General features: G+C 40.7%; 1 protein-coding gene across 4 annotated transcripts; it reads right to left on the minus strand.

The window, feature by feature from the left end:
* Nucleotides 1–21,443: 21,443 nt before the first annotated feature.
* Nucleotides 21,444–72,909, minus strand: ANKRD50 (ankyrin repeat domain 50). Of its 4 annotated transcripts, none has more exons than XM_039541128.1 (5): nucleotides 72,779–72,909; nucleotides 70,417–71,635; nucleotides 47,672–47,901; nucleotides 28,035–31,585; nucleotides 21,444–24,196 (listed from the first exon to the last, which is right to left on the minus strand). In XM_039541128.1, exons 2-4 carry the CDS (start codon nucleotides 70,893–70,895, stop codon nucleotides 28,038–28,040), a joined length of 4,257 nt encoding a protein of 1,418 aa, XP_039397062.1. In that variant the 5' UTR covers nucleotides 70,896–71,635; nucleotides 72,779–72,909; the 3' UTR covers nucleotides 21,444–24,196; nucleotides 28,035–28,037. The 4 variants fall into 4 exon arrangements, with proteins under 4 accessions (XP_039397062.1, XP_039397064.1, XP_039397063.1 ...); XM_039541130.1 differs by lacking the exon at nucleotides 72,779–72,909 and adding an exon at nucleotides 72,600–72,620; XM_039541129.1 differs by lacking the exon at nucleotides 72,779–72,909 and adding an exon at nucleotides 71,962–71,982.
* Between the last annotated feature and the right edge of the window lie 71,270 nt (nucleotides 72,910–144,179).

Below are 144,179 nucleotides of genomic sequence, written 5' to 3' on the forward strand. Positions count from 1 at the left end.
ATCAATGTTCCTCCTGGCTGGTAAATGATAATTATAGATCTAGATGCCCTTCACTAAGATATTATCCACACAGGGGCGGCTCTAGAAATCCGGCTGCCCCAAGCAGCGCGGAGCGCTGCGCCGCCCTTCCCCTGTCCCACGGCGGGTCCCGTCTTCCCGCGGCTCCGGTTGAGCTCCCGCCCGCATGCCTGCGGCAGGTCCACCGGAGCCCGGGACGAGCGGACCTGCCGCAGTCATGCCTGCGGGAGCTCAACCGGAGCCGCGGGAAGACGGGACCCGCCGCAGCCATGCCTGCGGCAGGTCCGCTCGTCCCGGGCTCCGGTGGACCTGCCGCAGGCATGCCGGCGGGAGCTCCACCGGAGCCAAATGCCGCCCCCCCGGGAAACGGCCACCCCAAGCGCCTGCTTGGCGCGCTGGTGTCTAGAGCCGCCCCTGTATCCACACTTTCTTTGTGGATTAAATTTACCCTCTACCACAAAGAACACAATAGCTGAGCTGGTCCTTGATTAAACCAACCTCGCAAACCAGTACCAAATCTAATGTCCCATTTCTGAGCAAGCTAGTGACATATTAGCCATCTAACTGAGTAAACAGCCAGCTCCAGCTTCACCTGGTCACTGCCAATACCTTAGATTCATCCCAGCCAGGTCTGAGGCAAAGCAGAGATCAAAGACTGTGCTAGTATTTCCACTTCCTGCCCTAGACTAAATGAAGTAGAGCTAAGGTATATGAAAATAAATCAACAAATAAAATTACATGAACCTCACACATGATTGTTTTGAGGCCAAGGTCTAAGGTAATTCTTATTTAAACTGAAGTGGTTCTTTCTACCCTAATAATCATAGATTACTTAGACATAGTGAGGACACTGATCTGTCCATATCGTGAAACCGCTTCATCAGTTGTGTCAATCAACTTTTATGGCACAAGAGGAGAGTAACAGGGTTTGCTAATCACCTCTGAGGAACCTCATGGTGGCTTGTCTAAGGATTAGCTCTTGACTAGTTTGATATCCCCTCCTTATTGCTCTCTCTCTCTCTCTCTCTCTCTCTCTCTCTCTCTCTGGACTCAGCCCTCTGGCCAGGTTACAACAGTTCTCCCCTTCCAGGGTAACAAAATGTCACAGGACTAACTGTTTCAGGCAGTCTTCCGATTCACTACACACTACCCACTTCTGATTCACTACCCACTGTGCCACATTCCCAGTAGCAGGTAGGGGAATCCAGGTCCACCCACTACTCTGGGTTCTAGCCCAGAGACCCTATGTTCTGCAGCCACAGTCTGCTCAAGCTCCAATCTTGTTACTGGTTCCCTGGGCTCTTTCTTATTTTTCTTCCCTATTGTCTAGCCCACCTCTAAGCTACCATTCAAGCTTCCTCTGTTCTCTGAAGCTACTTCACCTCCCTTTTCAGTTCTTGCCAGCAGCCATAGTCAAAAGCAAGATACCATGGCTTACTCCCCACCTAAACATCCTCCTTATTTTTAACCAACACTCCTTCCTAGGGCCATCTCTTACTACCAACTTTCTCTATATATAAGCCTACCCATTCTCCCCCCCCCCACACTCCCCCAGCTGCACTTCATCAGCCATTAGGCTTTATCAGTCTCTGGCTCTTCCAGGTGTAGCCTTTCAGGTTAATTGACCCTTTTTAACCTGCTCAGTCTTTATGTGGGCTGGATACCCCATCACTGAGAGCCTTCATTATGCTCTAGACTACAAGGAAAACTATCTAAGAATAACCACTAAGCAATTCAGCTTCTAAGATCTACTATCCTGGCTATTAGCATCAAGAAAGCCAAATTTCCTGGGCATCAGTAATGACTTCTTTCATTTTTTCCCTTATTATTATGGTAGAAAACTCTGCAAGAAAACCCCAAACTATAGTTTGGTAAATGGCAAATATATTTGGGTAGCATAGATTCACTTAATTCTATTTTTGATACTCTAATTAGAAGATTGGGCAATAGCAAGAAGCAGACAATTTTTATAATCAAATGACTTTACAGATTGCTATGTTTCTCATTTCAGAAACCACACAGCTCTATTTTAAAATCTTTCTTCTACAATATTCTCCCCTTGAATCCAGCCAACATTTTTCCTGAAGATTTATAATACAGTGACAACATGTGAGTTCCGCTAACTTATAATCAACTATTCAAATAAAGAAATTAGATGTGGTGGAGACAATGGGGGTTAGAGTGTTCGAAGAGATGGAGAGGAATACAGACACCCACATGGCAGGGGAATAGCAAAGGGATATTGTCTTGACATCAGAGAATGTTGTCTCCAGTGGTCCCCCATAAAATGCTTTGCCTGCAGGACAGCTGCCCCCAAAAGAAAAATTGCTTATCTGCCAATAGCAACAAAAAAGGCAAATTTTTCAACTAATCTGCCCCAAATGAGGATAACATCAAACAATTATTTCTCTGATTTCCTTTCTTGATCAGAGGGTAGAATTGAGTGCACAGACCTCATTTTCATATGACATTGAATATGTAATCATGTTTTATATATTCAAACTTACTTTAGACAACAAATAGAGGTTTTTCTTTACTGTTGTTTATGTTGCTAAACCTCTACCTCGATATAACGCAGTCCTCGGGAGCCAAAAATCCCTTCCGCATTATAGGTGAACCCCCTTATATCGGGGTAGGGCTCCAGCGGTGATTTAAAGAGCCCAGGGCTCCAGCTGTGGGGAGCCCCGGGCCCTTTAAATCGCCACCCGAGCCCCGCTGCCAGAGCCCCGGGGTAGCAATGGCAGGGGTCCGATGGTGATTTAAAGGGCCCAGGGCTTCCCACAGCGGCCAGAGCTCCGCGCCTGTTAAAGCGCTGGCCGAGCCCCGCTCCTGCAGCTCCAGGGTAGCGACAGCAGGGCTCCAGCAGTGATTTAAAGAGACCGGGCTCTGGCCACTGCGGGGAGCCCAGGCCCTTTAAAGCGCCGCCTGAGCCCCGCTGCCGGAGCCCCGGGGTTACCGCGCTATATGCAAATCCGTGTTATATAGGGTAACATTATATCGGGGTAGAGGTGTATTTGCCAGCCTCCTGCAATACAAGAATTTGACATGTCATTCCCAGCATCCAGTCCCAGTTGCTGCTATCAGAGTACAGGTCACAGTCTTTACTGCATTCTGGGACCTTTGCAGCAGTCTGAAAACTTACAGGAAATGGAAAGAAGCTGGACCTGGCCAGATAAGAATTCTGTTAGCCTGGGTGAGTTCTCAGCTGGCACAGCATTGACATACCCAACTCCTGTGCCATCATCCCCACCTGGGTCTCATATGGACTCTAGAACATATGCTGGGTATTGTGGCAAGAGCACATTGTACTCTGGCCCTCCTCAGCTGGAACAATGCCAAGAGAAAGGGTCTAGGGCCAGCTCAGGTCTGTCCTCAGAATCAAGAAGCCATAACAGTTTCACTGAAAGACCCCTATCCTTTTGCTGTGCCAAGAGAAAACTTACCAGAGCTGAGACTCTCTACACCCAAGTTTTACTCTGAGCCAGCAGAGGTACACAGTAAGCCTGATTATCAGTCTTTATCATATATACTTATCAGTATACAATTGTAGTTATGACAGTGTGCATACACAAATGACCAGTTATGGATCTATGTAGCCATTTATCCAGGCAGATACCTGATTTGTATATGTAATCACTGTAAATATGCACACAAGTTAGACGTTCTCGTGCTAGTTCTCATCAAGTTAGTACACTCAAAATAGTAATGTAGCTGTGGGCATGGGCAGCAGTGAGTGGCAGCACGTGCTAGCTGCCTGAGTATCTGCCTATGGGGTTCAGGCAGGTTCTATTTGAGGAAGATAGCCCATGCTATCATAGATAGACTACTCTTTTTAGTGTGCTAACTCAGTAACAGCTAGCACAAGTATATCTACTCAAGCTAGGAATCACTTCCCCACCCAAATCCAAGCATAGACAAAGCCTATAAGTCTTCCTGAGTTTCACCCAAACTACATCTCTAATATCTCTCAGTTGCTGCCAAAACCTGAGTGTAGAGTTCTGTACTTCTCCTACAAAGAACAATGGCATCGCTACCACTTAGGCTTTGTCTACACTGGCAAGTGAAAGACAAAATGTTTGTCCTTCAGAGGTGTTTAAAAAAAAACCCTCCCCCGAAAGACAAAAGTTTTGTGGACGACAAGTGCTGATGTGAACAGCGCTTTGTTAGCAGGAGCGCTCTCCGGCCGACAAACAGCGGCTACACTGTGCACCTTTTAATGACACAGCCATGTCACTAAAAGCTGTCTGGTGTAGACATAGCCTGAGAGCACTTAGAGAATGTAGCTTCCTTCTTTGTTTAGGTGTGAGTTATGCCTCCAGCCACTGCAGCAGAAATTAGGATACAAGGAAAGCAGGACTATTCCTCTCATATGCCTTGTCCTTCCTCATATTAAACTGACATTCATGGAATTGGTAATTGACAGTTTGCTCAGATTTGATATTTCTGTATTTAGAGAGCTATTTAAATGGATTCAAAAGGTATTAATAGACTAATTCAAATTTCATTTCATTCAGTTCCCGGACTTTGAAAGACCATTGAGTTTGCAAACCAGTCATAAGTTGTTGCTTGATAGCAAAAGAATTAACCCAAAAGAATGGAAAGAATTTTATTTTTCTCACACTACTTTTTTTTACTTAGGTAAAATTGTATGTTATCATACCAGAATGAGCCTGGGAAGGAACCATGAGTTTTTAAACAGCTGTAATAAAATATGTCTGTATTCTTGAATAGAAAATATTAGACAGATGGAAGGAACCCTATTAATGGTCAACAATGCAATTATACACCATGCTGCGTTACTCATGCTCTGTTAGGTGTAATGTTATACAGGATACAATTTTTCTAAGGCTGTCATAGAAATATTTTCTGTTTAATATTATAGTATATGCAAGAGTACCTTGTGATATATACATTAATTATTCTATTCTATGTAAGTTCTTATACTGTGCTCATCATTGCAGTATCTGAGCTAGTTCATGGTAAAATCTAACAAAGGATAATAGGAAGCTATGTCTATTTCACCTGCTGTTGTCACTACTAAAACATCAGGACAGGATGAGACCACCATTTGAAATCAGTTACACAATGAATAACAATGTATTAATCTCCAACTACTGAAGTCCTATAGCTAATTTTAATAACCTCTCTTTACCCAATTGAGATGTAAGTGCTTAGACACGCAATGCTGATGCTGAACGATCTTAAAAGTCAACTATTGCCATTTATCAAGAAAATGATAAATGTGAAAGCCAAGCAGAATCTGTAATATTACCATTATATACAGATACAGCTTAAAAACTATGTGATAATTCTAAATGGAGTGAAATGTTCAGAGAAGATTATTTGTTGGGAGCAATGTCTGATCCATACATCAAAGGAATAAAATTAGTCTTGGAAACTAACCAAGAAATCTGTTATCTACAGCCAGCCACTCAGATACCACAGAATATGCTCCAAGGAGAAAGTGCAGTATATACACCTTAACACACTTAAAACCACCTTCACCAAACAAGAACACTCCACCAGAGAAGTAGATTGCATCATGGAATTGGCTACCCGAATACCCCAAGAGAAACTGCTTCAATACAAAAATAAAATCCCCTCCAATCGCATATCTCTAGTTACTACCTACCACCCCACCCTGGAACCCATACAGAGTATCATCAAACAATTACAACCCATATTTGATGGGGACCCCATCCTGAAAGAAATCTTTCCTGGACCCCCTCTTCTGTCCTTCAAACAATGCCTCAACCTCTCCAAGCTCGTCATCAGAAGCAAGCTCTCCACAAATAAACAGTCTGTGAAACCAGACAATCATTACACTCTCAAATGAACTCACACTGAAAAATTATAAAAGAAAAGAACACCGTAATACCTCTGCCTGAACACTTTTCATAAAGCAATCACTCAATAGTTGATCTCTCAGTCCTCATCCTCAAAGGAAACTTGCACAACACCTTCAAAAGATGAGCCTAGGAGCTTAAATTCATAACTTTGCTAGATACTAAAAATCATGGATTGAATAGAGACACTAGATTTATGGTTTATTACAACAAATTATAACCCACTTAACTCTCATCCCCATCTTTTTTTTTCCTTTCCCTCCTAAGACTGGAAAGATGTTAACAAGCCACTTCACCTTGAATGGTCCCTTGAAATATGTAAAAACAACAAGGAATCCTTGTGGCACCTTAGAGACTAACAAATTTATTTGGGCATTTGTCTCTAAGGTGCCACAAGGATTCCTCTTGTTTTTGCTGATACAGACTAACACAGCTACCCCTGTGACACTTGAAATATGTGCTAACTACTTATGCTAAACAATCTGTATGTACTTGTGACTCTTTGAGTACCTTTCCCACACTTGAAGAAGAGCTCTGTGTAAGCTCAAAAGCTTGTCTTTCTCACCAGCAGAACCAGGTCCAATATCCTGGGACCAACATGGCTACAACAATATTTAAAATACATGACATTTGAGAACACTAAAGAATTAAATGTCTTCATTTTTTCTGCATTTTTCTTCCACATATTCACCATACCCGTTTTTGTTTTCATTAAGGGACTCTAGGATGAATTGTGTGAACTAGTATGAGACTTAATTAAAGGCAGTAGGATAAAGTGGACCAAGCTACTCAAAACCCTATTTTTTCCAGCTAAAGTATGTCACAAGCAATTTAGCACAGGAAGCCAGTCAGTACAATTGGGAATTCTTAATGATTAACACAGCATGTTGTAAAAGCAAGTGGGTAACTAGGGGTCTCTTCAGAGATTTGCAGCTTTCATTGCTGTGTAATCCTGTGGATAGCTACAGGCCAGAAGCTGTAAATCTGCCAAAATGATACACAAATATTTTAGAGGAATTTCTAGTGTATGTTCTATTCCTCCATTTTTACATATACACGCAGATGTGGATGATACTTTTTAGATGCATCTAAATAAATAAATAAATGTCCCAAAAATGAGGATCCATGTTTTCTGAAGAAAGCTTGTGGTATGAGCTCTTTTCTTTGCTTCTAGAAATATTGTCTTCCAAATAGCAACAAGAAGAAAGTCAGGGAAAGTGTGGGACCCTTACTGAATGGAGGAGGTAACATAGTGGCAGATGATGTGGAAAAAGCTGAAGTACTCAATGCTTTTTTTGCCTCCGTCTTCACTATCTTTAGCAGAGATAAATAAAAATAAATAAAATCTGCTTACTTTCTCTAACAGACACACTCTGTGTTACTGCCATTATCTACTCTATTTTAGTCAATTGTTTTTCACTAAAAACATAATTTTAACATATCTGATTAAGGTTTTTTCTCTTTTACTAAGAAAGGGAATTTATTTTTCTAATTATTTTGGCATTTATGTTTACCAACCACAATCATGTATGTGACTCACTAATATTTGACTCCATCATTGCTATTGGTATGATAGTTGGAAATGCATTTATTTTCATGCAAATTTTAAGTTATTTTACAGATATAACTAAAAATACAATTTGAAAATAGGCAACCTTCACCTGCCCAGTGTCTAAAGCAGGGATAGGCAACCTATGTCACGTGTGCCGAAGGTGGCACGTGAGCTGATTTTCAGTGGCACTCACACTGCCCGGGTCCTGGCCACTGGTCTGGGGGGCTCTGAATTTTAATTTAATGTTAAATGAAGCTTCCTAAACATTTTAAAAACCTTATTTACTTTACATACAACAATAGTTTAGTTATATATTATAGACTTATAGAAAGAGACATTCTAAAAATGTTAAAATGTATTACTGGCACGCGAAACCTTAAATTAGAGTGAATAAATGAAGACTCGGCACACCGCTTCTGAAAGGTTGCCGACCCGTGGTCTAAAGTTATGCATTTAGCTGATGGTTGTTTTTTTTAAACTGGCACTGCTAAGGTTATTACAAGTTAAAGTTACACTCTAGGAGGATACTATTATTTGATTGTTTCACTTTAAATAATGAATGACAAAGCACAATGTGGTAATAAAAGTAACAATGATAATTACTCCAGCCAGGTTAGGCATTTTAGAACTCACCACTCAAAGAATTAAATTTAAGCATAAGCGAGAAATAAAATTATGAAATGCACAGACCAGTCAAAAAACAAAAATAACAGCACTTTGAAAGAATAAAATTACAGGGAATATATGTGCATTGCAGGAAGTACCAACAAGTAACAATAACAACAACATAAGTATGTGTTGGGCGGTGAGTGTGAAAGAGACAGAGTGTGAGAGCTGGGGGAGTGTGTGAGAGACCATGCACTGCTCCTTTAAGAGAGCCGCACTCACCAGTTTGAAGAAAAGCTCATTCAGACGCAGCAGAAGCCACCAGCAGTTCCATCGCACTCTTGAGCCCTGTACACCCAACCCACCAGGCGGAGATGAGGTATATGGGCGGGGAGGCAGGGGACACCCTGACAACAACATCCATCCTCCCCACACCCTTCCCTGCTCTGTATAGCGGACAGGAAGCTCCCGGGAGCAGCCAGGGCAGCTCCAAGGCAGAGGGCAGGAGCCGTGGGGCTGCGGATGCCAGCAGAGCAGCAGGGGAAGAGGCACCCCTGCTCCAGAGGCGCAACATTTATAACAGAGCCCTGGCCTTTCACCCAGTTTGCCCTTACCTAAGGCCGGCCCTGGCTGGTGGTTATCACACCACTGGAAGGCATCATACCCTTCTATCAAGGAGCAGAGTTGTGTATTTATTTCCAGACAGGAAACACATGCTCAAGCCTGTCCAATAGCTGCCAATGCCCAGGTGTGAGGCATTTTCTTTTCCATGACATCCTTACATAATGAAGTGGGAACAACAGCTCTGTGTTGTTGAAATATGATTCCATCCTCCACATTCAGCTCATCTTTAATTTGAAAATATATTTCTGCTCCTACCAGTACTTGGCTTGTCTTCTGGACATCCTGCTTAGTATTGCTTTCTTGACTGCCTATTGCTGGATGTCCTTTTCTGTAGTCTCTTTGATTGCCATCAGTTTCACTGTGGAAACAGGGAGACGGTGAAGCTAATAGTTAAAAGTTAATTGATTTGGTGTCCTGAGCCCCTTCCCACAACTCGCTAATACAGGTATATATGACTTGCTTAGGGTGTCAGCTAAGACTGGTAAATGGCTGAGAAAACATTGATCTCTATCTGGTAAAGCTGGAGGCACATCGACATGTGCTGCAGTCTCTTTGGAGCACTAATAAAGGGCTATCCCATTTGATAGTCTTTAGGGGGTTGTGGTCTGATTATATCATTGATGGTGGAATTTGCTACACTCCAAATACCACAGCCAGAAGCTTTTTTCTATTTGTCCATACCCCTATTCACCTTCTGATAAGGCTCAGCTGGCATAAGCAATTGGCTGGTTTTGCAAAAGAGCTATACCCAATTCTTTCTCTGAGGCATCACACTGAGTGTCAGGGGCTTTCCTGACTGGTAGCACTTTCCTGACACAAAAACTAACCATAACTTTTTTTTAAAGTACATCAGAAGCAGGAAACCTGACAAACAATCACTGGGATCACTGGACAATCATGGGACTAAAAAGTACTCAAAGAAATTAAGACCACTATGGACAAGCTAAATTAATTCTTTGCATCGGTCTTCACTGAAGAGAATATGAGAGAGATTCACACATCTGAGCCATTCTTTTGAGGTGATAAATCTGAGGAACTTCTCCAGACTGAGGTGTCAATAGAAGAAGTTTTGGAACAAACTGATAAATTAAAAAGTAATGTCATGAGGACCAGACAGTATTCACCCAAGAGTTCTGAAGGAACGCTAATATGAAATTGCAGAACTACAAACTGTGTCAACCTGTGGAACTCATTTCCAGGGGATGTTGTGAAGGCCAAAAGTATAACTGGGTTAAAAAATAGAATTAGATAAATTCATGGAGGATAGGTCCATCAATGGCTGTTAGCCAAGATGGTCAGGGACACAATCCCATGCTCTGGGTGTCCTAAGCCATACACCCTGGCATGAAGTGGTTTCCATTATATACAGGGTTTACAGTTTGGTTCAGTGGCTCTCAGCACTCCCACTATACAAATTGTTCCAGCAGCTCTATCTCGGACTGGATGACAGGGGGTGGATCACTTGATAATTGCCCTGTTCTGTACATTCCCTCTGATGCATCTGGCACCTGCCAATGTTGGCAGACAGGATATTGGGCTAGATGGATCATTGGTCTGTCCCAGTATGGCCATTCTTATGTCCTGGTTTTCACCAACTGCAAAGCCACATTCAGCATTGCATCAGTTAACCTGAATATTCACAACAGCTTCCAGCTATGGCAAACTACTGCAGTGTAGACCAAGCCTAATAGGGCCGAATCACCAAATGAAAACAGAACTTATTCATTCAGCTTTGACCTGGAGTCTAGGTCATAGTGGTAGCAATCTGCCAGAGCAAGCTCTTATTTCATGTGGTTAAGAAAGCCTACAAGGAGGGTGGAACCAGTGGGGAACATCACTGTGAATACTGACTGAGCGAGAACTGCAGGGTTTTACCCTATAATTATGTTGCAAGATCGAAATACAACACAAATTTAGTGCAGTGCCACAGCGGGGACTAACTAATGATTACAGCCTGAGCATATTTCTTCTTTTATGAACAATAATCTTTTGTTCTCTTTAAACCTGGTTAGAGTATATGTTGGTCAGCATAAAATCGAAGGATAAAATTTAAGGAGATTGAAGTCAGCTTCTCATCTTTCACTGAATATGTGAGTCATTGACTTTCATGATAGAGAAGCGTGAATGCTAAAGCAGTGTGTACAGTGTCAAGTAGAATGATTATCCAAACACGGAAAGCATTCCAACATTATCTGTCACATAGCTAACAGTTATTATAATTGTTTCTGGACTGGAGAGTAAAATATTACAATTATAGTGGAGTACCAGTTTTGTAACTTGTAAAAATATACCATGAATAACAACCAGTAATAAAACAATTTGATCAGTAAACTGCTGATAAATAACTGTGTCAATCAATTAATATGGATGCACTGTTACAAAACAGTAAGCAGAAAATGGAATATGTAATGGAGGTGATTTGTACTACTTTCTGTGTCCCTTTTTGGACAAATACTTTGAACATCATGTTACTACAACACAAATTAAGATAAATCAATGGTCAAGTGTTGAGCTTGGATGCTTAAAAAGCCCAGTTTGCATTGATATGGATATTTTTGCTCTGTAGAATAGTCAGCCTATTCTACATTTTCAAGATTTTTCATCTTTCGCCAATCACTGATGGGGTTATTTAGCAACAGTTAGCTAAGAGTATTCAGTCATTCTACATTTGGATTGTCTTAAAGTAAACTAATCTATGACTTCACAGTAAACATGACTTTGAACAGATATTTCAGGATTAAATGGCATAGAAAATGAGTAGATGTATTGTTAGCTTTCTCCTAAACAACGTAATTACAGAGGGAGAATTCTGCCAAAAAGTTGATAACTAGGTACCTCAAAAAGAAGGCAGAGACAGGCACCATACTAATCACAGTACACACCTCTTGCTGGAACTAACCTTTCTTGTGAGCCACAGATACATGGATCAGATCTAGACAAACTAAAAAGTTGGCTCAAAGTCTATATAGAATATATTCAGTGTTTCTTTGTAAGTAACTTTAGACTGCTGCTTTTCACATCAACTGTAGCAATGCCACAAAACAGCATAATTTAGCGGTCCTGATTCATTGCCCAGCTCCAGGCCCTTTACACCTCTGATGGCGTTCATGGGTTGTAAACTGGCTGCATGCATCTCATACTTCAGGAATGCTTTCAATTTACAGGGCTTCCTTAGGAAGCACAGGGCTGCTGGAATAACTCTCAGCTGCACCCCCTCCTCGCTGCAGTCCTGAGTATAGGTGGTATACTGGGAGCATAACCAGGGAAGATGTGTGGGGCTGGAGTGCTAATGCACTGCAGCTATTTTTAGCTACAGAGTTACTTTAGTGTTGCTGCAGCTGAATGTGGCTTAGAGCAAGCAAGATGCTGCTCTAAACTGTACTGAGAGTCTAGCCAGTCTGCCCAAGGAAGCACAATGTATAATCTTAAACTAACAAAAGCATGGATGACAGTCCACATTACAGAGGAATAGTTGCAACCATCTGGCCATTGCTGCTACCTGATCTTACAGTAGTAGCTGGGAATCCTACCAGATTGCTTATATTACAACTCTGAACAACAAATAGTGCAGATCTACCCTGAATTGAAGAGACAATATCCATTACCCTGAAACTAAGCCAGCTAGCTCTTATCCATGCCTCAGTCTCACACTGACACTGACTGAAGTAATTGACCCCTCTGGGTGGGTCAGCCAAGATGGAGGCATAAACCTGTGTGTCATCAACATATTAAGGCACCTCAGCATTCCAAATAGCACCATATACACATTGAACTAGAGGGGGCAAGATGGAAGAGCACTCACACATTAAGCAACTACTTTGAAAATCTGGCCTTCAATATTTATTTTACTGGATGCCACATAGTATAAATAATTTAAAATATCAAATCCACATGCTAATCATTTACCAATATATATTCAATATGATGTGCAGAATTTTAGTTACATGACTTTCATTATAAATAACGAGAGCTTCACATGTGAAATTACATGCAGTCCTTTGAAACTGGATTAATAATTTGTGTGTGTTTTAAGTATCCTCTGTTTTGGGTTAGGCACTGAGTTCTCCCAGTGTCAATTGTTGAGTAAAAGACAAAAGCATTGGGCATGATTGAAACTTTGACAGGAAAAAAAATCTGGGACAAAGTTTGCTCCCAATTACAGTGGTTCCTCTCTATTGAAGTCAATGGATAGAACTGGAATAATTTGGTCAGACAAAATGATTCTTCTTGAATTGGAAGGCTGGAAGAGTGAGGAATGATTTGAATTTGGCAATATTTCAGCCCTGAGGGAGTCTTATTTTTAAAGGAATAAACAGACTGCTGGGAACATCAAGCTTAAAACATTTTGACACTAGCTGGCAACTGCCAATCATCATTTAAGTCACTTACAAAAAAATTAAACAGCTTAGAGTAAAATGGAAACATACTGAAAAAACCAATGACATTGTTTACATAGAGCAGATATTTGCTTTAAAAAATCTGGCTTGGCGAATCTAAGACACAGGAAATGAAGAACAGCATGAATCTGTCAGACTCATTTTCCTCTTAATCCAGCTGCTAATATATATATGCATCTATGAACCACTTTTCATTTAGGATTGTTACTGCATAGCAGTTGCATATGCTGTAGAGGTTTTAATATTTCACATTGTTCCTTATTTTCTGTTTACTGGTGAATAAAAAGTGAATCGAGCAGAACTGGCAACTGTGTCTGTTCCTTCATAGCATTGCTATGTTTTTCATGTAAATACTGTGACACTGTGAATAAGCTCAACCCCCATGCACAAACTCTTATTCTGTGTAAGAGCAGGGCAGCCACAAGCTCCAAATGATCTCATGATCTGTGCTTTTGAAGTACATTTGATATCTCCCCCAGAGAATGGGTTGTGGCTAGGCTTTAAATTGGATCATACTGGTCAAACCAGTCTTCTATAAAAGATAGTGAAACCTGTTTTAAGTGACCGCCCAAGGAACTAATAAAACCTTAACAGATCTGTTGTTCTAATAAAACTAGAGGAGACAAATTGTCATATATATAATAAGAATATTTTACATAAACTCAGGAACTGTACAATAGATTATTTCAATATGGCAAACTTTAGAAATGTTAGAGGGACATCTTTAGCTTTTCTTAATCATTGCTTGAGATCAGATGCATTCCTTTCACATTGGCCTGGCTGAAGTTTGGCAATCTTCTTCCTTCTGCCAACCCTGCTAATGGTTTGGCGGATTTGAAAGTGTATCTGAATACTGAACTACAGACAATTTTCTAACATAGGTTTTTTGTGCCTGACTAGGTTGGATAGAGAGCCATCTGCATTTTTGCTACCAGGCACAATTTTAAATAAGTCTCCAGTTTCTTAACCTCTTTTATTTTGCAATATTTGCACTCACATTTTTCCCTTTGGAAACATCTAGGTTTGGCAGAGTGTGCACTTGTATGACCTCTCTTCTGTGTTTGTGCTGACCAGCATTTGAAAATTTAGTGGCTCATATACAAATCAGGTTTTGATGTCTAAATTGCCCTCCTCTGGTTCGGTTTGTTGGGTTGTCTGGCTCTGATGTGAAGTCATTGTCCCCTGATGTCTGGCAAGCAAGGATACATTAATTATGCATTTCTTTCTCTTGGGAGTGTCTTTTGTCTCTTTGCTAAAAGGACTCAGTTGTTCCTAACTTTCTGGGTACAATAAGACTCTCTAGTACTCATGCGTTTTTTCTTGCTTGCTGTAAAACAAGTTTTCACTGAATATGTTTGGAAGTTCTTTTGTTTCAAGGAGCATTTCCCCCATTCTATACTGTATAATATTAATATAAATTACCTTAAATGCATGCCATGGCAAACATGATTGCTTAAACACATGCAGTTGGGACTTAATTGCCACAGGATCTTGATATCAAAACACCTGTTAATAATGTCGGAGAAAAACTTAGTACATGTAATATGCTGGGGTACCCTTAGGGGGTAAGGTGGAATGTTTAGACTGTCCCTTACCCATTTTCCACTTACACACACAGAGAGGGTGCCCTGTCCATGCTAGCGGCTCAAAAACTAAGGAGATGATCAGACTGTCAGTAGCCCACACGGAAGGGAAAGGAGAGGGAAGATGGGTTCACACACTCCTAGACCCAGGCAGCTTCCTCGCCGGACTATGCCAGGCTGAGTCAGCCCACCGTGGGTCGGATCTCCTAAAGATCCACTAGTTACCGGGCTTGCGTTAGAGCAGTCCTGATCATTAGCTTCCGCTTCACAGGGTACTCTGGGCGTCTTCCGATAACGATCACTCACACTGGTGTACACACACACACACCAAGGCCTCTTTTCTTCCTTTTTGTTAACCCTTTTTTAACCTTTTTATCTCTTTTTAATTTTTTTTTTTTTTTAACCACGATGCATCTTTACCTGGTCCGGACCAATACCATGAGGCGGTATGACAACCACTCTTGAGGCGGTAAAAACCCCTCAGCACCGGTGCATTCTAATGCATTTACCTATGCATTACCTTATGCATTTACCTATGCATTTACCTTGGCCAACTCAGCAGTTCCCAGTACTGCTATAAACTAACCTTATTGGGGCCTCTCCCCAATACCACTTTGCATCTGATCCTGCTGCACAGTCAATAAGTTCAGATGGCGTGAGCCCAACAGACACAGACGTCCTCACGGAAAGTCCTCCTCCGATACCCCAATAGAGATTTCAAAAGGTCTCATACCTCTCATGTGGCGCCATGGGGTTCGAAGGGGAATGATCCGTAGTAGCCGTCTGTGGGTCCGTGGGCGTTGCCATCCCGGACGAGCCCCCAAATTGTCGGAGAAAAACTCAGTTCTCACTTTTTGTTTGGGTGCAGCAAAATCAAACACTTTATTATTTCTCCAGTAATTACAATGGAGGGAGAGAGTGCCATAGGACACAGGGTCGCCCCAGTCCTGGACAGGTCTCTCAACTGGTAAACAATTACATTAAGCCTTTATACCTTTGTTACAGACAATTTCTAGCAATCATGGAGACAGTAAAAAGCAACAAATACATTTTGTTTATACATAGCAGAAAGGCTTATCTTATTTGTCTCACTCCTAAGAAAAGCAAGCCTGCATTTTGGTTAGTGATTGCAAGGTCGTAATAACTTTGTACACAGTTCTTGTTCTGTCGCCTCGCACTATCTTTGCTCCTACAAGTCTCACGTCATTAGGGTTACAGTATGGCCTGACTCTTGCTAACTGACTGACACGCATTAAAATCCGCTTCAAATCCTTATTGAAGCTTTCCCTGCTTCCACACTAATAATAAAAAGCCTTTTATGGCTAAGTCACTTCTCTGATCTGATGCAGGTCAGTGGTGACCAAAAGTAGTAGTCATCATCATTATCATCTGATAGCTGTTTAGCAGCCTTTATATAATGAGCTGGCAGTTTCAAGCCAGTTCCTAGTGAACAGACAAAATAAAAACCACCACCATAATTATCATAAGACCTAGTTCAACAATATTCATTGAGACAGGTTTCAGAGGGGTAGCCATATTAGTCTGTATCAGTAGAAACGAGGAGTCCTTGTGGCTACAACCCATTTCATCCATGCATCTGATGAAGTGGGTTATAGCCCACGAAAGCTTATGCTCAGATAAATTTGTTAGTCTCTAAGGTGCCACAAGGACTCCTCATTGTTTTTAATATTTATTGAGGGTCAGATGCTGCCACACTTACTGCAAATAGAACCTTACCGTTAGTAGCCCTATTGAAATCCATGTGACCATTTGAGAAGCAAGATACTACTTAATATAAATAAGAATAGCCCTGAGTAATTTAATTTCACATCTTAAAAAATTATTAGATGAATCATTTTAAAAACAATTTCAAACAGGTCTGAATCTCCAGAGGCCACAGGGAATGAACTACATCTCTTCCATCCAGAAAAGAGTAACAAGACAGAGTGGGAGGTTTGCACTCTTATCTTCACTGAATATATTCTGTGGACAAAATGACGACTTAATTTACGTTTGCTATCAATTATGTATCTATCACTGGCATTAACATTCATTTTTATGATAATCACTTCTGGAAAGGGCAGATAGTGAATTGAACAAAAATAAAATAAAATAAATAACTACTTCTTCCCTTTAATCATGCCTGTTCTTTAACGGTTCATCACACTCTTTCTCTACTGTTTACAGATAAGAATAAGTGGAAGGACATACAAATCTCCCTGCAGAGACTCTTGCCCTGTCCTATGCCTGAAAAACTTCAGATCTCAAGATTCATTATCCTATATAAAATCTTGTCTCTCATATTGTAAATCTCTCTTAACTGACAGTATCAAACATTAAATACAGATAATTAAGTCTACACAAAGTTAGACATCTAATCAAGATGAGGGAACCATTAAAAATCCCCAGGACAGGAAACTCCATATATTATTTTGATTTCTATTACATTAATAACAGAATATAAGAAAGAAATGGCACAAAAATGAAGGTTGAGATGCACAGTTCATATCATTTGCCATATAGCTTTGAAAAACCCAAACACTGGGGCGGGGGGGCAATTCTGTTACAGTATAAAACTACATTAAAATGGATGTAAAGAGGTCTTTGTGTAACTGAGAATCAGGCCCTATTATGTATAAATGAAGGTTACTTACTTGTAAACAAGATTCTTCACATTGGACTGTGCACATTCAGCATATGTGGCAACAGGTGCCGTTGAACAGCACAGCCTTCTACTAGCAGTGCCTGATTAATCACTCAAGCACCCCTCTCTGCCCTTGCCCTCCATGTCCAAACACATTCTGAGGGTATGGCTATAAAAGGGAGTGCAGCCCCTTCCAGCGCTAATGCTGAACCATGAGTAGGTGAGACTCTGCAGAAGAGGGGAAGGAGGGCAGGACATATGAATATGCTGAGTCCATCTGAAAAAAAACCTTGGTTAGAGGTAAGTAACTATTTCTTCCAGTGTCCTCAGCATATTCCCAGTCTTGGGGTAGTTTAGTCAGTAATATATAAAGAGATTGGATGGAGGGTAAGGAGTCCTAACTGAACAAAGACTGAAGAGACGATATGCCAAATGTAGCATCAGACTTAGCTGTAGTATTTAACACATAATGTTTAGTAAAACATGAATTCCATGTGGCCACTTTGCAAATCTCACTGAATGGAACCTGTTTTAGACATACTTGTGGCCACTACTCTAGTGGAGTATGCTGTCAACATAACAGGGGGTGATTGTGAGGGATAATAAGCTTCTATTGCACCTAGTTTGATTCACCTAAATAACTTTTGTGCTGAAATGGGATTCCCTTTACAGTTATCCACACGAGACAAATCTAAAATCCTTAGTCCTAACTAAATTGATAACACTCTTTTGAAGTCCAAACAATGTAGTTTTGCTTCATACTTATCTGAATGCCATTTGGGAAAAAAACACTGGTAGAGTAATGGATTGGTTAACATAAAAGTCCAAAATTACTTTTAATATAAACTTTGGGTGAGGATGAAGAACTACCAGTACTTTGTCTTTACGAAGAACTGTAAATTGGGGGGAATCAACCATCCAGGCATGAAGTTCACTAGCCTTCCTCGCTTATGTTTTTGCTATGATAAAAGCCGTCTTAATTGAAAGGTGAAACAGAACCAGATAATGGCTCAAATGGAGGCGATATAATTTATGAATGCGCAACGTTTAACTTCCAGGCTGGAACAGGCTTTGCTTTCGGGGGATACAGATTTAGCAAACCTTTCATAAATCTCTTAACAATCTGATGAGAGAATACTAATTTACCGTCTACAGAATTTACCTCTAGGGTTTAAAGTAAGCACAAACTATTGACTGAAGTCCTTTGACCTGTGTTATGTGAGAAGTCAGACTTCTTGCCTTAATAACAATAATAAAAAACAACTATGAATTGATACCATTTGCCAATAGAGGAGGTAGTATCTCAGATCTAACCAATGGTCCATCTAGACTAGTTTCCTGTCTACAGGGGCAAGGTGTAGCTGCAGAGGAACCTCCACAAGGGACAATCATGCAATAACATATCTTTGCCAGTAGTTTCCACAGACATAGCATAGCACTTCTTCATAAGTGTGCTGCTTTGAGGGATAGTCTCTAGTTTGTGATAATAGATGAGACTCTGATGAACTATGAGACTCTAATGTACTAGATACTCTTGACACAAAAAGTAGTTACAGTACTTTCTGAAGGTGAGTTTAATGAGGTATTTCTTTCCCCCTCCTCCCCCCACAGTGATGTAGTCGAAAGGAGGTCAGCATTTCCCACTTCTAACCAGCATCACTTTAGGTTATGTCTAAAGGTAGCTGCAGCTCTTGTAGACATACCAGAGCTAGCTTTGATCTGGCGAGATCAAGGCTAGCTAACAAAAGGAGCAGAAAATAGGCTCATCTACCCAGCTGGGGAGACCCATTCAGGCATAGAGTTGGCATAGCCAGCTCCTACACCAGGCTAGGAGGCATTGCAGGTGGAAAGGAGGAATCTAGCATAACTGGAGCACATTGTGAAGGCACATTATAGTGGCACGGTTGGAGCAACTGGAGAAGTTTAGAGCAGCCCCCAGGAGAGTGCAGACACAGAACATACAGAAAATCAGCAAAATGGTTGCACCCACATCTCTAGTAGAGAAGGGAGGGAAGGAACAACCATTAGCACAGACAGGAAGTAACTTCAGAAGCACTCTGCACCCTTTTAACTTGCAAAGCTCCATTTGCAGGACACAAAGCTTAACTGAGTACAGAAGACAAAAAAGGTATAGTGCAAGAATTTTTTAAAGTTTAATTTCTGTAGCATAAAATGTACCTCAGTTTCAAGATTCAGCTTGTCTATTGTAAACTTACAATAATAAAAGTGAAAGGTCTTTCTGGGACATAAATAAATTAAACCTTCATGATAAAGGTCAATTGGTTGATATGATTTACACAGAATTTCTGAGAATCTTTTAATAAAACTATTGGCACACTAGTAGGATTTTTTCAGTCTACCTTATTTCTGACACTGGAACTGTCTCCACTGTAGAAAATTTACAATCTAGATCAATGCCAACTTCTTACTACTATTTGGCACTGGTGAGGCCACATCTGGAGTATTACATCCAGTTTTGGGGCCCCCACTACAGAAAGGATGTGGACAAATTGGAGAAAGTCCAGTGGAGGGCAACAAAAATGATTAGGGGGCTGAGGCACATGATTTATGAGGAGAGGCTGAGGGAACTGGACTTATTTAGTCTGCAGAACAGGTCAGGGGGGATTTGATTGCAGCCTTCAACTACCTGAAGGGGGTGGAGGGGTTCCAAAGAGGATGGAGTTAGGCTGTTCTCAGTGGTGGCAGATGACAGATCAAGCAACAATGGTTTCAAGTTGCAGGGGGGGATGTCTAGGTTGGGTATTAGGAAACACTATTTTACTAGGATGGTGGTGAAGCACTGGAATGGGTTACCTAGGGAGGTGGTGGAATCTCTTTTCTTAGTGGTTTTTAAGGCCCAGCTTGACAAAGCCCTGGCTGGGATGATTTAGTTGGGGTTGGTCCTGCTTTGATCAGGGAGTTAGACTAGATGACCTCCTGAAGTCTCTTCCAACCTTAATCTTCTATGATTCTATTATTCTCAGAGGGCCTTCAGTTGAAAAGCTTTGCATTAGTTTACTCTGCCAACTAGTCCCAACTGCCTTTTGGAAAAATGCATGCAACTCACAAGCGAAATTGTCCTAAAGAGTGTATAGAAGATTTGAAGCATTAGTTTAATCTGACTTTACATATTCCTCAAGATCAGAGATTAAAAACAGGTGTTCAATAATTTTGTTTAAATATTATGATTATCGGAAGAAAATGTGTGACTCTGGAACATCATAGTCTTTAGAGATTAATTCACAGGAAATACTTTGCTGTCTTTGTGAAAAATAGCCAGTGAACTAATCCAAAGCATATGCTGTTATTCCTTGGCATAAAGAGCATACCAAAAGTGGGTCAATGGTTAGAGGAAATCCACAGAAATAGTATACAAAAGGTAAATGAAGAACTTCTTACAGTAATTATGTTTGCCCTTCCACCCCCAAATCCTACAAAGGACTTTGCCAAGTTTGGATCTATAGTCATTGTTCAGATAGATCCTAAAACACATCTCCAGACTTAACTGCTTGTGGGTGACTTGAAATGAAATAGATGTACAATCACTTGAAGAAAAAAATGGTTAGTAACCTGTTCTGTAACTGTTATTTGAGATGTGTTGCACATATTCATTCCATCCTTCTTCCCCTTTATGTTGGCATCTGTCCGGTAAGAAGGAACTGAAGGTGATCCAAGGTGGCTCCACCCTTTATAACATTGTGTAGCAGCATGAAACTGCTGAGGATGCACGTATACCTAATGGGCACCACTTAGGAAAAAAAATCTCTGACTCTAGTGTGCTGGGCATGCACATGCCTGAACAAAAATGAACATGGACAATATGTCTCGAAGGACAAGTTACAGAACAGACTAATAACTTTTATTCCTGCTGGTTTCAAGGCCTCGTAAGAATGTGAAATATTAAATCTGAAGTCAGTGGAAGCTGCTGAGAACTCAGCACTTTTGAAATATCAGGACACAAACAGGGTCTAAATATGAACTTAGGAGCTAACTTCAGGCATCCAGTTTTGAAAATGTTGGCCTAAAATGCTTATGACCTTTTAAAATCATATTCTAATTTCCATTAGGTTTTATTAGACGCTTAACAAATGCTAATCAAGTTTTCCTAATTTTTAAGAACCTTTTCCTGAAATGTCCCAAGAAAGGAGGTTGTAAAATAAAACAGATAGCTGCTGAAAAGCAAATATATTTATTATGCACTTTCATATACATAGGGTTTTTCGCTTAATATAATACAAGGAATAAAATAATTTTACAATGTGAAATTCATTCAATGTACATTATAGGCTATATACAACCCAATCCAGGGGGAAAAAAAACAAAACAAAACAGTTTATCTGCAAACCAAGTTAACTGAACAGATCAGATGGAGGATATTAAGCATAACATACATTTGCATAGCAGAGTAATGAGGGAAACAGACATTTTTAAATCAATGGTAATACTTTCAATACTGATCACAAGGAGGACAAAAGGGCATCACTGTACCTCAATACCTTTTTAAGTCTGACAAATTTCAATACTTTTCTCTTTTGAAGACTTTCTCCACAAGTATATGGTACTGTTAATGTTCACAAGACAGTCCTTTCTCTAGCTTTCCCATCATGAATTTGTGATCACTTCTGGAGATGGTTGTTGGAGAGACTACGTGAAATGTGAGGAGGAGGAGATAGCACTAGTCGCATAGTGGCTTATGAATAACAAAATCTGGAACTGAGAAAGATTTGACAGGCTAAATTCTGGTCTGAGTTACAAGTGTGCAACCCCACTGACTTCTGTGTGATTGTAGAGACAGCAGGACATCACCCAACATTTTAAAAGTCCAAATTGAATTGCTTATATTTGGGGGATATTAGTTTTACTTTCTTAGCATGGTTCAGACCACATAAGGTGTAATATTAAAATCACACACAAAACCAAAGCGGAATGTCTCACACACCCTCATCAAAGTGGATATTTTAACAGAGTGGTTCATGCTCTATTCCAAAGCAATACTGAAAAGCTGCAGGAACTGTTATTTTGATTCAGAAAGTAACCTTTCAACAGGTCGTCTTTCAGTTGATTTATATGTGGGGTTTACCCACCAACTGTTTCACATGTAAATATTATTTATACAAAAACTTGAAGCTGTCTGGAAACTGTAGCCCGTTGTGAAATGGGCCCTCTGACCCAATGCGCACTTTGTAACAAAACAAAACAATAAAATTAAATAAATATAATCCCAACGACAATCAAGTAGTAGAAAATGTAAGCCTTCAGGGATATCTTTCTACAGAACAAAACATACACCCAATAAAAAAGAGAAAGTTGTGTTCTTGCACAGTATTGCAAATGCACTATACTTAAGGTTCATAACAAGTTTGCTGAAACTTTCTGGTACTCTCTTCTTACTGAACCATTAACATTCTTAAGGCTATTCTGCAAGAGTTTCATTATGTTTATTTGATAAATATCCCACAGGGACAAGAAATTAAATACTCGAAACATTCACTTCAGAATTATCAATATTGCTATGGTGTAAATGTCTAACATTACATTTTACTACAGATCATATGCCTATGAAAGATTTTCTTTTTACATTTGATAATATGAGTGAATAAGGAGGTGCTTTAATTAAAAAAATCAAATTTAATTATGTTCTGATGACTATTCACCATAATAGTAAGCTATCAAGATCTTCAGTGTCCCGGAATATACAATGTATATGCATCCAAGGGCCATTTATCTAAATTTATAAATACATTATCAACATAACTTTGGATCACACTATTCAGGGAATGCACAGAATCGCAATATGAGAAAAGTTGAATTCAAGTCTTTAGAGGAAATACTTTAGATAATAAAAGTTAACGTTTTGTACATGAGTCAGACTATGTAATAGTGAATGGTGCAATATACTTTGTAGTTTCAGGTGTTAATCAGTTTTATGACTCATGAGTGACAGAGTTAGAGTTGTGCATGTTCATCCCTTGTAAAATGGAGAAAATTTCATAGTGGACACTGTTACAAACAGTAGACCTGTTTTTGCTTGCTTGCACAAATATTACACAGGTGTAAATTCACTTACTTTAATGGAGTTATTCCTGAGTTCTTATGGAGGCATAATTGAAAGCAGAATCAGGCCTTACATTTTAGCACATTGTATTTAAGCACCTAATATTGATTTTTTTTTATCATACTAGACTATTTAGTATGGGCTAAGTTTTGCCCGTGGATGCACATGCATAGCTCCTATCGTTTTCAGTGGTAGCCAGTCTGTACATCCAGATATCAAGCTGTAATTGTAGAAATTAGATTTTATTACAAAAAAATCCCAGAGGTGTGGTGTATGGTTATAATCTTGCATCTCTACCATTGAACAGAGTAGCTTTACAGACAGAACATACAAGTACTGTAAGTTCATCAAATACTATTACCAGATTTGTTTTTCTTGAGAGAACGTTTGAAATACACAGGAAAATGACCATACATTACAGCAATGCAAATAGGGTATAAACTGAATGTTTAGTTTCTTTTGCCACAGGAAAATAAAATAAATACAAAAAGCACTGTCCTCCCATACATAGTTCATTGTGGCACATGCACATTTATCAAGCCTTTTGGAATAGGATATCAAAAATCCTTGCTCTTACAATTTTTCAGGTGTTGTCAGGGAAACACAGCATATATTCTGCAATTAAGAAAGAAGTGCTTATTCTGTGTATTATGTACAAAGTACACAAAATAAACTTCTGAAGCGCAGAGTGTTACACTGAGAAGGCAGCCTTAAAATTTAGGCACATTACAGTAATTAAGGTAATTGTACTGCAGTAATCACATTCTTAGTTTTCTAGATGGACTACCAAGCATTATATGCTTTCATCCCTGGCAGCTGATTAAACCATTCCAGGCAGAAACTCTTCTGTTCATAGCATCATGGAATTGGCCTAAAAGTGCAAAATTAAAAAGTTAAATTTGGGAATATTCCATATACATACAGTATATACAGAAAGACAACTATACACAGTTTCTAACTAAAGATATTTAGAAATATGAGTCCTGAAATAAAGATTTTCTTTAAAAACAAAAATACACAATTGCATTCACTATCCATCCTGGCTCCAATACCTATGGAAACTTTTGAAAATATTGCCCAAAAAAGGCAACAAGTGGTGAGAGCTGGATTTCCATTCCTGGAAATCCTTGGAGATTAGAGATTGGCAATGAGTTTCTCCATGATGAAGCAATATTTTCTAACATGATGTTCCATAGGTAATTCACTCAAAATAAGATTAATCTGTGAAATATTTTTCTGGGTAGGCACTGAGATGAACTTCAAGAATTATTTGATCTCTGTTTTGTTGGTTAGTGGAATTTTTTTTTTTAATTGGGATGTGGCAAAGATATAGAGAAGACATCAAAGTAAAAGATACTTTTGAGGCTGCACCATGTAGCTAACTGTCACCACAACAAATGATATGCAAGTTTACATTTAAAACATAGTTGTAAAAAAGGATTAAAAAGAATGCAACAACTATTCTTTGGTCATATTTCACTTTAACACTATGCAGGTGGGAAGGTGTTAAATTGGAAAAGAGCTAATGAATAGAGTCAACATGTAGTTATAAAATTATACATGGGGTTATTTCCACAAACTTTTCGTATATTTTAAATGCATTTAAGTCAGATAATTCTAAAGAGTTAGCAAATTGAATGATTGTCTCTATGCTCCTGCACAGTTTTGTTCTGGTGGACTCCTTGACACAGCTTCCACAGTTCCATCATGTTATTTGAATTTCATTTCACTTAATTATTGTTTAAAGACAGTGTTTGGGGTGCTCACATTATAGAAGAGTTATGAAACGAAGAGACTGATTATGCAGCATGTTAACCTTATAAAATATTATATGGAGCAGGGGTAAAATTTTCAAAAACACAGAATTGCCTTATGAACCTAAGTCCCATTTTCAAAAAGGACTAGCACACTTTGGCGTCTAAGTCCTGTTGACTACTAATAAGATTTAGGATCCTAAGTGACGTAGGAAAATTTTACCCCAAGACATCTACTAGAAACAAGGTGGCAGCTATAGTTGCTATATACTTGAAGATAGTTTACTAAAGATAGTAATACTAAAGTTTTATATAGAGGCAAGCTCTGAATGGCCCTTGTCTGAGCCATCACGTTGTATTAACTGGTTAGCATTAGAGTTGCATCAAACATTTGGGGAAGCAGCTTAGGGTTTTGTATAATACTCTGGGTTTCTTCCCTTTACAATAAACCTCAGGAACTAAACTTGTAGCCTAGGAATGGTAGGAAGGGACACACGTCAGTGAAAATGACTTCTACATTCCAAGGCAGCCTGGGATAAAAACCCTCTTCTTTCTTTTGCTAGAGCAAGATGTATGAATGTCTAACTATCAGGTGACTGACACAAAACTAATAAGCAACTGTTCACAAAAAAAATCCTTGTTGACTTGCTGCAAGACTAAGCCAGCTAACAAGAACATTTTTGTTCTAAGAAGGAACAATCTGGTCTGTCAGCATTCTAATATTAATGTAAACAAAGAAAAGAAATATTATGGGAAATAAGCAGTGTATACGAAGCTTTTGCATTTCAGGAAGATGCTGCTCCTCTGAAACTCAAATGTTTGGGATCATTATTAGTAAAGTCACAATACCTTAACAAAAACTCAAACTTCATTAGAATGTTGCGGGTATAAGGGTTGGAGGAGAGTGAATTAACTATTTAACTAACTCCTGGATAATTTCTGTAAAAAAAACTATTGAAAGCTGCAGAATTTCTGGTTGAGAATGTATTATGTAGAAAGTGAGAAACCAAAATTAATTTCATTTGGAGTCTTAAATTATACTTAAGAACTTTTGTATGAATACACAATTCCCTCACTCAGAAAACTGGTCCCATAAGCCAATCCTACAATGAGATGCATGAAGGCCATTTAGAATCCCATCTCCTTTAAAAGGGCATTGTTCTATACTTCTCTCACTGCAGGATATAGGCCACATTAAATATTTCAATTTAAAATTGTAGAGAACTTATTCTTGTAACTTGAAAGAATATTTTACAGTTTCTTGAAGAGTGTATATTGTGACAGATCCAGACCAGTGGGGTACAGGAGTCTGGTAGAAGGCAAATATACTGGCCAATGGATGAACAATTTTCTGTTCCCTGAGTGACCAGAGCAGGGGCTGCCCTAGAGCAATCAGGAACCTGCTAGAACCAATTAAAACAGGCGAGCTAATGAAGACACCTTGTTTAAAAAAGGACCTCCCATCAGCAGGAGCGGCGCCAGGGTTTTTGGTGCCCTAGGCGCAAGGCCGGCTCTACCCATTTCGCCGCCAGTGCCGTGGCTCTGGTGGATCTCCTGCAGGCGTCCCTGCGGAGGGTCCGCTGGTCCCGCGGCTCTGGTGGACCTGCCGCAGGCATGCCTGCGGATGCTCCACCGGAGCCGCGGGACCAGCGGACCCTCCGCAGGCACGCCTGTGGGAGGTCCACCGGAGCCGCCTGCCGCCCTCCCGGCAAAAGGCCGCCCCCTCCCAAATCCTGGTGCCCTAGGTGACTGCCTAGGCCGCGTAAATGGAAGCGCCGGCCTTGCCCATCAGTTAGTAGGTGGGTGTGTAAGGAGCAGGGAGTGAGGCGTGTGCTGCTGGCGGAGTGAAGAGTTCAAGCGTGATCAGGCTTCAGGAGGAAGATCCTGCAGTGAGGATAAAGAAGGTGCTGGGGAAGGCCATGGGGAAGTAATCCAGGGAGTTGTTGCTGTCATGCAGCTGACACAGGGAACATTATAGACAGCTGCTATCCACACGTCCCTGGGCTGGAACTCTGTGTAGAGGGTGGGCCCAGGTTCCCCCCAACTCCTGATTGGACACAGGAGGAGTTGACCTGGTCTGAGAGAAACACCAGAAGGGAAGGTCTAAATCGGAAAGGGATCTGCCCTTTCCCCGACCCACTAGGTGGGATACAGACTGTGTTCTCCATTTCCCCCATGCTGGCCAGTGACGAGGTTAGCTGAGTGGGCGGCAGGTTTGAGCCACTAGCAAAAGTGGCCAACCTAAGGGCTGCCGTGAATTTCTGAGGCAAGCAAATCCACCTATAAGCGCAGGACCCACCAAGGCAGAGGAGGAACTTTGTCACAGTATGTAAACAAATGAATTTCAGCGTAGCACTGAAAATATAGCAAGGTATTTTAATGTTAGCCTTTCAGCTGAAAATAATGCTGTGAATTATGTATGTATGAAACATGATACATATTCAGCTACTTATCAAAAGTACTGGAGCAACACCTTGTCTTTAGCTTTATATCAGTGTCTAAGAAAGTATACTGATCATCCAATTGTTTTACGTTGATGTTTTGAAAAACATTTTATAATGTAGAAATGCAATTTGACACTTCACAATTTTGATTAAAAATTCATGATTATTTAAAAAATATTACACTAGTTATATTTTATTTATTTAAAATGCACATATTTTGTCTATGGGTTGTCTACGTGGTGCATTACTGTGTAGCAGTTAAGATGCAAGTTCTAGTGAATACCAGTGTGTTATACGCTGTCCATGTGGACCCTGCTGGCGTGCACTAAAAGCTCCCCAGTGTGCAGTGACATAATACTATTTGGGACTATGTCAACATGCACTAAGGAATTTTTAGTGTGCGCCAGCGGGGTCTACATGGCCCGTTCAATATAATGGTGTGCACTAGAACTTACACCCCAGCTGATGCACACTAATGCAGAAAAGCCCTATGTGATGAAAAGTGGTTTACCTATTACAGTGGTGTCTCCTTCTTGTAGTTGAAGCTTGGGTCAGTTCCCTCAAGCTGAAGTTTTAAGGCTTGCTTAAGGCTTAGTTCTGTCTCTGCAGGAGGATAGCCTTCCAAAACTTCCTGAAGTCCTCTCTCCTGTCCTGTTCGTGGGACGGAAACCCTACCAAGAAAAACCTGATTGCTTTGAAGATGATAATTTGGGTTTGTCATTATTCCATTTCGCTTCTTCTGTTCCCCACTCTGTTGGTGAATTAGGAACTGTTGCTGAGGTCGACAAACTTCTTGCTGAGATGGAGGGACCAAAATTTTGCACTGTGGCTCTGCTGGCATTGATTTAAGTGGCACACTGGTTCCAGATTTGGCAACAGGTATTCGTTTATCAAACTGAGTCATTTCATATTCTAAAACTTGTGGTTGAGAGGAGCTGCTCTGCTTGATTTTTTTCCCAGCAGATCCAGATTTGCTGGAGTTTTCTGTTTTCCCCCCTTTGTTTGCTTTAGTTGATTTCAAACTAGGTTTTACTTGGCTCCATTCAAATTCACTACTTGGTGAATTATGATTCTGACTTAAGGAATGAGTTGTGGAAGAAGGAGAAACAATGGACTGCCTGCTTCTACTACGAGGCAGTGAATGCTGCTGTATTTGTTCGGTAAATGACATACTATGGAAACTATCAATAGGCACTGTCTGGGCAGTTGCTGTAGATGACGTAGTACGCAGAGAAGAGTTTTTGGAACTTTTCAGAGAGTTGTTTGATAAAGATGACTTCTGGCGGTCCACTGTAGAATCTGGAGATTCTGAGGGAGAACTAAAAGCATGAGCAGGCCCATTAGACAAACCACGCATAGTAGGCTGCATATCTCCTCCACCAGTGCTCCCTGAACTATTTGATTTTATTGTTAATGACTGCAGTTTTGAAGAGACTGACTGCAAGGGTTTTTGCTCCATTGTGTGCACTGGTGATGGAGTGCAGCCATTTAGACTAGATGCACCATATTTTTCCAGTAATTTAATAATCTGAGAATGTCCATTTTTTGCTGCAACACGCATAGCAGTACGTCCAAATTGATCTGCATGATTCGGATCAGCACCATGCTCCAATAATATCTGCACAACATCAATGTGTCCTTCTTGTGCTGCAATGCAGAGTGCAGTAGCACCTTGATTACAGGTGTGGTCAACTAAGGCTCCATGCTCAATCAAAAGCCGAACTACTTTCACATGGCCTTGCCAAGCAGCAGACTGCAAAGCGGATCGCTTCTCATTATCTGCAGCATTCACATCAGCATGGTATGTTATCAGTATCTGCACCATCTCCAAATGGCCCTGCCAGCAGGAAACATGGAGTGCTGTCCTTCCTTCTGCATCGCTTGCTTCTACGTTTGCACCATTTTCTAAAAAATACTCGGCCATTGTAAGCTGGTTTTCTAATGCCAAGATGTAAAGTGTTGGCCGGCCATCAGCATCTTTGTAGTTTACATCTGCTCCATGGCTGAAAAGTAGTTCAACTATATCTCTATGACCTTCTAAAGCAGCAACTCGGAGAGAATTTCTCCCATCATAGCCTCTCTGATCAATGTTAGATTTATTTTCCAGTAATATCTGTACACAATCATAGTGACCTTCTTGTGCAGCCAGTATGAAAGGTATACGTCCATCATTATCAATTTCATTTGTTCTGGCACCTTGTTCTATAAGTGCTTCACATATCAACCTGTGACCTTCAAAAGCTGCCATGTGCAAAGGTGTCCATCCTGCATCATCTCTATGATTTTCATCTAGACCTCTGTCCAGCAGAGTCCGTACTACTTCAACATTACCTTGGGCAGAGGCTATACTAAGAACTGTTCGCCCTTCACTATCAATGCTGTCCACAGCAGCACCCCAAAATAAAAGAGTATTTACAACTGAAGCATGGCCCATGGAGGCTGCTGCCAGAAGGGGTGTACGACCATTATTGTCAGTGTGATCCACATCAGCTCCTCCTTCTAGAAGTAAGTCAACTACATCTACATGCCCTTCGTAGGCAGCTACCAGTAGTGGAGTCATACCATCTTTGTCACAATGATCTACTTCAGCACCACGGTCAATTAAAAGGCTAACCACTGAAGCATGTCCCTTACTAGCAGGTACACAAAGTGCAGCAACAGACAGAGCAGTCCTTCCATCCACATCCTCATGATTTACCTCTGCACCATGGTCAAGGAGGTGCTCCACAATCTCTTTATGTCCCATGTATGCTGCTGCAATCAAAGCCGTTCTACCTTCATTATCAGCTTTGTTGACTTCAGCTCCATGTTGTAGCAGATTCAGCACTATATCTTCATGTCCTCCCCATGCCGCTGCTCTCAAGGCTGTTCGACTGTCAGCATCTGCACAATCCACTTTGACTCCAGCATAAAGGAGTGCAGAAACCACCTCTGTGTGTCCACCCCAAGCTGCAGATCGTAGTGCTGTCCAACCATCATGATCAGTGTGATTTACATTAGCCCCACATCCAATCAAACAATTGACAACCTTGGTATGTCCTTGTCGAGCAGCTAAAGTAAGTGCTGTCTGCCCATGAGTATCTTCTATTTCTAAATCTGCTCCTCTAGAAACAAGTAAGTTAACAACATCAAGATTGCCACTATATGCAGCATTAGCTAACAATGTTCTCCCATTTGAATCACACTGATTTACTGATGCTCCATTATCTAACAGGGTCCGAATGGAATCTTCTCTTTCCAGAGCTTGTCGTACAATGCAAGATGTACGGTCATCTTCACTGTTGACATGAGCACCAGCTTTTACTAGCAGCTGTAGTACTTCCTGCTCTTTTGGGATTAAAGTGGACAAAGAGTCTTTGACTGGTGTGCCATTCCATATCATCCACAAAGCCAACTCAGAAGTCTCTAACTGCAAATTTGAATTAATTAGATGCAATGCAAATTCTTGGGCCTCTAATGGGGTCAAATCCTTTGCTCGACAAGTGTAACTCATTGCTAACATTCTGTGTCCCTCTGCTGCATTACATAAATATTTCTGTGTACAGTGCTTTACATCCAGCAACCATTCTGCAAAACTGTAATGAAACAAAATTTTAGTATTTCCTAGACCATCAACAAGAACTTTTGACAGAACATCTAGTTTGCGTTGAAAGTCTTCCATAGTCAATGTCATGTTTTTGGTCCACACTGCATGATACAATTCTGTTGTAGTCAATGGCCTACAAGCTGCAAGAATTACATTCAGAATGGGCTGGACCTTTGCGAACTGTTTTCTTACAAAAAGCCTCTGACAAAGCCAGAGATATAGGCCATTTAGTGTTCCAGGAATGTCACGGATCTCTCTTAGCATGATAAAATTTTCCACAACTCCATCTAGGACACGTTCTAGATATAAAAAGCAACCACTGCTTTTGATGTGAAGCTGGTTTAGCATTTCTGCAGTTTCTTTTGTGAGATGTTGTCTCAGTGCTTCTTCTTGATCTAAACGATGGAGAATATACTGCTGCACATCTTTCACGATATATGCCTTTCGGAGATCATCTAGGCTTATTTTTCGAAAACCTATTTAAAAAGAGAAAAGATAAAGGTCAACAAACAATTCTGCAGTTTAGTTTTCTACTAGTTTTGGTTGTTCAATATTACAAAAGAAAAAGAAGGCTTTTGGAGAGGAAGTTTGGGAAACAGGAGAAATGATGTATGTATCAACACAGCATATCTGAAATTCAGTGACAAATATCTAATAGTAGCTGAGAACTGTGCTATAATATATAAAGCAGCATAATTTTTCATATTCCACAAAAAAAGAGAAATGTACATTAGTGAACAAAACTGAACTGGACCATGGTACAGGGATTGTGACACTGTCAGACAATGCCAAGCACACTGACAGCACATAAATAAATAATTAGAAATAGTAAAAAACCTGATCTGCACCCTTAACATATCCCATTCTATATTAGGAATATGTGAAATTTAGAAACAGTTGTTTATGTTTGTTTGTTTGTTTGATGGACTATCTAGCCCAACAGCTCAGCCTTTTTATTTTGGTTCTTCTTAACTCCACTCTGTGCTTTTTAAGAACTCTCTTTAATTCATTTGAGAGTTGAACTTTAATCTTGGCTTCACAATCATCTACACAATACTTTTAATATATTTATTATCCTTTGTGTGAAAGAGTTCTGCCCAAATTTCCATTTACTCAAACTTTCTTAACTTTCAGATTATGACACTTAATTTTCAACCTCTTCGAAGTCTATAATTAATAGTGATGAATCTCTTTCATAATTTGGGGACTTTCTAATAGGTTGGCTTGAGGCCGCTTGTTGAACAAGAAAGACTTTGTTTAGTTTAGATTCTTTAGACCGGTTCCCTTCCCCTTCTCTCCCCCAACCTACACTGAAAGCAAAAAACTGTGATACCACAATGACTAAAGCAAATGAGTAACCCTACTAAAGTCAAGGGGTACTCAGAGTATATAAAAGTCAACAGATGCAATGATGAATTCACATTATATGAGGATGATGAAGTAGTTTCCAGTTCACTAACTGAGGAGGATGTTACACCTCATTTACTAAGGACAATCATTTAAAAATCAGTAGGACTGGATAACTTGCACCCAAGAGTCCTAAAAAGAGTTGGCCGAGGAAATTTCTGGCCCACTGATATTTTTAATAAATCTTGGTGTAATAGGGAAATCTTGGTGTAACATGCCAATATTAAAAAAGGTAAGCATGATGACCCAGATTATAATAAACCTGATTTCATTCTTTGATGAAATTACAAATGTAGCTGATAAAGGTAACTGTGTAGATATAATATGCATACATTTTTGATTTAGCACCACACAAAACATTATGATTAAAATAAAATAAGTACTCTGGAGTACTGACAGAGCACATGTGAAATAGATTAAAAACTAGCCATTTGACAGATATCAAAAAATTGTTGTCAATGGGGAATCATCATCAAATGAAGTGTTTCTAGTGGGGTTCTACAGGGATCAATACTAAGCCCAATCCTATTCAACATTTTCATCAATGATCTGAACATAAATCTAACATCAGTGTTGATAAAATCTGCAGATGACAAAGACTGGTGGATTGTTAAATAATGATGTCAGTCATACAGAGTGATTGAATCACTTGGTAACTTGGGCCCATTCAAAGAAAATACATGTGAAAAGGATACCCCTCGAGCAACACAAGTTACACTGTCCTAAGCACTGTTCACACCACTGCTATGTTGGCAGGAGAGCATCTCCCACCAACATAGCTTCCGCCTCTCGCAGAGGTGGAGTAATTATGCATCTTCACCACATGAACTACAGCTTTGCCAATATAGCGCTGTAATATAGACTTTCCCTGAGAAACTTAAATCTGTTTAATTAATCAAAAGAAGAATGAGAGGTGACTCAATTACAGTCCGAAAGTACCAAGTTCTAAAGGGCTCTTTAATCTAGTGGATGAAGGCATGACAAGAATCAATGGCAGTAAACTGAAGCCAAACAAATTTCAATTAGAAAAAAGGCCTTTTTATTTATTTATTTATTTTTAAACAGTGATAGCGATAACCATTGAAACAAACTACTATGGGATTCCCATCTTTTGATATCTTCAGATCAAGATGATGTCTTTTTGGAAGATATGGTTTAGTCAAAAACAAATTATGGAGCTCATACTGGGTGAAATTTAATGGTCTATGATATACAGCAGGTCAGACTAGATGAGGCCTTAAAAACTCTATGAATCTATGACTATTCCTGTGTTTAAATCTTTGCAGGCCCAGGGAATCTGACATGATGACCTGTGTGTAAGTGTAAAAGTACAAGTAGGATCTAAAAAAGTACCTAACACAATAACAATATTATTACTTATTTATCTTCCTCATTTAAAACATAGTAAGCTGTTTGCCTTTTTAAAAGTTGCTAAAAACTGGGGTGAGGAGTTCAGTACTTCCCCACTATTCTGTATTACCTAAATAACCTTGTTCTTTAAAGTGTTGACTGATTTCTGTAACTAGCAAAAATAAAATTTCAACACAAGTACTAAAAACCTCTATAAAAAGGATGACTAATCTGAATCTTAAATTATCCAGGCAGGTAAGAACAATTATAATTACTAGTATTGCCCTCTGAAAATTAAAATTTTAATATACTCTAACGCTGAGAGTTGAATACACTGTACATTTCAGAAAGAATTAAGCATACAATTTTAATATTTACTCAATTCTTGTTTGAAATTAATGCAGCTATTTCAATTTGGAACAACATTACAGTTATATACTGTAAAAAAAGATAATTCACCACATTAGAGGAAATTATGGTTAACAACAAATGCATAATGATGGAGAATTTCCAAGTTAAAAATAAATACAATTTACTGCTGGTAGTGTGATCACCTTAATCTCCTTTAACAGCCTTCAAAATATTGAAAGTGAACACTGCCAGAGATATATTTAACTATCTTTTTAATCCTGTAAATTGTACAGTATATGATTCTGCAAATGAAGGTTGTAACGTAGATCAATTTCCAACTTCTTCGGTAGTACAACAAACCAGGTTTCCTCAATGTCACGTCGTCCCTTTGTTTTCTTCTCTGTTCTTAAGAGGAAGAAGGGAAATCATTATACATACAAGAATGCTATACTTGGAAATGTGTTAAAACTGGACTCTTGGAAGTTTTAGTAGGCTGCCGATTCCCAGAACATAGCAGATGCATAGAATGTAGTGTATAAAAAAAGTTCAGTTACATGTAGCACTCAACTGGTCTCTGTCATTTGAAACATCAGTCTTGACAGTGCCAAGTTTTGTATTTGCCACAGATCGTTCTTTTCTAACAATAAAACATAACAATAAACATAACAATGCTTGCATACATGACTTTTCTGGAAGCTACAGAACTCTAAGAAACTCTAGAAGTCACAGAAACAGCAATTTAAGTTGCTGAGTAAAAAATAAAAAATAGTTTAGGCCACAATTGTACCTCACCATTCCAGTGACAGACAGTAACCTCATCCATCCACAGTAACAATATGCACACATTTTTATAGAGTCAGCTAATCTGCCTTAAAAACTTTTTTTTTTGGAAACCAAAAGTGGTCATCAAACCGCAAATTGTCTTGGGGGAGAAGCAATCCTGTGGTAACCAGTTCAATCCAGTTTTGACCATTATTCCACGAGCTAATAGTTTGAAGTAATACAATTAAAAATGGCATTGTTTGGATCTATGTTTGTGTTTAACATGACTTCCAGATCTAAATACTCAGTTGATAAATTTTGTTCTAGCTGCAAATTCAACCTGGATTCTAAGACTTAAGATGAATTCTCCCCTTTTCAAGCACCCTCACTAAAGTTTCTGCATCCCATATTAGGCCCTCTGTGGTACCTATGCAACCCCAATTACCTTCATTGGGGCTGCATAAATAATACTGACTAGAGTTTAGTGAACAAGTCTGTTAACATTGCTGAAGAAAGAATGTAGTCTAGCTTAGGGATCCAGTTTCATTCCTTTTGGAGTTTAGGACTGGACCTAATTACACATACTGACATGAGATGCAGCTATTTCTAGAGTGGAGGGTGGCAGAAAGCCAGCACACAGCATGCATCTTCACAGTGCTATAGTGAGGGACGGATATTCTGGCCCAAGTAATCAGACTAAAACCTTGATAAAGGAACCACAATATCTTTCACCTCCAAAAAAACCAGCAGAAAGGATCCTCCCACTTCCACCCCATTTTTTTTTTAAAGTGTCATATGAAAGCAGACAGCAGAATACTTAAATTAATGGCCTTGAAAGAATGATGGACTGAGCTGTCTCTGTCAGGATCTTAACCCCATACTTCCATAGACATATAGGTATTTTAAATTGAAACTCAGACTATGTCATCCTCTTTATCATGTATAAATGCCATTCTGAAAAATAACTGAAAAAAGTTAGAGTTCAAAGCCAGGAGAAACCACCAGATCATCTAGTCTGACCTCCTAACATCACAGGACACCACCACCACCCAGCACCCACACACTAAAACTAACAACCAAAATTAGGCCAAAGTATTACAGACAACAGGAAACTAGACTATTATATGTCACAGGCAGAGAACAGGAAGGACAGGGGTGCAACCAGTGCCAGAGTTTCCTGCAATGGCAGCAAAATGATTAAATTAAATATGCCCAGATAATCCCAGCAAGTGATTAGCACTCCATGATGCAGAGAAAGGTGAAAAAACCTTATAGTCACAGCCAATTTGACTTGTGGGAGAATTCCTTCCCAACCCTACATATGGAAATCAGTTAGACCTCAGCATGTAAGCAAGAACCATCCAACTGAGAGAACACACTTGGAGCCACCTCAGAGCACTGACCCACCCCATCCAGTGTCCTATCTCCAGTCATGGGCATCTCTGATGCTTCAGAGGAAAAAGAAAAAAAACCCTACCAGAATACATGCGAGGGTGAGGGGGAAGAAGAGGAAATCCCTTCTTGATCCCTACAGGCGACCAGCTGAAGCTTTGAAGTATGAGCTTTTTGTAACACAAGACATAAAGCAGAAGGGACCACCATCATCATGAGCCACTCCATCATATAATCCCATTCATAATTTGTTCAGTTCTCTCAAAACTAATTATGTTGCTTGCCCCACAACTTCTACTGGGAGGCTGTTTCAGAACCTGACTCCTCTGATCGTCAGACAATTTCTCGTCATTTCCATCATGAATTTGCTCACAGCCAATTTATATCCATTTGTTTCCTGTGCCAACAGTAAGCTTTAATTTAAGTAGCTCTTCCCCCCTCCCTGCCCTGGTGTTTACCTCCCTCAAATGTCTTTATAAAGCACAATCATATCCACTCTCAGCATTCTTTTTGCTGAGCTCTTCTCGTCTTGTCTCAAACTACATGCTCTCCATTTCCCTTTGTAATAAGCTTTATACACAAAAAATTAGAATTACAAGAATTGAGGTTCTAAAATTTCCATTGCTAGCTCAGACTGAAGGACTAAATTAAACAAAGTTGTGATATTTTCTAAACATTTATCTAACAGGAAGGCATTTTACGTGTCTAAACAAAAATCCTACAAACTTGCTTTCCAACCACATCAGACACAATAAGCCACTTTCATTAGGCTGTCATGGATAAAACATTATGAAAAAGCTCATTTTGTTTCAGATACACTCCCATTACCTTCTTGAGCTCAGCAAAACAGGAGAGCAGCAGACACAACTTACGGTCCCACGACCCTGCTTTTGCATTGTTCAGATTTTTCTTACAACTCATAATTTTCTGTCCAATATGGATTTCCCTGATTTAGTAAGTTCCCTGGCAGCTCTGTAAACAGTTCAGTTACAAATGTAATTCTTGGCATCCAACTGAGGTCTGGGGTCATTCAAAAAAAAAAAAAAAAAAAAAAAGATCTTTGCTATAGAGATACTTTAAGAGTGAAAGGACCCCTTTTGAACCTTAGTACAACAAATATATGTTCTGAACAAATTGTGTTAAATACCCTATTTTTTCCTCTCAAACATTTATCTTAATCATTTTATTAAATACAAATTTAAACCAAACATATATGTGTGTATGTATCTCTCTCTCTATATATATATACACACACACACATATACACACACACACACACACACACATATATCTTTCTTTCTTTCACTTAACTGAAAGCATTTAAAATATTTATGATGAAAGAGAAATACAATATTTTAGCTATGAATAATTTACACTGCTGATCTAAAAAGGATTTCAATTAGGTATTTATATGAACTTTTACACATAACCTCCTCATAAGGAGCTGTGTGATTCATAGAATATCATCCACCTGAAAACTGAAAAAACGCATTTCACTTTTTTTCCTAACCATGTGCAGCACACTGTACATTCCATCACACTCTCACCAGACACACCTGCAATATCAAAATATGACAATGAGTTACAGCAGCCTCAACTTTGAATGTTGTTGCTTTCATAACCCTGCGTCACTGCATAAATATTTATTTATTCCTTAAAACTTCATAAGGAGAACACAGGCTCTTTAGAACATCTTACCTCCCCTAACCTATAAGAACTATTAATTGCTTGCATAAAATAATATTAGGGAGTTTTTACAAATGCATGCAGAACTTCATGTTAGTTAATATATTATATTCCATGATATCAACCTGTGCAATGTTAATCAGAGAAGCGCAAGAAGAGGAGGGGAACATCAAATAGCTAATTAAAAATCTACCCACTGGCAGGCACTGTCCCCAGTTTTAGCCTCCAAGCCTTTGAGTAAAAGTTTAAAAATTTTAGTATAAGAGTATGAAAACTTCACAATTATATAGATATGAGACAAAAGATGTCTTCTAATCAAACCGTATAATTTCACACAGTGAAATCCACTACTTGTGAAGCCTTTTCTATAACATGAAAACTATTTAAAAAGTACTTCTTTAACCTCTAACACAAACTGTAGGATAACACTGATTTCCTTCTCATTAAGGAATTTCTCTTGACATCTACATAATAAGATGGTAATATTGGGTGTCACTCTAAAATACTGTCTGCAGAGTCAATATCAAGCGATGGAAGCATAGATGAGGGCTCTTTTTATTCATAATATCACCATCTTCAGTCATTAGTGGGATTAGTGGTCTATTACCATCCAACTTTTATGTTTACACCCATTTTGACTTTATAAATTACACCAGTGAGACAGCAAGGAGACAGCAAGCATCTATGCCCATGACGAGTCCTAGACCATCATGATAGCAGAGCAATTGCCACACTTATTCTATAGCTAATTTTGCATGCAACAGTTTTATTGGTTGTATGAGGAAGTCTGCACAGATGGAGAATTACTTGGCTCAACTGCCACAGTTCTTCAAAATAATGCACACAACACAACAACTCAAACACATAGAGCACCTCACTGCAGCACCTACCCATCATTTGCTCACCTGTACAAATCCACACAACTCTCCCACTACAACACAACCCAGGCACCAGTCAACACAACCACCCACACAACACAATCAGCAAACATAACCCCAAACATCACTCAGAAGCCTAGAACGGCTGTTGAGTAAGTGTGAAGCAATGAAAACAGCTACAAGCATGGCTGAGAGCTCTTTTTGTTTAGAGCAGCACCAGGTTCAACCACCATTGAGATTCATGGCCTGTTACCATCTAATTTTTTTACTTCTCAGCCTTTTTTAAAAAAAAACAAAAACCAAAAAACAGGAATTTAGGAGTTACATCCGTGCAATAGCATGGGCTTTCAGTTGCTTTTATCAATTTTCTTTTTGATGTGGATGACTGAAAGAGGAAATCTCAGCTCCCCAAGGGACAATCGATTTTATTAGTAGATTTTAGGAGTAGGATAGACAAAGTAGTTAAGAGTCAGACAAAAAAGTTGAAATTTTGAACTTCAGTAAAACCTGATTATAATTTTTACCATAATTCTCCTTAATTGCTAAGCACCTTTTCATTTCCTAATTTTAGCCAGGATCACAACTGGAAAGACTAAAATACTGGAAGACAGGCTATTCTCAACATCCTACCCAACCAGAACCAGGAAGTAGCAGAAAATGTATTAGAAAGACTGTGCTCCCTAGATTTCTAGCCCAGAAGATGTTCAGATAAACTTCAGAATTTTTTAATGATGACCCAAACATCTGAACCAAATGCTGGATAAACTGAAGAGCACACAATCTTGCAGTATTCCAGGGGAGGCAGAAACTTTGCATGAACCACAGCGGTGGAGAGGAAGGGGTGGATTCAGATGTGTTTTAGAAAGAGAAGCCTGCAGAGATGTTTGGGCCACTAACTGCGCCTTAGATACCAAGGATCTTAGCTCCTCCCTCTGATCTTATGGAAGCTTCTCAATGCATGGCAACATCTTGCCCAGTTCAAATCTCTGTCATTTAAGAATATTGCCCGGTAATTGTAAATACGCATCTGGAGACCAGCTGAGGAACAGATCTTCCTGCCAAATAAATCAAGCTTTTTAGGTTTCTTTTTTCCCTAGGAGTCATCTTGGGAAGCCTCTGTTGCTTGGCTCTTTCATGTTAGTAGCATTACTTGTAAAATTAATTCCATTCAAATTCCATGAAATTTAATACTTTGCCATTTACACTGTTGTAAATTTTCTAAAAAATAAAAATTATTCTTCCCAGGGCCCTAGCTATAAAACATGCTTTCCAATCTTCTGCTCTTTCTTGCATCTCTTCTCTGAAACCTCTCCAATGTATCACCAATCTTCTTGAATTGTGGACACCAGAACTAGACACAGTATTCCAGAAGCAGTTATACCAGCGCCACATACAGATGTTAAAAACCCTCTCTACACCTACTTGAGATTCCCCTGCTTATGCATCCAAGAATTGCATTGGCCTTTTTGGCCACAGTGTTGCACTAAGAGCTCATGGTCAGCTAATTAACCACAATGACCCTCAAATCTTTTTCAGTATCACTGCTTCCCAAGTGAGTCTCCCTATTCTGTAAATTGGCTTACATTATTTTTTTTTCTAGATGTAAAACTTTATACTTGGCTGAATTAAAACATATTATTGATTGCTTGTGCTCAGCTTACCAAGTGATCCAGATCACTATGTATCAGTGAGCTGTCCTCATTATTATTTACCATTCCCCCAATTTTTGTCTCATTTGCAAACTTTATCAGTAATGATTTTATGTTCTCTTTTAGGTCATTAATAAAAATATTAAAAACAGTATAGGGCCAAGAACCAATCCATGCAAGACCCAACTAGAAACACATGCTCAGTGATGATTCCCCAATTATATTCAGAATTATCTGCCAATGTTTAATTAATTAACTGTGTGGCATGCCAATTTTGTATCATTTTCATTCTTTAAGCAAACTATTAAGTGGTACCGAGTCAAATGCCATACAGAAGTCTATTACATCAAAAGCATTACCATTATCAACCAAACTTATCTCAAAGAAATAAAGTTAGACAATCTATTTTCCATAAACCCATGTTAATAGGCAATAACAATTATATTATACTCCTTTAATTCTTTATTGAGTCTTGTATCAGCCATTCCATTATCTCACCCTGGATTGATGTCAGACTAACAGGCCTATCACTACCTGGGTCATCCCATTTACCTTTTAAAATATTAGTACAACACTAGCTGTGGAAACTCCCCAGTGTTCCATAAGTTACTGAAAATCAAAATCAAAGCTCTAGAGAGCTTCTTGGCTAACTCCTTTGACACTTCTGAATTCAAGTTATTTGAAGCAGCTGATTTTAAAATGTCTAACTTTAGTAGCTGCTGTTTAACATCCTGGGATGGAAAAAAGTGTTTCATTATCATCAGATCATATGAATACATCATCTGTTCCTTCACCCTCAAATACAGAACAGACATATTTATTAAACACTTCTGCCTCTTATGCTTTATTATTGATAATTCTACCATTTCTATCTAGTTATGGGCCAATACCATGGTTAGGATTCTTTTTGGTCCTACTGTATTTAAAAAACTTGTTCTTATTGTTCTTAACTCTAGCCATAGATTTCTCCTTGAGTCAGTTTTCTAAAATGCCAAGCTTTCTAATAATTTCTAAATGATTTTATGTATTCTAATTTATAAAACCCAGAACCTCAATGGTACTGGAGTTTGGGAGAGATGGAGGAGAGGGACTGTCATTATTTGAGCCATTTCAACAATATACATATAGAAACAGGATCCACATTTCTTTGAATTCATATAATTGCTCTCCATGACAATAAGTTATTCTTTCTTTGTCTGCTACCTCAGAAAGGTCTGAAAACCATTACACTATTCTGAATATAATATGTGTTTGTTATCTAACAAATAATGTTCACAAAAAGCCAATTTGTATTTTAAAAAAGTGTTGATCTCAATACTGGAAACAAATATGTTTAATCTAGTAAAACATGAATAATTACGCTATAGTTATCTTCCAACTGTCACAACTGTGATCTAAATGTAGGGATAGTTGTTTTCTACCTGTAGTCTAAAAACAAAAATTGAGTAAATATATACCTAAAAAGCTGGCCCTTTGAAACAACAGTTAGCAACTTATTTGTAAGCAGAAATATTAAAAAATTAAATGGCAAAGTAAAAGGTTATGAAAAGTAAATTTTAAATATGGGTAAGTATCGGCTTCTCAATGCCAAGTATCTTTAAATAAAACTGCTTTGTTTTAAAGTACCTAAAGCTATTAAGTCTATTAAGTAGCTGAAAACGTATGCTATTGCATAGGTGTGGTTCATAAAGTCACACATAAAAAAAGGCCAAACGTGGCTAAAACTTTAAAATTGGATGGTAACGGACCGCAAATCCAAGTGATGATTGAAGCTGGTGATATTCTCAACAAAAAAAAAAAGCTGTTCATTGCTTCTCACTGACTCAGACATTTTAGACTTCAGAGTGACACACAGTTACAGTCCTGGAATCTTGTATAGATATCATGGATTAATTACTTGCCAAATGCCACGTTTAAAACAGCAGTTTATTCTTAGAAGGCCAACCACCATATTTTTACCAGTTAGAGGATATTTTCCTTTAAAATGACGTTAGCACTTATCAGATGAAATGCTTTTTTTGCTTTGGAAAGTAAACAAAAAAATATGTTCAGCCTTTCATGGTCTATGCAAATTCCAGCACCAAGCACATTAGAAATACCTAAAAACATTCTACAGAATCTGTAAAGGAATGCTAAAAATTCCTAACAACCCCTAGCAAGTATAGGGAAAAGACTTCTGCCATTCACTTGCCCAGTATTTAGATATTCATAATTAGACTATAGGGGAGGTGCACATGAGAGGTGATGAGCATTATGGGAGTGGGGAGAATGAATGGGAAAAAGCAGAATGTTGAGTATATGAGAAAGGTGCGCAGCCATGTGAGGAAAGCTACTGGTGGCATGCACAAGAGAAGGAGGCAGGGGAACATTGCCTCTTCCCTGACTTTTCCACTCAGTGAACTGACATTGGCTCCCCATGGAAGGGAGTCACTGCTCCAAGTGACGGCAGGTCAGTTATGTGGATCTGCTAAGTGTTCCCTCTCTTCCAAGGACCCATATTCTTTTTCACTTCTCAAACCTCTACTTCAGTCCATTTTCCCTCAATTTCCCTTGCCCCGTATGACTCAGCATAGCTACTGCCACACCTTTATGTCCCTCAAAGTTCCACTCATGTCCAACATCTGCATCCTTATGGCCCCCTTGCCCACACACCTGCTCACTCCTCACTTCCCCAGGCCCACGATCACTTCCTATGTCCCCAACCCAAATGCATCTTCTCCAGAAATTTTTTTAACCAGAACACCCATATACCAATCTACTACCTCTCCTTTACTCACTAGTCTTTGGTGTCCCCAACTCCCCTGGATTCACCATGTCCACTTATTGATGATATCCCCACCCACAACCTCCCCAGTCCATTGCCAATACCACTTAATCATCTATCACTACTGTGAGGTTGAAGATAGATAGAACCCTTTGTTCAAATTTCTAAATTCCATCAATTCTCATTGGTGTTGCTTCCTATTACTCAAGAGGGAACTGAAACCCACCACTCTAGCTTGGTAGATCTGAAGGTAGATAAAATAGCCTAAGGCCTAATTCTCCCTCACTTGGGGCTACCTCTGAGGTAGAGTAGAGCAGAACATGTACATGGGTGGGAGAATTGTGAAACAAAATAAGAACAGAAATACTAGTAGTTGGAGACTAAGGTCAAAAACTTCAAATGTGCTTGCTCAAGAAACTATATTTCCAATTTAAACATGTAAATACTACTATGACCATGCACAAGTTGGGGTTTAAGCACACAATCTGGACATATATTCAGCACAAGAGTGTTTGAATGCACACTTTGTGGATAGCCAACTGGGTAAAATTTTTAGTGAAGTGATGTAGGGATAAGTCTAATGTACAAAATGTTGCAAAATTAAAAATGGGTTGGTTCCATTGTTTTTTGTTTCACCTTTGTCTGTCCCTATATGCACAAACACACATTCACAATACACAGACCAGGTGAAAGAAAAATGTCCAAGGGAATACTCAACTTCAAAACTGTTTTTTTAATTATCTGAGTGACCTACAGGTTAACAACTTCCCCTGAATGTTGAGAAGGCTGCAAGAGACTAAAGCACACTAAGTAAGACTAAGAAAGATAAACAATATCTTCTGCAAAGTTCTAAAACATCATACCATTGGGGAAGAATTAGCATTAGGTAATTGTTTATTTCAAACAACATACTAAGCTGAGCACTGAACAAATTAGCAAACAAAATGTAACAGACAAAAGACAGATAGAAGCAGGTATGGCAACCTGGTTAGGTTATTTCTTTGAGACAAAAGATAAATTCAGGCTACAAAGGTAGGCAGGGAGTTTGATCTGTGCTACAATTAGAAAAAACATCTCAGAAAGTGAACAGGAGTACTTGTGGCACCTTAGAGACTAACAAATTTATTTCAGCATGAGCTTTCGTGAGCTACAGCTCACTTCTTCGGATGCATAGAATGGAACACACAGACAGGGGATATTTATACATACAGAGAACATGAAAAGGTGGAAGTATGACCCAACCATTCCCAGTCTAATAAAGGGAAGCACCAAGACTGCGTTGATGTGATTCAAAAGAATGGAAATAAAATTGCTCCCAGTTAATAGACACAATTAACTCAGGCCTAAACAGAGACTGGGAATGGTTGGGTCATTACACTAATTGAATCTATTTCCCTATGTTAAGTTCTCCTCACACCTTCTATGGGTCATCTTAATTATCACTTCAAAAGTTTTTTTTTCTCCTGCTGATGATAGCTCATCTCAATTGATTAGACTCTTCCTGTTGGTATGCATACTTCCACCTTTTCATGTTCTCTGTATGTATAAATATCTCCTGTCTGTGTGTTCCATTCTATGCATCCGAAAAAGTGAGCTGTAGCTCACGAAAGCTCATGCTGAAATAAATTTGTTAGTCTCTACGGTGCCACAAGTACTCCTGTTCTTTTTGCGGATACAGACTAACACGGCTGCTACTCTGAAACATCTCAGAAAATGTTTTCCAAGACAGAAAGCCTGTAAGAAAGTGAAAACATATCATGTGACATTTCAGTTTCCTAGATACTCAGTTAAAATATTACACGAAGTCAGAAGAATTGATTGAAATTCTGAAGAAAAGGTGAGTGAGAGTGTTTAAATAACCTATGGAGCCAGAGAGACAAGATGGGCGAGGTAATATCTTTTATTGGACCAACTTCAGTTAGTGAGTGAGACAAGCTTTTGAGCCACACAGAGATCTTTTTCAGACCTGGGAACAAGGTACTCCCAGCTAAACAATCTGTTCCAGCTGGCATTTTGTTGTGATGCTCAGAGTACCCTTCTCAACACCTGAAGAAGAGCCTACTATTAAAATATTTGTTCCCCATGTAGGTTTTTGGACTTCCTGTTCATGAAGTACAAGCTGGTGGTTGTGCTGGAGAAAAAGTTTCTTGGATTGGAGAGGCAAGTAAAGATGCTACTGAGAATCAGAGAAGCTGAGGACTTCCTAAACAGCCAGGTTTGGGAAATATCAGTATACCAGGTTCAAGGGAAAAAGGAATAGGTGAGACAGAGAGGAGTCCTGGTAGTTTGTAACCATCAGAGGCAAAAGGTCATGGCAGCATTCTACGTGGATGGAGATGGACAAAAAAGAGCAGGCAATGGCCACCAGAGAAAGAAGAACCAGGAGGAATGCCACACAGCTAGAAGTTTCCAATCAATAGCATGTCCTCAACATGACAACTGTGGAAGATACCTCTCAAGAGCCAGCTGGTCCAAGGGAATGGAGAGATGCACAGGACACAACTATAAATGGCAGCTTGGCTATACCTGTATGAAAATCAAGCTTGCACACAGATCTCCAACATCCACTGGTTTTGTGAAACATTGGTCCACCTTCTATGGGAAGAGGGAACTGTATAATTTAGATGGCTTCCACCTCATTAGTAGGGGAAACATTTTCCTTGGGACCAGACTGACTAGAATAGTTAGGAAGGCATTACATTAATAACAAAAGAGGAGGGTAAAAAGATGGAAGATATAAGCATTCATTTAGCACTAAATCGAGATCCTGAAAACAAAATTAATCAAGGAACGAAATTCTTTAACTGCCTATAATCCAACGCTAGAGTAACAAACAAGAGGAACTGGATTAGTTCATTATGACCATAAATTCAATCTAGTTGGTACTACCATACCCCTCCTGCCCACACCAGTCTCTATATGAACATTGAGTGCTGCAGTGAGTATAACAACTCCTCTAACTACTGACAAACTGGACAATTTACCAAGAGTTATAATATTCTACTCTGGTGGAGATACAACCTTCTCCAAATATACTCAAATTCATTTCAAGTGTTCAGTTATGTTGGGTTTCCCTCTCTCTGGCTATATGCAATAGCCAGAGATGCCAGAGAAGAAAAGATTTTAATGGTTCACACAGAGTTGCAACATTTCAAGCTAACTTCCTTATTATGTTATTCATCAAATCACCCTCTGAGGAAATGAGAAGCTAATTCATTCAAATGAAATTTATTTCAAAGCTTATACGTTAGTTCTGCTGATTTTTCTTGTCAGGAACTCCATCTGGAAATATACTCTGAAGACAACAGAACAGCAATTTTTCAGGACTAATCTGCAACATGATGTGATTCAAAAGAATGGAAATAAAATTGCTCTGAAGGTAGTTTTTCTCTGCTTTTTTGACAATGGCTAAATATCTAAGCAGCCATGGTTTGAAAAACTATTCCCATGCACACACCCAAAGAAACTCTAAGAAGACACCCAAAGTTTCTCTTAATTTTAGTTCTCATATTCTCCCAAATACCATTTTCATGACAGCCACTGATTAATACAATACTTGATTTCAAAATGCAGTTACCACATTGTCCCTTGGCGACTGTGAAAACTAGTAAGCCTATCAGAGATTTGGGGCTATATTCCATAATCACATTTTCATTCCAATTGTTGCCTTAAACACACACGGGCTTTACACGCAGGCCTGGAACGCAGTCTTGGTGCTTCCCTTTATTAAACTTCAAGAAACTCCCAGTAACAATAGCATCACACTGATGAAAGGGTCTTATGACACAGCAAGGACTGGATGAACAAGTTGTAGGAGATTCTTTACTGGATAACCTTTGCCAAGAAATACACTCCCAAGGCCTAATTCTGCATTCAGTTAAACCCATGCACTTAGATTGCACAGTTTAGTTCCTGCTTTCTCAAATAAGATGACATCTTGATGTTAGATGAAAAAAATCTCTGAGACTCTTGAAGTCTGTGTGTGTAGGGGAAGGTATATGGGGGGGCATATACTATACATGTCACACTTGCAAAATCATGCCATAGCTTTTTAAGACCAGAAAAGAAGAAAGAAAGCTCTGTGCCAACCTTACCTGGCAGATCTAATTTACCATTTACTATATATTAACTAGTGATCAGCACTATAGAAAACCCCAAAATAGAAATATATGTTTAGGATTGTCAAGGTTTTTAACTCTTTGGCAACAAATTTAGAGCAATTAAAATGTATACTTTGCACTTTCAACCATCAGTAAGATTCCTGTAAAATTATGTTTGTTACAGCGCATAGGTAGCTAATAATTCACAATTGCTTGTACTCACCTGTAAACATTTTTGTAACAGTTTTACTCTGCTTGCGAGCAGAGCAGAGGAGGAGTAACCATGGAGGGAAGAACTCGTAGTGATCAGCTAAAAGCTCTGCAATAGTTCCAGATATGCCTGTAGAAGTCTGTTCACCTTCTGCAACATTACAACCCTCATCAATCGAATCTACAAGCAGAAAGAGGCTCTGCTGGGGGGGCTTCATCCCCAAAAGAGGAAGCAGAATGCACCTGTAAGAATTATTAAACAAAAAAAATCAATATTCTAAATATATTGGGCAACACACCAGTTACTGTAATAGTCATTCATGTCAAAGTGACAACCTTTTAAAAGTACACTACCATTTTTAAAACTATCTGAGGAAAGCATTTTAGATGGTTACTTTTAATAGAGAATATACTGAGGTAGACTAAGGTTTTTATTAAATAAAAGCAATCTGATCAATTAGTGATGTTCATCTTGATTAAGCCGTCCTAGTTTTCTGGCAACATCAGTACATTACAATTTTATGAAAAGCATATACATTCTCCAAGAACCCTTAGAAGAATTTTAGCTTACAAACTAGAAGATTTTTTCTGTTCAAAGTTTATAAAGTTCACTAACATTGTGTATCAACTAACATTAAGTACTATTTATCACAAACTACTAGTTAGTGATGATGGTGAAAAGTCTCAAATAAGAAAAAAAAGCATACCTGAGCCTTCAAAGTTGTCAGTGTTATATACTTTACAAAAAGTTTAGTTTTATAGAGAACCCTGATTCTATATTTGTATTTCATGCTGTCAAGACTGAAAATAATTTAATGCAGGTGTGCTATAGTCATTTTGGTGGTGCAAATCCTTGGGATAATGAAACTGTAGTTTTTTCATTCCTACTCAAGTGGCAAAGATCCCAAGGTTGTGCAACTGAATTCACAACAATGATTCCTGAGTGTGCAAGGGTCCACATTAGTGGGTCCAACTGTAGCATTCAAGCCTAAACATACTGTAAATAATAAATACTCTAAAAACATCTATGACAACCTGATTTAAATGTATTTAACATTGTTCTCATACTGAGTAGCATTATTAAAAAAAAGTATACTCTGCTTTAAAATACAGTCTAACTTTGCATTTATGTGTATTTGTTTATAGTCAATAGTACACAAACTATGCTTCATATTTGCTAGAATGTAACTATTTATTCAGCACTTCCATTCTACATCAGAAAAACATAGTGTAAAAATTTCCATAGCACCTGAATGATGTAGGAGCTTCAGATCCATTGATTATCAACAGAACTTAAGCACTGAAGTGCCTAAACTGCTTTTGAAAATTTTACCCAGAGGTCTTTTGACAATTCAGTTTTACAGTAAAAAAAATCTGAATAGGATGCTGAGATATCACTGTGATGGGATAGGATCATGCAAGTACCGAGATCAATTAGATGTTTACATATTTTTGTAGGTTAGCTCTTTTGGTACATCCCCAAGGTAAATAAGTCATTACTATTACAAGTCCAGTTTTAAAAAGGTAGATCTTTTAATTTGTTTTACTAAATTAATTTAACTTTTAAACATTTTAACTAAAATTTTATGATTAGTTGCCATGTGGTCAAATTAAAGTATAGCAAACTCCTGCCTACTAATGGGGAAATACTGCCCTCTTTTCAGATGTGAAGGTTCTCCCTTGGTAGTACTGAAGTGGTTTTCCTCTTGGGAAGGTATGGCTGGGGGAAGAGAGGGATGAGAAAAAGAGTAAAAAGAGAGGCTGTGAAAGAAGCATCAGTTCCTGCACAGTGTGGTAGCATGTTCCACCAGATTTCAATGTGTGATAGTGCACTGCACTACCAAAAATACTCCTAAGGAAAAGCAAGAAGTACAAGATTATACAGTACACACCTTTTTCTCTCATACTTTCAGTGTATTTAACATTAAATTAACTTTTAATTCTCCCCTACCTTTTTTTAGATTCCCAGCAACTATGTGGAACAACTTATTTAACCCTTCCTATCCTCCAAAAACTCAGCTGCCCTTTCAGAAGCATTTAGTTGCCCAAATGTTACTTCCAAATAAATAACTTTTGAATATGTTGGAAGCATTAAACAGCTACCAATTTACAGAAAAGAAAATGAAAGTAGCCAGAAGATGAAAATTATTGCTTTAAGGGATGCCAAGCCCCCGGAGAAAGAAGACAGCTACACATATTCTACTGCCTCTGTCCCAGAATACTGCCTCTCCCCTGTCAGTTATTTATGTATGTTTCATTGGTGGATGAATTTTTTTCCACTGGATCTTTTTCTATCAAAACAAATTTTCTTTTCATGTAGTTCTCTGTGTGAAGTTAGTTTTACACTTCAAAGTAATGTGCCATATTTGAAATTAATTGATAGTGATAGCTCCAATTTTTAAGTGATAAAAAACCTCATTCTAATGCCAAGCTACATTAAAAAAAAATGCAAGTGATCTTTTCAAGACACAGTATGAAGTGTATCTGGGTTTATTATGGTTTCCATTTTAATATTCATTTATTGTGAACACAACTAAATAGAATGATCAAGTTTCATGTTTGGAGGGAAGTCTTCACTTATTTTGTTTGATAAACATTATTTTATTTCTGAATCTTAACCTAATTTAAATTTCACCAGAAAAAAAGTGATGAATTACAGTATGAGATGCAACCAGTCCTCCAAGGTCAAAGGAGCACAGCAGGAGAAGAGTAAGTAGTAAAGGAACCATTTATTACCCTCTCTTTTCAAATGAGTTTACAAACCACTTGCTAACCTCCTGTTCTATCAGTGTGATGACCTCAGACTCTATGCAACAGATTCTTCAATCAGACAGCTATTCACAGTGAAAAAATGCCTGAAAAACAGGCTTTAACAATTTATTCTGTTTTTCAAGAGGAATGAATTGTGATTCTTCATCCCTTCTTGTTTCAGGTCAATGCGGACACAGTAATATGTCTGGAAGAAAGAAAATGTATAATTGTACAAAAGCAACCTAAGAAGAGTTTTGGCAGTGGAAAAATATGATCCCTAGACATTTCACTCATACACACACACACTTTCAACACAGAGGTGCTGTAAGATGGTGGCTGAACTTTCAGAGAACATTAATGAATGCAATACTCAGATTTCAGAAACTATTCATTTTCACTTCTATATAACTTATGCGTTTGAAAAAAATTAAGTGCATATTGAAAATTCATTAATTCAATGCAGAATTAATACAACTTCTCAAAATCTAGTGTGCAAATATATATAATTATTAGGGCTGTTGATTAATTGCAGTTAAAGTATGTGATTAACTCAAAAAAATCAATCACTATTAATCAGTTTTAATTGCACTGTTAAACAATAGAATACAATTGAAATTTATTACATATTTTGGATGTTTTTCTACATTTTAATATAGATTGTATTCTGTGTTGTAATTGAAATCCAAGTGTATATTATTTTTATTACAAATATTTTCATTTTAAAAAATAGTATTTTTCAATTCACCTCATACAAGTACTGTAATGTAATCTCTATCATGAAAGTGCAACTTACAAATGTAGATTTTTTTGTTTTTATATAATTGGAGATATACCAATCTCCTAGAACTGGAAGGAACCTTGAAAGGTCATCAAGTCCAGCCCCCTACCTTCACTAGCAGGACCAATTTTTGCCCCAGATCCCTGAGTAGCCCCCTCAAGGATTGAACTCACAACCCTGGGTTTAGCAGGCCAATGCTCAAACCACTGAGCTATCCCTCCCCCCCTGCTTTTGAGTTACATAACTGCACTCAAAACCAAAACAATGTAAAACTTCAAAGCCTACAAGTCCACTCAGTCCTACTTCTTGTTCAGACAATTGCTAAGACAAACAAGTTTGCTTACATTTACAGGAGATAATGCTGCCTTTTTCTTATTTACAATGTCACCTGAAAGTGAGAACAGGCATTTGCATGGCACTTTTGTAGCTGGCATTGCAAGCTATTTACGTGCCAAATATGCTAAACACTGATATGCCCCTTCATGCTTTGGCCACCATTCCAGAGGGCATGCTTCCATGATGACAACGCTCATTAAAAAAAAATTGTTAATTAAATTAGTGACTGAACTCCTTGGGGGAGAATTGTATGTCCCCTGCTCTGTTTTACCCACATTCTGCCATATATTTCATGTTATAGTGATCTTGGATGATAACCCAGCACGTGTTGTTTATTTTAAGAACATTTCACTGCAGATTTGACAATACGCAAAGAAGGTACCAATGTGAGATTTCTAAAGATAGCTATAGAACGCAACCCAAGGTTTAAGAATCTGAAGTGCCTTCCAAAATCTGAGAGGGACGAGGTGTGGAGCATGCTTTCAGAATTCTTAAAAAAGCAACACTCTGATGGGGAAACTACAGAACCCGAACCACCAAAAAACTTTAATCCCAGTGGTTAGAGACCTCACTGAGGACGTAGGGTTCAAATCCATTCGTGTCTGCCTTCTACCTCTCAAGAAAGTCTCTAAACAACTGGGTTATAGGTAAGCCTGGTGTTGTCAGTAGCTACTGGTGTGGTGCTCTGCTCTTGTTCTATGATGATAGCAGTCGGCTGTGTGCGTGTTCCCTCTGTGTGCTGCTCCGGCTCTGCGCAGGTTGCTGACACAGCAAACCCCGAGAGAACCCCCAAAGACCACTGACTCTAATAAGGTATGAAGGAACCCAAGCCAGGTTTATTGTCAAACGAAGCACAGTAATAGTTTCCTATAGACTCTACAGGATATGCTACGAATATGTGCCCCCGGCAATGGACACAGCTCAGTCAGTGGCAGGACACTCCACTGCCCCCTAGGCTGGACAAACATGTGCACTCCGGGACCTACTTTTATAGTTAGAGGACAGATTACCCATCCCTACTGAGGTACAGCCCCTTGGCTCATTAGGGTGCTGTCTCCCCTCTGATCATGTTGTTCCAGACAAACATGCTGTCCTGTCTTTAAGATGCACTTGCCTGTTCCTTGTTATGTCTATTGAGTGTCCTTGTATCGGGCTGTCCAGGTGCCATCTTGGCACAAGTTCCTCTTGTTAGCACTTATATGTATGAATGCACCTTCTTCTAACAACCCTCTTCTCGCCAACTTCTGTGAGTGAGGCCTGCCTCCGGCTTGCAGCCCAGCTTTTGCTTAACAATGCCTGGAAGTACTTTGGTTCAGGCTTCAGGCCTCAGGGTAGGCCTCTGACACAAGAGTTTATATTTCAGGGCCTCATCTTACTACACCTGGCAGAGTTTCATTTTTTAATTTTTAAAATAATGTCAGATATCTGCTTTTAAGTCCCCTCGGCCCCCTCTGCAATTAGTTGCACAGAATTATGGAGGATCAGACACTATTATTTAATGACAGCAGATGTTGAGATTCAATGATTATAAAATTTTTAACTTTTTGAAACACATTTTCAACATCACAGGTCAAAATATACAAAATAAGTATCCTTAATTCAAACTTTAAATTCTCAAGTAGCATTTTTCTTTCTTTGCTATTTGTAAATTTTGATCATCTATGGAAATATTTTTCCATCAGTTTGTATGTGTGCAATGATATCAACATTTAGATAAAAATCTAATCCCACCAAACCTAGTTATAGGGTATTCTGTGGTGGGTCTCTCACAATCTGTCCTGTTGAACTTATTGTACTTTGTACAAATAATTAATATTCATCGGAACAGGGACTTGAATTTGGGTCTCCCACATTCTAAGTGAATGACTCTATAGCCAGTAGTTAGGGTAGTCTCACTTTTCCTAGCCCAATGAGTATTTAATTATTTATACAACATGGAACAGTGGATTTGGGTTAGGTGTCTAAACACAGGGGAGGGTTCACAGCTGGGAATCTTGTGCAGAGTTAGGCACTCAGCAACTTTTGACTCTCCTCATCATTTCCTACTGGCTCACTTAGATTCTCCTCTGCTCAGCTTGCTGGCTTTTGTGAATCCCACTCTTAGGCTTTGGCTACACTTGCACTTCAAAGCGCTGCCGCGGCAGCGCTTTGAAGCGCTAAATGTAGTCAAAGCCCCAGCGCTGGGAGAGAGCTCTCCCAGCGCTGTCCGTACTCCACCTCCCTGTGGGGAATAACGTACAGCGCTGGGAGCCGCACTCCCAGCGCTGGGGCTTTGACCACACTGGTGCTTTGCAGCGCCGCAATTTGCAGCGCTGGAGAGGGTGTGTTTTCACACCCTGCTGCAACGCTGCAAATTTGCAAGTGTAGCCAAGGCCTTAGGTGTCGAACACTTTCCATATCTGAGGAAGCTAATTTAGGACTAAGGATTCCACTAGGCAGTAAGGTGCCTAAACTTGGCTATTGAAATGCTAAGCTTAAATTCCCTTAGTGGAGCTAGCCCCGAAAATCACTAAGCACATACCAGCTAAAGTTACAAAGCAAAACTTTGTGTTTGGCTGCTGGTATACAACTCCCTCAACATACATGCAATATAGCTATAAAACAAAGCAAGGTTTGTAATTTCTTGTGGACTGTAGGCCATTGGGGGGAAATCTCTCCGTATGCATTTATTTTAGCTATGGGTATAATTGTGGCTTTGAGGTTTCTCTCAGCAATTATTTTGTTTTTGCACTGGTAAAATCCCACTGCTACATCTGTTGTAGGCAAAAACTACAAATAAGTTAAATGACAATATTTAACTTATTCAGAGATATGCCAAATTTCCAGTTAGCCTGAAGGAAAGCACAATACATAAGAACACAGGAATGGTCATACTGGGTCAAATCAATGGGTCACCTAGTCAAGTATCCTGTCTTTCAACAGTGGCCAGTGGCATATGCTTCAGAGGGAATGAACAGAACAGGGCAATTATTAAGAGATCCATCCCCTGTCATCCAATCTCAGCTTCTGGCAGTCAGAGGTTTAGGGACACTCAAAGCATGAGGTTGCATCCCTGACCATAATAGCCTAATAGCCCCTGATGGACCTGGACTCCAGGAATTTATCTAATTCTTTTTTGAACCCAGTTATACTTTTGGACTTCACAATATCCCCTGGAAACAAGGTCCACAGTTTCACTGTGTGTTTGAAGAAGTAATTCCTCATGTTTGTTTTAAACTGCTGCCTATTGCACTGGGTGACCCCTTCCTTGTTCCTGAGTTATGTGAAGGGATAAATAACACTTCCTAGTTCACTTTCTCCACACCCTTCATGATTTTATAGACCTCAGTTTTATCTCCCCATTACTCATCTCTTTTTTTCCTAAGATGAAGTGGCCCAGTCCTTTTAATCTCTCTTCATAGGGAAGCTATTCCATACCCCTAATCAATTTTGTTATCCTTTTCTGTACTTTTTCCCCAGATATTACTTTTTCCCATATATCCTTTTTGAGATTGGGCAACCAGTACTGCACAGTCTTCAAGGTATGGGCATGCCATGGATTCATATAGCAGCATTATGATATTTTTGGTCTTATTATCTATCCCTTTCCTAATGGTTCATAACATTTTATTAGCTTTTTTGACTGATGCACATTGAACAGATGTTTTCAGAAAACTATCCATGATGACTCCAAGATCTCTTTCTTGAGAGGTAACAGCTAATCTAGAATCCATCATTTTGTATATAGAGTTGGCATGTTTTGCAATATGCATTACTTCGCACTTAACACTGAATTTCATCTGCCATTTTCCTGCCCAGACACCCAGTTTTGTGAGATCCCCCTCTAGCTTTTCCCAGTCATCTTTGGACTTATCTTGAGTAATTTTGTATCTGCCAATTTTGCCACCTCACTGTTTACCCACTTTTCCAGATCATTTATGAATATGTTGAAGAGCACTGGTCCCAGTACAGATCCTTGTGAAACCCCTCTGTTTACCTCGCTCCACTGACCACTTATTCCTACTATCTTTTAACTAGTTACTGATCCATGAGAGGTCCTTCCCTCTTAGCTTCTGACTGCTTACTTTGCTTTCAAGCCTTTGGAGTCAGACACTCTGAAAGGTTTTCTGAAAATCCAGGTACACTATTTCCATTGGATTACCTTTCCCATGTACTTTTTTGACCCTCTCAAATAATTCTAATAGATTGGTGAAGCATGATTTCCTTTTTTAAAAGCTGTGTTGACTCTTCCCCAACACGTTGTGTTCATCTATGTGTCTGATCATTCTCTTCTTCACTATGGTTTCACCTAATTTGCCTGATGAGGAAGTTAGATTTACTGAGCCTTTAAAAAAAATTGGCATTAAATTAGTATGCTCCACTCATCTAGTTCAGAGGCTGATTCACAAATCAGAGTTTGTAGTTCTGCAACATCATATCGGAGTTCCTTCAGAACACTTGGTTGAATACCATTTTGTCCTGGTGACTTATTACTGTTTGATTTATCAATTTGTTTCAAATCCTCCTCTATTGACACCTCAATCTGGGACAGTTCCTCAGATCTACCACTTAAAAGGATGGCTCAGGTGTGGGTATCTCCCCCACGTCCTCTGCAGTGAAGACTGATGCAAAGAATTCATTTAGCTTCTTTGCAAAGGCCTTGCCTGCCTGGAGTGCTCTTCTATACTGTTCCTCACAAAATGAGGCCCCATTCTCACTTGTCCTGTAGACCATAACAAAAACACCATTAATGATTGAGATAACTTCAAGTGATGATTTCTAGAAGCACAGCATAAAATTTAGGGGAGCTCACAGGAAGCAGAATTAGGGGAATATATGCTTTCTTGTAGTGGTAAGGCCATAGGGAGTATTTTGCAAGTGACCAGATTACATTTACAAAAGTAGGAAAAGACGACAACTGAAACATGACTATAGTAACCAAACTGTAGTTGAAAATTCTTTCCTCATGCCCATTAGCGGACTGGAGTAGGTTGCTTATTTCTTATATTTACAAGCAGGATATGTTTCCTTTATGTTGGAGGTGTAATATGATCACTTTATGTAACTTGCCACTTTGATTTCCAACCCCTCCTCTTTCCTAAATATTCCAGAGACACTGATTTTGTGGCACAAATTAAGATCTATACATCAGATGACTAAAACAATTTACACTAAATGATCATTACCTTCTCTTTCCTGGTTGTTTTCAACCAGCTTCTAAATATCCCCTTGAATCTCTCATGCTGGCTCAGGGTAATTAGGATTAACTAGATTTTTGAAAAACCTCACAGTTAAAAAATATTTTAATGTTTATTAGAAAGCAATGAAGTAAACATGAATAATAGCGCATTTTTGATCCATGGACTTAATCAGTTATTTTTTAAAAGATCATATGATTGGCAACCAACCCATAAACTAGTTACAGTCACTGTGCTCTGTGTTCCCCCCAGTTTCCTAATCTGGGAAACGGGAACAATAATAACCTCCTTTGGAAAACACTTTGAAATTATTGATAAAAGGCAGATGTATTCTGAGTTTACATTCTAGGTAATTACACTTCTGATTGTTCTGCAATCATGTACTAAAAGGCACTACACCTCTACCTCAATACAACGCTACCCGATATAACACGAATTTGGATATAACGCAGTAAAGCAGCATTCCGGGGGCGGGGGCAGGTGCACGGCTGCGTACTCTGGTGGATTAAAGCAAGTTTGATATAACGCAGTTTCACCTATAATGCAGTAAGATTTGTTGGCTCCCGAGGACAGCATTATATCGAGGTAGAGATGTATATCACACTGCACATGCGCAAAGTGACTCAGTAATGGTACAGCAGGTTAACAATCTTGGTTTAATGTTAGATTAGTCTCTTCAATATATTTGATCTCAGGAGAAAAAATACAATAGGGAGCTATGGAGACTATTTCTATGTGACATGAGATTCTTGAACCATCTTGGTACAGCAGCCACCATATGTCTAATTACACATCTTCCAGAATTTTCAGTGTACATGCTGGACAATAAAATGAAGCTTTTGAGAAGTCCAGTTCCACAAATACTAGGTTAACATGAAAGAGTTCTGCTGGAATTGATCTTGTAACTGGCTGTATACTTGGGGTAGGATATTCCATCTTTTGTTGCGTTACCATGTGTCTTTTCCCTCATTTACTGAGTCAAAATGATAGCTTTAAATCAGGGGTCAGTAACCTCTGGCACACGGCTTGCCAGGATAAGCACCCTGGCAGGCCGGACCAGTTTGTTTACCTACCGCATCACCAGGTTCGGCCAATTGCAGCTCCCACTGGCCAATGGGGGCAGTGGGAAGTGACCCAAGCGAGGGATGTGCTGGCCGCACCTTCCCGCCGCCCCCATTGGCCTGGGCCGACAAAACGCCGCCAATGGGAGCCGCGATCGGCCGAACCTGTCAACACGGCAGGCAAACAAAACTGTCCTGGCCCGCCAGGGTGCTTACCCTGGCGAGCCATGTGCCAGAGGTTGCCGACCCCTGCTTTAAATCTTTAATTTCAGTAGCCCATAGCTGCTGGGAAGTATATTCCATTCTTTCTTTGCTCTAATACAGTCTATGTGGTTATTTTGTTTCTCTTTCTCTCCCTTCTATTTCTAGGGGATACAGTTCCTCATATGAAGGTTTTATTAATTTCCCATATATCCTTGTATAGTATCTCTATAGTCCACTCATTTATTTTAAAAACATTTTGTAAGACCATCACCATATATGTCTGATACTATCTCACTGCACACTTAACTTTGGTATTTATTCTATAATTTATTTACTAAGATCCATTTTTAGCATTATCTATAATAGAATAGGGCAACTGATAGCTGTTATATTGTACTACCACTTTATTTTTTTAACCTGGTATCATATAAAGGAACGAATGAGTTATAAATAGGGTGTCTTCTGGCACCAAAGACATGGATGGTTTTTTTGAAGAAAAAAAAGTAAATAAATCAGGAAAAGTGTCAGCATAAAATATATTTGGGATTAGTGAATCAAATTAATGCAGACGTTACAGAATTTTCTGTAGTTCATGATTTCTGGAAAATCACAGTTCCATTTTTGTGGGGTGAGGGGTGGAAGAGAAGGCTCAAACAGGAAGTAGCAGCATAGTACGATACTGTTACTAATGAAGTTGATTTTAAAATTGCTGCATACTGCTAGATATGCAATAGGTTAATGAAATGGTTTAAATAGTTTATCTGATACTGACTAGCCCAAGGACAAAGCTAGTATGAAATATACCTGTACCACCATTGCCACTCCTCATGCCCAAGATAACGTCCCCTGCAATTTTAAGGCAATTCACTGGGGGAAAAAAAAAAGTTTCTTGCTTCCCCAGGGTTTAAAATGCCACTCATTTTAAGTTTCTTATGATTAAAAATTATATAGCAGTGGAGATGAAAGCTAGTATCTTCTTGAGTTTGGTGAGAATACAAACTTTCACCAGCTGCACACAACATCTGATTTATCCATGAGTAGACCCTCTCCTGCTGTCTCCTGGGACACTTTGTGAAGCTACACAGGAGAAGGATGTGGTTTCTAAGTATTTATATCATGCTCATCACCAATTATAAAAATATCAAAAATATAAAACGAGGAAGGGATGTACAAGGAACATATCAATAGAACAATCTTTAGACTGCAACTCTTCTTGTGTGGCCCCACTATTTCCTATCTTGCTCTCCCTCTAGTACATCCACAATGCAACTGCCAAAATCATCTTGCTTGACCCATACATAGAACACAGTTAACCTCCCCCTTTCTGACAATACTTAGTGGCCCCATCAAATCACGTATTAAAGCAAACAGATTCCTGTCCTTGCTTTCAAGGTGTGGCACATCTACATGCCAGCAGCTCTCTCTGATCATTTGATCACATCCTGCCTGCCCCACCTCGAAAGCAAAAGATAGCATCCTAAGGCCTTCTTCCATTCCACCCATACCATGAATTATCTTAGTGTAGTGTGACAGGATCCCACCCTCTTTAAAACCCACTTTTTAATACCACCTTCAAAGGCCACCTCCCATGCAAACATCCCCATCACCACCCCAACGTTTTATTTAAAAAGATATGTAAGTTATCACCATCCTCTAGGCCTCTTAATCTAAAAGAGGAATGGAAAAGAGAATAAATTCTTCAAACAGGAAATATATCTTTGTGGATGTTACATAGCATCATTAATTTAAAGTGAATTAATAGCTACTACTACCTCACAGGACATGGCAGATTTACCAGTCTTCCTGATACATGGCCATTCCACGGATTAACATCTATTCCAGGATAAGACCTAGGTCCTCTTCAGAGTATTGCTCCACTTCTGCTTTCCACAATAAATCAGTGGTTCTCAAACTTTTGTACTGGTGACCCCTTTTACGCAGCAAGTCTCCGAGTGTGATCCCTCCTTATAAATTAAACTTATTTATATTTAACACTAATATAAATGCTGGAGGTGAAGTGGGGCTGGAGGGTGGGGGAAGAGGCTGACAGCTTGTGACCCCTCACATAACCTCAAGACCCCCTGAGGGATCACAACCCCCAGTTTGAGAACCCCTGTTCTAAATGCTAGTTTCTCTCAGAGTTCTAGGAGCTTGGGTTGACATACTCAATTTCTGCTAGTTCACAGAGGCTTGTTCCAAATCTTTTGCGTGGTTTAAAAAAAAAAAAAAAGAATTTGAACACTGAGTCACCTATCAGACAACTAATTAAAAAAGTAATTCAAACACTGCCACAAATCCTGTGGGGATTGGGGGAAAAAAATAAACCCGGACAACTAGTTAAGTAGGGCCATCTTAAAGCAAGTAGACAGAAATTCATTATAAGAATACTAGGCTTGTTTTTTATGTTTCCAGTTAAGTGTGAAAAAATTGATTACATGAAAGAGGTTTCAAAACACTAAAATATATACTAGTCTGTTCAAGTCTAGTCTGCAGGAGCTGTTAGGCTTGTGAAATACTTCACAGGAAAAGCTGGAAGAATTAAGATTGCACTAGGTGGATGAAAGACGAAACATTAGTGTCTATTAAAATACAAGATGAGAAAGGTCCATAATTTGTCATAATTAAAATTCCCTAAGGGAAACTATCTTAGAGCAATTCAAACTGAATAGGTTAAAATCTTAAATGGTATTATGCTCCATGTGTTCACAATGATTCCATACATATTAAAGAGACAAATCTAACTTACCCTTATAACACTATTATTACATGACCCACCTATTACAGAGGTTCCATAACAGAAAAGCTTCTAGAGAAATGTCACCAAGTATTTAAACTTAATACTTAACTTTCTAATATTCTAGAGCATCAAGCTGGAGAGGGAGAACATGGAAGTATAGTATTTTTTACACAAGACACTGTTTTATTAATTGTGATAAGTAAAAACTTAATAGGCAGCCCAGAATGGTCATATTTTGGTTTATACCGTTTCAAAATGGAGTATGATACCTATCACAAAGTAGCCAGAGGTTTCATTACAGTTAAATGGGAAAATGATGCATGGTAAAAAAAAAATAATAAGAATTTTCCCTATGAAATGTGCAATTTTACAACAGAAAGTTAAAAAAGGTTCAGTCAGAACTACCATTTGAGTAGTCAATTTCCCTTTAATCTTATGTGCTGGTTCCTTGCAGTGAAAGAATTTTCTTCACCTCTGTGTTGGAGTTATCTTCAGTCTGTGTCGTGACCGTTGCATTATTTTGGGCTTTCAATAAACATCTACTTTAGAATAATGTTACTGCATAATTAAAGCTAGGGGTCAAATGCTACATTCTTTAGTACAAAACCCAGGAAGTGAGTTACTAAATCATGTAACTACATATTAATTTCTAATTTAGTCCAGTTAGGTAAGCACAGAGAAGAATGGTATTCATGATATTACTATCTGCAACAGTTGAAGTAGACTAAGTTAACAAAAATTTAAGACAGCTAGTGATTTATAACAATGTTTAGCATTTATATACTGTAGCCTTCAAATATAAAATATATGTATATTATATACAGTATAACAGCCCACAGAGGATACAGTTACAGTTTAGTTTTATGGGCTTATTTTATTTTGCTTTGTTCCTTACTTCTCTCACTGAGGCTCTTGGTCAGTTTTGGGGTTTTAGCTAGATCTCAAAAGATCTTTTGATCTTGTAGGTAACAGCACAGTCTACTGTAAACAGAGAAGAAGGTCCTATGTTTTAACAGTATACAGAGCCTTCAAAAACTATTTAATGCATAGGAAGAGATTAAATATTTGCTACGTTTAAGCTTCTTCAGTCAAAAAAAAAATCTGCACTGTTTCCAAAGTCTTGTTGTAGATAGTTTATTTTAAAAGTTCCAGTTTATCATATCCACTTGATGCTGAAGGTGGATGTTCTTGGCATAGCATTTCATAGCCAGCAATCAAGAGTTCAAAGCAATATATATATGGCTGACTCTTTGGTACTGGAGTTATAGAGAAGAGAATATCAGTTTTAAGTATTGTTACATGAAAATTAGGCAGACAGATTAAAGGACTTGAATGTTTACATACAAAACATGTATGCACATGTGGATTTTTATAACTTCTTTTTAAAAAGTGGCCTTTTATATTTGCCTATTATGTGTTTAGGAAAGCTCTGAACAGCAGCAGAATGAAATCAGTCAGGTCAGTTTCATTGCTGCTCTTTAGAACCCAAAGGACTCAGCAAGGCTGACAAGAACCATGACCATTTCACTCTGCTGCTGCTTGGGAAGCTATGATCACAGCAGACACTGCCTAGAGCTATTCACAGGGAAAGAGTATCCAAAACAGAAGCCAAGGGATGATTGTGGTAGTGTCTTCCAGCAGCCAGGAGCTGGGAGGAGGGGGAAGGATGTAGTGGACTCACTGCAACAGCCAGGAGACTCAAGTAAGAGAAGATAGGGTATGACGAGTCAGGTTATCTGACTTTTCCAGAGGAAAATACAAAAGATGACAGAGCAAACTACAGACAGCACACTGATAGAAAAATCAACACCCTCCTACTTCACAGCAGCCTAGCTTTAGGCTACTGCAGGGGTTCTTAAACTGGGCGTCACGAGCTGTCACCCTCCAACCCAAACCCACTTTGCCTCCAGCATTTCTAATGGTGTTAAATATATGAAGTGTTTTTAATTCATAAGAGGGGTCACACTCAGAGGCTCACTATGTGAAAGGGGTCACCAGTACAAAAGTTTGAGACCCACTGGGCTACTGCAACTGTCCAGAGACTAGATCTAGCTTGTTACCACAGTCAGTCTCTCTTATCAGCCTCTAGCTAATACACATCTGGTAATTTTTTCCAGCCTTGATGGTTGTATGGTCTTTCACTAAACTTAGCTCTATGAAAAAGGAAAAGCTTGAACACCCATGTGCCATGCCCTCACCTTTTATTCTCAAAGTTAAGACCTTTCTCACGGGTATCATTTTGAATTTATGGGCATCAGTGAAACTGTCAAAGATAGTGTCCACTTCATACTGCTGCCAGCTGCAAATAGCAGAGCAGGTAAACAGCATGAAGTGGACAGCACTGTAGTTATGCATTAGGGAGGTGGGGATGGGTAAAATAGCAAAGGCCCATTCTACTCCCCTTTAAAGCAGCCAGGATCATCTGTAGACAAAACTCTTGCCTCAGCAGCTAGTGATGTAGAGCTTCATAGTTTCAGACACCCACTGGTCAGAGTTCAAGCAGCAAGAACCACATATGGCAGCAATCATTCAAAAGGGAACTGACTGTTGCCACAATGGTGAAGATCTACCACATTCAATATTTTAAAAATTGAACAGTAAGCACCATCAATCTAAAGCACAATCTAGTTCATATATTTCCAGCAAGGTGCCTCAAATAAATAAAATAAGAAAATACAGTCCAAACAATGAAACATACTAATTAACTACTCGATAAAGTCTGTGTAACACCTGAACATTCAAATTACTATTATAAAAAGAGCAGCTTCTTCATAGTTCTCATTTGACTAGTCATATTAAAATATTAACACACTTAAGCCAAAAAAAACCCCCAAAAAATAAAAGCAAAGCCTTTTCCTCTTAAATGTGACTATGCTCAGACAAGCAACGGTAAAAAAAATAGGATTATGGTGGTGGTGTATATTTATGGTCTCTCAGAGGACTTCCACACCACTTTTGCTCACTAAATAAGTAGATTTTTTTTTCCTAACTGCAAGACCTGTAAAACTCAATGTGAAAGCAAAGCGTGTTCTCAACACTTAAAGGGAGTAAAGGCCATCCTGAAATTGGAACTTTTTTGACAATACAGCAGCCAGAAAAAAAATCCAGTTCATTCCCTGATAGCACTGCAGAGTCAATATTGCTGGAGGTGGGGTGGGGGAGATAGTAAACTTTTGTCTGCAAAGAAGCTGACAGAATACACAGATTGAGTAAAAAGAACAGGAGTACTTGTGGCACCTTAGCGACTAACAAATTTCTTTCAGCCCCAGTCCTTTACACATCGTTTTTCAAACACACACAAAAGTCATTCAAGTGAACAACACTGCTACTAATGTAGGTAAAGTTACTTAGCCATCCTGTAAATTTACATGCACATAAGTTTTTATATGGCAACTTCTGAATGTATGATTTACTGCTGCCCAAAACCATGTACTCCAGTACTACATAAACTTTCACTTCCAACTCTGACACCCAAAAGCAATATATACCCCAACTTCAGCTAATGAAAAATTTTCAGTAACCTCCTCCTATGCTTTTGTATAAAGCAGATCAGCATATGTGATTGCGCATTCCATGCACTTTAAGTTCTAGTGCTTTAACACCGCTGACACTATTAAAGTTTTGCATTAGAATGCAAGTTTGACAAAACAGGAATATATACACCTCTACCGCAATATAACACTCTCCTCGGGAGCCAATAAATCTTACCACATTATAGGTGAAACTGCGTTATATCGAACTTGCTTTGATGCACTGGAGTGCACAGCCCCGCCCCCCGGGAGCACTGCTTTACCGCATTATATCCAAATTCGTGTTATATCAGGTCGCATTATATCGAGGTAGAGGTGTATATATAGCCTTTAAATACCTGTTGGAAATGGAAGTGAAAGCCTTATGGAACTCTAGAATATGGGAAGATGACGAGGAATGTAGACGTCTCTCCCTTTAACGTTATTTTCATGCCTATGAATGTTTTGGGTGGATGGGGTATATCCTGCTGCAACCTTAACTGTCACTAAATGTAGTTCTGTTTATTAATTTCCTTGTTTTGCCTTTTTTAAAAAATAAAATAAATAAATAAATACAACTTTGCTATATCTCATTGGATAACACCTCAGAATCAAGAAGAGCTGCACCTCCATGGGAATTAGTTGGAGAATCTGTGATGCTGAAATTGCTCCTGTGAAAACCCTCCTGAAGAGAAAGAGCTGTGGCATGCCACACATAGGTCATGCTTCCATAACATTTTATCTCTATTTAAAAGCAAGTGTACAAAGAAAAGCCCTCTATGTTTAGCACAGATGACAACCTATCAGCTACAGGGACTTCCATGAAGAATTCCATGTAACATCAGACTCGGAGAAGCTCTTCCTTTACGTTCTCATATTCTGGGGTTCATGGCCTTAGTCAATAACAAGGGTAGTTAACTGCCTGGGAATTTAAAAAGTTAAAAGATTTGAATTCCTGTTGTCCTCTTTCCCAGCTAAGGGAAATGTCTCCTGAGCTATAAGGGTAGTGGATGAGTTTCTCTCCCCCTGCTCACCTTCAATTCCACCCTAAATGACAATTCAGCAGGCTTGCTTTAATGCAGTTATTTTCCATCATGGTAAAAATGTTACAGAATATACTATAGGCAAACACTACTTCCATATAATGGATATTCTAGAAATCAGCATATGAGGAGCAAATAATATGGCCAAAGGACAGATTCCCAAAGTATTTGAAATTTCTTTAAAAAGGGGTGCAAAGGAAAGTAAGGGACCAGGAGAATTGCCAGAGGAGGAGATATATGAACCACCACACACAATTCAAATAGCACTCCAAGTTTATATTTTGTTTTGATTTTTGCCATTCAATGTTTTGGTTTTTTTAAAAGAGATAAGGGCTCCCATTAAACAAAACTTTAATCTGTGTTGCAGCTAAGTACTGCACTATAATGTCCAATAAATAACTACTCAATTTAGGGAAATTAGAAGTGAAAATATTGTTTACTATCCACATAGCATGGTGATAGGTGCATTTTAAATACCTGCACCTTAGTGCTCAGGGAAAGTATCATTAACAGCAGTGGAGTCTAGTCCTATACTCGTAATGCAGGCACAGCGGTCACCAGAAGTGCAGGCTTGCCCACTACCCTACCTTGCCAATATACCTCATTGCCTGACCTAGAATGACAACATTGAATGGTTAGGGAAACAACTATTCTTCCAACACTGGCTGAGATGGTCAAGTAAATAAGCTAATTTATGCCAGTTAAGGTAGAAGGCTGCATAGTGTGGACATATGAGCACTGAGACTACTGAATCTTGCCCTGTCACAGCCACCATATAGTAAGTAGTAAAAGTCTTCTAAACTTATTTGAATTTTAAAATGACCTAGAGGGGAAATATTTCATTAAGATAGACTAGAAGATTCAAGTTCCCACTGACTTCAATTTTTACCCCTCAGGCCTTTTTATATTCCCTATAATATTAAGCCCTCTTATTTTTTAGTGTCCCTCCTCCCTTTCATTTTATTAGTTTCTGGTCCCTTTTACTTCAAGCTTTACTCTATTTTCTTTTCATTTAAACTGTGCGCTGCACCTTTAAATCCACAAAGAATAAGGGTTTTACCTTGTTTCAGGAGCAAGGGAATCCCACAGAAGATTACATCTGTACCTGAGTTGCTCCTTTGTATAAAACACTTAGTGGTATCAGCAGAGCAGAATCTTGTCACTGTCATAATGCTCCTGCTGGCACCAGTGGAAAAGATGTGTGTGCAGAAAGAGCATAGGCATGTTACTCTGCTGAGATTGGAGGTGTTCTGTGAGGGATAAGGAAATAGGATAAAAAGGAGAGGCAGACTCTTGCTTCTTCTTTCCTGCTTTCTTCCCTCCATTAGTGGGTCTATACTCTGAGCCCTCAGCAGCAGAAAGGGGCAATTGCATTTGCTTCACTGTTAGTGTTGCAGCAAGCTCACTAGTGAAGCACCATGTACAGAAGTGTGATCTGAGAGGACAGGGAGGCAAAAAGCACAGACCGGGGAGGGAGACAGTAAAAAGACAAAAGAAAAAAAGAGGACTGGGAGAATCCAATACAAGTAGGAAGGATTGAAAGTCTAACAGCAGAGAATACTGATTTAGGACCATGTTCAGTCTTCACTCCCTTGGCCAACTGGGACTATTTTCAATCATTTCACATTTAAACTTTGATGACACAAATAAACAGTCTATATAGTTTTGAAAGTTTATATAGTTTCAAAGTTTAAAAATTCAGGATCAACCTAATATGAAAAACCCCTATACCAAATTAGGACTTGACAAGTAACTTAAATAACCAATATAATTTTCAAGAAAATGAATACTGTACCAGTAACGTACCCTTGAAGCCTAAGGGTAATTTTTTATTAATACTGCCCATGTTTTTCAACACTGGATGCTTAAAGTTATGCTCAAATCCATACTGAGGCCAGGTCTACAATATAAGTTTCTGCTGGCATACTTAGGTCAGTCAGGGATGTGAAGAGGTGTCATCCCTGACTGACAGGGCTGTGCCGGCACGTTTCTCCCCTGGGAGTAGTTTTATTATACCAGTACAAAGTGCAGGTCTGCCAGTATAGCTGCATCAATATTAGAAGCACTTTATAAGTACAGTATAACACACTAACTAAACCAGCAGAGTGTTCCAAGGTAGACATGAACTAAGTTATATAAAGTGGTCCAATTTTCAAGCTTCTATGATTTAGTCATAATGGTGTGTCTAAAAATAACATATGAACCTAACTTCAGGTACTCATTCCAAAAAAAAAAACTCTTGGCCATTGTTAAAGCAGCAAAGAGTCCTGTGGCACCTTATAGACTAACAGACGTATTGGAGCATGAGCTTTCGTGGGTGAATACCCACTTCGTCGGCTGCGTGTATTCACCCACGAAAGCTCATGCTCCAGTACGTCTGTTAGTCTATAAGGTGCCACAGGACTCTTTGCTGCTTTTACAGATCCAGACTAACACGGCTACCCCTCTGATACTTGGCCATTGTTATATTCTCTTATTTTAACTTTAGACTTCTAACAAGTACAGATTTGGTTTAAGTAAAAGCATAGCTCCATCTGACATTTTCTGCAATTAAATTAAATCTAAAGCTTTCATCCTTGCAGAGTCTTTTGAATCTAGATCATCTAAAGGAAACAGCAATGAGTGAAGGTAAGACAGACAAGAATCTAAAGCAAGAACTTCAGCTGCAACTGTGTTCATTCACAAACTATTCTGTGACAGAAAGTGTGCTTATCAAGAGGAGTTCCCAAAAGCAGTACTACTAGCAGCAATTCCTTCTTTTAGTTTTACATCCAGTGACTGTCATTTATCAGGAGGTCTGCTCAAGTTTTCCACACTCTTGATCTCATTTCTCTTTGAATTTGTTCCTAAAACAGGATGCACAATTCAAAGATTATAAACGGGTGGCAGAAAGAAGGTAAATATATTAAACAATGAATTAGTTTACTTGATTTTACCTTCTATGAAGAAAAGGCATTTTAAAATATGAATAAGTTTTAAAAGCCTCATTTTTTTGGGTTGCAATTAATTTTTATTCATAGTGAACAGTATAAAGTATATCCCAAGACTGCTGAAACCATGCATGCTTAGCACATAAACATTTCACATTGTCATGTGCTATTAAACAGTATTCACTATGAAGTTTTATTTGTCAATTGTGTCAAACTAAGTTGTTTCTAAATTAATCTTCACAGGGAACCTAAAATATCAGAGAAGAAAAATTTTCTAGGTCAATAGGCAAGTAGAGTTAACAATATAAGTTTGTCTAGATTTATAAAACAAAATATTTTCCATTTCTAGGCTATGAACTTGCAACAGGTTCTGCATGGAACTCACTGATTCCGCCCATCAGGGGCTAGTGCTGGTGCCTGATTTAAAGATAGGTATTGGTCACTTTCACTTCTGGTGACTGCAAACAGAGAAATGGAATTATACTACTAGCACTGGGAGTACTAAGCTGAAGCGTGGATGTGAGAATTTAAGATTGTAAAGGTACTGAAAAACAAGGTTAAAAAGACAAGAGAGATTAGGAGCTGCATATGCTTAGAACTTTGCAAATTAAGTAATTAAACTGGCCTGAATATTTTCATGGTCTATTTTAAACTTTAGCAGGAGATAGGGGGGAGGGTGTGTGGGTGTGGGTGTGTGTAAGTAACAAGGCATGATCAACAACTTAATGCTTCTGAAAAATGTTGGTTTGAAAGCACTGCAGACCTAAAATCTTATGTATCCACAGGGCAAAAACAGAACAGGTATGCTTCCCTCATTCCACTTTGCCAATGTGATCAGGTACTGTTCTTCAGTCTCAGTGGCTGTTTAGCTAACCCGTCTGGTGAGACTGAAAGGAAAAACTCTTATGGTGATATTCATAATGTGGACATTAATCAACTTAGACTTCAAAGACCACTACAAAGTTCACAGAAGCTACCTGAGAGCCATGACTTAGCTACTATTGACTTGGGAAAGTTTCATACCAATGACCTAGCGGTAAAAATGCCAGTATTCCACTACAAATACTGTATTGAGTCACTGTCTTTACCATTTTTTCCTTCATTTTAATTGTTTAGATGAAATTAACCTCTTTTGCAGTCAGACCTCCCCTCCAAGAATATACACTCCTAAAGATCTTTGTGTAAGTTGCTTTACAAACACTGATTATCAATGTTCCTGCTGTGGATAAAAAGCTTTCAACAGCATCAAAAAGTCCTGTGGCACCTTACAGACTAACAGACATCTTGGAGCATGAGCTTTCGTGGGTGAATACCCACTTCATCGGATGCATCCGACAAAGTGGGTATTCACCCACGAAAGCTCATGCTCCAAGATGTCTGTTAGTCTGTAAGGTGCCACAGGACTCTTTGATGCTTTTACAGATCCAGACTAACACGGCTACCCCTCTGATACTTTCAACAGCATGTTGAACACATTTTTGTATTGCAAGGGGCACCGATGGTAGAAATGAATACTGCACTGCTGAGCTAGTGATTTCCCTCAGTTATTCAATTTCTATGATTTTGCTAAAAAAAATTAAAGCCTCACATCTTAAAAAGTTACTTCTACACAGAGTATGGATTCCCTAGTTTTTTTAAATACCTACTGAATAGTTATGATTCCGTACCCCCTTATACTGTGAAAGAGTGATAATTCCGTAAGTAGTTATGTGAATTTAGTGCAATCCATGCATATGTAAGTGGGATAGATTCATTTTGACTTAACATTTTCCTACCTGATCTTGTGAGACACTGGCCAGGGTCTGATGCAGGATGGCAATTCTTAAAGTCTACCTAGTCCACTATCCTGTCTGACAGTGGCGAGTATCAGATACTGCAGAGTTCTTGCAATTCCTCTGAAGTATGGAGATGTGGGATAATCTACCGCCCACCCCCCCTTCCCTCATGGACTTTAGTATTTATTATCTGAGGCCCTATCCCTTCAAAAATATTAATTATAGCTCTGGATATTTTTATATCCATAACTATATTTTGAAATGAAGATTTATGTGAGCTATGGGAACAGGAAGTTAGATTTTTTCCCCCCCCATGACAATTTTGGAAGCTATGGGAGCAAACCATGGGATCAACAATCCATGATGCGACAAGAAAAAGCATATTTTTCCTGTCTGTAAGTGCTTTAGGCTCTTTGGATGAAAGGCACTATAAAAACACAACATTTTTTTTTTTTACCTTTTAAATGCTTCAGCAGGATTCCTCTCACATTCCCCAGGTTGAAAGAGACTTTGAACTGCAGGATCTCTTAGTTTGTCTTCATATCCCTGGATGAGTCCACTGCGGCAGATCTGGGTAACTAAACCTCTAATAAACCCTCCCACACACAGTGTGTCAGAGTCTTGAGCCCTGCAGAAGTGGAAAGCTAGAGCTTGGCGATGCAAACCTCTTTGTAGGCTTGCAGGTGAGCTTGGCCACAATAATTCAGTACTGAGGGCTGTCTTCCCACTACCAGGCCCTCCTACCAACAACACACCCCAGGCAGTTCCTTTCCCCGAGACAACACCAGCATTATTCCCAGAATTTGCTACAAGAGATGGTTTGTTGGCAGCAGTGTTGCTGCAGTTAGCTTTTTCCTGAAGGCAGTGCTGAAGCTTGTGGAAAACCCACTCCCTACAGTAAAACTGCTTCCCTTGCAGCAAACTCGTTTGAGCCATTTTGTAGACCTTTGTCCTTGGGATTGGTCATAAGCATCAATACACCTTCAACATCTTAAAGTCTGGATATAAGGATCCATCTGCCACAGGGTGACAAAATGAGTTAACCCTTCTTGTAAAAGAATAGCCTCTTTATAAGACAATCAGACTCATTCCATTCAGATGCTTTATCATGATTAGAGTGTAGCGTGTTCAACTGCTTACGTGATGAAGCGATGCTTGGTACCAAAGGCTCAATAATATTTCTCATATGGCTCAAAAGGTAATAATTCCATGACTACAGCTGTAGTTTAAACAGCTGTGCATGCTCCCAGAGGAGACAATGCATCTAGAGAAATAAAGTTTTTTTTTCAGTATGTACTAGATGCCTCTCAATTCAAAACATTAATCTCTCTGGATTCACATCGAGAAAAAACTGTCCACAGTAAAATATAGCTTCCGAGGGGTGTACAAAGAAGATTTTTTCTTCAAAAAGTAAAATTTATATTGCAAACACGTAGCTCTGTACCACTTGTTGTGAAGTGGTCTGTATAAATACTAAACACTGCAGGCTTCACACATCTGGGCAAGCACCAGAGGAAGTGCTTCAAATTATGATCTCTTATGTAGCAGAGCTGATGGGAAAATGTTAACACCTCCTTAATGTAGGACAAGTGCTTTCTTCCAGATTCTGAATTCTTCCTCAACTCATTTTCAGAGATCTCAATTGCAAGATGTCAAAACAAAGTTCTTCTCTAGACCTATGAAATAAAGAACAAGACAATTATTTTAACTCCAGATGCAAGATATCACATCACGATTTTACTATACATCTGCTAAAACCAAGAATTCATATTCCTCATTTGTACCAATTTCTGAAAGTCTTAAAGTTAGTCTCAAACTTACTGAGAAATAATTTTAGTCAAGATTCTTGTATTTCTGCTATGGGTGTGAGCTTCAGTCAGTCACATTCACATCCTTTGATTGGTTTTAAATTTACCTCAAAACCACATGGAGGAAAGTAAGCTTCCCACTGATCCTAAGAAGGAGACACATGCACCCTATTATCCTGAACGTCCTTCCTTACCAACATTTGTGCATTTGATTTTCCTTTTACTTGCTTTTTCTACTGCCAGGTGCATTTTTACACACTAGTGCTGTCCACAGCTCTCTTTACACACTTCTTTGTTCATGATTTGTATGCATTAGGGCACACAGCAGCCTATTGGAGTCCCATTTTAATACATCCACTACTAACACCCTATGGTTTATTCTTATGGAGCACATTTCTGTTATCTGTACTATCCCCCCGGATGGGTTCAGTCTTTTTTTTTTTTTTTTTTGGTTCTTCGCTTTAGGTCCCCAGTGCCGGGCTTTACATTTCAGCTGATACGGAGTCACTTCACCCAGGTCCTGCTGGTCGAGCTACATTTTTACACCAGGACTGTCGAAACGAGCAGCTGTGAGCGCTTCCCCATCTGCTTCTCATACACTCCACACTGGAGACACACGCCCTGTCCCTCCCCTCGGCCCCGCGCAGCAGAGCCCACAGCGCCCGGCACAAAGATCCCAGCCAGCAGCAGCCCCGCGCCCCTCCTCCTTCCCGGGTGCGTGCAGCTTTTCCAAGCCCCTGGGCCCTCTGAACCTCCCCGGCCGGCCCCTATCCCGGGCTCGCACCGCTCAACGCCTCCCCCCCCCAGTCCCCGTCCCTGTCCCCCTGCCTACCCCGGCGGGCGGGGGGCAGCCGCCCGGCTCGAGCCGCAGACACAGGCTCAGCCCCCGCTTGCTCTGCCGCAGGCTCGGACGGAAGCAGCGGCGCCGACTGCAGCAGCAGCAGCAGCAGCCGCCGCCCGGCTCCCCCCGCCCGGCTACTGGGGAAGGGGCCCCCGCAGCTGCTCGGTTACCTTCCCGGGCCACCTCCGCTCCCCGCCGGCCGCTGCTCCCGCACGGCGCGGCTCTGCCCCGTCGCCTGCCTTGTTCTCGCTGCCGAGCCCCGAGGTCCGTGACTGTCTCAGCCCGTCTGGTCTGGTCCGCTCGGCTCCTCCCCGCCCCGCCCCAGCCCCTGCGCTCGGGCCACGCCCCTTCCCCTCTCGGCCCCGCCTCTTCCCCCTCCTCTCGTCGGCACCGGCCCCGCCCCTCGCGCGTGCGGCGGCCGTTGGGGAGGGGGCGTGGTGGGACGGATGCTGCATGACATCTGGGAAAAGAAATAGTTCGCGGCGGAGGGAGATGAGTTGCGTGACCCGTCTCCTTCCACCACCTCATCACCTCCCCCCCGCGCCTGGGGCTTTGTCCTGCAGCGTTCGTGCCCCCCCACAACTATCGGCAACAGCCAGGGAACTCAGCCCCGCCCCCTAGCGCGTGATCGCAGCGGTAGCAGCAACTCCCCGCGCACCCCAGTGGCGGGTGGGGCTGGCTCGCCCCGTGCACGCAGCGGCGGTTCACAGGCGGCAGCCCCTTCGCCTCAGCAGTACTTGCCACCCCATGGCTCTTGCATGGCCGGCACCTGCCGCTGGGGGAGGGGGAATTACAGGAACCGCCCCCCTCGCACCGGCCCGTTATTTGTGGGGAGGGTCACATCGTCATTTTACAGAGTTAGTAAATACCCAAATGTGGCTCCCCTGCACTGCTGTTGCTGAAATTTTGCAAGAGAAATACTCATGCACCTGAGCATGAGGAAAGCCCGCACCCGCAGCACTTTAATGGGTCCTGCATTGTTAAGTCACAAGGAGCACCCCACAATCGGGCCTGCTGACCCTGCCAGCACCACTGCCAGGATTTTGTGTAGTGGCACAGGTTTAATAAAGGCTCCAGCAGCTACCCCCCCCCCCCCAGCTCACCTACTCTCCTGCACTGCCTTCCACAGGTATATGTGCTGGAGGTGTTGCTGCACCCCCTGCCTTGAAGTGGTTTCCATTACATACAGGGTTTACAGTTTGGTTCAATGGCTCAGCACCCCCGCTATACAAATTCTTCCAGCATCCCTACCCATGGGAGGTGTGGCAGGCTAGAAAGCCTCCTAAAGCTAGCTTTGCTTAGAGCTGCTTCTCTTGTCCAGCTGGAGAAGCCCTGCAGGTGGCAGCCGCTCAGGGTTGGAGGCTCTGCTCCACGTGCCTGTTCTCAGTCTGTTTACATGGATCTACAAACCACCACCCAAAACTGTTAGTTGCCAAAAACACACAGTTCACAGCTAAATACAAAAAATTAAGATTAAACAGCTCACAAAACAGATGCAGAAATAATGCATTTAGATTTGCTATATCTCTTGAATTCTTTTTTTGTTTAATTAAACCCATACCTGATAAGCTCACTCTGTCCTGCCACTCCACTGCCTTTTCTCATTTTACACTGAGTTGTCCCATTTCAGACACCAAATTTCATTTTGCTGACAGAAAGCGCAGCCTTGCCAAGCCAACTCTCACAAATTACTTGCAGTAATGTGATTTTGGACAGTTTTCCCTTGCTGCTCATGATTCATTTAAGCCAAAATCATAGCTTTTCCAAGTCTGCTGCTGCTAGGAGGGATGATATACTGTCGTTCAGCAGAACCAAAGAGCTCACACTTTATGGGGATCGGAAGATTACCACCTGCTCACTACAGTCTCTGTCCCATTCACGAGGCACAGAAAGGGGAGTCAGAGCAAGGGAAAAGCACTACTGCCAGCCTCCTATATAGGGGCAGAAGATGACTTGCCATCTGGAGTCGCTCTGAGGAGTGAGGATAAGGCAGTGCGACACACTTCCAAGGACATTTCTTCCCTGCTTCAGGCTGAAGATGCCACAAAGCAGGACAGTGGCAAAAAAGAGGAGTAATGAGGGAATAGGGTGACAAGGAGTAAATCAACCATGGAGAGATCAGGAGATAGTGATTACAGGGGACAGAGATACTACAGAAGAAGGTGGTAGAGTGACAAAAGGGAGGAGAAAAAGAGCTCTTTCCTCCCCATTGAGGACAGGTGGGGTTCAGGAAAGAAAGGAAGTGCCTCTCACAGCAGAAAGGAAGGGAGTGTGGAACTCAGTCCCCCATTTTTGTGTATGATTTCAGATTGAATTTTCGACATGATGCACACACAATTTGGAAAGAGAAAAGGGGGCTGCATTTCACCACCAAGTTCAAAAATAGACAAGCATGTTATGTTTGCTCCATCATGATTTTCTGACATCTTGCTGTTGGTTGCATTGTTTACGGGAGTTTTTCCATTGATTTCAGTGGATTGTGGATCAAATCCACCTTTTCTGGGTGGTGGGCACCGGACGACGAGCCACCGAGGACCGTGGCTGGTGGACAAGCATCCACCAAGAAATGGCAACGTCAAGAGGCGTCGCCGCCGAAAAGCCGCCGAAAATCAGCGGCATTTCGGTGGTGACACCTCTTGATGACGCCACTTTTCGGCGGTATTTCGGCGGTGACGCCTCTGGATGATGCCGCTTTTCAGTGGCATTTCGGCAGATGCATGTCCGACGGTCAGTATGCAGGCGCACATAGATGGCCAGGCGGGTGCCATGACGCCTGCGGGCACCACGTTGGGGACCCCGTCCTATACAATCACCACATAGTACTAGTATGCACCTGTGACTTTTCACATGTCAGGATAGGGAGGTATATGCAGACATCCAAATCCACTTAGGCATTGCAATGGTCAGCACCTCACCATCTAACCTGTAGGCACCTAGAAAATCATTGGAATAACATTGGTATCCACAAAGCCTGAGTTAGACAGATAGGATCCCTATTCAATGCATGGGGAGAGGCACCTAAGAATGGGATTCACAAAAGGCAGCACAGCAACTGAGGAGCTGCCTAAACTAGCCACTGAGAGATACTGATAAGAAGCATTGTAAGTCCCACCCCATTAGGGAATTTGGTGCCTAAGTCTAGGCTACAAGGAGGCTCCTATCTCTGCTTGTGATCCACACTTTGGAAGCTTTCTCCTAAGCTGTTTCTTGAAAGAATGAGTTAGGCACCTGTTTAACACCACACAAAATGGCCATGAGGAGGAAGAGGACCTCCCTTCTAAACTTTAGCCCAGTGGTTTGGATACTCACCCAGGATGGGAGACCCTAGTTCAATATCCGCTTTTCCTAATATGGAGAAGGGATTTGAACAGGGGTTTGTTTCCCACCTATCAGGTGAATACCCTAACCACTGGACTGTATAGTGATTTTTACTCATTCTGGCCCAATTAATATTAAATTAAATTAAAATCAAATGGCTTCAACGAGAGAGAGACCAACATTAGAATATCCTGTAGTCCAGTGGTTAGAGCATTCACCTGAGACATGGGCCACACCCACTCAAATCCTTTATTTACATCAAGCAGAGAAAGGAATTGAACTGGGGTCTCTGTGGGTGAGTACCCTAACCATTGGGCTAAAGGTTATAAGGGAGGCCTTCCAGCCCACCACTGGCCATTTTGTATGGAGATAGATATGCATGGAGCACAGCAAGTGGCTTAGGCCCCATGGGGAAAGACAGGTGTTGCAATGCCTATCTACCCCCCAACTTTGTGGATTGCGCTGGGACTTAGGTATGAGATAGACCTCTGGAGAGAGCAGTGTCTCGTTCAGAGGCAGACATTTAAGCACCCAGGGAACTTTTACAGCAGAAATTTAGGTGCTGAGTGAATTTAGGATTCAGCTGCAGCTGAGCAGGATATTTTGTAGGTGGTGCCCAAATCTGGGACTTAGGTGCCTAGCATTGGGGTTTAGGTACAGAAGTCCCTTGGTGTATCTGGTCCAAAAAGATGTTTTGGCTTTCCATAACTGAGGAGCTTAGAATAAACAAATAACTATTTGTCAATAACAGTTGAGAATTCTCAATTATGAGTAAGTGATACTTGTACAAATGACAGCTGCAGTTAAGAGAAGTAGGTAGAGTGTGCTGGACAAAAGAATGTTATTGATTGCTATAATGACAGTAAGTACAACACATTACCAAAGATGCCATGGGATCAATATCACAAGTTGTCAAATGCAGTCTATGCATTCCTGTTGTAGCTATGTTGGTCCTACTAGAAAGACAAGGTAGTTGAGGTAATATTTTTTATTGGACTAACTTCTGTTGGTGAGAGAGACAAGCTTTTGAGCTGCACAGCTCTTCTTCAGGTCTGGGAAAGGTGCTAAGGGCTTGTCTACACTGGCACTTTACAGTGCTGCAACTTTCTCGCTCAGGGGTGTGAAAAAACACTCCCATGAGAGCAGCAAGTTTCAGTACTGTAAATCATTCATTCATGCCCGTCACCCCAACCGGGGTATGGGCCGCCAACCACAGATCTCCATAGTCTTCTATCCTGGGCCATTCGCTCTAGCTGGTTCCAGGTATAGCCCATTTTTTTGCTATCAACCTGAAGGTCGCGTCGCCAGGTATTTCTTGGGCGGCCTCTTTTCCGCTTGCCTTGGGGGTTCCACTGCAGTGCCTGTCTGGTGATGTTGGTTGGTTGCTTGTGTAGTGTATGTCCTATCCAGCCCCACCTTCTCCTTCTAATTTCTTCCTCTGCTGGGAGTTGATGGGTCCTCTCCAAGAGGTGGATGTTACTGATGGTGTCTGGCCAGCGGATCTGGAGAATCCTTCTGAGGCAGCTATTAATGAAGGTCTGGATCTTCCTGGTGGTTGTTTTGGTTGTCCTCCAGGTTTCAGCTCCATACAGTAAGATTGATTTCACGTTGGAGTTGAACAGTCGAATCTTTATTGCCAAAGACAGCTCTCTGGAGCTCCAGATGTTCTTGAGCTGTAAGAAGGCTGCTCTTGCCTTACCAATCCTTACTTTGATGTCTGCGTCTGTGCCACCCTGCTGGTCGATGATGCTACCTAGGTAGGCGAAGCTCTGCACTTCTTCCAGGGGGCTTCCATTCAGTGTGACTGGGTCGTTGCTGATGGAATTGATCCTGAGGATCTTGGTCTTATCCTTGTGGATGTTGAGGCCAACCTGTGATGACGTGGCTGCCACTACGTTGGTCTTCTCTTGCATCTGCTGTTTACTGTGCGAAAGGAGTGCAAGGTCGTCGGCAAAGTCCAGGTCATCAAGCTGGGTCCACAATGACCATTGGATTCCATTCCTACGCTTGTAAGTGGATGTCTTCATAATCCAATTGATGACGAGAAGAAAGAGAAGTGGTGACAACAAGCATCCTTGTCTGACTCCGGTTCGCACCTGGAAGCTGTTTGTGAGCTGCCCTCCGTGGATCACTCTACAGTGTATGCCGTCGTATGAATTCTTGATCAGGTTGACCACCTTTGCTGGGATGCCATAGTGCCGAAGGAGCTTCCAGAGGGTCTCTCGATCCACGCTATCGAACGCTTTCTCATAGTCAACAAAGTTGATGTACAATGAGGAGTTCCACTCCATAGACTGCTCGACTATGATGCGGAGCGTTGCTATCTGGTCCGTGCATGATCTGTTCTGCCGGAAACCTGCCTGTTCATCTCGTAGCTGTGGATCGACAGCATCCTTCATTCTCTCTAAGAGGACTCGGTTGAAGACCTTCCCTGGCACCGACAGGAGTGTGATTCCTCTATAGTTGGCACAGTTGCTGAGGTCTCCTTTCTTGGGGATTTTGATGAGATATCCCTCTTTCCAGTCAGCCGGAATCACTTCTTCTTCCCATATCTTCTCAAAGAGGGGGTACAGCATTTCCACTGAAGCATCCAGGTCTGCTTTCAGGGCCTCTGCTGGAATATCGTCAGGTCCAGCCGCCTTCCTGTTCTTCATCATGGTGATGGCTTTTCTGATCTCGTCTCTGGTTGGTTTATCGCAATTGATTGGGAGGTCCTCATTGGCTGGGTCGATGTCTGGTGGATTTGGTGGTGCTGGTCTGTTCAGGAGTTCCTCAAAGTGCTCCGCCCATCTGTTCATCTGTAGTTCTATTCCTGTTATAGACTTTCCCTGCTTGTCTTTAACAGGACGTTCTGGCTTGCTGAACTTTCCAGACAGTCGCTTGGTAGTATCGTACAGCTGTTTCATGTTACCGCTGTATGCTGCCTGCTCTGCTTCTGCTGCCAGTCCATCCACATAATCTCTCTTGTCCTTCCTAATATTCCTCTTCACTGCTCTGTGGGCTTCAGCATACTCTTTTTGAGCTTTGGCCTTTGCTGCTCTAGTCCTGCTGTTGTTGACTGCTGCCTTCTTCTTCTTTCTGTCTTCTATCTTTGTCAAGGACTCTGCTGTGATCCACTCTTTCTGCTGGTGTTTCTTAATTCCAAGCACTTCCTGGCATGCTGACCTAAGTGTGTCTCTCACTTTCTGCCATCTGTTGAGTACACTGTCTTCCTCTTCCTCAGACCGATCCTGTAGTACTGAAAACTTATTCTTCAGCGTCAATCCAAAATCTTCCTTGGTCTTATGGTCCTTCAGAAGGTTGACGTTGTACTTCGCTCTTCTGTCTGACGCGTCTATCCAGTTCTTCTTCAGCTTCAGCTTCAATCTGGACACCACTAAGTGATGGTTGGACGCCATGTCTGCTCCTCTTCTAACTCTAACGTCCTGCAAGGATCTTCTGAACTTCTTGCTAATGCAGACATGGTTGATCTGGTTTTCTGTCATGCCTGCTGGCGATACCCAGGTACTCTTGTGGATCCGCTTGTGAGGAAAGATGCTGCCTCCTATGACCAGGTTGTTAAGTGCACACAGATCCACAAATCTCTCTCCATTCTCACTCATCTCTCCCAGAGCGTGGGTCCCCATGACTTGTTCGTATCCTGTGTTATCAGGTCCAATTTTGGCATTAAAGTCTCCCATAAGGATGGTAATGTCTTTGTCTGGGAGAGTCTCTAATATTTTCTGGAGTCTGTTGTAAAAGTAGTCTTTGTCCTCCTCTTCACTGTCATTGGTTGGAGCGTAGCACTGAACAACATTCATCTTAATCCTCTTCATTTTAGTTCTGAAGGATGCTGTGATGATCCTGGGACCATGTGCCTCCCAACCAATCAGTGCTCTCTGTGCCTGTTTGGACATCATGAAGCCTACTCCCTGTGTGTGGGGTGCGTCGCTCTCTTCATGTCCTGAATACAGCAACAGCTCTCCTGTCAACAGTCGTCTCTGTCCAGCTTGCGTCCATCTTGTCTCGCTAATGCCTAGTAGGGTCAGGTTGTTGCTCCTCATCTCTGCTGCAACCTGCACCGTCTTTCCTGACTCGTACATGGTCCTCACATTCCATGTGCCGATGGTAATCCTCCTGGTTGTAAGAAGGGTGATCGGCTTAGTGGCTTCCTCGCGGCTTTCACCACCCAGCGTCATGCATCTTCGAGTTGAAGACCCTTCTTTTTCCAGGCTAAAAGTCTCTGTTAACTCTATTGTTGGCGTTTCTGTAGCAAGCTGATTTTTACAGGGTGGAGTTGCTAGCCCCACGCCCAACTCTCCTCCTTTACCCTGACTTGGGACAGGCAGATGGCCCCAAAGGACCTCTCTGGTGGAGTTAGTACTGTAAAGCACCTGTGTAAGCAGTGCATCAGCGCTGGGAGCCATGCCCCTTGTAGAGGTGGTTTTTTAGAGCTCTGGGAGTGCTCTTTCCCAGCGCTCTGCTGCGACTACACAAGCCACATGTAGACTAGCCCTAAGAGTATCACAGCTAAATACAAGATAGAACAGACAGTTTAGCATAAGTTGTTAGTGCATATGCTAAGGGATCATTCAACATGAGGTGGCTAATTAACACGCCTATAGTCATAGGACAAAAAGGGAGGGGAATTAGTGGGTTACAAATTGTTGTAATAAGCCATTAATCCAGTGTCTTTATTAAGACTGTGATTTTTTAATGTCTAACAAAGTAATGAATTTAAGCTCCCAGGGTCGTATTTTGAAAGTGTTATGCATGTTTCCTATTGAGAGTGAGGACTGATAGGTCAGATATATAGTGATTGCTTTAAGAACAGTGTTCACCCAACAGTGATGTGGTGGTTTTGTCTTTTATCATTTTCCTGTGTGAGTTCATTCAAGAGGATGTAGTGATGGTCTGGTTTCACCCACAGAAGAGCTATGTATGATCTTGTACAGTATTTTAGCTGATTTCCTTTTCCAGACCTGAAGAAGAGCTCTGTGTAGCTTGAAAGCTTGTCTCTCTCATCAACAGAAGTTGGTCCATTACCTCACCCACTTTTTCTCTCTAAAATCCAGTCTAGTCATTGTCACTTATTTAAACTTTCTTTCTGTAATGACTGGAGTACATGGTAGTTTTAAAGAGCCTCACAGGTTTCTACTATGTATTGTAAAACTTTCAATATATGGTGATTAATATACAAAATTACATGCTTAATGAGAAATACTAAGGTGGGCCTGAGATATGGTCATCTATTTAAGCATATAGTTACATTTTCAATTTAGCGCTTTTCATTACCATACTTTTCCAAGTATAATTGATTTTGCATGGTAATTATAGCTTAGTTAAAAATGCTGTCATGCTTGGTTTTGTTTCTCGGACAGATCAAATTTTTGAGGAAGAAGATGAATTGTCTGGTGCAAAAATAAGGGATATATAACTAAGAATATTAGGATGAAATCAGGGGAAAGCAAACGTAATCTGAGTACCAGGAGACTATTAACAAAAAACATCTTTTAAACTGTGTGATAGTTTTCTTAAAGGGAGTGATAGAAACTACATCATTTGAAATATTTACTGTGGCAAACTATGTTCCAGCAAAGGAATGGACTTCGTAGTGCTTTTCAATATCTATTTTCTATGATTCTTTTATACTAGGCCACGGTTCAGTGAGGCTGAGCAGTTCCCCTAATTTCAATGGGACTATTTGTGTGTTTAATTTTAAGCACATGCTTAAATACCTTAATGAATCAGGGGCATTAGTGAACAAGGGGGAAGCAGCTGCCTGAACTCAGTGCTTAATTTGTGCCAGGGCTGGGCCTTGGCACTTCTAGGTTCAGCAGTTCATAACCCTGGTACCTCTAGGCTTGCTGCGTCAGTTATGAAAGTAAAAAAAAAAAAGTTGGCGTCCCAGCACCTCTTTCATTACAAATTAAGCACTGCCAGAACTGAATTATTTCTTCTAGGTCGCAGATTATTTTTTACCTGCAGTCAAGGGGATTTTAAAGACTCTTCACTCAATTGCATGTTCAGTTAGGCAGGTAGTTGTGTAAGGAAAAATAATTCCTTTCATACAATAAGTATTACAAAAGTAATATTTTTCAGAATTATTCTGTAAGACTCTGCACTAAGGTTTTATCAACTGGTGGGGAAAATGAGGAGGGAAAAATAACAATCAGACAAGATAAGTGTTTTACACAGGTAGTTTCATTGCCAGGTAATATCAATACATGGGGTTCTAAAGAGTGCTGTCTCTTTAAGGGCCAAATACAAGAGGAAGCTTTCTCCATTTTTCACAGCCCATACTTCCAGACAAAATGTGATTTACTCTAGCCAAGCCCCAAAAGAAAATAATTCTTTATAATGCTACTTCTCAGTTGCAGGCCTGATGTGAACTTACAGAAATAGATAGCCCAGTTTTCCACTAGAACCGTGTTCCCCAAACTTGGGACACCGCTTGCATAGGGAAAGCCCCTGGCGGGCCGGGCCGGTTTGTTTACCTGCTGTGTCCGCAGGTCTGGCCGATCATGGCGCGGGCCGAGGGATGTGCTAGCCACGGCTTCCTGCCGCCCCCATTGGCCTGGAGTGGCAAACTGTAGCTAGTGGGATCGGCCGAACCTGCGGACGCGGCAGGTAAACAAACTGGCCTGGCCCGCCAGGGTGCTTACCCTGGCAAGCCGCGTGCCAAAGTTTGCCAACACCTGGCAAATATCGAAAAAATATCGAAAAAATCCATTGACTTTGAAGATTTCCTGCAAAATCCATCTACTTTCTCTGACTTTGTGAAGATCGAAGGATGTACATGTTGAGTGTCTTTGGGAAGGGATATATTTTATTTTTAATAATTGACCAGCTGCCCCCCCCCCGCTTTTTTTTTTTTTGCATTTGGGTTTAGCTGTGTGGCTAGAATTTGATTTTTGTATGAATTGTTATTTTAAGCTGTATATCACTTTGTAATTTGTCACTACCAAAAAGAATCAAATAAAATGTTAATGAAACAAAAGATTTAAAAAAGCATAGCTATGAAGGTTTCAGCAATTCATATGAACACAGAGCTCCTATGGTATCCATTTTCTATCCAATCCAGCCTATATCCTTAAACTTTGATGTGTACCCAGAAGTTTGTGTATTTCATCTCCCCTTCCTGCCCCAGAGTAACATATCTAATATATGTGTGATATAAATTATAATATTACTTGTTCCATATAATAACAGTTGGCAATACATAAGGCAAGTCAAAATTAGCAATAAAGTGCAATATTCTGGAAACAGGTGTTGCTGTTGATAACTAGTTCTGTTAAATGAAAATGTACGAGGAACTACAAAGAATTTAAATGCTATTAAATGATGGTATGAAAATACACATGGAGTGGAAAAGAAAATCAGTCAGCAGTAAGCCATAAGAGAAAACTAAATCAAGAAAGTAACCTTTCATGTGAGTTGGACCAGAAATATATTCAATATAATTCACAGACTGCATATGACAAGGATAATCAGATGCTTAAGCATAAGGAATAATACTTATGTGAATGATGAAAATGACTACAATAAGACAAGAAATTATGTTAATGTAAAATCGTATATAAGTTTAGGAAAATCTAACATAAAAGATTGTTTATTTTCCACTAATATCAATGAATAAAGTACACTGTGTGCATCCAGATATTTTTTTGTGCCTAAACTGGCCTATGTGTACTATGAACAACTGACAGTCTCATTAGTTTCACTGTAATGTGTATATTCTGGGGTTTATAGAGCAACACTCAGAGACCTGAGTTCTATTCCCAATTCTGCCACTGACTTGTTGTTTGACCTTGGGCAAGTCATGTAACCTTTCTATGCTTCAGTTTACCCATCTGTAAAATGGGAATAATTCTCTTTCTTTTTCCCCATCTCCTGCCTACCATCTTTGTTTACTTGTTTATTGCAAACTAGAGTGAGATTTATCAGTATGCTCTGGCTGCTTTGTGCAACTCCAATAGCACAAAGCAGCCATAAATTTGGTCATGGGAGAGAGTGCATAGGAGTCAGAGTATACCGGTAAATCTGGCCTTCAGTTTTTAATTTATTCTGTTGTGCCAAAAATACATAAGGGTCTCCAGACACAGTATTTGAACTTACAAATATTACAATGTTTGAACTTACATGAGTAGCTCTAATACTAGAGCTACTCATGTACATTCATGTGAGAAGTCCCATTGACACACAACACTGAATCAATGTAACTCATTCTGTCTCATGTGCATTTTGTGGTATTTGTGAATTCATACATTCCAAATCCTTCAATCCTTACTCAGACAAATCTACCAAATCCCAAGAGATACTGATCACCCACTGTGCACTGAGGTTCTTGAGAACTGCGGGTGTTCTGCTGGTCCTGCAAAAAGATTGCAAGATTTAATATTCAGTTTGGATTGTGCTTTATATGCAGACTTTACTTACATTGAGATCAATATGTTCCTTTCAAAGTTAACATGACATTTACTAGTATTTTTACTGGGTGCAAGATATTAGATCTATAAAATGAAAATTTAATTTATCTTTAATCTAATCTTCCAAGGTCATTAATAATATTGTGTGAAATCCTGTCCTACACTTTATCATCTTTACTCGACTGTGGTGTTGTAAAAGGGACTTAAAGGTAACTTAAATTAGCAACTGGGGATCCTCTTTATTTAGGGAAATCCCCACGTGGCATAAAGACAGTATAGCCAGCTCTACATGAACCATTCCTGAGCCCAAACCACTGGGTGTACAGGGACGTGTCAGAAGCAGAAGGGAGTATGGCCAGAGTGCTCTATACTCCTGTGATTCTTGCTGCTATAACGTCCTTTAGGGAGTCATTACAAGCTTATCTTGGACCTTGACTTCCCTCAGGATTGGGTATGCAGAAAGACAGCACACAACTACCTATCCATCATATATGCTGAGCTGCACCTGAGAATCAAGCCCATTATTGGCACAGTTATATTTATTATAGAGGAAAAAACAAAAAACCCCCCGCCACCACAATTGAGACAATTCCAAGAAATTACAATATTAGTCAGTTATTTCATATAATTCAGACTGAAAATTGTGCTACTATTAAAAAACTGAATTACTATTATCAAAATATTGATAATTGACAGTTCACTTAACCTTGATCGAATTTTGATATACCATGGTTTGATGAAATTATTAATGGAAAAACATAAAAAACATTAATCATCTCCATCATTCCTCTCTAATACATGTCTACATACACAGAGAAAATATATAGGAAGAGGATTAGATATCTGGATGTCAGTTAATTAATGTGCTTTAAAATTAATTTCTAATCTTCTGGATCGGTAATGGACAGCAGAGACAGATTTATGAAGTCGGTGACCCACTTAGAAGTGTTATACTAGCCAGTAGAAGTAAATTAATAAAGACATAAATTAACAATGCATTGAAGAAAAAGTGGGTATATTTTAAAGTGTATGATCTACAAAAGATATGATTACCTACTCATACCAGTGGTAGAGTCCCATCCCAATTTACAAATTGGTTTATTTGAAATAACTAAATGCTTTCTCCCTCCCCATATGGAGAATTCAAGTTTAATTCCCAAGTAGCAAGTGGATTTAGGCCCCATTTCAACAAGGTACATAAACTTATGCCTAATGTTAAGTATGTTAGTAGACCTGTAAAAATCAGTAAGACTACTCACATGCTTAAGTTATGTACATAAACACTTTATGAATGGTTTTACTCTTATTTAAAGCTGTTTCACAGTTTTTCCTTTGACTAGAAGAGTTCCATAATCCCGAAATAAGAAACTGATTTTAAACAATAGCCATCTTTCTTCATTCTCTGTCTTTCAGATTCCCCATTCTGCATCCTATTTGATTTTGAATAATTAGAGAAATATATTTTTAAAAAGTTTAAAGGAAAAGGGCCAAATTCTGCCTTTCAGTGCATGCTTGCAGCACTCAATGAAATCAATCAGATCTCCATTCACATATCTGAGGATGGAATTTGTACTAAGCAACTAACATTTCCAAGAACTCCTTTCAACTGACAGCCAATTTAAAAAAACTATTCCACCTGTAATAATAGTAGCAGCAGTTTCTCTGTGCTTGTCTACCCATGAAAGTTCAATGGTTTAACTGAACATGTGATTTAAAAATGATTACTTGAACCAGTGCCAGTGCTGGCTGTTGACAAGATCTCTGCTAAAAGAGTAAAGTAAACAGGTTTTGAATTTCATAAGTATATATTATACGAAGATGGGTAGGATGTAAAATCTGTATTTTAATGGAAGTCTAAGGGAAAGATTGTTTTACAAAGGGATATATCTGCAGAAGTATAAATAATAACAATAATAAGCAATAGTAATAAAAATGTTAGCATAAAATTGTTGTGTATCCTAATGGAGTAACAGTGAACAAATAATTTCATAGGGTTTAAAAATCTGAAAATACATTGAAAAAAAACATTTTAAAACCAGGTTTATGGCAATTAAGTTGATAAATCATTAGCATTAATTTTATACAGGGTTGTAACCAGGATGGGGTGAGCAGGTTAGACAAACACCTGTCAGGGATGGTCTAGATAATACTTAGTCCTGCCATGAGTGCAGGGGACTGGACTAGATGATCTCTTGAGGTCTCTCCCAGTCCTACAATTCTATGATTCTATATAAAAGTGCAAATGAACACAGCACTGTACAAGACAGAGAAAGATAAGTTCCATGCTCTGAAAAGCAATTCAGGCAGGGTGGTGACAATGTCTTCCTCTGTGTTTGTAAAGTGTTTAACAAATATTGGGTTATGTCACAATTAAAATAAATAATAATAAATAATAATAAAAAATAACAACAGCTTCCACAGATGCCTTCTTCCACCTACAGAGAGCCAGGAAGCTGTTGTCCTGTATTGAGGGACATACTTGGCCAACGTGATCCAGCCATTTATGACCCCAGTTTTGATCAGTGCAATGCACCGAATCTGGGAACAAATGTGCTGGCTTTGAAGAAGCTTTAGAGGGTTTCAAGTGTGGCACCACACCTGCTAAACAATACATCATTCTATTGCTTCTCACATTTCATTTGTTCCACATAGAAGTCCAGATTAAATTCAAAATCCTGGTCCTGATCTTTAAAGCCCAAAGGACTTGGGCCAAAAATAGCTCCATAATTACTCCCTCTCCTGATCAGGAAATACCCTGACAAATTAGGAGCAATGGAAATGTCAACAAGATTGAAACTCAAGAGAAGAGATGAAGATTTTCTGGCAGATGGCTCACAGCTGTGGAACACCCTGCCACAAGAGATTAGAATGATAATAATATGACCATCTTCAGGCTGTAAGGCAAAAGTCACCCCTTCTTTCTAACTTCTTCACAACAGTCTCCCGAAGGAAGGAATGACATGAAGAAGAGAGTAGATGAAAATAAAGTATATAAAAATAAGGGGTGAGGGTAGGAGAAGAAAAAATATTAACTTGATAGAGCAGTGTCTCTGAAGCAACTGACAGAGACAGGATACTGAACTAGACAAGTTCTTGTTAGACTTTGCCGGCTTTATTCAATGTTTGGAAGATAGTGTAGTACCACCGTGATGAGTGAAAGATGGATAGGTTAGATAGAGATTGGGGTGATATTATGTGGGGCCCTACCCAGCCTGGCGGCGCGCAGCAGGGGGGGGGCGGCGTTTCCCAGGGGCGGCAGGCTGGGGTGGACCTGCCGCAGTCATCTGCGGGGGCGGGAGCCACCGGAGCGCCCCGACGCGCGGGCAGGCTGCAGGCATGGACGCTGTTCTGGGGCTGACCCTGCTCGACCGCGGGCAGCTCTCGCGAGACCAGACCAGACCAGCCGAATCCAGGTGCGGGCAGACAGCGCGGACCTCCGGACAGCGCCAGTCATGAGTGCTGCTGCTCTGGCTCCCGCGCCTCCCGCGCATGACTGCTTGGGGCGGCCAAATTTGTAGAGCCGCCCCTGCCTGACAGTGAGGACTTGGTAGCTTTAATATGATGGAACAGAGAAAAAAGGAGTGAAGCGGTCCAAATGGGGTTAGTGGGTGATGGGACTGGAGCAGCAGGGGAGGAACATAACTTTAGCGATGGTGTTTTGGATAAACTAGAATGGGGATAGATGAGATGTGTGGAGGCTGAAGAGGACATTGTTTCAAGCATCAGGGTAAGAGATACTGAAGGATTCTGAGGTTTGGGACAGTGAGAAGCAAAATATGTGGCATCTAGAAAGAGAGAGTAAAAGGTAAGCCAGGAAGGTATGGAAAATGAGAGAAGAGCAGCAGAACGATCAAGACAGAACTGCTCCTTTGATTTAGCTAGCAGGTGATTATTAGTGACATTGGTGAGAGCAGTTTCATTGCAATGGAAAGGATAGACGCAAGATTGGAGAGGGTCGAAAAGGCCATCTAGGCAGCAGAAGCAGCAAATTTTGTTGTAAATCAGTTATTTTATTTATAGGCTATATTTTACATATATATAAAATCAGCGCCATAACTAGGCATTTTAGCACCTAGGGTGAACAAGCATATTTGTGCCCCCCAGATTTCTGCCTTCCATTTAGCACAGAGGTTTTCAAACTAGCAGGACATGTGACCTCCACATGCCTCCCCCCGCCCGTGTCACCTCTGTTCTTATGCCCCATTTTTCTGCCCAGTTGGCTTTGTGCCCTGGGCAGCTGCCTTCCTCACCCCACCCTGGTTACAGCCCTGTATAAAATAAATCCTATTTATCAATTGCCATAAACCTGGTTTTAAAATGTTTTTGAAATGTCTTTTCAAATTATTTTAAACTTTATGAAATTATTTGTTGACTGCAACTTCATTAGGATACACTACAGTTTTATGCTAAAGTTTTTAGGAAGCATTACTTTTCTTCCTAGTTGACCTACCAGTCAAGAAACTGTCGCCTTTAAGCTGCACATGAACATTTAGCTGCTTAAGGCATGTTTATGGGAAGTGTTGTCAGCTTTCTGTCAGGGAAAGGACAAACAAAGGGAACTCAAAGTCTTTCTGATTTAAAATGAAGAATTATATCTCTACCTTAAAGCTATTGTTGCCATCCTTTATATAAAGTGGGGATTTATTTTTCTATCATTGAACAAGTGCCTCAAACTCCATAAATAATACTGAAGGAAAGGTGAAAATGAAGCTCTATCACTGTAAGTTTAATTAAATAATAACTTAAAGGTGTTTTGGGGTTTATGAATTAATAACGATATTCTGAGCAAAATAAATTCTCAACCGCAAGATCAAGGAATATGGGTCTAGTCTTACTACCATTTAAACCCATGGGAGTTTTGGCTTTATCTTCATTGCGTGCAGGATTAGGCCTTTTATTAGTATAGGGTCTAGTTATTACTGAGTTAGCATGAAACATCTTTAAATTAATACTACATTGAAGTTTTTCTGTCTAAGCTTTAAACCCTTCACTGTAATTACTATTGTTCATCTGCACTTATTGGTTACTGCCTTCAGCCATATGTCCACAACTAGGGTTGCCAACTTTCTAATCACACAAAACTGAACATCCCTGCCCTGCTCCCTGCCCTGAGGCCCCGCCCCACCTCACCCCTTCACCGAGCCCCCCCCCACCTGCTCCATCGCCCCTCCCTCCATCGCTTGCTCTCTTCCATCCTCACTCACTTTCACTGGGCTGGGGCAGGGGTAGGGGTGCAGGAGGGGGTGAGGGCTCCAGCCGGGGGTGCAGGCTCTGGGGTGGGGCCAAGGATGAGAGGTTTGCGGTGCAGGAGGGGGCTGGGCCAGGGTGTTGGGGGGTGTGGGCTCCAGCAGGAAGTTTGGGTGCGAGAGTGGATTCCGGGATGGGGCAGGTGGTTGAGGTGTGGGAGGGGGTTTGGGGTGCAGGGTCCTAGCGGTGCTTACCATGGCTCCCAGGAAGCAGCTGCCAGGTCCTTGCCAGGGGCGGCTCTAGCCATTTCGCCGCCCCAAGCACGGCGGCACGCTACGGGGGGCACTCTGCCGGTCGCCGGTCCCGCGGCTTCCGTGGACCTCCCGCAGGCATGCCTGCAGATGCTCCACTGAAGCCGCGGGACCAGCGGACCCTCCGCAGGCACGCCTGCGGGAGGTCCACCGGAGCCGCCTGCCGCCCTCCCGGTGACTGGCAGAGCGCCCCCCGCGGCATGCCACCCCAAGCACGCGCTTGGCGTGCTGGGGCCTGGAGCCGCCCCTGGTCCTTGCAGCTCCTAGATGCATGGGCAGCCAGGGAGGCTCCACACACGGCCCTCACGCCTGCAGGTGCTGGCCCTGCAGCTCCAATTGGGGCAGGGGTAGTGTGTGGAGCCTCCCTGGCCATCCATGCATCTAGGGGCTGCAGAAACCTGGTGGCTGCTTCCGGGAGCCATGCAAAACTAGGGCAGGCAGAGAGCCTGCCTTAGCCCTGGGTCCCTGCTGCGCTGCTGACTGGATTTTTAATGGCCCGGTCGGCGGTGCCGCCTAGAGCCGCCACGGTCCCTTTTGGACCAGGTGTTCCGGTCAAAAACTGGATGCCTGGCAACCCAACCCAAAACAGAGAGGGTTACCTAAACTCACTATCTGTCTACCCAACTTAAACACAGTTTTCTCATTATCGACTCTTCACTCTTGGAGGTAATTCCTTGTAAATTAAATTAAATTATATTTAATCATATCACGGGGATAGGGACTTTATGAAGACCATATATTAGACAGGTTAATAAGGTTGTTAGGAGTCAGGTGGTGTGAAGCTGAAGTAGCCACTTTTGATGGTGGTAAAAGTATGGGGAATTCTGAAAGCAGTTGCCAAATGAGAGCAAAGGGATTTAGATATGTACATTTAATGAGAAATAGCCTTGTAAACACTATGCAAATAAAATAAAATAAAATGTAAGTCAACGAACATACTGGGAAAAACATAAAAGAAAAGTAAGTGCATACTTTTGGGATAATAAATACATCATCTCTGTGCACTGACTGGCAGATACAATCCCATTTCAGTAATGTATTAAATTAATTATTAAATTAATTATTATTAAATTAATTGGAAAATGGAGCTCACTGAGGAATTAATCCAAGAAATCAGATTCCTAAGAACAGTCAGGCTAATGCTTGCTTTTATGTGCAGGAGTTGGTATGACAAGGAAGAGATCAATCAAAATGGACCCAGGTGAAGTTGGTGCAAACATTTTAAACATTTAGGGCCAGTTTACAGTCACTACGAGATGAATAGGACAGTTTACATTATTTAGTGCTATTGTTCTAGAAAGGCTTTTGCACACTGCTGATTATTATTTATATTACAATAGCACCTAAAGACACTAGTTGAGATCAGAGCCTCATTGTACAAACATATAGTATGACACAGTCCTGCCCCAAAGATATTACAATATAAGTAGCCAAGACAAAGTAGTATCATAAACCATTTCAGAGATGGCAACAGAGGCATAGGGATTAAGTGACTTGCCCAAGGTCATACAAGAATCATGTGGCAGAGCCAGGAACTGACCACACAGACCCTGAAGCTCAGTCCAGTATGTAAGCCACAAGACCATCCTTTCTATCAAATAGGACAGCTCTTTACCAGTTTATAGTCAGTTCTCATTTGGAAGTTTTCCCCGCCATAACTGTCAAAGGCTAGAAGCCCTATTGTCTTAAAAGGAGATAGTGTAGATTCTCTTGCACAGTTGTGTGACAGAAGTTGAATCCTGCAGCAGATTCCATGACTGCAAAATCATGGAATGCTTGGAACCTTTTGTATATCATCTACTGTTACTCATATCAGAGTGCTAAGCACACATCAAAATGCATTCAACACATGCTGCTGCTCCTAGGAACAAAAGAAAAATTGGACTATACTAGACACCATGTACACAGTACATAATGGCTGTCATTATGCTAGTCAGAAAGCAGGGCACATGGTCACCTTTATGAAAATCTAACTCATTAAAAAGAGCACCAACATGACATTTTCGTTTCATACTAATGAGTACATAATTATTAATTACAGTAGCTGCAGAAACAAAATCCCTGTAAAACTGGAATCTCAGGCCATAACATTCTTCACAGTTGCCAGGTACCCTCAAATTAATCTGTGCAGAAAATATCATATTAGCCATTATCTTTGAGAAATAGTCATAATCAATATAGACATTCTGACATATAGCCAATGATGACCCATTTTTTTCTTCTACAGCAGACATATAAATCAAAATGTAAGGATAAAGAGCATTGGTCTTTAAATATAGTGCTGTGATGTCATGATTCAATTTATCAACATTCTGTACATATAAAAATGATTATTTGCAGTGTTGTTGTAGCCATTTTGATCCTAGGATCTGAGAGAGACAAGATAGGTGAAAGAATATCTTTTATTGGATCCAGGGCCGGCTCCAGGGGTTTTGCCACCCCAAGCAGCCAAAAAAATAAAATAAATAAAAGCCGCGATCACGATCTGCAGCAATTCAGCGGGAGGTCCTTCGCTCCAAGCGAGAGTGAGGGACCCTCCGCCGAATTGCCGCTGAATACCTGAAAGTGCCGCCTCGCTCCGGAGTGGCCGCCCCAAGCACCTGCTTGATAAGCTAGTGCCTGGAGCCGTCCCTGATTGGACCAATTTCTATTGGGTGAAGAGACAAGCTTTTGAGCTCTGCAGACGTCTTCTTCAGGTCTGGGAAAAGTAATCCAAGTGTCACAGCTAAATACAAATGGACATGTTATTTAGCTTGTATTTAGCTATGACACTCTGATTACTTATCCCCGACCTGAAAAAGAGCCCTGTGGAGCTCAAAAGCTAGTCTCTTTCTCCAACAGAAGTTGGTATGATAAAAGATATTACCTCACCCACCTTGTCTCTTATATAAATATGATAACAGTTTAATAATGGACAAAATCTTGTTGGGTGTATTGATGGGCATAATCCCATTGATTTCAGTGCAAAAATAAAAATAATATCGTTTAAAAAGTCACTATTGTATTACTAATAGCACCTTATAGTAGTGAAGTTGAAAGACTTTTAAAAATCAAATCTAATTTCCAATATGCTGTTTATTCATTTTATTCAAATTGGACAATGAAACTAAATTAATCAGTTTCAAGTCTTTTTATTGTTAGTCTAATCACTTTCATGTTATTGCACTTTGCAGCAAGCTGCTGACAGTTAGAAATCAGTGCTGACTGGGATGCATTAGGACCCCTTTTGACATTGTACTGGTCCTATAAATGTACGCATAGCCCTAGCTATGTAATCCTTTAAGTCCCAGATTTGGCAGTGTAGTCTCCAAATGGAGCACATGATGGAAAAGTGCTATGTGATTAAGATGCTCTTTGATGACATGGAGAGGCTAAGAAACTTCAGGGATAATACTAATAATACTCCAAAAATAGCTGAAATCAGGGCAGAGCATAGAGAGAGTTTGCTATCTGCAACATGTAAGTATATTATTTCCATTTCTAGGAGTAATGTTTTAGCGTGAAAGGTTTAATGAACTGCAACAAGATGCACTAGCCCTTGCACAATGTGCTAGATCACAAGCAGCCCATGACCTGTGGTCCAAACTATGAAGTGAAATGATTCCGGTTTGGGATGCAGAGTGAGATCGTTTTTCTGTATTGGCAGAACAGTGGTAGAAGATATGGAAACTTTTATGATTGATCCAGGGTATGCGTGTACTGATGTTGCATGTCTCATGTTGGAGGAACCAAAGGACCTTAGCATTGTCTGTTCTGAGCATCAATGGAAGTAACAACATTGATGGAACAGTGTATAGAAGAGAGCACATCTGTCATTAGGTTTCACTCTGGCCCAGCCCTGGAGCAAAAATGAACACACTTTATATTGCTAGTTGTGACAAAGATACCTATCAAAGGAAAGCATCACCTTGTGAACAGCAGGTCTACCATTAACTGCTCCAGACACTATTCAGTCTTATTATTGTGTGCTTAAACTTGTCTGGCAATACATTTTCCTTGCCAGCAATGATGAACCATATGAGTATCAGGCCCAACTTTCAGTTGTTTATTAATTTGTTTGCACTTCATTTAAATTCTGATGTACATGCTTAATACTCTGAATGACAAATAATTTGTCTAGTTTTTTTATAATGTCACACAACTTTTTTATTTACATTTTTCCAGTTCTTTGTTTATAGTAATCTCTTCTAATTTCTAGCAGCTCTAGATTTCCTAAACCCCACACAGCTTCTATCTGTCACTAATCCCTCCAGCATAACCCATACCCTTATCCTTTTTGACAAATGTCATCATTCACATTGGAAACCACTGTATGGGGAAGAGCTGGAATTTAAACTGATATCCTGCTTACAGACCACAGAAGTAGTCCACTATGCATTAGATTATTCCAAAGTGGCAGAAAATCACAGGCATTAACAAAAGTACAAAAGCATTCTTTAAACAAGATGCTGGTTGCAAATGTATGAAGCTGAAGCTCTCTGATGGGCCAGTTTCCTACCAATTCACAGAATTGAGAAAGGGGGCCCTAGACTCCTTTGTGACATGTCATCAATAAGAAGGGGAGGGGGAAAAATCTATTTATAGATTTTTGCATTTGGGGGATGGATAGATGACAAAAAGCATGTGGTAGCAAAAACCTTAAAAACTAGGCTTGATTTTTCATTTATTTCTCCTAGTGATTTCTTTAAGGGATGTGACCTTACAAATTCTGTTAAGCTTTTTTTACCCAATTTTTAAAAGTAATTTAAAAAACCCACATTATATTACTGGAAGCCTCTTCTAATATGTCGTCTTATAACTAAATCAGAAAAATCTATCACATTGAATGATGGGATCCTCTTGTATAACCTCTGACTTTAGGCTGGATTTTTTTGTTATGCATTTTAGTAATTATTTAATTAGAATTCAGGGGAATATATCCTTGCTACATTTTTACATGAGTACTGAAAGAGGATCGAAATAAATTCATGAAATACTTTCTCAGGGCCTTCCCAGCATACTTCTTTAAAATATAATTTCATTATACCAATCTTGATTTCAAAAGATTAAATAGTAGAACTGATTGAATAGTTTTAAAAAACTGATTTTAAACTATTTTCACAAACAAGATGGCCAAATTCAATTTACTGGGATTCATAGGTCCTATTTGTTTCAATCAGATGCTGGATATTTATTAAAAAAAATGTTCACAAATTCTGAAAGTTTCCATTAATGCAAATTATTTTTCTTCTGAAATTTCATACGGGAAGTGAGGTATTTGGTATTCTTCTGTTTAAAAGTGTTTAAAGTCTTCTAGTTTTAACGAATAAAAACAATACCATCTTAATGACCATAAGATGCCCATTGGAGCTGATTGGAATATTTTTTTCCTGCAGAAGGTTTTGATGACCCCTAATGACTCTCCATGCAACATAAACAACAAATTGTCAAAGTAAGCAGTTGTCTGAAAATGATTTGTTCAGGCTCTGAGTAAATCTTTACAAATAATGAATACATTTGAAGAAAATCAAGTTAGGTGTTAAATTAATAGTACTTGTATTGTACCAGATCAACCAGTTCAGTTAGGGGCTGATTCATAGCCTATAGCAGTCACGCAGGGTCTTTCCATTTGCTCTCGTTCAGGGCCTTAAATAGAAAGACTAAGTTCTCTATTCTACATGCATCTATGCCAAGATTTTAGCATCATTTGAGCCAGAAAATTGAATAAAATGGCTTATTCACTTAAACCTACACAAGATATTCTGTCCTTTGTGTTTGTATGCATCACAGGACTCTTTCTAGAATGTCCCTGCAACTCAGTGGTGTGGGTACTCTCCAAGGAAGAATAAATATAGGCCTCTTTGAAGAAGAAATTGAGTTTATCACATGATTATTAGTACCACATATGCATTGTGTATAATATATATAAACAAAAACTATGTTTCACATTAAATGGTAAAGATTTTAATTGCATTTGTAGAACTGATTAAATTTAAAATGAGACTTCTATTGTAGTACACTTTATTTAAATCTCCCTTCTATTGTCTAAATTCTTCTAATATATTGAAAGTAATAGCTGTAATAAATTTTCAGTCAAATCCTACCATCTTGTTTAGACAAAACTCCATTGAAATCATGAAGCCTGAGTAGAGATTGCAAGATTTAGTAATCTGTTATATCACTATTAAACTTCCTAGTGGGCAGAAGTTCACATCACAAGAACATTATGACAACTGATGTTCTTTTTCACAGTCTTCAGGGAGGACATAGGGGCCAATCTGGCAGAGAAAGCTCTGTGGATGAAACCCTCAGCCAGTATGGAGCCCCAGTGAAGTGAATGAAGCATGATGTAGGTATTCTGCCTATGTGGTTCTCCTTGCATGATCAAAGCGTAAAGTTACATTAGAACTTTAATGTGTATAGAAATGAACTACTATCCCACACAGAGATGCCACTCTCTTAGTCAGAATTGAAGCAAATTAGTAGGGCAGTGTCTGGGAAATGTGCTTTATTAAATGAGTTATACATGTATTCTTAGTATAATACTGCACAGCGGCAGCTCCAGGCACCAGCGCTCCAAGCACGTGTCTGGGGTGGCAAGTCGCGGGGGGCATCCTGCCAGTCCCTGCGAGGGTGGCTGTCAGGCAGCCTTTGGCAGCTTGCTTGCAGGAGGTCCGCCGGTCCTGTGGATTCGGTGGCAATTCGGCGGTGGGTACGCCGAAGCCATGAGACCAGTGGACCTCTCGCAGGCATGCCGCCGAATCCGTGGGACCAAGGACCTCCCATAGGCGAGCCGCCGAAGGCAGCCTGCCTGCTGTGCTTGAGGCAGCAAAAAAGCTGGAGCCACCCCCGATACTGCATATGTATAAACCTAATTCAACAAAAATGTGCTGTAAATTTAAGTAAAATAAAAAGGATACAAATAGTTATTTTTTCTGTTATATGCATTAGAGCCCAACATAAGGGTGTACAAGAATTACAAGGATCCAGCCTCTGAATTGTATTTTGATTTGTGTATCTAGAAGATGGTATACTTTTTCAATTTCTTTTTCTCCCTTTGTTTCTCTATCTGTTTCACGAGCTTGAGGGCCTTGTTTTTGGTTCATTTCCCATAAGAATATATTACTGTTTATGAAAAAAGATATTAGGCATGTTTAAAATGTTATAGTTGCACTTTTCAAGGCAAGGAAAAAGAGAAATATAATATGCATAGTAGCCTGCATATACCTAAAGCTCTGATTACAAAAATATGTAATCATATAATTTCAAAAGGTCAGCCATCAAAGGTCTCTAACCAGGGGCGGCTCTAGAAAGTAGGCTGCCCCAAGCAGCGCGGAGCGCTGCGCCGCCCTTCCCCGGTCCCGCGGCGGGTCCCCTCTTCCCGCGGCTCCGGTTGAGCTCCTGCCAGCATGCCTGCGGTAGGTCCACCGGAGCCCGGGACGAGCGGACCTGCCGCAGTCATGCCTGCGGGAGCTCAACCGGAGCCGCGGGAAGACGGGACCCGCCGCAGTCATGCCTGCGGCAGGTCCGCTCGTTCCGGGCTCCGGTGGACCTGCCGCAGGCATGCCGGCGGGAGCTCAACCGGAGCCAAATGCTGCCCCCCCCGGGAAACGGCCGCCCCAAGCGCCTGCTTGGCGCGCTGGGGTCTAGAGCCGCCCCTGTCTCTAACATATAGCTATAGTCAGATTTTTTATCAGACAGCAGAAACATTAAAAAGAACATACTATTTCAAAACACTGAAGTCTTTCAGTTTTTTTCACTTCAGTAAAATTAAGTAGTAAGATAATACATTTTCTTTAAAATCTCTTTTTAAAGTAATAAATCAGCATGTCAAGACTTCCTAAAATAAATATTCTTGGATCTTTAAATTTGGTAGATTTGAGGATCAAATTTAATCTTTTAATTACTTTTTCCATGAAGCACTTAATTCACATGCTATGTAATTGCAAATGGACTGTCTGCTATAATTATGACAATTCTAAACTCTTATCATCATTAGACATGCCAGCTCTTTTTAATGTACTGTCCAAAATGTAATTCAAATGAGTATAGATTATAACAATGTTATGGCAAATCTGATAATGAAATGAAGTTGATAAAACATTTAAACACATTATCCAACATGGGATCAGACTGGATTTTACCAGTGTAGCTACATTCAAGCTAGTCATTTATAGGTGCTTGAGTGAGGCAAAGACTTCATATTTAGGGCCATATTATTAAACCTTCTTCTATGGAAAGGTCAGTATTTGAAATGCAGATTATTATGGCAGAGGTGCACTGATTAGCTGCTGGAAAATTAATCTAGAAAAGGAGGTTTGTAAACAATTCCAGAAGTCAGAATAGATCCCAAAATGTGCCTTTTCCTGTGCTACCAATAGAAGCAAATCTTACATGTTACTGAGATACATAAGAGCCATATTCTGATTCTTTCACACTGAGTAGCGGCTTACTCCAGATAGTCCCACTGAAGTGAACAGGACTATTCATGGACTAAAATACTACTCATTGTGAGTCCTTAGGCTTTATAAACACTAAGACCTAAATTCTAACCCTCTTACTCAGTACAGGTAATGCTTTCTTACCCAAAGTCCTATTAACTTAAATGAGAATATGTATATTCTCAATATGAGTAAGGATGGCCCTAAACGAGGAATAACAGCAAAATAAATTGACTAATTTGTTTTCCAATGAAAGCTTTATTTCAAAGAGAGATTTATTTAATGGATTACCAGGAAGAAATATATCCATTTGAATGGATTCAAACTCTAGTAGTTATATGGTATGGGTCATGTGAAGAGGGAAGCAGCAACCATCCTATTAATACCCTTTGTCTCTGGCTATTTAGCATGTCAGTCAAAATTCTGCTTACATTTCTAACACTTTTTTTTTTTTTAAAGAAACACATCACATACTGGAATTCTGCCACTATTAAAAAGCTAAGAAGCATGAGCGGTTTTAAATACTTTGTGTTAATTTGTATGGGCTCACAATGTAAACAGTAAAAGCAGGGTAGATTTTTAAAATGTATTTCTTTTTAGTTTTTTTTTTAATAGAAACTTCAGAAGAGTACTTAAATATTTGTGGAAGAATCAAAACATCTCTGAATTCAAGCATCCTACTGGGAAATTGCATGAAAAATTGCTTTCTCATTCCATTTTCAAGCTCCTTCCTTCAAATAATCTCTTGAGGGCTAAAGCATTTGACTACATTATCTTGCTGTACCGTATACTGATGTAAATATGATGAAGCCTTGATAGTGACCTAGCTCACAAATACAAAGAAGCAATTTCTTATGTTGTTTTCTTAAATACCAGGCTTCAATGCTAAAAGATATTGGGTCAGATTTACAGTGGTAACTAGGTGCCAAAAGATGCAGATAAGCGCCTAGAAGGATTTATGTAAGCTCTTAAACCATCTAAGTGCCTAGCTCACTTGAATGATTTTTGCCCATTATGTTCAGAGTAGAGCTGGATAAAGTACAGATAACAATGTTTACTGAGAGTCATATTTTGCCTTTTTTCAAGTATGCACAATAATCTAAACTGCAAGGCATTTTATTTATAATAATTTTATTAAAGTTTTTATTTAAAATGTTGCTATTAAGATGATTGCAAAACATTGTGACAAAATGTTCACATTACTCTTAAAATTTCAAGCTGGGTTGGTTGGTCTTCAAGCTGCAATTTTGGGATCATAACATTTAAAAAATGCAAAATGTGTCACATAAAATATACCTTTCAAAGGACCTAGGATTTTTGTTACAAATTCTTCTTGTTGTGTATAATTCTGGTCAAACCCCATAGATTTCAGTGGAGTTGCATCGTGAATTCAGGCATTGTTTAAAAACAGAGAATATCAAATTTTACTATTATAGTTTTAATTCTCCCATTTATAAAATCAATCAAAATATTTTGCTTTATCTGCAAATTTGTATTACTCTTTTTCAGATGTTGTTCCTGATCAAGGTTTATTGCTACCGCCTGATGTTAATAACATCACAAGTTTCATTGCCAGAGAACTATGCTTGAAGCATTCTTTGAACATATGGTTATATCTTTGGTGCACCAATCAACCATCTGTGTTCAAAATCTAAATGTTTTGTGTCTCAGATTCTTTTATCATGTCCCACAACCCTGTTGCAGTTCCCAGGATTCGTGTAATAGTATCTGCATAGCTTTCACTAAGCAAAGCTGATAACATTTGTCCTCTATCAGCCTTAGTTCTTCTCTATGTTATCTAGTGCAGACTTCGACTTAAGCAGAATTTTGCATTACATTTAATCAAGTTTTCCATTCTACTCATGACATCAGTGCATCCCCCCTCTTTAAGGGGATTTATGGCAATAATATTGTTCCAGTTTAGAGAACACGAAGTCAGCATAGCCAAAAATACATAACAAGAAAAATCTCAAAACTATTATTTCCTACATATTTTCCAGACAGAAGATTGGAAGATCTCCAGTGGAATCTTGATTTAATTCAAAGCCTGCACAACTTGGGTTAGTATCTTTTTAAATTAAGCATTCAGACTGACCTTGGAAGGAACTCTAAAGATACTTTCTTTCATTTAGAGCAGTGGTTCTCAAACTAGGGCCGCCGCTTGTTCTGGGAAAGCCCATGGCAGGCTGGGCCGGTTTGTTTACCTGCCGTGTCTGCAGGTTCAGCTGATCACAGCTCCCACTGGCCACGGTTCACCACTCCAGGCCAAAGGGGGTTGCAGGAAGGGCGGCCAGCACGTCCCTCTGCCCATGTCACTTCCTGCAGCCCCCATTGGCCTGGGGCGGTGAACCATGGCCAGTGGGAGCCGCGATTGGCCAAACCTCTGGACGTGGCAGGTAAACAAACCAGCCTGGCCCACCAGGGGTTTTCCCTGAACAAGCGGCGGCCCTAGTCTGAGAACCACTGATTTAGAGAAAAGATAAATGAAGACTTTTTTATAGTGTGATTATGAATTTAAGCTCCCTGGCTTATCCTTTGAAGGTGGTGTGCAGATTTCCTTTGGGGATGAGGACTGAGAGGTCAGACTGGAGTGAGTGCTTTGGGAAAAATGTTCATCTGTAGGTGATGTGGTGTTTTTATCTTTTATTTTTCTGTGTGAGTTCATTCAAGAGTATAGTGATTGTGTCATCACACCCACGTAGTTGTTATTGGGGCATTTAGTGCACTGGATGAAGTATACCTTGTGTTGTGATAGGCACGTGTAGGACCAAGGGATCTTGAAAGCTGTGTGGTGGGGGGTGTTGATCATCATAGCAATGGAGTCTACAAGTTTTGCATCTGTTATTCTGGCAGGCGGCTCTGGTGCAGCTTTGAGTTGGTGTATCCTGGTCTGTGGGGAGCTTGCTTCTGATGATGAGCTTGAAGAGGGTGGTGGCTAGGGAGTTGTTTGAAGGCCAGAAGAGGGGGTCCTGAGGATTTCTTTAAGGATGGGTTGTAATTGCTTGATGATACCCCATATGGGTTCCAGTATGAGGTTGTATGGGACAACTAGGGGTGTATTGTCAGAGGGGATTTTATTTCTGTATTGAAGCAGGTTCTCTCAGGATATTTGGATGGCCCATTTCATGATAATATCTGCTTCTCTGGTGGAGCGTCCTTCTTTGGAGAAGGTGGTTTTAGGTGCATTAAGGTGTATATCTCTTAACTTTCTCCTTTCCATGGTATCTGAAATATGTGTTAACTACTTATGCTAAAGAATCTGTTCCACCTTGTATTTAGCTGTATATACTCTGAGTATATTTCCCAGAGCTGATGAAGAACTCTGTGTGAGCTTGAAAGCTTGTTTCTCTCATCAACAGAAGTTGGTCCAATAAAAGATATTACATCATTCACTTGTCTCTGGGATTATTTTTCTCATTAGTCACTCTGGCGTTTAAAAAAAATCAGATAATAAAAAACATAACTTTTCCTTTGAAACTTTAGAGAAAGAAAAGTGATGGTATCAATAATAATTTGATCTTTCATTTAGCAGCATTTTTCTGTACATCTGATTCTGTCTTCTGCATCAACTTTCAGATGAGTTTCAGATAGCCCTCTTTTTATGAACTGTGGAATTTGAACAATTTATGAATTCCAGAAAGCCCTTCTTCATGCTGGTGAATACATCATTTTGACTAAAAGGCAAATGGCCATTCATAGAACTGTGTTTAAAGGATCTGTCATGTAAAACCCAATGTTAGGGGTTTATAAATTATAACTCATCCATAAATATCTTGCTCTGAGTAAAAACTTAGTATACAAAGTCTCTCAAGGAGCCTTACAATTTATCAGGTCAAACTGTAGCTTTTCATAAGCCTTTGTAAGATAGACTACAATAGCTGGAAAGGTTCAAGAACACTGATCTACACATTAGACCTACCTTAACAGTTCTAATGTACCCTCAAGTAAATAGAATTTAATTCTGTTTGTATCTTCAACCATCTCACCTACAGCTTTGATCTTGTCAGGTTTCACAAGTCAAGCATAGTTGTACATAGTCAAACATGAACGGGAGATCTTCCAGGAATAATATAGGTGGCTGCAGAACATGGGGGTATTATTAGAAAGTTGCATTCTTCCCTTTGAGCATGCGACTGAAAAAATACCTGAGCATGGTGTTAGATGGCATGCCATCAGGGCCGGTGCAACCATTTAGGCAACCTAGGCAGTCGCCTAGGGCGCTAGGATTTGGGGGGCGCCATTTTCTCCGGCAGCGACTGCAGCGGCCGGATCTTCGGCCGCCCCGGTCACCGCCGGCATTTGGGCGGCGGGAGCTGGGGCAGGGGGACGTGGGGAGGGCCGCCTGCAGCAAGTAACGGGGGAGGGCGGCATGCAGGGGAACTCCCTGCCCCAGCTCACCCCTGCCCCGCCTCCTCCCTGAGCACGCCGTGGCTGCTTCACTTCTCCCACCTCCCAGGCTTGCGGCGCCTAAGCTGATTGGCACCGCAAGCCTGGGAGGTGGGAGAAGTGACGCAGCGACTGCGTGCTCAGGGTGCAGGCAGAGCAGGGGTGAGCTGGGGCGGGGGGGGTGTGCCTCAGGGCGGAGGGTGGGCGTGGGTAGCTGCCACAGGGGGGGCGCCTCAGGGTGGAGGGGGGGAGCTGTGGCGGGGGGCACCTCAGGGCAGGGGCTTGGGGACGGGGGAGGGCACAAGGTGGAAGTTTCGCCTAGGGCGCGAAACATCCTTGCACCGGCCCTGCATGCCATCTTTCAGAAGTGTTGCAAATATCAGGTCTTAGCCTGTAGTAGAGTTGTGAACATCTATTAGAGCTCCCTGCTCCTCCCTGCTAAACTGGGAGGTCCACTGCCAAAGACTTCCTCTGTCAATTTCTGCCACTGGAATTTATTCACAAAAGAGCCTCAATGGAAAAGGGTCCACGGAAAAAATAAATGCAGCCAAAGGATTCCCTGAAGGGATTGAGGAAGGAAAGCAGAATGATGCATGTGTACCTACAACAAATCACTAGACCCACAAAGCTCCCATAGATGAAACATCCATCACCTCCAAGCAACCAGAGAGATTCATATGTCAACACAACCCTCTGTTTGCAGATCTAGGAGGGCATGACTGGCCTAGTCAATAAATCTTGTATTTTTCCAAAAGTAAATACCATACATTTTAAAAATACCCACTGCAATATCAACTAGCTGTAATATTTTTCTTCAGTTCCTGTTCCAAACCATTGTGTAGTGTTCCTGTGCCCTCTGAGATAGCTACTGCATTCCATTCTAGAGGTAGTTGCACTTCAGTTATGGAAGAGCCCTGTATATAGGTTTTGCTTCCAGAGGAAAAAATCTTGGAAAGAGAAAAGTCCACAGTTACCCATGCAAGGATCCCAGAAAGTTCTCTCCTCAGGGCAAGGATCCATGGGATAAGATTGTGTGGTTTTCTAATTATACAAATTCTCTGAGCTCAATCAGGAAATCCAGTTTCATCCTTACAACTCTTGGAGCAGCCACACAAAGAGTTATTCTTGCCGCTCTTTCTGCTTCTTCCATTCCCCTCATGGAAGCATGCTCAAGCAGAATCTTCACTTCCATTGACTGCCCTAACATACCTTGCTATCTTCAAACTGGGGAGAAGCCATGGATGGAGAATAAACTTCCATGTGAACTTTTGCTGAGAAATCTGTAGGTTTGAGGGGAATCATGATACAGAACAGTGACGCAACAGCTTCTTCCCATCTCAGTCCCTGGCAGACATAATCCCACATCCAAAGAGCTGTCCTTAAAGGCCTGAGTGGGCTCCATGATCTCAAAGGAGGAAAGAACTAGCACACAAGCTGTCTCTGCCCCTTCTGAAATGTTCCCGACCTTTCTATGCTCCACTGATTTCCTGTATAGGCAAGAGTGGGGCATCTGGCCCTTAGCAGTAAAGCATTTTGAAGTCTCTTCAGGTGAACGGCGCTTTAAAGTACAAGATATTATTTTACTAGAAAAGCTCTCTGCACACTCCAGGTATTTCCTAGGAAGATTGTGAGTTTTGGACAACAGTTTCAGAAAGAAAAAGAAGGAAATTCATACCAAAAACTCTTTCAAATTTTTAAGAACCTACCTTAAACTGCCATTAACTCATTGAATTGAACAGCAGAGATGCTCTCATTCTGCCTTTCAATTGCTGTATTGCACCTACTAGTGGGGATGTCCAAACAATGGAAGATAATGTACGATATAAATCCCATACTCTAAACACAATGGAGTGAATTAGGGACCGTGTTTTAGCATTAAGTCTGAACTTTCCGACTTCTTTCACTGGACACTTATTGTTTTTGTGGGTTTGTTTTTGTTTGGTTGTTTTTAATGATAGTTGGGTATGTTATGAGTAATAACTGATAACTTTTCTTTTTCTTCTTCAGATTTTGATTAGTCAACATATTTTTTGTTTTGGATTCCAAGTTACCATTGTAAGACAACTTTACTGTATATACTTCTTAATGGTTTTTTTCCCCGTGATGAAAACATCATAGCTAGGGTTCTATTAAGGTCAAATATGTCCTGCTAGAACTGTGTCAGTTCAGGAGCTTTCCATCATATCTGACACAGTTCTATTTAACTATATTCTTCTCATAACTATTGGGTTTTAAAAAGAAGCTAATGTAGCAAAAATATAGGTCTTTAAAACTAACTCATAACAATGGAGCCTACCTAACCTTGAAGGACAGAATTACAACTTAATGATAAGAATTATCAGCTTCATTGTTTCTGTCTTTTATTTAAACAGAATGAACAAGACACTTATAACATTTTCTTCAGGTCTGCACATAGTATGCCTCATTAATGTCTAAGATCTGAGTATGACACACTTTATTAACCTATTCTCTAATAATTTATGTGTATTGATCTATATCTTAAATAGATCTGCATTATAATTTTTGTAGCATACATCTATATCTAGAAACAAAATTTCAGCTTAGTCCTTCCTCTAAACCCCTCTTCTGTTTCTACTCCCTTCCACTTCTATTCTGGTACACACCCACTGGATTTATCTTTGGTTTTGGGAGCACAAGAATACCCGCGTCTGCCTAGACTGCATACATGCTCAATCCTGCAAGCTGCTCTGCACCCTCAACTCTACTCAATGGGAAGGTTCTCAGCTCCTTTAGGTCTCCAGTGGTGTAATATTTGCATTTGTAATGTGCTCTGAACTTTCTTCCCATGAGAATGAACTCATTGCATATGCATTGCTTGCTGGACTGTCTACCACTGGGCATGAAAATCTAGTATAGTCCTAAAATGAGGCCTCCTAAATAGTAAGATGCCGCCTCTCACCTTGTACATGTTGGTTTGAACAAAACAACTCTATCCATCATATTACCCTTTCGGCCCTGTCATTGGGATGGGTCAGCCTGTTCCTTGTTATTTGTGTGGAATGTACAAGTATGTAAATGTTCTGATATCTAGTGTTCAGTACCTTTTAGGTACGTATCTTCTTGCAGCATCAGCCCTTTCCTTGCCAGCTTCTGAGAGCAGGGCCTGCCTCTGGCTCACAGCTTAACTTTGCTTTATGTTAGCAAAGTCTTGACCATTACTTTAGTTTAGGCCTCAGGCCTCATACCAGGCCTCTGATACCGAGGTTTATATCTTAGGGCCTCCTCTTACTACACCACCTATACTCGTACATGATATTTCACTTAAGTGAGCAGATGGCTCAAGATTTGGTGCTATGAGGAAGAAAGAAAGAAGACTCTTCTTGACTGATGAATTCCACTTGATTACCTGAGGTATTAACCTTTGAGATCAAAGGCTGGCATGATTGATAAGCGCTTTAAACTAGAAGATGAGGGGAGAAGGTTGGGAGAGACTTGTGAAATCTCTATACCTGGCTTCAGTACACAGGAGGAGGAAAATCAGCTAAATGTAGAAATAGTAAGGGATAAAAGAACACTAGAAGGTAAGAGTATGGACAGCAAGGAGAAAGAAAGTACAAATATTGATTGGACAGGTAGGTGTTACAGTTAGTGAAAGGAGTACACCTAACCCAGCTAGAAAACTGAGTGAGGTCTGGGAGAAAGCACTGAAATTCTTGCACAGAAGTGCAAAGAATCTGTGCAATGAAATGGAGGAACTGGAACTACTAATACCGGTCAAACTGGATATTATAGGAATTACAGAAACATGGTGGAATAGCACTCATGACTGGAATACAGATATTAAAGGGTATGTGATATTTAGAAGAAAGAGAAAGGATGACCTTGAGTAGCGAGTAACAGCAATGGGGTGGAAATTCAATAATTCACACAGTTGGAAGTGACAGAGGAGGAGAAAGACCTGCATGTGTGGGTCAATCACATGACTATAAGTCACCAATAGGATATGGCTACGAAAAAGAGATGTGATCCTAAAATATGGTGAGATATTTCCAGAAGAGATGCATTAATGCCATTGTACAAGACACTAGTAAAATCCCATGTGGAATACTGTGTACAATTCTGGTCTCCCATGTTAGAGAAAAATTAATTCAAACTGGAAGAAGCGCAGAGAAGAGCTACTTGGATGATCAGGGGAACGGAGGGCCTATCGTATGAGAAGAGACTGAAAGAGCTGGGATGGGCTTAGTCTAGCAAAAAGAAGGCTGAGAGGATACGATTGCTGTCTATAAATCCAGTGTGGGACAGGGGTTGGGGAAAAGTAAACACCAGGGAGGGTGAAGAGCTACTTAAGTTAAAGGACAATGTTGGCAGAAGAACAATTGGGTGTAAACCAGCCATAAACATATTGAGGCTGGAAATTAGAAGGAGGTTCTAACTATCAGAGGAATCAGGTTCTGGAGCAGCCTCCCATTAGGAGCTGTGAGGGGAAACAATTTAATTAGTTTTGTGAGAGAGCTGGACACATTGATGAGGGGGATTGTAGGAGCAGGTTGCTTGTGTTGTTGGTGGTGTGGGGGTGGGGGTTAGCAGCCCTGGTATCCCCTTCCAGTTTGTCTTATTTTCTTAAAGCTCATGCTTTAGGGGTTCAGCCAGTCACTTGCAGGGGTTAGGAAGGGACATTCCTCCCCTCCTCCCGTTGTATTCTGGAACAGTGTATTTGCTCCTTCCTCTGAAGCATCAGAGATAGCCATAACTGGAGATGGGACACTGGCTGGGGTAGCAACAAGCATTCTCTCTCAGATGCTTAGCTGGTGAAGCAGGGGGACGAATGGCCCTCGGGTGCATATATGGGGACTAGAAGTCCTGCCCGGTGGCCCAGGTATCCCTGGAAGCAAAAGGCCGCTTCCGATGGAAGCGGGTGGGAGGGGGGGTGCTGGAGAGGCTACCGTACCTGGTAGTATTAGGCAGGGACTGGGGCCTGCTACCAGGAAGGAAGCAGTGGGGTGCCCGGAGGGAGGGGATGATATTCCCAGCCCAGCGAGCCCAAGACGGGGGGATGAGCAAGGTCCCAGAAATAGTAAAGAAACTCCGAGACAACAAAGGCCAGAGTGGGTGGATCCGCAGGAAGTGTATATGGGGGAACAGGCTGGCCAGAATCCGTCAGATGAAGGGACTGACCCAGGGAAGCCACCCTTAACACTGCTCCCCGCAGAGGAGGCCCCAAGGCTGCAGGAAGGTACAGGGGAAACAGAGGCACAGGGGGCCCCACCCAAGAGTGGGTAGAATTTAGAACCCCGACCCGAGTTACAGGAGGAACCAGGGGTGGGGTGCCCGCTGCACTGTGACTAGTGTGACGATCTGCAGGCAGAGGTGGAATTAGGGGGGCCACCCCTCCCAGAGCAGTGTACATTCTGTGGGATAGGGATGGAGGAATCACCAACAGGGGTGGCCGGGGAGTGCCCGGCCAGGAGCGGGGAGCCTTCTCTGAAAGGGCCCCCCCCAGGTAGAAGACAAAAGGGCCGAGGGGCAAAAGGGTCGAAGTAGGCCGGGCTGGGCCTTGCCTGTCTTAAGTGGGGAGGCAAGTAACAGGCGCTGGCCAGGAGACCTGTACCAGGCCCATTAGCCCAGCTCCAAGTAAGGAGTATTAATTGGAGCTGGCTGGATGTGGCTCGCCTAAGGAGTTAAGGAGAAACACCCGCTGGCCTAATCAGCCAGGAGACTATATAGAGCTGGTAGGAAGGAAGCTGGGGTGGGGAAAGAGGACCGGAAAGGGAAGAGCCTGTGGCTGGAGTTCCCTGTTAGCTGGAGAGACTAGCAGTCCCCCAGGGAGCCGGCTGTATTGACTGAACTGTATATAGATGGTGGTGGGAACAAACACTGCAAATAAAAGGGCACTGGAGTTTGCACAGAAGAGGTCTCCGGCTGATTTTAGAGAGGAGTAGTGGAGAGTACCATTACACCCTGGGTTTAACTGATTGCTATATGTGGGCTAGAGAAGGAATTTTCCTCCAGGTCTGATTGGCAGTGACCTTGAGGGGTTCTTGCCTTCCTCTGCAGAATGGAGTGCAGGTCACTTGCTGGGATTATCTGGATATGTTTTGCAATCAATTCCCTGCTGTTGTAGGGGGCTTGGACATTGGTGTACGTCAATCTCTTCTATTCTCTGCCTCTGGTTAGTTTCCTGTGGACTGCTTTGGTCTAATTTTGATTAAGTATAGTGTCCAGGTGCAGAGTGGTGTTAGTGGCCTGTGATACACTGGAGGTCAGACTATATGATCTGGAGGTCAGATTAGATCAATGGTGGGCAACCTGTGGCCCGTCAGGGTAATCCACTGGTGGGCCTTGAGACAGTTTGTTTGCACTGAACACCCTCAAGCACGGCTCCCAGTGGCTGCGGTTCACCGTTCCCTGCCAATGGGACTGTGGGAAATGGTGGCCAGCACATCCCTGCAGCCCATGCTGCTTCCCGCAGCTCCCAGTGGTCAGGAAGGGTGAACCGCGGCTACTAGGAGCTGCGGGCAGCCATGCCTGCAGACGGTCAATGTAAGCAAACTGTCTTGCGGCCAGCCAGCAGATTACCCTGATGGGCCATGTGCAGCCTGCACTAGATGATCTGATATTCCCGTCTGGCCTTAAACTCTATGATTATGAAGTTAGATGGTATTGTATCTGTTCCTTGAGTGTGATAAAGAGATTTTGAGAGAACAATATGAACTTTCCCAGTGTGAATATATATTTAACACAGGATTTTTGCTTTCCATTAACTTTCTTTTGGACAAAATATCATTCATGTGAAGGTATGTAGAAAATGAATAAAAATGGTCATGACCATCAAAGCAATTTTGTGCTTTGTATATGGTCAAGTGCTCTTGAATAATTCTGCAGTGTTCTCTTAGCTCTACCAAACACATCCCTGGCCCCCCTACACTTCCCCTGCCAAATACGTGCTTTATATTGCCCTCAAATGCTAGACAGTTAGTCAGGCAAAGGCTTGAAAGAATACATCTGCCCTCGTTATGGTCAAGTTCTTGGAGTTCATGTATCTGTTTAATTTTGGGAAGTGAAAAACGTAGCTATTTTGTGACAATGATTTTATTGTCTCAACAGAAAAAGTACCTTCAAAATCCAGCTAATAAATCATCCTTTTATTCGTGATGGGGCCCACTAATAAACACTGGATGTAGCCATTAAATTTATGTTGAGTGGTTGAAAATATTTGTTAATGTTAAGGAGCTCATTCTTACGTTGTAGCATGAGAGTTCTGCGGACTAAATGGGGGAGTCTTAGTTTTAGTCTCTTGCTGTCATACTTGATTTCCCCCTTTTTAAAAACAGTAGGTTTACATATGCATATCCAGATTCTCTTACAGCCTGGTCCAAAGCCCACTGAAATCTGAGAGTTTTTCCATTGATTGCACTGGGCTTTGAATCAGGCCATTGAAGTGGGAGCTCTCTAGGGGACAGGGACCATTTCTTGGGCCCCAGTACCCATTGGGGATTCTGGGATACATGACACTATGAAAATAAATAATTCAGAATTGTATATTACCTTCACCGACCATCTATGTTAATGGCAGATACTAAGTTACATTCATGGTAAACTTTTGCAGGTTTCTGTCTATATTTTGTGTTCATTAAGAGCAATGCATATTGCACAATCTTACCACTGCGCTGAGAACATAAAAGAAGTATCACAGCTACAATGAAATTCAAGGCACATTGTTTTGTTAAAAATCATATACATTCTGAGTCAAATATGAAAAAAAAAAATTAGAAGTCAAATGTACTGTTCACTATGTAGACTATTAGACATTGGACTGCCCATGTGGAGCCAGTTACAGGATTAAAGCCTAAATTGGCACTTTACTCAGTTTGAACTAGCCAGTTTCATTTTCTGATCTTCATACCTTAGCACAATGCTGCTATAATTGCACTGGAAATACATTAGGACAGGGGTGGGCAAACTTTTTGGCTCATCTGGGTATGGAAATTGTATGGTGGGCCATGAATACTCACAAAATTGGGTGTTGGGGTGCAGGAGGGGGTGAGGGCTCCAGCTGGGGGTGCGAGCTCTGGGTAGGAACCAAAATGAGGAGTTCAGGTTGTAGGAGGGGACTCCTGGGTGGGGTGCAAGGGGAAGTGAGGGCTCTGGCTGGGCATGAGGGGTTGGGAGTGCAGGAAGGTGCTCCGGGCAGGGATCAAGGGTTTGGAGGGTGAGAGGGGGATCAGGGCTAGGGCAAGGGGTTGGGGTGAAGGAGGGGGGTCAGGGTGCAGGATCCGGGCAGCGCTTACCTCAAGCAGCTCCCAGAAGCAGCAGCATGTCCCTCCTCCAGCTCCTATGCAGAGGGGAAGCCAGGCAGCTCTGTGCACCATCCTGACCACAGGCACCACCCCTGGAGCTCCCAGTGGCCACAGTTCTAGGCCAATGGGAGCTGCGGGGGCAGCGCTTGGGGAAGGGGCAGTGTGCAGAACCCCTTGGCTGCCCCATGCGCAGAAGTCGGCTGGGAGACATGCTGCTGCTACCTGGAACCACGTGGTGCCACAGCACGTGCAGAACAGGGCAAGCCCCCAACCCCGCTCCCTGGCTGGAGCACCAGAGCAGAGCAAGCCCTGGAACCTGTTCTCTGGTGGGATCTGGTGGGAAAGCAAGATTAAAGTGTCTGAAGGGCCGGATGTGGTCCGCAGGTCGTAGTTTGCCCATCCCTGCATTAGGAGCACAAAGTTCAAAAAACCCTGCCTGAAATCATTAGGAAGTTTAAAGTTTTTCTAATATTAAACACGCAAACACACACTTTGAGGTGAAATTGCTGAATTACATCCCTTAAAAACATTTGTTAAAATTAAAGAAAAATAATTGATATATTCTCTGTAGTTTTTATTCTGCCTCTCTATTTCTATTGTTCCTCTTATTTACTGGTAAGTAATTGTGTAACACCACTGACCTTGGCAGGTATTTTACAAGTCTTAACTGGGCGTGCAATGTTATTTTACATTGTGCTGTCTCCAATGCCAAAGGATCCCCAAACTGTTTTACGAACTAACTGTATACAGCAAAGGTGAAATGTGGCTGCCAGTGGAGCTTGGCAGCCAAGCAGACAGACAGCACATAATACATTGCATAGCTGTGAGAAGGGAAAATATGGCAAATGACGTCGAGGAAAATGCTTACTCTTACAGAAAGTTTCATTGGACTGAAGGTTGTGGCACTGGCCTACAGGCAATAGAACTGATAGCCAATTACAGTCCCACATAGTTTAATGGTAAAATTAATAACTATTCCAAAGTTATTAAGACATTAATTACCAAGAGATGAGTGAAGCATGAATTATCATCAACCATCTGCCCAAGATAGCTAGATCCCTATCAGATTTTTTTATTCTACCTGCTGATTGTCCCCTCTTCATGTTTTAAAAAGTACTTACAGATCAAATCATATGCAGTTTTGAAAGTTATAACTGACTTGTTTAGAAAGCAAGCTTTGTTCCTTTTAGCTAAAATATCACATTTTGTTATACTTATTACCATGATCCATTCAAATTTATTAATGTCATTTAGTATTCAATTCAATAAAAAACATACAATTATTATAAAACCAAACCATTTGCAAATGCCCCTGCAAAAGAATTAAATTAAACTAGTCCTGGAACTTCAACAACTAACAATCAGTACATTGAAATAATGTCATTACATTTTGTTTAACCAGCTCAGATTTTGTTAAAAAAGATTGCAGTTCTTTTTAAATCTCTGAAGTCTTTGCTTCCTCCCCATTCCAGCACTGCTTCTCATCCCAATCTGTTTTTCTTCTACTAACCCCAAGATTTTTACCAGGTTTTTTGACTGTTAATACACTGAACTCAGAATATTACACCAGTTTCCAATTTAACTTTTGTATTTAAAGGGCTGGTTGTCTCTTTAATTGGACTGAAAGGGCAAACCACTTGAAATTGCCACTTGAAGGAACACTAAAGTGTGTGCTTCATAGGGAAATTGGCACTTCCCTGGTTACAGTACTGAGCTGTACTATAAAAGTGTCTAGGTTACCAAAAAGTGGACATTTGTGGTCGCATATAAATGTGTTGAACACCTGAGGCTCTCAGTGACTGCATATGGGTTTCAGATGCTAAATACCTTTGAAAATTATGCCATTATTCCATCATGATAATTACTTTGGGAAATGCCACAAATCATGTGTATTGGTAATTGTCCACTTTTCTAGTGATAGCCACCGTACATAGATAAAGATGTTCAGAAGAGGATGAAAGTTGCCAGGGACGTATATACATGTGCATAGATTCCACTTTCAGAAGTAGTATAGAGATCTGTACTGGAGTCTGAGCTCCTGAATTCAGGGCCGCCCGGGGGGGGAGAGGGGCAAGAAGGGCAATTTGCCCCAGGCCCTGGATCCCGCAGGGCCCCCCCCGGGAGTTTTTTGGGGCCTCCGGAGCGGGGTCCATCACTCGCTCCGGGGGCCCCGGAAAACTCTCGTGGGTCCCAGGCCCCAAGAGCTTCTTCCACTCCCAGTCTTCGCCGGCTGGGGGTCCTTCTGCTCCGGGGCGGAAGGACCCCCCACCGGCAAATTACCGCCAAAGCGGGACCCGCCGCCGAAGTGCAGCCGGGTCTTCGGCAGTAATTCGGCGGCGGGGGGTCCTTCCGTTCCGGGACCCACCGCTGAAGTGCCCCGAAGACCCAGCTGCACTTTGGCGGCGGGTCCCGCTTCAGTGGTAAGTCGGCGGCGGGGGGCCCCCGCCGTGGGTCTTCAGGGCACTTCGGTGGCGGGTCCCGGAACGGAAGGGCCCCCCGCTGCCAAATTACTGCCGGAGGGGGGTCCCCCGCTGCCAAAGACCCTAGGCCCCCGGAATCCTCTGGGTGGCCCTGCCCGAAGTTCCCCAGCCCTGAAGTTCCATCAGCAATTAACAGGGAAAACAAAAATTATCAAATATTTTCATTGTGTAGAAACTCATCCACATGATAGAAGACTACTGTCTCTTTCATATTACTATTGCTCAGCATAAACAAGCACTAGAAAGGAGGGACAGACAAAAAGGCTAAGAAGTCCAGCTGCTTAACAAAAGTCATAGGCCCTTTCTGCTATGCAGAAGATGAGGTCAGTTACCTTGGCGCTGGAAATTAATGTGGCCTGAATGTCCGAAGGAGAGAGGCAGAATATACTGGCACTTACTCTGCTGTACTTTTACGAGTGGTCTCTTCCTGTGACACTTCTTGTGGTCTTGCAACAGAGAGTTCCTCTTCTCTTCCCTCCCTCCCCCCCCCTTTTGGCCTATGGGTTCCATGTTTCTTCCCCACTATCTTTTTTTAAATTCATATGGACCTTGTTTGCTGGCAACCATCCATACCTCATCAAACTCTCTGGGGATTTTCAGAGAAGGGATAATGGGGTTCCCTACTTTGTAGTTTTCTGCCATGATTCCTACAGAGCACAGCTCGCCTACTTACCAGATCAGCAGTTGGGGTCACCCAGTATCGTCAGTTGTTGGCTGCATGTGTGTGTTCTTTCTGTATGGTGGACCAGCTCTGTGCAGATAGCTGGCGCAGCAGACCTCAGTTGAACTGCCCAAGAAGACCACAGACTCTGTTCAGTAGTGAATGTACTCTGCCAAGGCTACTGCCGACAAAGCACAGTACTAGCACCTAGCAGACTCTACAGTGCCACTAATACATGTATGCCCATGACACTCTCAGTGAGCTGCAGGACTCTGCTCCCCTCTCGGCTGGACAAACTCACTCCCTTTGTGACTCCTCTTTATACACTGATACAAACAAGTTACATGTTCCTCCTTTGATGCGGTTAGTTACCACCCTTTACCTTGTACCTGTTGATTCAATCAAAACATCTCTATCCATTATCCTGTCATCCTGACCTTATCTTCAGGAGAGGTCAGTGTGCTCCTGTATAATCTTCAGGGATTGTGTTTACACCAAATGTTTGTATCAGAGCATTCTGGTACTATCCTTTTGGAACATGTTTAGGTGAATACTTAGTTCCTAGGAGTGATTTTTGCTCATAGCCTGACTCTGGCTAGCTTTGCTTTATATCAGCAGGGCCTGACATTTGCTGACTTTAGTTTAGGCCTTAGGCTTTGTACTAAGCCCCATACTTCAGGCTCTACTACATGGGGATCTGACAGACTCAAAAAGGGAGTCAATCAGGATAGTGTGAATTGGAAGTTTTTGCCAGCTAAAACAAGATAAGTTGAAGCCATAATGTTCATTCTTATTTACTGCTGTTATAGTGTGTCATCAGGTATGCCAGCATATTTTGCTTTCATCTAACTCCCAAAGATACAACTAAAGCCTCACTCTTATGACCTATACAGCATAGGACAGTTTCTCTCCTGCATTGAGAGATACTCAGTGCAGGACAGTTGTGGGTAAGGTCTGTGCTGGAGCTGGTTATGGATCCCTTATTCTTTGGATCAGTCTGTGCTGGCCCCAGCCCTGGAGTAAATTAAAGCAGTCTAAGGGCTGTTCTAACTTATGCCAGCTTTGTATGATTCTTAAGTGGGAGTAAACCAGTCTCACCATATCCAAATGATGAACCTAGTGATGTCTCTGTGTCACACAATTCCTCTCCCATTTCTAACAGCCCTATTTTATATTGTCTTATACTGTTTTCAAGACAGTTTGAGAGTTTTGTATATTGTATAAAATTGCTCCAGATTCACAGACTTGAGAACACGTGCATTTTGATGAACAGTTATTTCACTATATTTGCCAGCTCTTCTCTGGTCACAGAAGGCACTTTGTATTCACGCAGGAATCTCACAGTGCACCAGAAGCATGCACCAACAGCGTAGTAATTCACAGCCCGTGTGGCTTATTGCTATTATTATTCACACCACATAAGGAGGGCCAATGCTTTTCAGTTGACAGCACTGAAATATCTTCAAAAATATTTGCAATCTTGGAAAAACGGTCATCTAGATTGATTAGGGTGCAATGTACACTTACTAAGCTGATCACCCTAGGTCTGTCTCACCTTGGCAGCATTACAGGGATCATGTCTTCACATGGATGACCTGTTCTTGAACTGTTTCCCCAATATATTAAGTACAAAAGGTTTTCCCCCACACCCACCAAGCATACATGTCTTCTCTTTATTCCTCCCCACCCCCATAAACTTATGTAGTTATTGGGAATTTTTAAAGAAAATTCAAGTTTCCATTAATACTTTATTTCCTATACATCATTCTTAAAATGAATCACCAAGAGAGTAATGTAGCACAGGCTATTTCTCAGCACTCCTTTTTTGTAAGATTTCTCTCTATTGAGACATTTCAAAGCTATTTCTCAAGCTATTAGTTTCAGTAGCTGATGTACATAACCTCTTCGTGGAAGCTGTAGTGAAACAACATTCTACATTTTCATTGCAACAGTTATAAATTCTGCCGTTTCACTATATGGTCAAAAAACAGGACTTACGACAGCCAGATCTGAAACTAGAGATGGGTAAATTCTATAAAGAAGTATTCACCAAAAAAATCTTTAAAATACCACCCACCGATTTTCTTGGCTAGTCCTTTTTACTCACTTCAGGTGATCAAATTTTATTTGCCAATGTGTTTGTGGGAAACAACCATTGTGAATACAATTGTGATTTATTTATACAGTTTTTCATGTTGGAAGTGGCATAATGGCCAGTTTGAAAAACTCTTTATTATCTACTCAATTAATTTAAATGATTACAAGATAGGATAACTTTCAAGAAGGAAAAAGGGACTCCGTGTCCCAGTTTAGTTCAGGAAAAAAGAAAGAAACAACACTTTGTGACTAACATAATCAGTCATACAATGCAAATAATGATTGAGTACTTATAGCAACCAGTTCTCCAGCAAGTTAAAATTTGTTCAAATTGAATATTTGTGAATAACAAACACATTAAATTCATGACCTGTTTATGGATAATTCACATACAGAAAAAAGAGTTATATTTGCCAGATAATTATTTATTATTGATAATTTGATAAGCTCTTTAAAAGGCCAATCCCAAATATTGGCCAAATCCCCTACGTGAAGACTAGTGCAGGATTGCAAAATATGGATATACTTTTGGGTAGACTAGATTAGAGCCAAAATTTCCTGTTGCTTCATAAAGATCTATACAAGCTCTTTATAAAGGCATACCAAGGAAATATTAAGCCAGACCTGAATCTACTGCTGGAATTGAAAATGAGCCTCAATTATAAAAGACAGATCCATATTCAAATTTATGGATTGTAATGTTTTGGGTACTATGTAATATTTTTATTTGCTTGTGTGGTTATAATTTGTAGGCAGCAGCTATATTTAGGAAAATAAATCAGCTAGATAAAAACTAAATCAGTAAACCTTTTGCTGACGATACGTCCAATTGCAGCTGCTAATAAATATTTCTCCAAGACCTAACAACTATGCAATCAGTTAAAGAGAAGTAACAACAATCTCTGCAATTGCACCATTTATTGACTGGCAAAAATATTGCTGGGGTTCAGATCCAGGGTTTGGGTTTGGCTAATTATACAGAATATGGGTAGCCAGGAAATCTGGATCCAGATCTGAATCCAAACTTCCACATAGATCTAGGGTGTTCAGATACCATTTCTGGCTAAGAGTCATCACTGATTAAAATGGGAGTTGCCATGCTACAAAATGAATCCGAGTTGCTCTGGTCTAGTCCATTGGTAGGTAGGTATAAATAGGGTATTAAAAAAGAAAGTGTAAATTCAGTTGGTTAAAATTACCTTAAATTAACTTGAGTTCAACTGTCTCTGTTCTACATAGTACAACAAATTGATCAAAGGCACCTAATGCTTTGAATTGTACTCATGAAATATGAGTCCTCATCTGGAAAGTATAGCATCAGCCAAAAATGTGTGTGGTTGCATGCACTTTTGACTTTGGTTCAAAGAAAAAAGGCAAGTAAGGGCCAAGTGATTTCTAACATTTGTATCTTGAGTCTAGCAATTACATATTAGAGTATTTGGACCTAAAGAACAGAATTTACTGCTGCAAGTAGTCCCACTGAATTAAGTGTGACTGCTTGTGGAAGCACAACTCAGTCAGTAAGGGTTACAGAATCAGGCCCTCTGAATATTGTTTATTTAGTCATTTCTTGTATAATACAAACCAAACCAAAATGAAACAAACACCACAAAATATGTACACATGATGAATGAACTAAAGCTAATTAGGCTGTGGCTAGAATTGCATCCAGGCATTGTATTCATGGAACTGTTTCAAGAGACCAGTAAGCCAACCAGTTAATCTAAATCATGATAAACCTCCCACCTTATTAAAAAGCAAGGTTTTTTTTTAAATTAATAAACTATGAAGGCCATAGCAGAAGTAATTACCATAAGGAATTGCTTAATCATATTCACTGCTGCCAGCCTATGGCCCCTTTTGAAGAATACAGCTGACTTATTTTAAACACAATGAGCAAAGAGTTGGAATATTGTCTGAAATAGCAAACATCAATCATTTCCATATATTCCCCAGTAATAACTACAATTCAAGTACATCAGCCCCATTGTTAACTTGAGGCAGCCAGCCAGGGAACCAGCAATTACTAACTGAGCTCCATGACCTAATGGCCCCTTGCCTAATTATATTCCCGATAGTAAACTGAAGATATAATTATAAAAGTAAGTGCATGTTTCTCTTGTTTCTCACCTTCTTCTAAACTGGAAAATAATTAGATTCAAGATACTGTTCAACAGCATGCTGTGTGATTGATTTCAAAAGCACTGCATTATATATAAGTAGGATTATCCTACTGGCTATGGAAAATTGTCTTCAATCTCCACATCCTTAAAAATACCATTTTAGAAGTGCAATTTTAGTGGTAGCTGTAGGGAAATGTCACCAGTTGGGGATTGCTGCACATCTTCATTTGGCAGAGAAATATGACTGAAGCAGTATCTCAAAGCTTGCCAGGCAAGTAGTGTAAAACAATGTGATAAATGAAAAAAGCCTCATAAACACCTTACACCATTCAAATGATATCAAAAAGGAAATCCTTCTCAATGGATATTTATTTGTTCTTCAAAGTTACCTCTCAGCATCAATGGAAGTCTTAGTCTATATGCAGCAAATTTGAGATATAAAACCCAGGGGCGGCTCCAGGCCCCAGCACACCAAGCGCGTGCTTGGGGCGGCATGCCACGGTGGGCGCTCTGCCGGTCGCCGGGAGGGTGGCAGGCAGGGCTCCGGTGGACCTCCCGCAGGCACGCCTGCGGAGGGTCCGCTGGTCCCGCGGCTCCACCGAAGCCACGGGACCAGCGGACCCTCCGCAGGCACGCCTGCGGGAGGTCCACCGGAGCCGCGGGACCGGCAACCGGCAAAGCACTCCCCGCGGCATGCCACCGTGCTTGAGGCGGCGAAATGTCTAGAGCCGCCCCTGATAAAACCACACGGAATCATACCAATGTAGCCACTGCTGTGACTGGTTCTTAGAATCAACACAAAGCTTTGTCATCAGAGCTATGTCAGGGCTGGCCCAGTAGCTTAGTGGTTGAAATGCAGCTGAAGTTTTGCACCCTCCTCAGGACCAGCAGGGTCATCATGATCTACGCTCTCTCCTGAGAAGAAGGTGTCAGGTACTACTATAATGCATTTTTTTAATGGATTAACAGGTGGAGCACTGCTACTGGTAGCCTTTGAGGTTCCTACTCAGTTTGCTTCTTCAATCAGAGGGGGCTGGATGTTGCAAAATGGGCAGCTAGGAAGTTAAAGGAAAATGAGTACCTGCCTTCATGAATTTTGAAGTCATCTTTGTTGTTTAATGTCTGTGGAGTGTCTTACAAAGACAAAGGTAAAGAAAAACAAGTTATCACCTAAAAGAGAGAAAGGGTGTGTGACATACCCAGGGTACAATAATAAGTAGCGGTGTCATCCCTGCCCTCCAACCTGGGGTGCCCTTTACATTGTTTTGTTGCTGCAGCCTTCAGTCAGGACTGCTCACAAACAGCCTCCAGCCAGCCACCTTGACTCTTACTAGCTTTGGCCTAAATCCCCAAAATGTATGTCCTGTTCTGCGCAGCCTTCTCCTGGACAATACCAATTATATGAAATGCATTATTGCTTCAATGAAAATAATATGCACATAGCTTGCCATCCCAACTGGAGTTTCCGCAGACACTTCAACTCAAACACACTGGAGTAGATAAAACAAGTTTATTAACTACAAAGAGAGATTTCTGAGTAAGTAATGAGGCATAAAAGTCAGAAATGGTTACAAATAAAGAGAAGCTGCAACTGGTGCTTAACTTAAACTATGTTAAATTCAAAGCAAAGTTTTCTCACCACATGCTTTCAGTAGTCTGACCAAACTTCTTAGGTCAGAACTCCCTAATGGCTGCTTCTGTTCCCTATGGTGCAGTAAATTGATCATGGGGGGTGTCATTTGGGGTGTCTGTCCCACCTTTTTAATAGTTCTGTCCCCCCTTTGAGAACCATTTCCAGCTGGGAGCAAGGTGACAGGCAGTCTGTGTGGAAGAGAACTCCATGCTATTTCTTTTCCAAGATGTATATTTTTGCCCCTGCCCCCTTTTCTGCCAAAGAATTGACACTTAGCAGGCAATGGTCCATCAACCTTGTTTACACCTGGCTGAGGTGTCAGCTTGCCCTTTGTCTCTGAGGAACTGGTCTGGCCACTCCCCAGACTTCTCTGGAAAACATACTTTTAGTCATGATCTCAGCTTATGTTTATAACTTCACATATAACTCTGCTATGTGGATTTTGCCATGATATGATTGATCAGCAAATTATGAGTTTTTGAATGATATCTTTGTAATACACACTGTCTGGAGTGAAAACCTCAGGGCAGACTGTCAGAAAACAGGGCAAACACCCCAAGCTAGTGGTGTGTTCTATAATTAGATTTCACCAAGTCAATAACAAATGTGAACTCCTAGATCACTATACCAGTCTTACCACGGAGTCACAGACAGTCCCCTTAGACTCTACAGTCTATCAAACAAACTAGACTATGGGATTAACGGTTACTGAAACCAAAAACCAAAAATCACACCACATCAGGTTGCTCCGAGTCCCAAGAGACCAGTCAGTTACCCCCGATCAATTGGTACTCTAGATCTTACACCAAAGACTACGCTGCTAGCCAATTAGTGTAGCTCCACTTATGGAGTCATGCCAACTTATACAAATTGAGAATCTAGTCTAGATCTGTTGAAATGTGCAAGACAAGAGGCTGTCTGGATATTGATTTGTAATAATGCTTTGAGACAAGACATTTACACAGAAATGACAGTATTCACACGTTTTAGTAATAGTATCATGTGTACTCAGAAAATATTCTATGGAGAACAAATTGCTGAATTCTTATAGTCATTTAGAGGCCAAAGAATTTAAGGAAAAATTCTGCATTGTTAAGTCTTATAGGGAAATGCTATATAGTATATCCAAAATTACACATGATCCACCAGCATTGTATATGCAGTGAACAATGTACATAGGCCACAAACAAATCTCCTTTGTTTCTTGTTTCCTGTGACATAAATAAAAAAAGATAGCAAGAATAGGCTGGCAACTATAAACAAAGAATCTCCCAGGGATATCAAAAGTGAATTATTTGATGGGAAATTACCAGATGATCTGATATGAACTAACTCTTTTCCCTTCTAGTAGGGGGTCATTTCAGGTCATTTAATTTTTGTATGTCTTACTGGTAGCCAAGAGTCTCTGGAAGAATTTGTTTGGAATGCATGTTAAATATGAGATCTTGAATCTGCTATGCCTCAAAACATCTTGTGTGCCAAATTGATGAGCTAGTTATTGTGGGAAATGATAAACTGTTGATTATTCATCCTCCCTCTGATTTTCACAATATTCAAGTGAGTTCAAAATTGGACAAACATGTTAGCCTCTCTCAGTTAGTCTAAGAGCCAAACTATCAAGGATTAGAATGAAACTATCATCAGATGCTGATTATTCCACATCACCTACTCTAGGGTTTCTTGCGTCTTCTTTGGAAGCATCTTGTGCTGGCCACTGTTGAAGACTGGGATACTGGAATAGATGGACCATGAGCAGGACCAGCAATAGGCACCAGCAAACCAAGCACATGCTTGGAGCGGCACAATTTCACGGGCGGCAGTCCAGCCACCTTTTTTTTTTTTTTTTGCGCTTCGGTAGTTGCGCTCTCGGAATTTATTTATTTATTTATTTATTGCTTGGGGCGGCCCTGACCATGAGTCTGGTCCATTATGGCAATTCCTATGGTTCTAGGATCCCAACTGTCATATGGCCTATCCAGTAGTTCTAGTCCTTTTCCTCATTCTTCTTCAACTATGAAGTAAGTCAGAGCACTACCTTAAGATTCACTAGGTAAGGAGAATTAAGCCAAGTTTAAGGTAGATTTGAACTCCCAGAATGGTGCAAAACAGTTTTAGTAGACCAGCTATTTTGAGTGTATAGATGTAATCATTACTTGATGTAAATCTTCAACTATAAGAGAAAGTTTTTCAGAAGGTATGAAAATGCTTAAATGACATATTGGTGATTTCTTAGACCACTTTAGGTGGAAAGATTAGGATGCAGAATACATCAAATGTAAACCAAAATAAATGAAACAGAAGACAAAAAAACCCCAAGAAATGTTCATCGTCTTTATTTAAATGTATAATACAAGCCACTGGAATACAACAACTAAAGGGAAATTTAAAATTAAAAAATAAATAAATAAATAAATAAATAAAAATCTCCCATCCGTGGTTAGAGGAAAATAAGAGGGGGAAAAAAGCCACATGATGACAATGCATAGTTTGAAACAGTCCATATATATCAGTCCTTTCTACCCAAGAAATTCAACATCAACGTTCATTTTTTATAAAGCAAAAGCACATAGCCATGCAATGAGTGCAAAGCTTATGCCTGTTTTATAGGCTAATCACAACATTTCTACCATTCTTTGGACAGATTTTCCACTCTGACCCAACTATAATCTTTCCAAAGTTCAAATAAACATTGTATGATGTTGAATCAAGAGATAAATAGCTTTATTTTGGATAGGAGAGTGTCTATTTCTTTTCATTTTTTCCTTCTCTGTTTTGATTTTCATATTTCATGATTTTTATATATATATATTTACTTATAGCAGGTAGGCTACACATATAATTCTCCTAACTTAAGAATGCTTAAAATATAACATTGCATTTTGATAGAATAATGTTAACTCATTGTAGAATGTTTTGAGTCAGGTTCTCCTGTGTGGTTCAGCCCCTTTGTGCCATACTGCCAGCAAACCTAATCGTAGAGCCAATACATTCAGCCCAGTGGCATAATGGTAGCATAAAGACTCCTGCATCACCCTCTTCCATGCTGGTGGTCAGATAAAAATGATTTGATCCAGATGCCCCTACACCACACCAATCCTGGATGCAGTTTTGGATCATTAAAGTTGTTAGTAGCTGATGCAAGTTAGAGGAACCTTTAGAATGCTTAACTTAGTGCAGAAAGTCACACTGGCAGCATGAACAGGGGAGTAGAATGTCAATCTTTAAGACCCCATACACAACTTCCCACAGCCCCCTTCCCAGCATGCACAGTGTGCAGTTCACCAATACCCAAGGACCCGGCCCATTCTGTCTTAATTACAAACACAATATGAAATTTTCGCAGACACTTTGAGTTAGATGCCCAAGTCCCATTTTCAAAAAGAGACTTAAGCACTTAGGCTCCTAAATCCCACTGACATTCAATGAGCATTAGGCCCAGTGAACTCTAGGAAGGTTTGTTCATTTAATCCTCCTGCTATAGATGCAGTATATTGGTATAAATGTATAAATAGTAGGGCTGTCAAGCGATTACAAAAATTAATCTTGATTAATCATGTGATTAATCATACTGTTAAACAATAATAGAATACCATTTATTTAAATATTTTTAGAGGTTTTCTACATTTTCAAATATATTGATTTCAATTACAGAACAGAATAAAAAGTGTACAGTGCTCACTTTATATTTATTTTTATTACAAGTATTTGTACTGTAAAAAACAAGAGACATTTTTCAATTCATCTACTACAAGTACTGTAGTGTAACCTCTTTATCATGAAAGTCGAACTTACAAATGTAGAATTATGTACAAAAAACTGCATTCAAAAATAAAACAAACAATGTAAACTTTACAGCCTACAAGTCCAATCAGTCCTCCTCCTTGTTCAGTCAGTCGCTCAGACAAACAAGTTTGATTACAATTTGCAGGAGATAATGCTGCCCGCTTCTTGTTTACAATGTCACCGGAAAGTGAGAATAGGTATTTGCATGGCACTGTTGTAGCTGGCGTCCATGCTGATGATGGGTTCTGCTCGATAATGATCCAAAGCAGAGCGGACTGACACATGTTCATTGTCATCCTCTGAGTCAGATGCCACCAGCAGAAGGTTGATTTTCTTTTTTGGTGGTTCAGGTTCTGAAGTTTCTGCATCTCAGTGTTGCTCTTTTAAGACTTCTGAAAGCATGCTCCGCAGCCCGTCCTTCTCAGATTTTGGAGGGCACCTCAGATGCCTAAACCTTAGATCAAGTGCTACAGCTATCTTTAGAAATCTCACATTGGTACCTTTTTTGCGTTTTGTCAAATCTGCAGTGAAAGTGTTCTTAAAATAAACAATTTGTCCTGGGCCATCATCTGAGACTCCTATAACATAAAATATATGACAGAATGTGGGTAAAACAGAACAGGGGATATACAATTCTCCCCCAAGGAGTTCTGTCACAAATTTAATTAATGTATTATTTTTTTAAACGAGCGTCATCATCATGGAAGCACGTCCTCTGGAATGGTGGCTGAAGCATGATGAGGCATACGAATGTTTAGCTTATCTGGCACATAAGTACATTGCAACGGCAGCTACAAAAGTGCCATGGAAATGCCTGTTCTCACTTTCTGGTGACATTATTAATAAGAAGAGGGCAGCAGTATCTCCTGTAAATGTAAACAAAATTGTTTGTCTTAGTGATTGGCTGAACAAGAAGTAGGACTGAGTGGACTTGTAGGATCTGAAGTTTTACATTGTTTTGTTTTTGAGTGCAGATATGTAACAAAAAAATCTGCATTTGTAATTGAAAACTTCTATTTCTTTTATCATTTTTACAGTGCCAATATTTGTAATGAAAAATAATATACACTTTGATATCAGGCCTGGTCTACGCTGTGGGGGGAAGAGGGAGGAACGACCTAAGATATGCAACTTCAGCTACGAGAATAGTGTAGCTGAAGTCGACGTATCTTAGTTCGACTTACCTTGCATCCTCACAATGCGGGGTTGATTGCCGCGGCTCCCCCATCGACTTTGCTTCCGCCTCTCGCCCAGCTGGAGTTCAGCAGTTGACAAGAGAGCAATCGGGGATCGATTTATTGCATCTACACTATACGTGATAAATTGATCCCCGATAGATTGATCGCTACCCACCAATCCGGCAGGTAGTGTAGACGTACCCTTAATTACAATACAGAATACAATATATATGAAAATGTAGAAAAGCATCCAAAATATTAAATAAATTTCAATTGATATTTTATTAACAGTGTGATTAAAACTTCAATTAATCACGATTAATTTTTTTAATCATAATTAACTCACGCGATTAAATCAAAAAAATTAACTGCAATTAATCAACAGCTCTAATAAATAGTGCTATATCAGCATACGCATTTTTGGACTGATAACTCCATCTAAACTAGAGCTTTTACCTGCATAGTTATATTGGCAAAAAAATAGCTCACCCCTAAATGATGTAGCCCTGCTGGCAAAATTTTCTAGTGTAGATCTGCTCTCAGGGTATGTCTACATCACGAAATTGTTTTTATACAGTCGATTGTGTGTCCCCACACAAAATGCTAAGTGCATTAACTCGGCGGACTGCGTCCACAGTACCGAGACTAGCGTTGACTTCCGGAGCGTTGCACTGTGGGTAGCTATCCCACAGTTCCCACAGTCTCCACTGCCCATTGGAATTCTGGGTTGAGATCCCAATGCCTGATGGGGCAAAAACAGTGTCGCGGGTGGTTCTGAGTAAATGTCGTCAGGCCTCCCCTCTCCCTCCTTCCCTCAGTGAAAACAACGCCAGACAATCGTTTTGCACCTTTTTTCCTGGCTTACCTGTGCAGACGCCATACCACAGCAAGCATGGAGCCTGCTCAGCTCACCGTCACCGTATGTCTCCTGGTGCTGGCAGACATGGGACTGCATTGCTACACAGCAGCAGCTCATTGCCTTTTGGTAGCAGACGGTGTATTACGGCTGGTAGCTATCATCGTCGTACTCCTGGGTGCTCTTTTAGCTGACTTTGGTGAGGTCGGGTGGGGCACCTGGGCAGACATGGGAGTGATTCAGACAGGTCATTCCCCAGTTGTACTGCACCGTCTTCTGGAGAGCACCCAGGAGATGACGATGGCTAGCAGGCGTACTGCACCGTCTGCTGCCAGCCTAAGATGTATAAGATAGATGGAGTGGATTGAAACAAGAAATAGACCAGATCTGATTTGTATTCATTTGCTCCCCCCTCCCTCCATGAAATCAACAGCCTGCTAAACCCAGGGTTTTGAGTTCAATCCTTGAGTGGCCATTCTGTGTGACAGTTTGTGTTTCTCCTGGATGCAAAGCCTCCGCCTTTGTTGATTTTAATTCCCTGTAAGCCATGTCGTCAGTCGCCTCTCCCTCCGTCAGAGCAACGGCAGAAAATCGTTTCATGCCTTTTTTCAGCACAGACGTCATAGCACTGGGAACATGGAGCCCACTCAGATCACCGCAGCAATTATGAGCACTGTAAACACCACACACATTATCTTGCAGTATGTGCAGAACCAGAACCTGCAAAAGCGAAACCAGGCAAGGAGGTGATGGCAGCGCAGTAACGAGAGTGATGAGGACATAGACATGGACATAGACTTCTCACAAAGTATGGGCCCCGGCAATGTGCACATCATGGTGTTAATGGGGCAGGTTCATGCCATGGAAGGCCGATTCTGGGCCCGGGAAACAAGCACAGACTGGTGGGACCGCATAGTGTTACGGGTCTGGGACAATTCCCAGCGGATGTGAAACTTTTGCATGCATAAGGGCACTTTGTGACTTGCTTTCCCCTGCCCTGAAGTGCCAGAAACCAAGATGAGAGCAGCCCTCACAGTTGAGAAGCGAGTGGCAATAGCCCTCTGGAAGCTAGCAAAGCCAGACAGCTATTGGTCAGTTGGGCATCATTTTGGAGTGGGCAAATCTACTGTGGGGGCTGCTGTGATCCAAGTAACCAACGCAATCAAAGAGCTGCTGCTATCAAGGGTAGTGACTCTGGGAAATGTGCAGGTCATAGTGGATGGTTTTGCTGAAATAGGATTCCCTAACTGGTGGGGCAATACACGGAACCCATATCCCTATCTTGGCACCGGAGCACCAAGCCAGCGAGTACATAAACCGAAAGGGGTACTTTTCAATGATGCTGCAAGCACTGGTGGATCACAAGGGACATTTCACCAACATCAATGTGGGATGGCCAGGAAAAGTACATGATGCTTGCATCTTCAGGAACTCTGGTCTGTTTCAAAAGCTGCAGGAAAGGCCTTTCTTCCCAGACCAGAAAAATAACCACTGGGGACATTGAAATGCCTATAGTTATCCTTGGGGACTCAGCCTACCCCTTAATGCCATGGCTCATGAAGCCGTACACAGGCAGCTGTTCAACAACAGGCTGAGCATGTGCAGTATGGTGGTAGAATGTGCATTTGGATGTTTAAAAGCATGCTGGCACAGCTTACTGACTCAGATAGACCTCAGCAAAACCAATATTCCCATTGTTATTACTGCTTGCTGTGCGCTCCACAATATTTGTGAGAGTAAGGTGGTGACGTTTATGGCGGGGTGGGAGGTTGAGGCAAATCGCCTGGCTGCTGATTATGCACAGCCAGACACCAGGGTGGTTAGAAGAGTACAGGAGGGTGCGGTGCGCATCAGAGAAGCTTTGAAGACCAGTTTCATGACTGGCCAGGCTATAGTGTGAAAGTTCTGTTTGTTCTCCTTGATGAAACCCTCTTCCCCCTTGGTTCAGTCTACTTCCCTGTAAGCTAATCACCCTCTCCTCCCCCCTTCGATCACCGCTTGCAGAGGCAATAAAGTCATTGATGCTTCACATTCATGCATTCTTTATTAATTCATCACACAGATAGAGGGAAACTGCCAAGGTAGCCTGGAGGGCAGGGGCGGCTCTACCTTTTTGGCTGCCCCAAGCAGTCATGCGCGGGAGGCGCCCCGGAGCCGCGGGAGCAGCGGACCTCCCGCGGGCATGACTGCAGAGGGTCCGCTGGTCGCGCGGCTCGGCTGGACCTCCCGCAGCTGCGGACGGTTCGCAGGTCCGGTGGCTCTGCTTGAGCTGCCGCAGGCGTGCCTGCGGGAGGTCCTGCCGAGCCGCGGGACCAGTGAACCGTCCGCAGTCATGCCTGCGGGAGGTCCACTGGAGCTGCGGGACGAGCGCCCCCTCCGCAGTCATGCCCGCGGCAGGTCCGCCGGCCCAATCTGCCGCCCCCCGGGAAAGGGCCGTCCCACGCGCGTGCTTGCCGCGCTGGGGTCTGGAGCCGGCCCTGCTGGAGGGGTGGGGGAGGAGGGAAGGAAAAGGCCACACTGCACTTTAAAACTTATTGAATGCCAGCCTGCTGTTGCTTGAGAAATCCTCTGGGGTGGAGTGGCTAGGTGGCCGGAAGCCCCACCACCACGTTCTTGGGCATCTAGGTGAGGAGGGTATGGAACTTGGGGAGGAGGGCGGTTGGTTACATAGGGGCTGTAGCAGCGGTCTGTGCTCCTGCTGACTTTCCTGGAGCTCAACCATACCCTGGAGCATATGAATTTGATGCTCCGGCAGCCTGAGCATATCTCCTGCCTTCTGTCAGCAAGCTGACACCACCTATCATCTTCAGCCTGCTACCCCTCCTCACGTTCGTATTGTGCTTTCCTGAACTCTGACCTTGTCTGCCTCCATGCATTCTGCTGTGCTCTGTCAGTGTGGGAGGACAGCATGAGCTATTCTGGGACTCCATGATCACCTCTGCTGAGGAGCTCTGCATGGTCACCTGTGCTGATCAGCTCACAATGCTTGGCCAAACAGGAAATTAAATTCAAAAGTTCGTGGAACTTTTCCTGTCTATCTGGCCAGTGCATCTGAGTTGAGAGTTCTGTCAAGAGCGGTCACAGTGGAGCACCCTGGGATAGCTCCCAGGGGCCAATACCGTCGAATTGCATCCACACTACCCCAAATTTGACCCAGTAAGGCCAATTTCAGCGCTAATCCCCTCATCAGAGGTGGAGTAAAGAAATCGATTTTAAGAACCCTTTAAGTCAGAAAAAAGGGCTTCGTCGTGTGGATGGGTGCAAAGTTAAATCAAGGTAACGCTACTAAATTGAACCTAAAATTGTAGTGTAGACCAGGCCTCAGACTTCAAGTGCCTAAAGCATTTTTGTAAATAGGACTTAATCACTGGCACTGTTGAAATTTTAATCAAAAACAAAAAGGTGAAGGTGAGCTCTGTGGAGCTTGAAAGCTTGTCACTTTCTCCAAGGTTCACTAAAAAAGATAAGGCCTCACCCACCTTTCTACATGTTTAAAGGCAGGACTTCCTTTTCTGCACACAGAATTGTTTATATACACAGCTGTGCTGTTTCAAACACTCAGGGACAATTCCTCAGATGGTGTAAATTGTCATATCTCTATTGAAGTCAATGGAGCTTGACAATTTACAGCAACTAAGGATTTGTCAAAGTGCTTCCAAATCAATACCTGTGCATTAGCTCTCCTTGTTATTACTTATTTCCAAAACTGGATTAAGCTAGTCAATTTAAAATAAATTCACACATTCACATATGTAATTCTATAAGGGGATTTTTGCTATGAAATATGAACATGTTTTCTTTGCTCAGCTTTTTCTTTTCTTTCCTTGTGTGTGCGCTGCCGGCGTCTATGGGAATGGATAACATTATTAAAATAGTCAATGCCCCAGTTCATTGGCTATGTAAGAATTCACACTGGCAAATGTTTCAATTAAACAAAAGGCAAAACTGTTTTTTAAAAACATTGCTAGTCATGGACTTTGTAATACAATAGGACTATCCTGAATACACTGTTTTCAACATATTGTTCCTTTTCTCATCCAAATCCTACAAGAACTCCACTTTCCCCAAGCCCTCGCCAATAGAAAATGGTTTGTGTTGGTGACACAAACAACAATTGCCAATTCAATGGAATAAAATCTTCCATTCCATTATAGAAAGAGGCTATTGATCTTAATAAAACCGACTTTGCTTTCCAGTCTCCCTATCAACAATTCATAGATTGTTGGGTGCCTCCCACAAACTCCTCACATTGCTACTTTCTCTGTCAGGCCTGACTGGACTATTCATCTTGTTCTCACTTCGAGTAAAAAAAAATAAATGCCAAAAACTAAACAAGTAAACTTATGTGATAAAAAAACACTATCTTATGTCTGCTGGGGAGTGAAAGTGTAAGTTTGGAATCTGTATATGGAGACAGTTGGCCAGAATCCTGGGCTAAGCAGGTATCACTCTATTATAATACCAGAGCTAAAGCTGGTGCATAACATGTGAGAGTAGGACATTCGTGTCTTCCTTTTAAACACTGTCTATCACAGAAATGCTATATTGAACCAGAACAGAAGTCCATCTAGTCCAGTATCATTCTGTCTCCAACAGTGGTTAGCATCTGGTGCTTCAAAGGATGGTGCAATAAAACACCACATTAGGAAGATGTCAGGTTATTTGCCCCAATTAAGGTTTCATCCTATATCACCCTATTATTTAGAGATTGGCTTGAACCCTGAAGCATGATCTTTTAATTCTCCCAAAACCATTTTTTTATTAAGCTATTAGCTATTATAACTCTGGATATTTTTGTGATTTATATACATGTCAGTCTCTTTGAATCTTGTCAAGTTTTTGGCCTCAGCTACATCCTGTGGTAAAGAGTTCCACACTCTAATTATACCATATGAAGTATTTCCTTTTTAACAATTTTGAATTTGCCACTTTTCATTTTCATTGAATGTCCCCTTGTTCCTATGTTGTGAGTCAGGGGGAACTGAAATTCCTATTCAATTCTCTCTACACCATTCATTATTTATATACTTTTATTGTGTTCCTTATTTATTGCCTTAGTAAGGCAAAAAGTCTCTGTGTTTTTAATCTCTCTTCAACATTGAGAATTTTTTTCCATCCCCTGGATCATTCTCATCACTCTTCTACAATCCCCTCTATTTCTTCAATAGCCTTGCTGAGAAGGGATGACCAGCATTGCATGCAGCCTTCTAGATTACTCCTATATCACTGCTGTTTCAAGTCTAGTTTAAATAAATTTGGTTTTGTTGAATGTGGAAAACTGTTTTCAGGGCATAAGAAAAACACTACACCCTTTTCCTCATGAAAATGAAGTTTGTTTATGTCTTCATAACTGGAAAGGATGGTCACCGGGCAGACTTCCTGCGTGAGCCATTTCTGAACTGGCCTTGAGGCCTGTGATGGAAATGTAAGAGATCTTCAGATAAATACCAATTGTTATAGTCACCAGTTTGAGGAGCCAAAGCTTAGATAGAAGCTTTTAACCATACCCCCCAGCTACTTACTACCTGTATGGCTAGGAGTAAAGCATTTCTCCTTGATGCCTGAGACACTCTGTCATGCTCACTACCAGACACTACACCAGATTCTGATGTCAATTCTACTGGTGAATATCCAGAGCAACTCTAGTGACCTCATTGGATTTTTTTCTGCTTTCACATCAGTGTCACTAAGATCACACTACAGCCCTGAGAGAGTCTGACTGTAGCACTGTCTTTTTAGAGATAAAACAGAGTTTAATGAGATTAGGCTAGTCTAGTATAGTGGAGTTCACAGTGAATAGAATACTTAGAATAATTTACTATTCTACATCTGTCTTATTATCCAATGCATTCACTACCTATGCAGAAGAACAGCTACAGGACAGTGTTTCAAAGAGGTCAATCCTAATTCCCTGTTGTGTTCCTTTGTTTTTGCAAATCACAAGCTGTAAAAAAGTTAGAATAATGTTTTACTTTCCTCGAGTCCTTCTTCATTTGTTAAATTCTGCATATTTCAGCTTATTGGATTTTAATTTCAATGAAGTGTTAAAGCAGATCAGTGCAATTTAAAATGCTTCTTATGGTGTCGGTCTGTTCAGAGACAATGTGAAAAACATGGCTAAAATAGGGGAAGATTGTCAGAATAATTTATAAGCCAGGCTGACTAACAAAGACAAGTGTATTATCTGAATATCTCTCATTCTATTCCTCTTACTTGTATGGAATAAATCTAATGATTTGCAGATGTCTATTCTAATTCAGTCTGTACCCTCTGTGGCCAGCATCAACAGACTAGCACTCCTTATCCGCTCCATATTTTAAGTATGGGTTAGATTCTGCCTCTCTTATTCACAAGTAGTAATAATTTATTCTGTGAGTAGCCTAATTTAAATCAATAGACAACTAAAGAACAAGGAAATCTGAGTCTGTGCACTACCTTTTAATAATATTTATGTGCATTCTTAGGAGTAGCCCTTCACCTCTGTTCTGGCAAGAGGCTAATGCAACCCCTGAGCAACGTTGTTTTAAGTGGATTCTGTCCATTCTATGGTGCTCTGAGATTAGATACAAAGTCCTGCTTTTAAAATTCCAAGTTGATAGGGTTTAAAGTAGTTAAATGAACTGGAGACTAGTTTTCCATATAAAACGTCTAGCTCCATATAAAGACTGATTCAGAACTTTTAACCTTTTTCTTTAGAAAGTACTTTAATATGGTTCCCCAGCATCTAAAGGGCTCTAGAGTACTATTAAATGCAGTTAAGATATATATTTATGACCTTTGTAATGAGGCAGTTTCACTAAATTGTGAAAATATACACATGAAACCAAAACAGAATCCCTTGCATGCCATAAAGTCTTTGTATTATTAGATTTCACACTTTTGAGCTATTTAAAATTACTGTGCCACCACAGTTCAAGGGCAAATAAATAATAAAAGAAGGTTTTGATAGTAGGATTAAGGCAGTTGAGTTTATTAAAAAAAATGACAGTAGTGTAGGTTTTGTAATTGCCCTTTTTCTGTCATCTTCTTTGATCATAGCTGAGCTGAAGCTATGTTATAATAGGAAATGTTTCTCTTTAACATTTGTACAGTGTGGTATGCCAACTTCCACAAGTTAGTGAATCGACTACATGTGCATTTGGAGGTGGAATCAGAGCATTTCTGCTAGGTTACTAATGTTTTAGCTTTCTGTTCATTAACCTATTGGAGCTACTCTGCTACTACAGCACTAGGCTAAAGCAAGTTAAATCTCGGTATATTTATATTAACACATGCTAATATTTTCTCATTGTATATAGTGTCCCTTATGAATTATAGATGTCATACGCTGGTGAGTTAATCTTGTTTAGAATTTCTCACATTGCCTAATTTTGCATATGCTGCATGAGTTTTACATTAACTTTTTTTTCCCTCCCTGTCAACAGTATATCTCACACAACTAAATTTAGGAAAAATTCTGTGCTACAAATAAATATTTTAGCACATTTTTCCCTAATATAAAAGACACATTCTCTTCGAGAGAGAGAGAGAGAGAAAGAAAGAAAAAAAAGAGTACTGTTTATACTTAACCATGCCAACTAATACCTACACACATAGATCTACATTTCTAACTCATCAGCTCCTATTGGCAGATCTTCCACTGGTTTAACTCAACACTGATAGTCAACACCTTGTGTTTAATTCTGCTGTTAGACGAGTAATAAATGGGGTGCAACGAAGTATTGCCTTTACGTTCTTTTAAAATCACAAACTGAACAAATGGAATCCATCTGTTCTCTTGGCATAACTACAGAACAGAAAGAGACAATGCAACATTCATCTGGACCAGAGATGTGGCCTGGAGTTTATTACTGAACTGCCAACATAGAGAATCAAATCTGGGATTAGACCTGCAATCCATGTCCTCATTTGATAAGAGCAAAATTGTAAGTTGTAGGCCAAATTCTGCTCTTAGTTAGAAGAGTCTCACCCATGTAACTGAGCTGAATTTGGCTCTGTCTGCTTTTGACTGTGTAGGACAGATACTGCAACACACTAATATTGCCTTGCATGCTGATACATCAGAATAAGTTCAGTGCAACTTTGAAAATCCTTGAAAGGGTCCTGAGTCAGCAAAGCCTGAATGCACAAAAGGAATTAAGCATTGTGACGTCAAGTATCACAGCACCTAACATGTAGGTGCCTAGAAAAAAAAATAACCAGGAACACTGAAATTCATAAAGTCTGAGTTAGATGCCTAGCTTCCCTGTACAATGAATGGGGAGCGATAGGTGACTCAAAATGGGATTGACAAAAAAGTCAGCACATTAGGCAGGGAGTCTTCTAAGATAGCCAGTGGGAGATGCCAACCAGAGCAGTGCATATTCTAAGTCTCACCCATCTCTGCTAGTGATTCCCTTCCAGGAACCCTCTCTGGAGTTAGGCAAAGAGGGCAGGCGGCGAAAGAGAGAGAAGGACCTCTATTATAGCTTTTAGTCCAGTAGCTAAGGTACTTGCCTGGGAGGCGGGAGACCCCCAATTCAAGTCCTTTGCCTCAGGGAGAAAAGGAATTTGAAGAAAGAGCTGCAACAATTCAGGCAAATGCCCTAACCACTAGGCCATCAGATATTCTTATGTGGGGCTCCCTCATTCTCTCATGCTGAAGCTGTTCCACTGTGTATAAATAATTAGCGAGTCATTGGAGCAGGGGACTGCATCCTGGGTCTCCCACATCCTCAGTGAGTGCTCTAGTCACCAAGCTAGAGAGTCATTTTCATAAAAGGTACTCTGTCGCCAAAATGACTGTTTAAGCTGTTCCACTGGATTGGACCCTGCATGTGATTTAGGCAGTCAAATGCCTGTCTTTTCCTGGTTTGTGAATTGCTCTGGGGCTTAGGCAGGAGATATGCATCTGGACACACAGAGTAAGCTGAAGTGCATATGCCCAGAGGCTTACTGAGGTACTTTTTATAGCAAAAACATACATGCTGAGTCATTTAGGTACCTATGGGTTCAGCAGGAGTTTTGTGGATCACTGTTGAACCTAAAATATATCTGGGTTAGGTGCCCAAGTATTTTTGTGATTCTAGCCCTTAAAGTCCCACTGAAGTCAATAAATATATATATATATATATATATATATATATATATATATATATATATATATATATATATATATATATATATATATATATAGTAGTTCCTAAACACATACCATTGTAGAAGATAAAAAAAGCATTCTTGATGTAAAGCCTTCATAAAATGACATGGCAGTATTAATACTGAAATCAGTGAGAGACATGGAGGTGCTTATGTGCTTTGCTAAATTCAGTGGGAAGGGAAGATGGGCAAATTTAGGCTTGTTCCAGCTTTTTTTATTTTTAGAAGTAGCTTGTCTGTCCCTAGTTACAAACAATGAGAATATTTAATGTAATCATAAAAAGTTACCTTGACAGCAGCCTCTAAGTCAGTAGTTCTCAAACTTTTGTACTGGTGATCCTTTTCACATAGCAAGCCTCTAAGTGTGACCACCCCCATAAATTAAACATACACACACACACACACACATATATAGAAATGCTGGATGCAAAGCAGGGTTTGGGGTGGAGGCTGACAGCTCGCGACCCCCCCCCCATGTAATAACCTTGCGACCCTCTGAGGGGTCTTGACCCCCAGTTTGAGAACCCCTGCTCTAGTTGTTATATTAAGGAACAACTGGCATTGTATTTAGCATAATAGATGCTTACACACAACAGCACTGTATAACAGATAGTCAAGTATATGCTAAAACTATACCTTCCCAATAAACATTGTGTGGGAGTAAGTACAGTGATTAAACGAGTGTAATTTGTGCTGCACACTGTGTCACAATAATCAGCTGGAATTAGCAGAGACTGTAGCATTCAGCATGTATTACATATATGACTTGTTTGTTTCTCTCATTTTCACTGTTCACCTCCCCCTCACATTTGTTGCTGCTTACTGTCTTAAGATTTCCTGGATGGGGGCTGTTAGGGTGCAGTGATAATGCTTTCATGGATATTAAGCAGAACACCAGTATACGTGGCTCTTCCAAATGATGCTGGAAGTTGGAATGGGGTTCATTTCTCTTCTTGCCTACCCATTTTAGAAGGTTTAAAGCTGAATTTAAAAAAAAAGTTCACAAAGAGAAACCACAAAAGAAGAGAGGAACACGTTTAACTTAAGGCCTTCATTCTAGAATATCATGACATAGCTGAATCTGTTATCCCACATCAGAGCATTTTCTTTCTTACTTTTTGGGTGGCTCTTTAAAAATATATGCATCAGTGCAGCCAAGGTAGGGTTCTAACTCAGAATTTCCCTCTTTTGTGGTTTAATGTGAGAAGTTTCGTGTTATTTTAACATCGTTTTTCCATTTAGCTTTCTTGTGGGCTTGTTTTTCCAACAGTTGGATTAGGATACCTTCCTGTCACAATACATATATTGCATAAGGCTGCTTTTCTAAGCTAAAATATTAAAATGTAAAATCCCATTAGAATCACAAAAGCACCCATTATAACTCATTTGGTAGGTCATAAGATATTGTAAGTAAGTTAAAATAATGTCAAATTCACTTAAACTCATGGGAACACACAGAATACAAATTTGTTATGCTATAGTACAGACATTTGCCTTAGATTTTTCCTTTTTAATTAAGCTTATGTGAGTAATAGCTCAGTGGTTTGAGCATTGGCCTGCTAAACCCAGGGTTGTGAGCTCAATCCTTGAGGGGGCCACTTAGGGATCTGGGGCAAAAATCAGTACTTGGTCCTGCTAGTGAAGGCAGGGGGCTGGACTTGATGACTGTAACGGGTTGGACTCACCCCCACGGCGCCTCCTGCTGGTGACTCTGGGAATTAACTTATTCCAGCACTGGAGCATCCTCTGCAGGCCGGTGATCCACCTGTCTTCTGGCTCCCTGGACCCGGTGCCCTTTTACATGGGGGTGCTGCCCCCTGGCAGTAACCCCTTTCTCTTAGGGTCTCCCCTCCTCAGGGAACCCTCACCCTCTATCCCCACCTTGCCTCAGTAGTGGCTACTGCCCAGTCTCTATCTAGCCCCCATTCATTGGGGCAGACTGCAGTATCCAGTACTCATCATCAGCAAAGGGGGTTTGGACCTGCTGCCTTTGCTTACCCCTAGGTTGCTTGCAACCCCCAGTACCTTTAGCCCTCTGCTAGGCCGCAGCCTGGGGTTTTCTAGGCTGGAGCTTCCCCAGCTCCTTAGCCTGTCCCCAGCCCTGCTTCACCCTAGGTACCTTGTTTAGCTACTAAGCAGCCAGGCCCATCTCTCTCTGAAGGCAGAGAGAGACTGTCTGTGCTTCTAGCTTCTCTGGCCTTCTTATAAGGCCCTTGGCTCAGTTTGGGGCGTGGCCCCAGCTGCAGCCACTTCCCCAATCAGCCCAGCCTTGAGAGCAGCCGCTCTCAAGCCCTGCCAGGCCACTTTTAAGCCCCTCACAGCAGGAGCAGGGTCCACCCTGCTACAATGACCTTTTGAGGTCTCTTCCAGTTCTAGGAGATTGGTATATCTCCTATTATTATTATTATATATACACCATGAAATGCATTAATCCACTTGTTCAAAGACTTCAGAATGATTCCTTCCCCTAAGCCAGTACAATGAAAGTGATGGTGCTGTATACTTAGGGAAGCCTCTGCAAAGGAAGGCCCTGTTCCCACACACACATATGTGCTTAACTTCATGCAAAGGAGTAGACCCACTGGTTCCAACAAGACTACTCATGAATGTGAAATTATGCATGGGTTTGCAGGATCTGAGCCTTAACATTTAAAACACAAAGCAATGTTTTTGTCTTTTACAAAAAAAGGTGAGGGCAGGGTATTCTAAAACTTCTACTCCAAACTGGGAAACCAATAGCTGGACATATAATATATTTTGGTTTAAAAACAGAAAAAGGAACTGCGCGCTATGTTTGTATATCAGATTGGACTGCATCAAACCTCTCAGGCAAGGTGTTCAATTTTGAAAAGCACAATTCTGAAAAAAGTGTGAAATGAATATTTACTGTATCTCTGCCACCAGCATTGTAATAAGTAGAATTCATTCTCTCAGCATGGTTAATAACCAAAGAAAATCTGTTTTTTCTTACTGGGTGCTGAAACAGCAGATTGCTTTTATTTCTCTAATACAAAGAACTTGTATGCAGAGAGGGGGAGTACATTTGTGTTTAAATCACAATAATTTCCAATAATTGTGGTAATTTTCTGGCTGCCTTGTGAATGCCAGTTGGAATCAGTGTAGCACATGAAACACAATGGAGGGTAATGTAGTGCATATCATAGTCACTGTTTAAGCATATAGTTAAAAGAATTACATAGACAAATATATCATTGCAGTGTATAATGTACCAAGTGAAGATAGCTGTACTACATAGGTGCATACACTTCTTTTTACAAGTTTAATATTAAATTCAGGTTCTTGTACACCAGCAGCTATACCAAATATTTAGTATCATGTATTATTTTTAGCTATAAAAAGACTCAAAGACTTGCAAATCCATTTAAATTCCAATGAGGAGAAAATAGGTACTAATGTCACTTATGGGTGGGTTAAAATATACCTTAGACTCAGTCATTAAATGAGCATAAATCCCCTTTGATGACCTCCCTCCATCACCAAATAGTCTAAAACATGGCCTGCATCCAATTCCTTGGCTGAAGACTTAAGCGCACACTGATTTTTAGCCCTGACTCAGCAAAGTACTTAAGAAAGTGTATGACTTTAAGGATGTCATGCCATTGACGTTAATGAGACTACTCATGCTTAAAATTCCAGATCTGCTTAAGAACTTTGCTGAGTCAGGCCTTAGTATATAAAACATAAAATGCTGGCTTGCCTGCTATTTTCCATCAAATTCAATTTAAGACCGTTTGGATGCCTCCACTTGTAGTAACTCTGACAACTGGCATGAAACCAAATGCTCCAAACTAGCATCTTCAATATGATGAAATAGATCTGAAACTAACAGATTTAGAAAAGATAGGATGTTGAAGTTTGGCAGGAGAGGTTTTGTTGTTGCTGCTGATATGGAAGTGAAGTGAAACTGACTAATAAAGGGGAAAAAAAATCACAATTTCACACACACACACACACACACACACACACACAAATACAAAATAGACTGTCAGTTTTTAAGCTTATCCCAAAGCAAGACTTTTCATAAAATTCTTTTCAGGAGTATAAAGTTACCACACAGTAGCAGTTTCAGAAAATTGCACTTTTCTAGTGCTCAAAATGGAGGAATTTATAAAGTCATTTTATTGAACAAGAATAGACTTTACCATGCTTAATTTCCTACAGCTTATGGTTTTTGTACAGCAACGTTAATGGAACGGGACTCAGGGGAAAAAAAGCTAGACTAACTTTTTTGTTACTTCCATTAGAGTGAGACATGTCACTGGTAAAGATGCCCCTGAACCAATAAAAACTGTGTAGTTATCAGGTGTTTGGGCTCAATTATTCAAGCCCAAGTCAAGATCCTAACTTTCATCACTGATTCAATGATACTGCAATTGATGGACCATTATTTAAAAAGCAAAAGCAAACAAACATTTTATTTAGTTTATTCCAGCACAATAAAGTAGTTTCTCTCAAGGAACACTTATTACAGTCTCAACGTTCAACTGAACAGCAAGAACAGACTTTTTGTTTGGAGGCTCTAGTGAGATGTGCATAATTTGCATAATTGCATAATTTAATTTTTTATCCCCAAAGGCAAAACTAATTAATTACAAATACATCCCAACAATACCACTTGCATAAGAAGTATAAAGAGGGGAAAATGTTATTCATCTCAGGAAGTCTGTGACTTTTGGATCTGCTGTAGTGAGCTGGCAATTGGAGAATAAAGATAGCTTGTATAGAATGGAATGGACTTACTGTTTATACAACCCTAGAAACAAAGACTGGAGTCATGAAAGCTTTAGTGATTGGATCACACTTTATTTCTAATGCTTCCAATCAGAATCTGGAAGTTGGATATCAATGTCTGGCATCTCCTACATGCATTTTAACCCCCTTCCCCTTGGATCATGAGATTGTGTATTTGACTTTGATCTTAGACCAGACATTGCAGGGTTTGTATTTCTGTGATGCAAGTTTACTTCCACTGTTATTCTTTGTCAGGCTGAGAAAAAAGTTCACCTTCTCACCAATTATTGTTGCCAGCAATAAACCTATCAACTTAACCTTATACCAGAACAGTCATATCCAGTGACAGTGCCAAAAATCTCTGCTACATTTTCAAGGAAAGCCCCCTCCCCTCACCACTCCGGCTGCCATAATAAACTCTATTAATAGAGTCATTGTTTAGGTTGCAAACCCTATATAGCTGTAAGAATATGCTGAGTAAGGCTGGGTGCAGCAACACATCCTTGGAAGGTAGCATGGTTTGTGGTGAGGGGTGAAAGTAATTTACAGGAATTACCGGCTTGCTGGAGTCCTGGGGGTGTGTGGCCTCATCCGGAAGAGGCGTGGCCTCTCAATATTTAAAGGCTCTGGGGCACCGGCTGTGGCTGGGAGCCCCAGAGCCTTTAAATCAACCTGGGGCTCCGGGCGCTGCAAAGCTCCGAGCCCTTTAAATCCATCCCCAGCCCAGCCGCCGGAGGGATTCAAAGGGCTCTGGGATGCCTGCAGCTGTGGGAATTCTGAGCCCTTTAAATCCCAGCCCCAGCTTGGCCGCCGGAGCTCCAGGCGAGATTTAAAAGGGCTCTGGGATGCCCACAGCAGCAGGGAGCCCAGAGCCCTTTAAATCCCCACCGCGGAAGTCGGTGCAGTCCAGCACAGTGTACTAGGTCCTGCCGGTACGCCAGACCGTACCAGCTTACTTTCACCTTTGCCTGTGGCTGAACTACAGGCTTAGTATTCAGAAAAAATCTAGATTTCATTTCCTGCTGTTTCACAGGGAGCCTGCATAACCTTGAGTAAGTCACTTAGCCATTGTCTGACATCCCACATTTAAAATATTGATAATAGTACTTCTCTGCCATGAAGGAGCATTGGGATGTCTAATTGCTTGATGCTAGTGAGGTGCTTAGGTGAGTGCCATACAAATACCTATAAAAACAGCAGCTTCTTGTGCTCACATAGCTTTTGCTGGCTCAATAATTTTTCAATAATAATTTTTTCCCCGGACTTTTTCCCTACAGCAATAAAATGTGCTCCAGTAAACTTCACTATTCACACCTCATCCAACTGGTATCAGCTTTTATTATCAGTAGTATACACTTTTTTTAGCAGCAAGTTACCGCCAAAAAAACATTGGACAGTACATCTCCATTGGTAACAATAGCATCATGCTGACTTGAGACTCGACGTGCAGGCAATTTTTTCTCTTAGATCTGAATATGTGGTTTCTGCAACCATTTAACCAGGAAAAGGTAAAGGTCCCTCTCATACCTCAATTGATCAGCTATTTTTGAGGTACAACCCACAGATCTGATGGCTAGGATGCTAGGCTGGGAGTCAAGAGACTTGGGTTCTATTCCTGGCTCTTCCACTGAAGTGCTGTGTGATCTTTGTCAAGTCTCTTCACTACTCAGTGGCCATGTTTCTCCATCTGTCTTGTTTATTTAGATTGTAAGTTCTTCAGGGCAGGGATTGTTTCTTACCATTTGTTTTTACAGTGGCTAGCATAATGAAACTGCATTTTCAACTGGGGAATCTACGGTAATACAAATAATAATGTTTATCTTTAGAAGTAGTTGTAACGTGGCAGTTATGTTAAGGCAGAAAAAAATACCACTTTCACTGAGTTTTCCTCTTAAGAAAAAGAATGCTCATAGCAAAACAAATATTTTCCTTCACTGGGAAAGTTTTGTACAATCATGGATTCTACTACATATGATATTTAATATAAAATCTGAATGTTGAGGCATCTGTGTGATTTATTATACTACAGTAATTCTCACCAGGAGGTCACATAGCATTTAAGTGAACCTGAGTGTTATTGGTCTCAGAAATATGATCTCACTATTGGCAGAGCTTTTACAAATGTGTAAATCATCATCTTGGGTTAAAGCGATAAAAAATTAGGTCAGAATGCCTCCATGAACTGGAGCTAACTGGCTAAAAATCTGTAATAAAAAAATCTGGTTTAAGAATTATTTAGTCAGATTTCAAAACTTTTGCAGGAACCTACATGTTAGTAGAGATTTCCAAAGGTGATGTTAGAATCTCTGGGCTGATTTCCATTTTTTAGAAGACTGATTTGAAAGGAATTTTGTTACTAATTACTTTCTAAGGACCTAATTCTGCAATCTGACCAACTGAAGCAGACAGCCCTCCCTCCTTCCAAGTCCTTATGATGTTCAACTATTGGTAGAAAATGCATATGAGAGACAGATAGAGATGCATTAGCAGTGTAGTTCCCACAACATGCTAGATGCTATCTATGCACAGAAGACATTGCTGCCCCTAACCTAAAGAGTTTACAATCCAGGAATCAAAGAAGAACACTAGCACACACACACTAACACACAGGAAAAGACACACAAAGTAAAAAATAGAACTTCTGACTGTAATTTTCCAGGTTGAAATAATCTATAGGCACAATAAATAAAATTAAATGCCACCCAAATGAAATTGTAAATGGTGCATAAAGATAGCAGAAAAAAAGTGCCTAAAAGAACAACAACAAAATCAATGTTGCACGTTTAGCTTTTTAACTGCATTGACGTCTTACTAGAACACAGGCAGGTGTGGGTTGATTTTTCTAATCTGGTGGCCAGACTGAAGAGTGGCCTTAAATTAGGGGATTCCTACATCTGTTGGCTTGATTCGTTCCTTCTGTGCTTACCAAATAAACCAAAAGGAATCCTCCCTCTGGGCAACAACCTGGTCAGAGTTTTGCCAAATTTGTCTGGGCTGGATTTTTTTTTTTTTTTAGTTAGTTGAGTATTTTACTGGAAGCCCAAGATGTATTCTTCAGCCAATGCAATTAAGGAAATTCCAGAATCACTTTCGTATGCTCTAAAGAATACAGCTCCTTTTGTGACTATCTCTTGCCCATATCTTTCAGTACACTGCCATCCTCCTTCCAGGATGATCAATTACAGCAACAATTTTCTCTTGTGGCCTAAAAATCCCTTAGGACAATACACAAACCAACCATTCATTTCAGCTGCAGACAATGGCACAGATCTTTGGGTGGGCGGGGCATTGTGCAGGAAAGCTTTCCCCCCACCCCAGGGTATTGGAATAATATCTTTAAAATCCTTGAGTGAAAATTTTTATGAAAGGTGCTAGACTGATAGAATTTAGTCTCTAGGGCTTTCTTTATCCAAAAAACAAGTACAGCCTGGGCAGTTGCATCACCAACGTGCCTCATCTTTTAACTGAGTGATCACCTCCAGGGTGAGAAAACAGGTTAGGGTCTGTTTCTCTCTGCTGAAGAAGCCCAGCCTCAATTGCAGTTCCAATTTCTATGGTGTTTTTGATTAAGCCATTGTGGATAACTATGAATACATCCACTCAATATGCAACAATAGTCAAACAGGCAAATAAACTATATTTAGAAAGTGAAGAGAATGGAATGTCAACACATATAATAAATCAGGGGTACATTTCCATTTTGAATACTGCATTAAAATTTCAGTCACGTCTGTCAAAAAGGGAAGAGCAGAATTTTAAATAGACACAGAAATGTGTAATGAACATGCTTAAAGGCATGGGGGTCTTCTATTAGAAGCAATTTAAAACATTAATATTAATTAAAGTTTGGAAAGATGACAAGCGAGGGAGGAAATAATGGACAGACATATATAAAATAAAGGATGGCATGGGAAAAGGCCAGTCATGCACTCCTGTTTGCCACTAATTCTAATATAACAAGAAGAGACTAATTAAAACAGTTAATTTAGAAAAAGATATAAGGAGATGTTTCTTTAGACAATGCATCACTTAAATTTGCAAAACTCAGACACCTTGGCAGCATTAAACAAGTTAGCATTAACATTGATAGGACAAAGAATAGCTTTTGTATTTACATTAGCTAGAATAAAGTAATATTGCACAAGCTACCGATCACTATGTTTAAGCACATAAACTGATTTCCAGCTGAAATCAAAAGAACTCCCTCCCCATACCCAGCAGGTAGTATTGTACCCCATATATCTTGGTATGCCGTATGCCTTCATAATGCATTCAGACCAAATGAACCATTGTTTTATTCTGCTTTGACACCTGTTCACTAGGGGCTTGATTCTGCTCCCACTAAGGTCAATGGTGAAATTCCAATTGACTTCAATGAATCAAGATCAAGCCCTAGGAACTAGACTGAGGCCACCAAACAACTGTTAAATACAAATGCCTTTTGCCCTGTACCAACTAGGGCTAGATATGAACTGGTACTTTAGATGTTACAGGCTCTTAAGACTATCACCAGTTCCTGAGTCTAATGGTCTCTGCTTTAGGATTCATAGCAACGAACCCCTGCAGACTTGGAAGTCTC

This window comes from Mauremys reevesii, linkage group 5 (genome assembly GCF_016161935.1).
Source record: "Mauremys reevesii isolate NIE-2019 linkage group 5, ASM1616193v1, whole genome shotgun sequence".
In the NCBI taxonomy this organism is placed as follows: domain Eukaryota; kingdom Metazoa; phylum Chordata; order Testudines; family Geoemydidae; genus Mauremys; species Mauremys reevesii.

Bases quoted from the DNA above. Each gene is read 5' to 3' on its own strand.
- ANKRD50 (XM_039541128.1), bottom strand. From the start codon at position 70,895: ATGGCTCAAACGAGTTTGCTGCAAGGGAAGCAGTTTTACTGTAGGGAG. The intron at 47,902-70,416 runs GTAAAAAAAAAA...TAATTCTTACAG, and splicing joins CCTGCTGAAGCATTTAAAAG to GTGCATTCTGCTTCCTCTTT. The intron at 31,586-47,671 runs GTGAGTACAAGC...CTTTTTAAATAG, and splicing joins TGTTACAAAAATGTTTACAG to GTTTTCGAAAAATAAGCCTA.